This window comes from Gymnoscopelus microlampas (genome assembly GCF_963454915.1).
Source record: "Gymnoscopelus microlampas genome assembly, chromosome: 23".
NCBI lineage: Eukaryota > Metazoa > Chordata > Actinopteri > Myctophiformes > Myctophidae > Gymnoscopelus > Gymnoscopelus microlampas.
In genome coordinates, this window is record NC_139960.1 from 20,288,239 (window position 1) to 20,410,134 (window position 121,896).

The 121,896-nt window shown below is 40.8% G+C and overlaps 9 protein-coding genes across 10 annotated transcripts in view; 6 read left to right on the plus strand and 3 right to left on the minus strand.

Annotated features, from left to right (window-relative positions):
• mical3b (microtubule associated monooxygenase, calponin and LIM domain containing 3b) overlaps positions 1-6,639 on the plus strand; it is a gene marked incomplete at its 3' end in the record, with an annotated part of 22,710 nt that extends 16,071 nt beyond the window's left edge. The window contains exons 21-29 of the mRNA XM_084049521.1: positions 1-93; positions 782-1,966; positions 2,109-2,203; positions 3,267-3,509; positions 3,815-3,908; positions 4,043-4,093; positions 5,498-5,597; positions 5,729-5,802; positions 6,455-6,639. The exon at positions 1-93 is cut by the window's left edge and continues 110 nt beyond it. Of these exons, the coding sequence (XP_083905647.1) occupies positions 1-93; positions 782-1,966; positions 2,109-2,203; positions 3,267-3,509; positions 3,815-3,908; positions 4,043-4,093; positions 5,498-5,597; positions 5,729-5,802; positions 6,455-6,639 (2,120 nt within the window). The remainder of the gene's footprint in view (positions 94-781; positions 1,967-2,108; positions 2,204-3,266; positions 3,510-3,814; positions 3,909-4,042; positions 4,094-5,497; positions 5,598-5,728; positions 5,803-6,454) is intronic.
• An 8,815-nt stretch (positions 6,640-15,454) lies between these two features.
• On the minus strand, positions 15,455-26,606 carry LOC311039720 (leukotriene A-4 hydrolase-like). Its single transcript, XM_084049674.1, has 19 exons — positions 26,368-26,606; positions 24,777-24,907; positions 23,919-24,039; positions 23,385-23,453; positions 23,058-23,162; positions 22,435-22,487; positions 22,248-22,320; positions 22,003-22,143; positions 21,794-21,817; positions 21,626-21,696; positions 21,429-21,540; positions 20,843-20,987; positions 18,955-19,058; positions 18,759-18,829; positions 18,593-18,647; positions 18,339-18,434; positions 18,128-18,210; positions 16,653-16,757; positions 15,455-15,891 (listed from the first exon to the last, which is right to left on the minus strand). Exons 1-19 carry the CDS (start codon positions 26,521-26,523, stop codon positions 15,750-15,752), a joined length of 1,857 nt encoding a protein of 618 aa, XP_083905800.1. The 5' UTR covers positions 26,524-26,606; the 3' UTR covers positions 15,455-15,749.
• An 838-nt stretch (positions 26,607-27,444) lies between these two features.
• Positions 27,445-36,460, plus strand: dennd6b (DENN/MADD domain containing 6B). Of its 2 annotated transcripts, XM_084050314.1 has the most exons (20): positions 27,445-27,705; positions 28,951-28,989; positions 29,095-29,137; positions 29,354-29,463; positions 29,718-29,798; positions 30,362-30,467; positions 30,558-30,637; positions 30,825-30,887; positions 31,113-31,168; positions 31,751-31,873; positions 32,069-32,164; positions 32,280-32,374; positions 32,490-32,555; positions 32,667-32,731; positions 32,895-32,984; positions 33,115-33,168; positions 33,572-33,681; positions 33,848-33,950; positions 34,479-34,553; positions 35,202-36,460. In XM_084050314.1, the coding sequence occupies exons 1-20, from the start codon at positions 27,562-27,564 to the stop codon at positions 35,322-35,324; spliced, it is 1,722 nt and encodes a 573-aa protein (XP_083906440.1). In that variant the 5' UTR covers positions 27,445-27,561; the 3' UTR covers positions 35,325-36,460. The 2 variants fall into 2 exon arrangements, with proteins under 2 accessions (XP_083906440.1, XP_083906441.1); XM_084050315.1 differs by lacking the exon at positions 29,718-29,798.
• Positions 36,461-36,823: 363 nt separating this feature from the next.
• On the minus strand, positions 36,824-41,623 carry gcc1 (GRIP and coiled-coil domain containing 1). Its single transcript, XM_084050313.1, has 3 exons — positions 41,453-41,623; positions 38,938-40,120; positions 36,824-38,809 (listed from the first exon to the last, which is right to left on the minus strand). The coding sequence occupies exons 2-3, from the start codon at positions 40,051-40,053 to the stop codon at positions 37,451-37,453; spliced, it is 2,475 nt and encodes an 824-aa protein (XP_083906439.1). The 5' UTR covers positions 40,054-40,120; positions 41,453-41,623; the 3' UTR covers positions 36,824-37,450.
• A 1,308-nt stretch (positions 41,624-42,931) lies between these two features.
• Positions 42,932-46,974, plus strand: LOC311040252 (ADP-ribosylation factor 4). Its single transcript, XM_084050420.1, has 6 exons — positions 42,932-43,149; positions 43,776-43,856; positions 44,672-44,781; positions 45,052-45,123; positions 45,428-45,553; positions 46,192-46,974. The coding sequence occupies exons 1-6, from the start codon at positions 43,083-43,085 to the stop codon at positions 46,276-46,278; spliced, it is 543 nt and encodes a 180-aa protein (XP_083906546.1). The 5' UTR covers positions 42,932-43,082; the 3' UTR covers positions 46,279-46,974.
• Positions 46,975-47,459: 485 nt separating this feature from the next.
• On the minus strand, positions 47,460-51,515 carry lamtor4 (late endosomal/lysosomal adaptor, MAPK and MTOR activator 4). The gene is made up of 4 exons (XM_084050421.1): positions 51,416-51,515; positions 50,639-50,722; positions 49,237-49,354; positions 47,460-48,220 (listed from the first exon to the last, which is right to left on the minus strand). Exons 1-4 carry the CDS (start codon positions 51,416-51,418, stop codon positions 48,123-48,125), a joined length of 303 nt encoding a protein of 100 aa, XP_083906547.1. The 5' UTR covers positions 51,419-51,515; the 3' UTR covers positions 47,460-48,122.
• A 1,370-nt stretch (positions 51,516-52,885) lies between these two features.
• atp6v1f (ATPase H+ transporting V1 subunit F) lies at positions 52,886-57,119 on the plus strand. The gene is made up of 2 exons (XM_084049895.1): positions 52,886-53,135; positions 55,680-57,119. Exons 1-2 carry the CDS (start codon positions 52,978-52,980, stop codon positions 55,879-55,881), a joined length of 360 nt encoding a protein of 119 aa, XP_083906021.1. The 5' UTR covers positions 52,886-52,977; the 3' UTR covers positions 55,882-57,119.
• Positions 57,120-59,705: 2,586 nt separating this feature from the next.
• LOC311039582 (uncharacterized protein) lies at positions 59,706-92,703 on the plus strand (the record flags this gene model as incomplete). Its single annotated transcript, XM_084049522.1, has 9 exons — positions 59,706-59,839; positions 60,114-60,158; positions 60,443-60,505; positions 61,031-61,084; positions 61,190-61,213; positions 61,383-61,403; positions 61,503-61,581; positions 88,790-88,925; positions 92,669-92,703. The coding sequence occupies exons 1-9, from the start codon at positions 59,757-59,759 to the stop codon at positions 92,701-92,703; spliced, it is 540 nt and encodes a 179-aa protein (XP_083905648.1). The 5' UTR covers positions 59,706-59,756.
• A 954-nt stretch (positions 92,704-93,657) lies between these two features.
• Positions 93,658-106,133, plus strand: drd4-rs (dopamine receptor D4 related sequence; the record flags this gene model as incomplete). Its single annotated transcript, XM_084049871.1, has 6 exons — positions 93,658-93,690; positions 101,038-101,222; positions 101,391-101,671; positions 101,811-101,923; positions 104,044-104,741; positions 105,931-106,133. Exons 2-6 carry the CDS (start codon positions 101,177-101,179, stop codon positions 106,131-106,133), a joined length of 1,341 nt encoding a protein of 446 aa, XP_083905997.1. The 5' UTR covers positions 93,658-93,690; positions 101,038-101,176.
• Positions 106,134-121,896: the final 15,763 nt, after the last annotated feature.

A 121,896-nucleotide genomic window follows, 5' to 3' on the forward strand; every position in this document is an offset into this window, starting at 1 on the left:
GGCGAGAGGAAAAAGAAGAGGACGGCGATGATGACGAGGAGGGAGAGGTTGATGAAGAGGAAGAGGAAGAGAATGACTTGGAGTCTAGCGACGGTGAGACAAAGTGTTAATAAAATTGTAAAACGTCTACAGTCGTTTACTGTTGTTTTGGATCCTACCGTAACTTTGCCTTTCCTTCCTTTCTGTGATTCTCTGCATCGCGCAAATCTGTCAATATGTGTGCATCTATCCTCATAGTGCTGCATTCATGCTTGATGATTGATTGTGTGTGTGTGTGTGTGTGTGTGTGTGTGTGTGTGTGTGTGTGTGTGTGTGTGTGTGTGTGTGTGTGTGTGTGTATGTATGTGTGTCTCTCTGTTGGTAGAAGGGGAGTATAGACCCTGGGACATGGAGCGACGTTCAGGCCTGTGGCTCCTACTAGAGGAGGAGACAGGTAGCATAGACACAATGGAGAAAACTAATCATGCTGTGTTTGTATTACCGTGATTCACAGTCATTTAACAAGTTGTAACTTTAAATGTATTTATTTTTGTCTGAACAAATGACTAACAATTGACCAAAGTGACTAATTTTACCCAATTGATGTTCATTTATTTATCTTACCATGCTTCTCTTCCCTCATCTTAACGGTTTTTCAAATTAATACAATGATAGTTTTTTCTTCCCCCTCTACTAAACTTTCTTTCTTTCTTTCTTTCTTTCTTTCTTTCTTCCCTCTCCCTACTAAACTTTTACCCCCTTGCTATCTCCCAACTAAACTATTCGCTCCTATTTCCCTCAGAAGAGGAGTTATCTCAACATCCTCTCTCTACTGAGAAAGGCTCATCGGCCGGGAGAGATGACTTCCCACCCTCCTCACACACTAATTCCCAACCTCCTGAAGAACCACAGGAACCCGATTCCACTACCCCTGACTCTCACACACAGGACACACACAGCAGAGACGGCATCCCCAACATCACCTCTTCCACACTTTCAACACAGAGCGCCACTCCCACTCTGCCCACGCCTGGCACCGACACCCCCTCCGCTTGTTCCTCCACTTCCCCTAACTCCTCCACCACCTCAGGCTGCTCCCCCGGACCAAAGGAGGGTGGCGGCGCGAGGGAGGACAGGGTGAGAGGGAGGAAGTTTCAGAGGAAGGATCGAGATGAGAAAGGGAAAGAGCGAGGGCCTACGGAGAAGTGTGAGGCCAGCAGCAGCTCTGGGGTCGGCCTGAATAGCAGTCCGACCACCTCTGACTCGACCATGATGTCCCCTCCTGGTACGCCAGTCCTGTCCGGACTCCAGTCAGGCAGGAGAAGTGCTGACGGCAGTTTTACCCTCGAACCCGTAACTCTGCAGGGCTGCCCACCTCGCCCTGCATCCATGGTACCAGAAGCGGTAGTGCAGGGGTGCGGAGGACTGGGCAGGGTATCCTTCCTCCATGATGGTGGCGATGCAAGGGATACCTTTAATAACCTCAACCCTGCCCTGTCCACCCTGCAGGTCCTTCAGCATTCAGTACTGCTTCAAGAGAGAAGCGCCAGAGCCGAGAGAGAAAGGGGGAGGATGATGGAGGTGGAGAGGAGGAAGGAGGTTGGGAGGGCTGCATTGGGGGAGGCCTGGGAAGACGTTGGGACTCCTCTGACCACGGAGACTCCGCTGGGAAGGAATAGAGGAGCTCTATCCCTGGATCCCAGGAAGCTCACGGAGAGCCTCCCTCCTGTGCTCCTCACCCCGTTACAGGGGGGCTCCCTCTTCCGCCAACTGAAGGGTCCTAAAGACACTCACCACGTCAGCCAGTGTGAGGCTGAGGTGCGAGGAACAGGTGAGGGAGGAGCCAGGGCCCTCTGGAAGACTGTCTTCTCAGGGAACAAGAAAGACAGGACGAAGAGAGGTGCGACTTCCCTGCCAGGCAAGGCGGCAGACACAATGCCCACTGTGAGGGAGAGGAAGGAGGCAAGCAAATCGAACAGAGCTACAGGTACCAGTCATGCACCACTGCAACTCCTTAACACTCTTTGAAGAAACACACACGCACACACGGCCACTCACACAAACAAAACACTGTGACATCTGTAGTGAAATATGTCTATATTTACAGTATCCTCTCTCTTTCTCTCAAGTTTCCAGGTTAAGGGAGAGTCAGAGTTGCGCAGATGAGTCAGAGCTGGCCGGTTCTACCGTTGTGCAGAGATGCTCTTTGAACCCTAGAACCAATGTAAGACTGCCCAGTACTGTCCCCAGACCAACATGCTACCATAACACCGAATGACTTAAGAAAAATATAACAATTCTGGTCTGAGAAAATGTAATGTCTGTTCTGTCCTTGGGATAAGAATTTAAGTTTTGTGTATTAGAGTCACATGGTCAGACTCAACATCTGAATCACAAGTCAGCATGTTCAGTTTTTTGACAGAATAAAAGTCTCGCAGGCCTGATTAATGGGCTGTAATGGAAGTATGTGGTTGGTCTAAGTAGGTCCGTGGCTGGTCAATTTGTATGTTTGTTTTTTGTTTTTGTCTTAGGAAACAGTCCTTAACTACATTTCAATACTTGTGCCCGAGACATGTCTGGCTGCTGTGACACTAGTTTAATGCCAGAATTGTTAACTCATTTGTAACTAGAAGATCAATAGTTAACTATCCCACTTGATTTTTTTAAAGCTGCGTTTGGAGTTGTTTGACCTGGCATCTGACATTCAGAAAGTTGTAATAAAGGAGGATGAGGAGGTAGAGAACAAGGAGGTAATGGAGGTATAATTAATAGTAGTTAATGAACTCTTTAGTGACTGTAGACACACAATTAACTTTTCCCCTTTAAATTGCACTTTTAGACATACCGGTACAATTGTATCATGTAGTGCTTTCAACTTACACAATGTTCAAGCAAGAGAAGTTATTTTATTTATCATCTAAGGATGAAAACAAGTGTTCATGGAGAATTGTCCTACTACAGTGTTCAATTAATTTAATCTCTAACCTCCCCCCTGTTCTACAGAGTTGACTAATCCCTGTTCTTTGTTTTCCCAAGCCTCCGTATGTGGCTCATGCTCTGGCTTTTAAGCGAGCGTATGCCATTAAGGTAGAGTTAACTCAAATATGCTGGTTCCAACAAGCTTAGGCTGTTTGAGCGTCTATGATGTATTGTATATTCAAATGCAATAGAATTCAAGAATGCATACTATCCTGTGCTGTGGCAGAATCAGATTTTCATATTAACAGTATAAAGTCTTTTTTAAATAAAACGTATTCATGCACGTATTCATTGCTCTGTCCTTGCAGAGGCGGTCTGTAAAGGAGAATACTCCCCCTAAGGAGTCAGGGGTCTCCACGTGTCCTACAGAGGTGTTGAGCGTCATTTTGCGTACGAAGGAGCCATCTGACCTGACTGTGACCGAGACCCTGTTCCAACAGGACCGAGAGGCTGCAGAAGAAGACCTGGATGCCAGAATCACACGTCGGGTGCAGAGAGCTGCACGCAAACAAGCCAAACAAGAACAGCTCAAGAGACTACACAAAGCCCAGGTAACAGGGAGAAAGAGGGAGGGATTGCTCCTTAGAGACAGGCTTGTGCCTGAATGTTATACATCAATGTGTGAAACACAGTCTATACACATGCATGCATGCATACATGCATACATACATACGTACGTACGTACATACATACATACATACATACATACATACATACATACATACATACATACATACATACATACATACATACATACATACATACATACATACATACATACATACATACATACATACATACATACATACATACATACAGGGGAGATAAATAATGTACTGTATGCGGTTATGTTCAGATCATCCAGAGACAGTTGGAGCAGGTGGAGGAGAAACAGAGACAGCTGGAGGAGAGGGGCGTGGCTGTGGAAAAAGCCTTAAGAGGAGAAGCAGGTAAATAAACACACACAGACTAGAGGAGGAGAAAGGAAGACAGTCTGTATTCTGTGTGTGTGTGTGTGTGTGTGTGTGTACGTACACACATGCACACACACATACTTACACGTATTATATCTACTCTCTTACAGACTACTGGGGAGACTCCAATGAAAATCAAGTGTTGGACCTTCATTTGGGTGGTAAGCGCACACATTAACTGTCCCATAACCCCTAAAGTTACCTGGGTTTGCAATGAGTTTCCGGTAAATTCCAGGAAATTGTCCATGCGTTTGAGCTTTGAGCGTCATAAACATGTTTTAGGTTGTTTGCTTAAATATTTAGATTGATATGAATTTGAGCATCCTAAGCCCATTCATCATCAAATTCCACATTAGACCAACATTTTAAACACATCTCTGCTTGTCATTACTGATATTGCCCTTCTAATGAATTAATTTTCGGATTAATTATTTCCACATATTATAATTTTACCCTGTTTGCCTTCCTTTTACTAATACAGGAAGTAGACCCAGGCAGTTTAGTGTTGAATTCGAGGATGTCACTGCACAACCTCTGATGTGGACGTGCATGCAGAAAATAACATTGTAAATGTCTGAGGTTGAATGGGATTTCATTTGATCATGTGATTATGGTTACTTATTGATTTGAGATGGAATAAACAGAATATTAGCAGGCTCACTTGCAGGCTGATCACGCAAGAGCGAGTTAGGAGCAGTCCATGTGGACTTGTGCTAAAAGAAGTTAATTGATTTCAACATTAGAGATTTAAAATGAAATAACTATTAAAAACATATTCATATTCATATGTATTAATTCAATATATATATTCATTAGAAGGACAATATCAGTCATGAGAAGCAAAGACGTATGTTTAGAATGAGTGGAGTATGATGGCCGTTTTCTCAAATTAATATCAAATATCTAAATATTGAAGCAAGCAATCTAAATACTTTCTGGGCTGCACACAAAAGCCTGGCTATGTGGATGAGGAAATCACACATGGGAATACTAGTCAAGTGGCATGCTTTGTTATACATTATACTGTATTATGTGTCATGGAATTTCAGTTGAATTGCAACCTCCATAACATAACACAGATAATTTGCCAGCATTCCATTTTATAGGAATTCATCTGCATGCACAATGCAACACGTGTGCTCTTTTGTCACATGTACAGAATTATTTTTACATTATCCCTGTGCATGTCATCTGAGTCTGATGCCCAAGTTTTGGACAAAAAAAAAAGGCATGGGTTTCCGAGGCTATGGACATTGAGGACGGAGACAAATATTTCAAATTTTACATTTGTTATTTTGTATCTCATTTTATAGATTTTATTTTTGGAGGGGATTATAAGGAATGTTTTAAATGAAAGAATAAAATGTAGTCAACTCGTTTCATTTATTAATTTATTAGAATGTTTGCAATTGTATCTGCTTATGGATATGGTAAGCACAACTATTTGCATTGTCTATTCCTACATATATTACCGTAAACCACCATGTACACCTTTGAATATTCCGAAGGTTTTGCAACCCTACCATCTTCTGCCACGACTCTCACTGTGTTTTTAATCTCTGTAGGGATGGGTAAAATGGATAGCCCTGCCCTGATGCAGCAGTGGTTCCACCTGGTACAACAGAAGAACACACTGGTGCGCTACGAATCTGAGCTCATGATATTGTGAGTACCTGTGACCTTGAATGTCATGTGGATTTGTATATTGCAGTTAATCAAATACTCAATAACTCTTTGACTTGAGAGGTGACCAATATTTTGGATTTGATAACTGTGACTGTCACTTTATCCCTCAGTGCTCGAGAGTTGGAACTTGAAGACAGACAGAGCCGCCTCCAGCAAATGCTGAGGGAGAGGATGGCTGTGGATGGTATGTTAAAAAGAACAGGGAAGCAGTCACTTAAAGCACAATTGTTTGTGTTGTGTTCTTATTGCTATTGCTAAGATTGTGTTCTTATACATCAGATATTGGTAAGATATCTTCAACTTTTAGCACACAAACAAACAAGAAAGAAGATTGTCATTGTATAAAATTACAAACTCAAAAAGTGCCATCGCCATTTCTTACACGCGCAATACCAATGACGCTGATTCATTCTCAGAAACATGCCTACCAGATGTTCTTCCTCGTTCACATTGTATATAATCAACATCAAGTTGACATTTTTATTTCCAAAAAATGCTGTGTCGTGTTGTAATTTTAGACAGAATCACTTTGGTTCTTGTTCATTTGTGTGCCAAAAGTGTGGCTTTGAAACCTGTTCAAGTCAATCTAGAGAGTATTTTGGATAAACTATTTTGAATACAAAGCAGCTATTGAAGCTATCTCGCCAATATTTGGAGTTACATCATGGAAAGGTAACACAACACAATTAATAATTAGAAATTATGTAGTTCCAACTTTCTATTGAAAATCTAATTTTTCAATAACAAGTGACACAGTTGTGCGACAAAGTATGAATCAGGACGTATACAACAATATGTCAGTAAGTGGTTCAGTCTCTCTCTGTGTGTTTGTGCAGACCATCTGAAGCAGGAGACAGAGCTGACAGAGGAGCGCCTGATCCTGGAAGAGATGTTGGAGGTGGTGGAGCAGAGGGATGCCCTGGTTTCCCGGCTGGAGGAGCAGCGACTGCAGGAACATCAGGAGGACAGGGATCTGGAGGCCATCATGCTGTCCCGAGGCCTAGGGCTCCACTGGACCTGAAATGCCCTGACTACTTGCAAAGCCTGCAAACTCTCCCTGAAGCATGACACTGTCATGTTCTTAGTTTACATTGCTTCTCCTCTGAACCTAGCCACACCTTACATCTTCCAATTGCAAATGTGTGATGAACCTAGCCACACACCTTACATCTTCCAATTGCAAATGTGTGACTTTAACCGCTTTCAACCGGGGGCCTATTTCACGAAAGCAGAATTAGGGGTTAAGCCTGGATTTAACACCTATCCTGGCTTAATTTAGCATGAAATGAAATTTGAAAGCTGAATTATCTTGCCAGATTAGTTTAGCCAGAGCACCCAAGTTTATCCATGACTCGATTTCACGAAAGAAAATGTACGCAATCCTACCTTAGTTACCATGGAAATGTTGCTGTGAAGTTAGCCTGGTAGGGACCAGGCTAACAGCCAAGCTTACTTAATCCAGTGCCTTGTTCTTCAAGTTTTTCCGCAGTTAATTCAACACATGTGTTTGTATATGGACTCATTTTAATGACCCTGCATTCAAATAAAATGAAATAATTACAATAAGACATAATCAATTTAATTATATTACTGAAATAGTGTGACCATGAATCATAATTGTTTCACAATGACTCATGTGATATGTCATTGTCACTCTGTTATACAGTAGTTCATATTGTTGTTAGATGTTTGATAATATATTACAGATTTTTTTTATATTATGAAAAATGTCTGACAGACATATCTGTATATATCTATATACACACACACACACACACACACACACACACACACACACACACACACACACACACACACACACACACACACACACACACACACACACACACACACACACACACACACACACACACATGCATCCAACCAATATGTCTGAGTCTGTGCTCAGGAATGTGTCAAATACAAAAAAATCTTCATGAATTCAAGGCTTCATGGAGTGTGTAATTGATAGAAAATAAGTATTTTTTGGGTGAACTATTCTTTTAAGGGTCTTGTTCAGGGACACTTTGACACATTGCTGAGGCCTGGGATCGGACCTGGGATTCATGGCTTGCTAGGCAAGCTCTCTAACCATTCAGCTATGGCCACATCATCAGCATAGATTCTAAGGCAGTTCTACTCTGTAACAGTAAAAGGGTTTAAGGGGAAACCATCAAAATGAGGAATAATATAATAAAAGACTGTCTTGCTAATAAAGCGTCATGTCTCTCATTTTTTACAATGTATTTGATATTACCTTTATATTATTCAATAAATTATGCATTTCATCCTCTATATTGTCCAGCAACCTTTATGATAAAGGCGAAAAAAGATAGTAGACCCGTGGGAGCCAAATTACTCAGATGCCAAGGTCTCTGTGCTGGGATTCATCATCATCATCATGATCTAAATTGCCTGAAACGTACTCCTAACAGGTTTTTGGGGGGACGATTTTGGCCTCCACACTTAGTGATTTTTTCGGATTTAACTTTCGTTTCGGTAGTGACAAACTTTCGTTTCGGTAGTGACACAATGATGATTTTTTTTTTACTAAGTCCAGAGCTCGATGAATGTTAGGGACCAAAAAGAAAAGTCACTACAAAGTACTACCAATCAACTCTAAATTGCCTGAAACGTACTCCTAAGAGGTTTTTGGGGGGACGATTTTGGCCTCCACACTTAGTGATTTTTTCGGATTTAACTTTCGTTTCGGTAGTGACAAACTTTTGTTTCGGTAGTGACACAATGGTGAAAAAAAACAATTTACCAAGTCCAGAGCTCGATGAATGTTAGGGACCAAAAAAAAAAGTCACTACAAAGTACTACCAATCAACTCTAAATTGCCTGAAACGTACTCCTAAGAGGTTTTTAGGGGGACGATTTTGGCCTCCACACTTAGTGATTTTTTCGGATTTAACTTTCGTTTCGGTAGGGACAAACTTTCGTTTCGGTAGTGACACAATGGTGAAAAAAACAATTTACCAAGTCCAGAGCTCGATGAATGTTAGGGACCAAAAAAAGTCACTGCAAAGTACTACCAATCAACTCTACATTGCCTGAAACGTACTCCTAACAGGTTTTTGAGGGGAACGTTTTTTTTTTTCGTTTCGGTAGTGTCACTACCGAAACGGAAAAAAAATTACTAGGTCCAGAGCTCGATGAATGTTAGGGACCAAAAAAAAAGTCACTACCAATCAACTTTAAATTGCCTGAAACGTACTCCTAACAGGTTTTTGGGGAACTATTTTTTTTTCGTTTCGGTAGTGACACCATTGTGTCACTACCGAAACGGAAAAAAAAATACTAAGTCCAGAGCTCGATGAATGTTAGGGACCCAAAAAAAAGTCACTACCAATCAACTTTAAATTGCCTGAAACGTACTCCTAACAGGTTTTTGGGGGAACAATTTTTTTTTCGTTTCGGTAGTGTCACTACCGAAACGGAAAAAAAATTACTAAGTCCAGAGCTCGATGAATGTTAGGGACCAAAAAAAAAGTCACTACCAATCAACTTTAAATTGCCTGAAACGTACTCCTAACAGGTTTTTGGGGGAACATTTTTTTTTTTCGTTTCGGTAGTGTCACTACCGAAACGGGAAAAAAATGACTAAGTCCAGAGCTCGATGAATGTTAGGGACCAAAAAAAAAGTCACTACCAATCAACTTTAAATTGCCTGAAACGTACTCCTAACAGGTTTTTGGGGGAACATTTTTTTTTTCGTTTCGGTAGTGACACCATTGTGTCACTACCGAAACGGAAAAAAAATTACTAAGTCCAGAGCTCGATGAATGTTAGGGACCAAAAAAACAGTCACTACCAATCAACTTTAAATTGCCTGAAACGTACTCCTAACAGGTTTTTGGGGGAACATTTTTTTTTTCGTTTCGGTAGTGTCACTACCGAAACGGGAAAAAAATTACTAAGTCCAGAGCTCGATGAATGTTAGGGACCAAAAAAAAAGTCACTACCAATCCCCTTTAGGTAGCACTTTACAATAATGACCCGTTATAAAGCATTTATAAACGTTTATAAGTAGTTTGTAGACTATTAACAAATCATTAACAACCTGTTTGTTGACATTCGTAAATGATTACTAAAACCTTTATAACTACAGTTACAAATCATTTGTAAAGTATTAGTAAGTAGTGAACTATTCATGAATAAGCCATTTATATACATCTGTAAAAGATTATTAAATCATTTGTAACGACCCATTCTAAAGCATTTATAAACGTTTATAAGCAGTTTGTAGACTATTAACAAATCATTAACAACCTGTTTATTGACATTCGTAAATGATTACTAAAACCTTTATAACTACGGTTACAAATCATCTATAAAGGTATTAGTAACTATTCATGAATAAGCCATGTATAATACATCTGTAAATGATTATTAAATCATTTGTAACTGATGTTACATAATATATACAAGCTATTGGTAGCTTGTTCATGTTTAACATATGCTTTGTTAAACATTCCTAAAGTATCTATAAATCCTTAGTACATGTTATTATGTGCCCTATAGTAAAGTGAAGACAGTTCATCATTTACAACTGTCTGTTAATGTGTTTGTTCATGTTTAACATGCTTTGTAAAACATTCCTAAAATATCTATAAATCCTTTGTACATGTTATTATGTGCCCTACAGTAAAGTGAAGACAGTTCATCATTTATGACTGTCTGTTAATGTGGACTTTCTCCTTACCTGTTGCAAACTACCTGGCTTTCATGAATGCAGACACCAAACAATTACTAGAATTATCATTCATGTTAAGCAAATGATGCGTAAGACATTCGTAAAGAGTATGTAAACCATTTGTGGTGTTAGGGACCAAACAAGTCACTACAAAGTACTACCAATCAACTCTAAATTGCCTGAAACGTACTCCTAACAGGTTTTTGGGGGGACGATTTTGGCCTCCACACTTAGTGATTATTTCGGATTTAACTTTCGTTTCGGTGGTGACCAACTTTCATTTCGGTAGTTTGATTACAAAATGTAAGTTGTGTAAAAAATAATCTGACTATACTAAGTTGTTATTTGTTTGTTTAAGTCAGGCTATACTCTACTCAGAGTCATAAGTTTACAAAATGTACTAAAGTACAGTGAACGTCTGTCTTCATCACTGAAAATAACGTACATGTAAACTGATGTCATGTGCAGTTGGGGTGAAGAAACACAACCATTTCACTCCTAATAATACCTATTTGATTTGACATCCTGACTTGCTGCTGTAGCTGAGGCTTGAACCTGTTACCTGCGGCTCACTAGTCAGTGACTCTATCCATTCACCTACAGCTGTTTCCTTGGAATCTGTGGTTCTGAAACGTTTTGTTGTCAACCCCCCAAATTGACATGTATTTGGGCAGTGGACCCCAATGTGAAAAGATGTAGTGTCAGGGCCCCCCATGAAAAAGATTTATATTTATGCTGTAACACATTTTTTTTAAAGTTATTTGTCTTGTTTGTTGTTCAAGTCAAAGCACAAGGAAGGCTGTACTTGTCAGCCATCTGTTAGCTCAATGGGTTGAGACGCAGTATTCATGATCCAGAGGCCATGAGTTCAAATCCCATTGATGTCTTTCCTATGATTCTTTCCTTTGCAGACTGGCTTCCAGAAGATCAACTGAAAACTACCAGAAAGGCTATATTTGTCATCCAACTGTTAGCTCAATGGGTTGAGACGCAGTATACATGATCCAGAGGCCATGAGTTCAAATCCCATTGATGTCTTTCCTATGGTTCTTTCCTTTGCAGACTGGCTTCCAGAAGATCAACTGAAAACTACCAGGAAGGCTGTACTTGTCAGCCATCTGTTAGCTCAATGGGTTGAGACGCAGTATTCATGATCCAGAGGCCATGAGTTCAAATCCCATTGATGTCTTTCCTATGATTATTTCCTTTGCAGACTGGCTTCCAGAAGATCAACTGAAAACTACCAGGAAGGCTGTACTTGTCAGCCATCTGTTAGCTCAATGGGTTGAGACGCAGTATTCATGATCCAGAGGCCATGAGTTCAAATCCCATTGATGTCTTTCCTATGATTCTTTCCTTTGCAGACTGGCTTCCAGAAGATCAACTGAAAACTACCAGGAAGGCTGTACTTGTCAGCCATCTGTTAGCTCAATGGGTTGAGACGCAGTATACATGATCCAGAGGCCATGAGTTCAAATCCCACTGGTGTCTTTACTGTGATGCTTTCCTTTGCAGACTAACTTCTAGAAAAACAAGTTAAAACCACCAGGAAACCTGTAACTCTCAGCCAACAGCTTAGCTCAACTGGTAGAGCGTCTGTCCAATAACATGACTTGACTTGAGTGGGTTCGATTCCCACTCGAGTCAAGTGTCCCCGGTAACTTGGGGCAACGGATAAATTGACTGATATCCTTAGTGATGCTTCCCTTTGCAGACTAACTTCTAGAAAAACAAGTTAAAACCACCAGGAAACCTGTAACTCTCAGTTATAGCATAGCTCAACTGGTAGAGCGTCTGTCCAATAACATGACTTGACTTGACTTGAGTGGGTTCGATTCCCACTCGAGTCAAGTGTCCCTCGTATCTTGGAGCAACGGATAAATTGACTGATATCCTTAGTGATGCTTCCCTTTGCAGACTAACTTCTAGAAAACAAGTTAAAACCACCAGGAAACCTGTAACTCTTAGCCAACAGCATAGCTCGACTGGTAGAGCGTCTGTCCAACAACATGACTTGACTTGACTTGAGTGGGTTCGATTCCCACTCGAGTCAAGTGTCCCAGGTAACTTGGGGCAACGGATAAATTGACTGATATCAATGGGATTTGAACTCATGGCCTCTGGATCATGAATACTGCGTCTCAACCCATTGAGCTAACAGATGGCTGACAAGTGCAGCCTTCCTGGTAGTCTTCATTTGATCTTCTGGAAGCCAGTCTGCAAAGGAAAGAATCATAGGAAAGACATCAATGGGATTTGAACTCATGGCCTCTGGATCATGAATACTGCGTCTCAACCCATTGAGCTAACAGATGGCTGACAAGTACAGCCTTCCTGGTAGTTTTCAGTTGATCTTCTGGAAGCCAGTCTGCAAAGGAAAGAATCATAGGAAAGACATCAATGGGATTTGAACTCATGGCCTCTGGATCATGTATACTGCGTCTCAACCCATTGAGCTAACAGTTGGATGACAAATAAAGCCTTTCTGGTAGTTTTCAGTTGATCTTCTGGAAGCCAGTCTGCAAAGGAAAGAATCATAGGAAAGACATCAATGGGATTTGAACTCATGGCCTCTGGATCATGAATACTGCGTCTCAACCCATTGAGCTAACAGATGGCTGACAAGTACAGCCTTCCTGGTGCTTTGACTTGAACAACAAACAAGACAAATAACTTTAAAAAAATGTGTTACAGCATAAATATAAATCTTTTTCATGGGGAGCCCTGACACTACATCTTTTCACATTGGGGTCCACTGCCCAAATACATGTCAATTTGGGGGGTTGACAACAAAACGTTTCAGAACCACAGATTCCAAGGAAACAGCTGTAGGTGAATGGATAGAGTCACTGACTAGTGAGCCGCAGGTAACAGGTTCAAGCCTCAGCTACAGCAGCAAGTCAGGATGTCAAATCAAATAGGTATTATTAGGAGTGAAATGGTTGTGTTTCTTCACCCCAACTGCACATGACATCAGTTTACATGTACGTTATTTTCAGTGATGAAGACAGACGTTCACTGTACTTTAGTACATTTTGTAAACTTATGAATCTGAGTAGAGTATAGCCTGACTTAAACAAACAAATAACAACTTAGCATAGTCAGATTATTTTTTACACAACTTACATTTTGTAATCAAACTACCGAAACGAAAGTTGGTCACCACCGAAACGAAAGTTAAATCCGAAATAATCACTAAGTGTGGAGGCCAAAATCGTCCCCCCAAAAACCTGTTAGGAGTACGTTTCAGGCAATTTAGAGTTGATTGGTAGTACTTTGTAGTGACTTTTTTGGTCCCTAACACCACAAATGGTTTACATACTCTTTACGAATGTCTTACGCATCATTTGCTTAACATGAATGATAATTCTAGTAATTGTTTGGTGTCTGCATTCATGAAAGCCAGGTAGTTTGCAACAGGTAAGGAGAAAGTCCACATTAACAGACAGTCATAAATGATGAACTGTCTTCACTTTACTGTAGGGCACATAATAACATGTACAAAGGATTTATAGATATTTTAGGAATGTTTTACAAAGCATGTTAAACATGAACAAACACATTAACAGACAGTTGTAAATGATGAACTGTCTTCACTTTACTATAGGGCACATAATAACATGTACTAAGGATTTATAGATACTTTAGGAATGTTTAACAAAGCATATGTTAAACATGAACAAGCTACCAATAGCTTGTATATATTATGTAACATCAGTTACAAATGATTTAATAATCATTTACAGATGTATTATACATGGCTTATTCATGAATAGTTACTAATACCTTTATAGATGATTTGTAACTGTAGTTATAAAGGTTTTAGTAATCATTTACGAATGTCAATAAACAGGTTGTTAATGATTTGTTAATAGTCTACAAACTGCTTATAAACGTTTATAAATGCTTTAGAATGGGTCGTTACAAATGATTTAATAATCTTTTACAGATGTATATAAATGGCTTATTCATGAATAGTTCACTACTTACTAATACTTTACAAATGATTTGTAACTGTAGTTATAAAGGTTTTAGTAATCATTTACGGATGTCAACAAACAGGTTGTTAATGATTTGTTAATAGTCTACAAACTACTTATAAACGTTTATAAATGCTTTATAACGGGTCATTATTGTAAAGTGCTACCATTGCCGGAAACGTACTCCTAACAGTTTTTTGGGGGAAACATTTTTTTTCGTTTCGGTAGTAGTGTCGGTAATTTTGCTCTCTCTCTCTCTCTCGACAGAGGCTCCTGCGGAGACATCGAATTTCTCTTTTGGGCCTTGAGTCTTGGGACTCAAGGCTCTCAAGGCCCAAAAGAGAAATTCGATGTCTCCGCGGGAGCCTCTGTCTTGACTCAAGACTCTTTTCGGTCATGAGTCTTGGGACTCAAGACCCAAAAGAGATATTTGATGTCTCCTCGGGAGCCGGGACCCAAGCCTCAAAACTCTTGAGCTAAAAGGTTTGTGAACCACTGCCAGTTAGAACAGTGGTTTTCAACCTTTTTCATGTCAAGGACCCCTAAATTGATATACATTTGGCCGCGGACCCCCATCTGATTTTTTTTTGTGCCAGGAGCAAAGATTTGATTTAAAAATGTATATATATTTCAAAGATATGCACACATTTTCAAGGTTTTTCAAGCTACAAGCTCATAGCGCGGCACTTGGTGCCGCGCTATGAGCTTGTAGATCTGCTATTTTTTAGTAGCCAAATATAAGTGGTTGAAAATGATTGTGACGCTATCAGTTGCGTACCCACCATAGAGGCAGGAACTAAAATCTCACCTCCGCTAGAAAATGAAGTAAAAGACTGACTGAAAAACAGGCAGTAAAACAAATCCAGACGTCAGACCATTAGCCCGCCTCCTCATCCATTCACGCGGGCAGGCAGCTAATCACCACCGTATCCATTCAGCAGAGCGACCCTCGCCTATATAGTGATGCAAATGTGGCCTATGTCTTCATGGGGTATCAGGAGTGCCAGGGGTGGGGGTCTGGGCCATCACCTGTACTCACCTGGCATAAAAGGGGCTCTGACAGCAGCTTGAGCCATTCATTACTAAACTACAACATGAAGAGACCACCGCTGATTTGGTGTGGCATTTTTTTGCTTTTAATGATTCATCCTAGCCACTTTGCTGGAAGTGTTTTTATTAATATATTTGGGTCAGAGGTTATCAGCACCATAGCAATACAAAAGTGTCTTCTCTGCCCTGAGACGCATTCTTACATACACCATATGTTATCAATCACTCACACAAACAAAACATACATTCTACATACATTCCCTTGCAAAGCCAAGAAGGTTAGACTGTATAGAGTGAGAAACGACTAAGTGCATTTGATTGGTTGATGCTAATACAGAGGTGTATTCAGTAGGTGCTGCTAGGTGTATTCAGTAATAACACTGATAAGAATACGAAGCTGCTTTAGAATGCAGTGCTGCTCGTGTTGGAATCCACCTTCAGGTCTTTGGCTACCAGACCCGCTGTCACATAGTGCATGGCTGCACGGTGAGCCAAGAAAACACGCACAGCCTCCTCACGGTACTTGTCAAAGTTATACACCTCTCTGTGAAAGAACAGAGGAAAAAGCAAACACAAGAAAGAGCTTCAGAGGATAGAATTCAACATGGCATTTAAAGGGATATTTCACTTTTAAAAAAATGTGGGTAATTTTATCATCTACTCAGGCTTCTGGGAACACCCCAGACAGTTTTTAAGTCGCTTGATTCAGTATTTAGAGATTTGATATACATTTTATCAGACACGCCCCCTTCCTATGCAAACCCATTGTAACTTCAAACTCCATTTTGACCATGTTAGATTAATCGGAAACACCCGTTCTTGGTTCTGGTGACTGAGATTGTCCTTCTAATACGTGAGGAGACTGTGTTTTTTCAATTACTTTTTCCATTCATTAATATATTTTTGGGAAAATGAAAAAAAATTGATACAATTAAAAAATGTATACAAAATTCATAAAAAATGAAAAAAGGAATCGAAAAACACGCCCCCCTCACGTATTAGGAGGGCAGGATGAGTCAGCAAAACAAAGGACGGGTGTGTTCTATGAATATAACATGTTAAAAATAGAGTTTGAAGTTATAATGGGGTTGTATAGTAAGGGGGCGTGTCTGATAAAATGAATATCAAATATCTAAATACTGAATCAAGCAAAGCTTAAAAACTGTCTTGGGTGCTCACAAAAGCCTTAGTAGACGATAAAATGACCAAAAATGTTTTTGAAAGTGAAATATCCATTTAACAGTGTAACATATCACATTTGACACATCTGCAGATCGTTTCCGACACAGGATAATGGTAGCAAACCTGAAGAGAGGACGTGTGAACTTCATCCTCCCCTGATCTGTTGCCATCTTCAGTGCCATTGGAACCATATCCTCCCATTTGGACTTTACACACAGTCGCAGCCACCTGGAGAGAGTCAGTAGTTGGGGGTTCCATTCAAATGCATCAAATATTAATCTTTCAGGAAATCGGCAAAATAACACTACATGCGAGGACAAAAAGCAACACTACAGAATAAGTGGGGAATGTTAATTACCAAAGCAGCAATGGGTAGGGCACATCCATACTCATTCAAGAAACGTGAAGTCTACTATGATAAGATGATCTTATTAAGAACTTAAATTAAAGTGTAGGCTATCTCCTATTTAACACTAACTATTTTTCAAGAAAGGCAAAAACCAATAAAACTAAACGTAAAAACTTTTGTTACATTTCAAGATGTTTATACATTTTGTTTTCGACAAAACAATATTGACAAAGTAGTAAAAGACACAGACACACAGGAAAGATGTACCTCGGCTGCGACAATCACTGGACTACAGTGCATATCATAGATTTGTAATTTCTATATCAAAACATGACCTACGATGCATGTCAAACATGGGTAATTGTGTGCAGTAAGATTTATTTACTATTATTACCGTCTTATGTATGATCCCATTGATCAATTTATTAAAACTGAAGATTGTATGGATTTGGTCAAATGATTACTCACACCCACACTAGAAACATTTAAGTGATTAACACCTCAGCTCTCACCAAGAAAGCCCAGAAACGTTTACATTTCCTGCGGAGACTGAAAAAAGTGAATTCCCCTTCCTCTATCAGATAGAGGAAGGGGAATTCACTTGTTTCAGTCTCCGCAGGCAATGTAAACGTGTCACGATAGAGTCTATCATGACAACATTCTATAGAGGAACCATTTATTGAACCAATGGCGAACTGCATCACTGTCTGGTACGGAAAACTACAGCTGCTGACCGCAAGTCAGATAGAGGATAGTGAGAGCAGCAGAAAATATCACAGGTGGCCACAAACATAATGACTGAGCCCTCCCACCATCTCTTCGCACTCCTACAATCTGGTAGGAGATTCAAGAGCAACCGGGCAAGCACTAGCAGGCTGTCCAACAGTTTCTTCTCCCAAACCATTAGAACCCTGAACACACTCACAGTGACAATAAAAGTGAATTTGAACTCGCCATATACTGCCCCCAAAACCAGAACCAGCCCTTTTTGAATAGTACCTACAGTATATTGCACTTTGAATGCATTAACACGTTTATATAATTTTATTTTACCAATGTTGTTTTTCCTTATTTTACTGCTGCTTTCTCTCTCCTTTTTAAATGTTTTTAATGCCCTCGCATCTTTTTAATGTGTCTGTTGTTTTTAAATGTGACGAGCACCATGAGTTGCGGAAAACTGTATTTTGCTCGCACGTATGCAGAGTGTGTATAATGAAAGTGACAATAAAACTGACTCTGGGGTTCTCACCTGGCACGGATCTCTGCGTTCATATAGGTGTTGAGATTGTACACCTCCTGCATCTTCTGCACATGGCTCAGTGGGAGAGGCGCCTGGAGCAACAGCCATAATCAGAGAATTAAACATTTCCCAACAACTTATTTGAGCATTCCAGGGACATAGGCATGCCTCTGCACGTGAATAGCTATTATGGCGAGCAGGAGAGTGACGTGTGACTTGCCTCTTGAAGAAGGAGGGACAGGAACTCAATGAGCTGGTGGGAAGAGAAAGTCTTCAGGTCTGCTTCTTTGAAACTCCCAAGGTCTCCCTCTTTGGCCTGAAGGGAGAGAAGGAGAACAAATTTAGGTAAGGACAAAGGAAGGTTGTACAATTAAAGCCTAATTTACACTTAGTTGCATGCCTGTGTCACACAATGAAAAAAAAAACATCTACAAGCTCACAACGCATCGCTGCAGGCAATGGAACAATAATTACCTGCACCCATCTCTGACACAGTGCAATGCAGGCATCAGCTAATGTTGTGTCATATCTGGAACAGGAAATAAAAGTTGCACATAAAAAAAAAACTATATCAGCAGCACTAACACAAGAATGAAGGGTAAATCAGAAACCTACAGTACTTGTTCTGTAGTTTACTCACTGTGGTTGGACAGGGGGCATCCCAGGAGTGTCCATCCAAGCATTCCAGTCCACCTTGTTGAGGATGTCAACCTGCAGTGGACAACATGCAGGTTAGAAACCCAGTTTAACTTTTCTACAATCAAATTTCTCCAAATGGATAAATGAACACAGAGGCCTTTTACTGTGTACACCAAGTGTAACACCAGTCATGTTACCTTGTCTTTGAAGTAGGTAAAAAGGTAGTTTTTCCATTCCTCTGTGGTGACACTGCTGTAGGCAAACATCTGGATGTAGGACTTGACAAAACCCATGAACACCTCTGGAACGGTCAATCATACAGTCACATTACAAAAGCACACATAGTAACATGAAGCTTTGCTTATTTATTCATACCATCTAGATAAGGCATTAAGTGTTCCCCACCTGAGGTAACAGAGTTGCAGCACCAGGGCCGTGCACAGATTTTTGGGGAGGCAGGTGCCCTAAGTAATGTACCCTCCAACCCCAACCCCCCATACACATAAATGCAAAATCAACTAAATGAATAAAAGTTATATTTAGAAGAAATAATCATTACAAGAGGACAGTAGAAAATGTAGAAACCAGAGAAGAATCTAGAGCCATTCAAGCAAATGTGCACATATTTTATATACTAGTTAAAGTGAGAAATTAGTTTGGTGTGCGTGTTGTTTTAAACTCTTTTGACTGATTAACCTGTTAAAAAGCCTATCAATAGAGCACCGAAGTCTGACGTAATTTACACATCCTAGGTTTGTCTACCTGGTTCGCGGTTTTCCAACCCCATTCTGAATCCCCATAGACGTATTTATTATCGCGTCAAATAAGAACTGTGTTCCAAAAATAAACAAATGACCCTGGCGGTTTTACTCTTATGGATATGAAGCATCAACTGACGGTGAGAAAGCGCTAATGTTACTTCCGCCGAATTAGTTACATTTTCGCCAGAAACAGACTATCAAATATAAGTGACTGACTATCATAAACAATACAGAACCTCCTCCCTGACAATATCGCCAAGACAGTTTGTTTATTTTTGGACCACAATTCTTATATGAGACGATTCTATGATGACCCAATGTTATTCTCCATAGAGAAATAATTTTACGAACCTAGGGATGAACGAGTGACGTCAGGACTTCTGTACTCTATGGAACCTAGCAAGTTGACACTTTCTGGTGTGACGTGCATAGCAATGTCCTAAAACCAGACTCCCCACCCACATATGTCCCAGACGAAAAAGCAGAAGGCTGTTTCCTTCTGCTGTGCTGAAAAGTTAATTTGCTATGTTTAAGCTTTCTGGGTCAGCACAACATCCTACACTTAAGACTTTTGAGTTGAGCACACCAGTACCCCCGTTTCTTGTTAAAACCGGACTTATCAGGAGGGGAAAATAAAACGACCTAGCTCCGAGCATTGCCGTTCTAAAATTCAGAGCGCTGTGCTCTAGGAACATTCAGACCACACAATTTAAAAGCCGGGTTATTCGAGCTGTATTGTGACAGCAGGAAGTCAAAATGCAATGGTTGAGGCTTGTTTGGTAATCTCGACGGTATTATTCAACAAGCGCGTGTTACAAAACACATAAGAAAACATATTCACACATGCTTCGACTTAGGACAAATTACACGACTGCAAACACGAAACGGAAGTGGGGTGAGGCGGGGCATCCGCTTTACCCTCGGATAATTTCCAGAGCTTCCGTGCTCCAGACTGTAGGACAGAAGCATTTGAAAATTGTGGGAGGCAACAATTTGGCTTGCGAGACGTTCATTTGAATGAATTTCAAAGGTGAAAATGGCAACGTTAGCTATTGAGTATTTACTCTGACCATTTGTAAATTAATTGATATCAGAGTGCTCCGAGATGTCAAAACCAGAGTGCTCTGAAGAAGATTCTCATATTTTTCATATTTACGACACTGGTTGGCTCCTACGTGTGCATGTGCCTAGGCGATGTTACTGGGTGGAGGACAGTTAAACCGATCTTTACAGAAGTTTACTATTTGCTTGTTACGGCTTTGTTCAGAATGATATGTTTTGTGGAGGTAACTGGTGTACTGTTAAGATGAATAAATATTGTCACCTGGGCCACCCATGAGCTCTTCTAGATGGTAGAGCAGAGCAAAGCCCTTCTCGTAGGGCACGGAAGAAAAGGCATCGTCAGGGTCCACTTCATGTAGGCTAGGTACCAGATTGGTCAGGGGGTTGTTGGCCCCGAAGGTATTAACCTGGGAGATAGAGGGAAGACAAGTCAGCAGGTTGGAAACGGACAGAGACAAAAACAATCGCAGATACTGTAGATAACAATGAACCATACCACCATCAACAGTCAACACATATGGCCATCATTCATGTTTGTTTACATTGGCTCCATAGCCGTTAACACACTTTCCAATCAGTCAATATTGGCTAAACATCACTTCACGGTTAAGAAGGCTATTCAAGGTATAAAATGCATTAAAATGCAGTAACAAAAACGTTCACCATTACAAGAATGCAGTAAAGTCCACTAAAGTCTTTGTGGTTGATTTGCATACCTTACTGTAATATTATGGAATTCACTGGTTTCCTCAAAAATCAAAAGTGTGTGTGTGTGTGTGTGTGTGTGTGTGTGTGTGTGTGTGTGTGTGTGTGTGTCTGTGTGTGTCTGTGTGTGTGTGTGTTCTCACTGATTCCTGCAGCTCTTTCCAGCCTCCCATGGCTTTAAATTGTCTGAATTGCTCACTCTCCATACTCCTCCCAATCATCCTCTCCAAATAGACTGTGTGTCCCTCGTTCAACCTGTAATCAACATGTAAAAAAAGAGGTCACACAGAGGTCAAAACTATTTCACAGAAACGCTGTACCAGTAGTCACTATGGCTTACCAGAAGTGTTCCCAGGTCTTGTTTGTTACCAGGTTACCAGTCCAGCTGTGGGAGATCTCATGTGCAATGACCTGCCAAGATGTAGAACACATAGCTCAACACAGCTACATCAACATACATGTATACGTTTACAGTACCTGGGTTAACATTGGAAAGTTGTTCACTCACGTTTGACAAGGACCTGTCTCCTGCCTGCAAGATATGGAGATAACAATGTATAATAATACATTATAAATAATAAATAACGACCGGCAACAACAGAATGGAGGTTGTGGCTATTTAGGCATTGGTTGCTGTTTTGACAAAGTGTGTGCGTGTCTGTGTCTATGTGTGTGTGTGTGTGTGTGTGTGTGTGTGCGCACACACACATTCCTTACCAGCAGGGTGGGGGTGGCGAAGGTGAGGCAAGGGTTCTCCATACCCCCATAAGGGAAAGAGGGTGGCAGCACAAGGATGTCATACTGGCCCCATACATATGGTCCTGCCAGGTCCTCAGCTGTCTTCAACATGGTCTCCGTCTGAGAGCAATACATACACGCACATGAAGGAGCAGGCATATCCTGTGTATCCCAATGAACTAGATGAAGTATATCACGATTGTTACCAGCAGAGAGAAACTCACCTCAGAGAACTCAAAAGCCGCCTTGTCTACATACTCCTTCTCGGACCACACACGAGACCTCGGCCCAATCTCTCTGGTAATTGAACAGATGAAAAAGCACTCTTTGGTTATTTAGACGCAGCTGATTGAGCGGTGACTTTTACATCATACTGAGATCAATACAAAAAGGTGTCATGTGTATTTTTACCTGCTCTCCAGAACTCCCACCACAATGGCAATGAGATAAGAGGGCATGGGCACCTGGGACAAATCATAGATTAGGCGTTTCAAACTTTCAAACTTCAAACTGTCACAGACTCCAAAATATCATTAGATCATCATTTCAAATTATTCCTAGGGAGCCTGATATGAAATGTGTTGATATGATTTGATTTTAATTAAGTTCAATAAATGTCATATACATATATGAGAAATTGATTCCTAGTGATATTGAATCGTATTGTCATATTTTCATTTTACAATTAAACTACCGGTAATCCTCATTTGACTGTGGAAACTCCTCAAGGACATGTGTGTCCCCAAACCCCACTTTAAAACCATTGGGTTAGAGCATGAGTGGTGAGAGCAAAAACTGTGACCATGCAAATATTTTGTTCATGTTATCCTTCTTGGATTTTATTGCTATTCTATGTGGGTTATTAGAGAAGACTGAATGATCTGCTGGTAACTTTCAATAACCATATTACTACGGTACTTGTTTATCAGCAGTTCATTAGCTCCTCTGTACTTTGAACACTTTTGCCAAGATAAAACCAGTCAGTTATCACATTGACTGGTGGGTGTAATTATGGTGATAAGAGAGTGACTTACTGGCTGTCTGAAACGGTAGATGATCCGGCTGTTGTCCTGAGGGTCAGGCTCCTGTCCATCTCGCATGGCACTCATCACTGCCACCAACTCCTTGGGGACAGAGACCTATCCGCACACACATCATACAACAATGACAGCAGATCTTTCACAAAACATGCAGTAGACAGATCAAATTAACAACACTGTAAGAAAAGTTAGTGCCTCCAGTTCTGTGTTTTGTTTTTGTGAGAAGAGTTGACAAAGTGTGTGTGTGTGTGTGTGTGTGTGTGTGTGTGTGTGTGTGTGTGTGTGTGTGTGTGTGTGTGTGTGTGTGTGTGTGTGTGTCACCTGAGCATAGTAGGTGTGCTTCACAGAGGGGCTGTCCTGGCATGGGACCATACTCCTGCAGTGGTGAGCCTGGATAGAGATACAGCGTAAATCAATACAACAACATCACTCTCCAATGGGAATACATTATTGGACGAGCAGGCGGGCGGATGCACGAAAGATTCATATCAATGAAACATTCCATCAGTTCATGACTGCACTTTGTTTAGACACATTAATAACACAGGTGTGTGGTGTATGTGGAGGTACAGGCTCTGCCTGGATAAGGAAGATGATGAAAGTTAAAGAAGACCAATTGCGTAGCGTAAGAGTTACAACACAAAACGGCAGATGAAAAGCAGAACTGAAGAGGCATTAAAGGAAATGGTTACTAACTAGAAATTAGAGCTACTGTAAGGCAAGCGGTTTTAACCACTTGTCAGTGCATATGGACACAATGTCCTGTGAAAACATCATGTCGCTGTGTGACTGGCTTGATAAAATAGAAAGAGGGAGAAGGTAATTGTCATGCGGTGACACATTCCCCCAAACTACCTGGCATTGGCTGAAGAGGTAGGGGTGCTCCTTCCCAGCGGTCTGTTCAGGGGTGAGCCACTGCAGCGCCGTTGCATTCGGAGAAGTTTCATAGCTCACCTCCACGATTACATGCTGTCCCCTAACAATGTACACAGAAACACAACACATTCAATGCACATTCCTGTTTGCATCTGTCCAGGTTTCATCATCCTTGCATTGTATTCATGGAACTTGTTGGATCAGTTCCAAATCTATTATTAGACAAGTTCCCAGATTAATTTCAGCTGTGTAACAGATATCTAATTGTGTCTCAAGCAGTGTTGATTTCGTCGACTAAAACTATGACGACATTTTTTTGTCGACTACCTTTTTTCACTGACGAAAACTAAATAAAAACTAAATAAAAACTAGGCTACGATGACAAAAAAACTAAGACTAAATATATTGACAATTTCGTCAACAAATAAAAACTAGACTAAATGTTAGGGAGGGTTGAGTGGAGAAGAGATCCAGTAGAACTAAAAGACAAGTCGTTCTATGTTTGGTTGCACTCGGGTGTTGCGCTCTGAAAATAGCAGATCTACAAGCTCGCAACGCGTCGCGCTGCGACGCGTTGCGAGCTTGTAGATCTGCTATTTTCAGCATGCAACCAAGTGTACAATCAGCCATTACGACGCCATCATTTTAGTCGACTAAATCAACTGTAGATTTAGTCGACTATAATCTTATGATATTTAGTCGACTAAAACTAGACAAAAATGTAAACATTTCAGATGACTAAAATATGACTAAAACTAAATTGAATTTGATTCAAAAGACTATGACTAAAACTGAACCAAAATTTGCTGTCAAAATCAACACTAGTAGTAGTGTAACCTGGAGAGGACAACGGGCATAGTAATCTCCAGCGGGGAGCCCATGAAGCGGTGCTTGGGTCCCATGTTGAACTTGGCTTCCTGTCCATTGGCTGTCACGCTTAAGATCTTCAAATCTCTGCTGTCTAGTGTCTGCATGAAAGACGGTAGTAGAGGGGAAGAGAAGAGGAACACAAACATTGACAAATACTGAAATAGAGCAACAATTTGGTTACAACTGATAGCTGCAAATGAGAATAGTGATTTACTGTGTGTGATTCAAGATTTGTATTGTTACAATTTATATGAGTACATTCATAGGTTCAACATTGTGGCAGCAAAATAGCAAGAAATTATTACGGTTAGTAGTAGAGAGAAAAAAAGATAATAAAGAAAAATAGCAAAGTATGTACATTATAGTCATGAGGGCACGCCTTGAGGTGCTTGAAGGTGCCATATACATAGGCCCTATTTCTAAATATTATTTATATCCTTGTAGCTGTATGCTTATAAAACACATAATTATGCTAGACAGCATATGTATTTTACATGTGTACAGTCAATTCACTGTGATGAGCATGGATGGAATACTGTCAGCATTAAGCACCGGTACACTGCCAATAGCAAGACACTACCTTGTCAAGCCCAGATCTAAAGTCCATTCACCTGCCAGCACAATCTCCTAGTCAAAGTCCAAGAAGATGGATGCTTAATTATTGTGTTATTAAAATGCAATCATGAAAGCAAACTCTGAGCGTTGATAGCTGCCTGGCATATGAATGAGTTAATTTAATAGGCAATGAATGGAACACTTTGCAGTGTCTATCATCCCCGTTTTATGAATGGAAATCAGCCTTTCGTGCATTAGTACAAGGTATAAGCTATCCAAACACACTGTGTAACACAACAGACAACATTGCAGTCAAGCAGTACCAAACAAAGGTTACTCTAGACTAGTATATCCCACTATGGGTGACAATATGGAGAGCAGTGGTTTAAAGCAACTTAGTACATTTACTAAAGTACTGTACTTAAGTAACATTGAGCTATTTTTTACTTTAATGGGGTATTTCCAATTTTCTGTACTTTTACCTTTACTCCACTCTCAGAGGCAAATATTGTACTTTTACTCTACTACAATTATTTGAAAACCTTAGTTACTAGTTACTTTGCAGATGTTGATAATTATTACAAAAAAATATATGAACCACTTCATATGGCCGATATACATTTCAGCCATATGAAAATAGACGATCTATCTATTTAAGCTCACAATGGGCATTCATTGTGAACTTGTAGATCTGCTATTGTCAAAAGATGTTCACACATATTATACATTTGAAAACTTGTGAAATGGGACAGTCTGCATAATGAGTACTTTCTACTTTTGGTACTTTAAGTACATTTTCGTACCAATACGTTTGTATTTACTCAAGTAAATGTTGAATACCCGGACTTCTACTTAACAGAGTGTTCCTACATTGCGGTATCACTATCGATACTTTTACTTAAGTAAAACAAAATTGAGTACTTTCCCCACCATCACTGATGGAGAGTGAACACAGAGAGTAATGAATGGGCCTTAGCTTAATGGCTAATAAGTCACACTGTACCAGAGACGAGAAACGATCCTCCAGGACTTCGATGGTTAGGGCAACCTTCCCTTTGATGACATGGCTGTCAAAATCCACACGATAGGTGAGATTCAGATGCTTCGTAACGCACTTGGTGAAAGAGGAGAAAGAGCACGGGTCCGAGGCTGAAGCCATGGTCGATTCAGAACGAGCCACAGAGCACCGAGGGACCGACTGCCTGCCTAACTGCCGGGGCTTTGAGGAGACCAACTGTCTGTGTCTGCTCTGCTGCACACAGTCTGCACACACGTTGTGTGACAGCGCGCTGAAGCAAAGCATTATGGGACTTGAAGTTTATCGCGGACCTGCATCCTAGTTTAGCCCTGAAACATGGGCTGAACTTCAACCTGGTATTTGCACTTTCTCCTTTTTGGCCCGTGCGTCTACATAAACGTTCAGATGTCAAATATAAAGTGCTTACCCCATGGCCACGGATGTTACAATTATTTATGGGTCCTCATAAGTACCCGTATTCTCAGTATTCCGTATCAATGAAAAGCATTTTAATCCGATTGGCGGCCACTTTCTTATAGAATTATTATGTATCAGAGTGCAATACACCTCCCAACCGATAGGGTCGCGTAATTAAAAGCATCGGGCAAAAATACGGAAAAAATGGCCACCGATAGGATTAAAATCCTTTTTATTGAACAATACGGAATATACAGGTACTTCTGAGGGCCCGTACAGTGTTGTAACATCTGTGGCCATGGGGTAAGCACTTTATATTTGAAATATGAACGTGTATGTAGATGTACGGCCCAAAAAGGGAGAAAGTGCAAACACCAGGTTGAAGTTCATCCATGACTGTCATGATATATAACAGTCATGTCGTATCAGGGCTAATCGCGGACCTGCAAAATGACAGCATTTCACAAGGCAAGACGCACAACAACAAGTTTGGAATTTCGCTTATTATTGTCATCTTGGTCTTGAACGTGTACCAAAAAAAAGTCAACATTCAAAGAAAATGTAATTGTGTTGTTGTTTGTCCTACGGACGTAACCGACACGTTCGCCTCCACTCACTAGAGGGCGCCTGAGGACCGGAGGAGGATTACCCAGCTGAGCTCAGCTGGCTCGCAGAAACAATAACATTATTTAGATTTAGAAAATAAGACGCTGGGGGGATAAATGATGGGGAAATGGATCGACCTCTGATTGATTCGTGATCATGGACCCACTTGACAGCCCCGAAAGTCACCCGGACGACGCGGCGGAGAGCGCGGCGTCTCGCTCGCCGTGGGCTCGCTTCTCGTCGTGGTTAGAATGCGTGTGTGTCGTCACCTTCGACCTGGAGCTGGGACAAGCCATAGAGGTACAGACAGTGGATTAGCCGGGCTCTGGTCCGCTTTGGCTAGTTCTCTCTAACGCTGCGTTAGGAGCGGATGCTGTTCCCATGGACTGTACATTCCACTACTGTGCGAGGTCTCCAACTTTAGTCAAACATAAAGGAAACTATTTCTCTACTCATCAAAACAAAGGCTGTTTTGTCTTGTTGAAAGACTTATTCTCCAGGGTGGGAAACCTCTCAGCACCCCATCTTCTCTGTGTAATACAGTTTTTGGGCAGAAAATAAAATATGTCCGCCAGACGAAAATTATTTTATGTGCTCCACTGCGCCCTCTACAGATCTGGTCAATATAAAGTACCAATGACCAGATTTTTAGAGGCCGCAGTGGAGTAAATAAAACAATTTCCGTTTGGTGGACATATTTTATTTTCTGCCCCAAAAAGTGTATTACACAGAGAAGGTGGGGTGCTGAGAGTCTTCCCACCCTGGAGAATAGACTTTCAACAACACAAAACTGCCTTTGTTTTGGTGAATAGTGAAATAGTTTTGTTTATGTTTTATTAAAAGTTGGAGACCTCGCACGGTAGAGGAACTTTCGGTCTATGAGAATAGCATAGCGCCTGGCAGAGCGTTAGAGAGAACTCACTAACGCTATGGATAGCTTAGCTTGTAGCATCTCTACCGTCAGGTGCACTTTTAGATGTGATTGGTGCTGATGCAAGTCAAAGCTGGTCGTTGACTCTGGGCCATAGATGTAAAGCTCAAAGTGGGGTCCTGGGGGGGGGGGGGGGGTAGTAAATGTAAAATCACAATCATTTTAACCACTTTATCCATCTATATGTTGGCTATGCAAAAACAGCAGATCTACAAGCTCGCAGCGCGGCACATCTGCTGTTTTTGAAATTCTTTGAAAAGTATTGAAAATGTTTTTGGAAGATTTTTGAATCATTTTGATTTGTGTTGATTTTATTCATTTTTCAAATCAACACAAATATTTCTTCTCTTCTGGGGGGTCCCTGCCACAAAACATTTTCAGATGGGGGGGTCCGCGGCCAAATATATATCATTTTGGGGGTCCGCGGCACGAAAAAGTTTGGGAACTACTGATGTAAAGGAACCATTAATTTGTGGTCACATCTCGCTGAGTTACAAATGGATAATACAACTGAGGATTTTACTGTGGCGTGTACATGCATGCATATTACCACTGAGGATTTTACTGTACATTGCACATGCATAAATTGATATGTGTTTTTTATACTATTTCAGCTTGTGTATCCCCATGATGTCAAACTTACTGAGAAGGAGGTACTTATTATCAATCTTAATTCACCCTCCTGTCTGTCAAGATTGTTCAAATACTAAATACGTGCACATCAAATAATCACTCGTTCCTTCTCTATGTTTTCACAGAAAAGCAACATATGCTACTTATCCTTTCCTGACTCTTACTCAGGTAAAACTGTCCTAGTAATACTTCAACACGCGTCACATGATGCAGTGTCACTCACAGCTATTCATAACCAGGTTGCAAGCTGAGATGTCACGTGTGTGTGTGTGTGTGTGTGTGTGTGTGTGTGTGTGTGTGTGTGTGTGTGTGTGTGTGTGTGTGTGTGTGTGTGTGTGTGTGTGTGTGTGTGTGTGTGTGTGTGTGTGTGTGTGTGTTGCCCAGGATGTCTCGGGGACACACAGTTCAGCTTCAGGCTGCGTCAGTCTGTAGGTCGCAGCGGTTACTGGTTTGGGGAAGATGCCTACAACAGGGACGCCCCTATCACACTACAGGTGAAGTGATGTCTCTTTTAGTCGCAAATGTCATGTTGGGGATGTGTCCAAAATGCAATGCTTTCTAGAGGGGGACGAGCACCAACAGGCTTTGATTTCTTAGGCTGTACCATAATACCTCACTTTGAGGCTAATCTATCTTTGTGGACTACATAATATTATTAATAATATTTTGAGACTGTAATTCTTCCATGCTGATGCTGATAACCTGCTTTTTCTTTCTGTCTCTCATTCTCTGCTTCTCACCCCTGCAGCGAGAGCTGGCCCATTTCTATGGTTACGTTTACTTCAGACAAGTCAAGGACGTCTCTGTGAAACGGGGCTATTTTCAGAAAGTGAGATTCGCTGAAATTCGTCATGTTTAACACTATTCAACAAGCATACTCAGTCTCCTGTAAAAAAACAACAACAAAAAAACAATATCAACAACAGGGATTTCTGCAGAAAACGTGTTAACACTTGAACCTTGATTCCTATTCTGGGGGGAACGTTTGCTAAAAATTGCAGATTTCCAAGCTCTTGTGAGCTATTTTTGGCAAAGAGATTTGGTATAGGGTGAAAAAGTACAGAGCGGACTAAGTACAGTTGCAACTCAGGTCCGATTTACTAAGTATAGAGGGTTTAACCCATTAAGATCTGAGGCCAGCATATGCACAAGCTCACAGCACGGCAAGAAGTGACGAGCTGTGAGCTTGTATATCTGCTATTTTTGAATAGCTAACGCTAAATTCTAAAATTACACAGATCCTTTCCCGGTTTTAATGGGTTAAGTTGTTAAAGAGAGACTTGTGTTACAGATTGGTGTAGATATGATCCACTATGTATTCATTTTCATTATCTATTTTCTCTTCCCTTCTCCTTGTTTTATACTCTCTCTCTCTTCACTGTACTGCTGCAGTCTCTTGTTCTAATATCCAGGCTACCCTACATCCACCTCTTCCATAGCCTGCTGCAAATCATAGCCCCAGAATATTTTGAGAAGTTGGAGCCTTGTCTGGAAGCAGGTGAGTTGGGAATGGTAGTGGTTGTTGGCATTTAGTGAAGGTTTTTGGGGATCTGCACCCTGACATGCTCCGTAATCCTCTCCCACGCAGTGTGTAATGAGATGGACCAATGGCCTTCACCGGTGCCAGGGTTGACCCTCAATCTCCCTATCATGGGAGTGATTTTACAGGTAAGAATACATTTCACTGAGAGTGTAAGGTACAGGAAAATTGGCTAAATGTAAATAACATTTTGAAACGAGATCTGAACAGCTTTCCGCCATTTCATACAATTTGATAAACTGATCAATAATGCATTTGAAGTGAAAAAATGTCACACTCCAGTATAACAAAAAAAAATCAACATTTCGTTTTCAGGTCAGGATCCCATCCAAGAATGACAAAGCAGGAGGAAGTCCAGTGAAACATGCCCCAAGCGAGGTGTGTGTGAAAACACTTTCATGTATCCATACAGTATGTAACTGTGAGAGTGTACAGCTGTAACCAAAAGGACCCGTAAGGGTACACATGTACATTTGTACACTCTTGAGTTACAGATGTATACATTTACACTGAGGATTTTACTGTGTACTGCGTCCGGGTATTTGGTTCTACTTGAATAACACAGACTTTCCTTCAATGTAAATGTCATGTTGTTTTCTCCAGAATCTTCTACCAGCTCCTACAATGCTGCCGACCATCCACGAACTGGACCTATTCAAGTAAATGTATCTTTCTTTTTGGGACTGTGTGGACAGCGATTGTGTAAATTGAGATTATCTGTTTATGATGTGTTCATGGAAAATATAACGAGTAGAACCATTTTGAAATTCGAAGCAGTATCTGCATATCGTCAGTGTCGGGCCTAAACCTTGCATGTCCATATTTCACCTTTCACCTATGGGTTTTTTATAAATATTTAACCAATGAAAAGTATTAACAAGAGCTTGTGACAAAATAATAACTACGGTTGGAACACAGGTTATTTTTTACATTTCAGATTTGGACATAAACTCTTAGGATTTAGAACAGTGGGTTAGAACAGTGGTTCTCAAAAATAGCAGATATACAAGCTCACAGTGCGTCACCTCGTGCCGCGCTGCGAGCTTGTACATCTGATCTGCTAATGAATCTTCTTCTTGAAAGTGTTTGACTTTTTAACACAAATCTTCTCTTCTGGGGGGTCCCTGGTCCGCGGCCAAATACATATAATTTTTGGCACGAAAAAGTTTGAGAACTACTGATTTATAAGGCATTTGTCGGCCTCGGGTCTTAATGGTTTAAATGACCTCTGACCTGTCTAGGTGTTTCCAGTCGGTTCTCATCCACCTGCAAATGCTCTGGGAGCTGATGCTGCTGGGGGAACCTGTGGTCGTCATGGCACCGTCGCCCACTGTGTCCTCGGAAACCGTGCTGGCTCTAGTCGGGTAATTTTGTCTGTGACGCAGAGACATACAGTAGGTCACTTCACCCAGAGATGTGTGTGTGTATATACAGTATATACATCTATAAATAAATATGGTTCTTAATGGGGGGTATTAAATGGGGGGGGTCTTTGGCCTAATGCATATCAAACTGGGAGTCCTTGAAATAAAAGAGCATTATTCCTCTCTTGTCTGCAGCTCAATTGCTCCTCTGAAGTACTGCTGTGACTACAGGCCCTACTTCACCATCCACGACAGTGAGTTCAGAGAGTACACAACCAGGACGCAGGCACCGTGAGTGACATTAACACTTTATACTACACAGTCAGGGTCTAACTGACATGTCATTGGTGGAGGTCTCTGAACCCTTCTGATTCCCCTGTCGTCTGTTCCTACCTCTACCCCTCAGACCCAATGTCATCCTGGGTGTCACAAATCCCTTCTTCATCAAGACCTTCCAATGCTGGCCACACATTGTGCGCCTAGGAGAACTCAAGACGGCGGGTAAAACGAGTGTCTGAAGTTTGCAGATCTTTTACGTCTCACAAAGTAACTAACCCTACATTCGTGTCAACTGGTTGTCATTATATTTGGACTTGATACATGTATTTTGTTTCAGGAGATCTGCCAAAACAGGTAAAGGTGAAGAAATTGGCTAAACTGAAAACCTTGGACACTAAACCAGGTGAAACACGATACTAGTTGATACATTTGTTTTTTGATACATACATTGTTTTATTGTTGCTTTTGTGTGTAATGATGTATTTGATGTACTATTATTTTTTGCTCTCCTTAGGCATCTACACTGCATACAAACCATTTCTACACAAGGATAAGACTCTAATCAAAAGACTCCTAAAGGTGAGTCACCAACAAGTTCTTCTGGTTTAAGCCAGATGTATTCTTTGTTGCACGCCAATGTTGCGATCATGTGGCGCGGTGTGAGCTTGTACTGTAGATGTGCTGTTTTCAGCATGTGAAACCGTTGTACACAATCAGTCAGTCTGATTTCATCTGGCTGTAGGGCATCCAGAGGAAGAGGCCTTCAGAGGTGCAGAGCGCCATCTTGAGGAGACATCTGTTGGAGCTCACTCAGAGTTTCATCATCCCGCTGGTGAGACTTGACGCCCGAACATCTCATGATCATCCACCAACGCATCCATGGTACATCTGCAGCTAGAACTGCTACCACAATCTCCTATGGGGCTCAAAGTCTCACATGTTGTCTTCATGCTCTCTTTCAGGAACGATACCTGGCCAGCCTGATGCCCCTGCAGAGATCTGTGACGCCTTGGAAGGTATATGCCACTGGTTCTCAAAGGGGTGTCCGGGGATCCCTAGGGGTTCTTGAGGGGTCCCCCAGCAAAATGAGGAACAGTTAAAACACTCAAGCCCTATACAAAAAAAAAGAGGCTGATCTAACAACCTCAACCTGTCGCATTGATACTTGTGAGATTGCAGATCTGCTATTTTTGAAAAATCTTGACAAATCTCTTATGGGGGTCGCTGGCACAAAATAATTTCAAATGGGGGTCTGCGGCAAATACTTATATAATATGTATCTATCTATATCTATGTATAATGTCTTATTTTTTGGAGAACCACTGGGTTAGGCAACATGAGGGCAGGCAGAATGGCTGTTAACATTTTTGGAGATCCTATAATTGGAGATGAACCAAGAGTTTTGCTTGTGTGTTTCAGACCCCTCCATTGATCCGTCCCTTCAGTCAGGAGGAGTTCATTGGGACTCTGGAGCATGCTGGACCTCAGCTCACCTCAGTCAGCAAAGGGGATTGGATGGGCCTGTACAGGTTTGCAACCCTACCCTATCTGAGCCTGCAGGATTCATATACCTCTACATCATTTTCATGTTTTTTTTGCCACCACTTACAGTACAGCTGTGTGCAGGAGCCCTCTACACTACGACGGTATTTACTGTGATGTTGATATATTTGACATCCTCCTGTGGCTTTACAGGAGATTCTTCAGGTCCCCCAACTTTGATGGCTGGTATCGTCTGCGGCACAGGGACATGACCCAGAAACTAGAAGGTCTACATCTGGAGGCTGTCTGTGATGCTGTGAGTTCACTGAACCAATTACAACGGTGTGGTTCTCACCCTATGGGCCGTGAGGATTTTGCAAGTGGGCAGATTTTAAGATTAATATAACATTAACAAAAACAAAAAATGTTATGTTAAAAAATGGTTTTCTTTAAAACCTTGAAAAGTGAGTTTTCATTGTGATCCTGCTAAATAGTCAACTTAAAGTATACTACATTAGTTCCATTGATATAAGCCGGAATAGTCAATTGATTGCTCAAAACATGCTCTGAAAATGCACACGGCCCAACCACTGAGTATATATTTATTAACTAAATTTCAGTTCATTTGTATCTGAAGAAGACGCAGCAGTGCTTCAAAGCTTTAGTCTTTGTTCGTTTGCACCTTATTAAAAGCATAGACGTAAATTGAGTGCTCCACATGTCCCTTCTGAGAGCATTTACCTCCGTTTGGGGATTGGCTGAAGTGCAAGAGACCCCATCAATGTTATTGTTGGTGTTCATGTGTGCTGGTTATATGCTGTTAACCCTCCCTTTTAATCACCAGGATCTGTTGGGTTGGACCAAAGACAAGTCAGAGGTGGAAATTGTTGACCTGGTTTTGAAACTGAAAGAAAAGCTAGTAAGTAAACCAATTATCAATTTGCACACTGGTGCAAATCAACCAAACCTATTGAAATTAATTTCACAAATTTGGATGCAATCAGCCTACAGCTCACAGCAGATGAGTTCACGGGTTAACACAGCTGAAGGCCATAACATGAATTGTGGGTGTATTTCATTTAGGTGTCACCATGTGCACAGCATGGACAGCTCCTGTCCAGTTAACTTCACGCTGGCACACAGAAACACCTAAATTAAACACACACAGCTCTGATAAAGTTAACTTCATGCTGGCATTCAAGAAAGGCCTACATTAAACACACCCATAGTTAATGTTATTTCACAGTAAAACTCCTCAATGTTCATTTAACCATTTTGTACAAATGGAACCAAATGGGTTAATTTAGTTCCATTTTGTACACTCTTGAGTGAAATTAACGCTGAGGATTTCACTGTGTACCTTAAGTGGGGGTGCTCCTTCCATTCTGACATCTCGCCACTCCGACTAGTGGCTTCCGCGTGCGGTTAGGGTTAGGTATAGGGTTCGTTAACGTCGGAAAGGCGACATGTCGGGAAGGCGAAATGCACCCCCTTAAGTGGCATTTGCCAGTCAAAATAGCTGCTCTCAAAGTGGTCCATTCCCTGATGGTTCTTTGTACCTGTCCAGGTGAAAGCACGCAGGCAGCAGCTCCCAGTGAAGGATGGCGTTCTGGACAAGCTGGAGGGATTCATCCATACCATTACCGGTTCACTACCAGAAGACTTGCAGACTGTTCTACACAGACACTGATACGCATATGTAACCACCTGGATTCCAACCTGGGCCTCCTGATTGGGAAGCCAAACATCTACTCACTCATCAAAGGGGAACTCCCCTGGACAAGGGCAATATTGGCCTACTGGGCTATTGTTTTTGTTTTTTGTATTTACTTGAAAGATTTTGCCATCACTATATACCTCTACAGTACCTGCCACTAGTAGGATAGTGACATACTAAAGTTTAGAAATATCTTATTGTAGAGACTTTGTGTAGTTAGAATTATTAGTTAGGAATTATAGTGCTTTCATCATGTTTACTGAGAAAAAAAAGACTTTGTCACTTTGGAAATACAACGCTGTTATTAATTTCACTGGTCCAGATCATCTTGTGGCATGATAATTGTATTACCAGTCCTATACAGTATTTCTTTAAATCTCTAATCTCTTTCGTCTCCACAGTGGGGGAAATACTCATGGCATTGTTATTTAGTGTGGTTGTTTGCAATTGCTACTGTAGTAGCAACTGTAGTTTTGTCATATAATTGTGTTGTTTGCTTGGAAGCCATTCTTTACTCTTTCACTAGGGGGCATTTGCTCTCGTTTCCAAATAATACTGGTTGAGAGAAGACTTGTTTGGCTAATGGTTTGGAAAGAACAGAAGTGTTTTAGTAACAGATGATTTACTGAATGCAGTTAAGTACACTTATTATGTATTATGCATTTCTAATTAACATGCATTTACAAAACAAACTCTGCACAATTTACCTTTAATTTTCCAGGGAATTACCCTCTGTATAACTACCTACATAATCTGCCCTTCTAGCTGACTGAGCCCACTTGGTTACACATCATGTCTCGCACTTAAAATAGCCGATCTACACGTTAAACGTGTCACGCTGTGATGTATTGAGCTTGTAGAGCTGCTATTTTTTGGTGAAAATACCAGCGTGCAGCCACGTATAAATCAGCCATTATATATCATTAACTCTTACACTTCCAGGTACCAGTGAATGTAAAATGCACACTTGACCTTACATATTCCACTCCCTTTGAGTGTCTCCGATTGTAGTCTAAATGTTTATTGCCTTTCTTTTTACCCCTTTAATTTATTACATGTAAATATTTTCTTAAGTTATTGCCTTGGCAGTAAATATGTGTAACATTTGCTCCTTGTCTTTGACTAATGTAAACTTTCTTTTCAGGTATTTGTTTTTTGATGTGGTTTCATACAGATTAAACGGTTCACAACACACCAAGTATAACACTGACCCATTAAGACCTGAGGCCTATTCTACAAATGTCTTCTAAATCCTAAGTTGCTATGTATCGTTACTGTCAGGCAGAAACCTTATCTCCATATTCTAACTTTGAGTATTTTTTCTGCAAATTAACGCCCTTCTTGATCATACTACAGCAGCGTCGCACAAAACTATCAAAAGTAGCAGATCTGCAAGCTCGTTTTGAGCTTGTAGATCTGCTACTTTTCCTAACAAGTAACAGTTTGACTAAAGCAAGCCCACTGAGTGAATGAACCAGGAAAAATATTTTTATTTCAACGAGGGAATCAAAAATATAAATATCCATGATATGGAGTACTGCATTATTAATAAAGGTTATCTTTGAAAAGACTTGAGAAATTACCCACAGTGTAAGTCCTTGATACTGTATATTACTGTACACAATACTTAATGTACAAGAGAGCAGGCATTAAAGCTACATAATGCACATGGCCTAATCACTCAAATATATAATTTGTTTGACAAAACCTGTTTTAAATACACAAATGATAGCAGATATCTGAGTGGGTTGAGAAATGTCTCATTTTTGGAATGAAAATTCTGGTAACCGGCTGCAAAGGAATTTTATAGTACTGTAATTCCCTTCATTTAAGAACAAATGTTATACAACTTGTTTAGTTATCCCAGTTGTTAAGTTGTACACCGATGCTATGCAACCAAACAATATTGATTCTCACAGTAAACTGGGAAGCCTAGGCCTTGTGTCAATAATTGCATTTGACTGTGAAGTGGTTTGCCCAAACACCACACCAAAATAAATATACTTCAGAAAAACACATGTGAACTGTTTGAGAAAAATGGTAGTAGTGCTTCTCCTTTGTAAAGACTAGGGCTGAGGCTTTTCACTCCTTCAAATATACTATCGCTTCCCTGCCTGCCACCACGACTGTGACTGCAGTTTCAACACGGCCCGTTTCTCCTGGGGGCTGAAGTGCAAGATGGTTAGTATAGCAGTAAGGGTCTGCTGGCGTCCGCTGAGGTCAGGAAGAGTGAGGAATTTATAGATTATATTTTTAAGGTATTCAAGGTTTGAACCCTCCCTGCCCTCATCTCTCAGCAATTTGTCAAGCTGATCTCTCAGCACGGCAGCCTCCTCCTCGTTCTGCTCCCCGTTTGCGATGAGCTTCCCCTGCAGCTGATGTAGGTCATCCTCCAGGCGGTGTTTCAGTCTGCGCAATGATACGATCTCCACCTCCTTCCGGGCCAGCTGCTCGGCGTACAGGAGCAAGGTGGACTCATTGGGCCCCGCCAGCCTCAGGGCCTGGGCGATAACATCGCTCTCGTCCCGGGCAAGGTCGTCCACGAGGGCCTCATCACTATTGGCGCTGCCCCCGTCTGCCACGGCTCTGGAGTCGATGGCCCCGTCTCCCTCGTCGCTGACATGGCCCCGGTGGCCCGACAGGCCATAGCTTAAGACGGTGGAGCGCAGCCGCTGCAGTTCCTGATCTTTTTCAGCCAGCAGAGCCATTGTGCGGTCTCTCTGCTTGTGCAGCTCATCCTCCATCTTCAGCAGGCTGTCTCTGTGCAGGGCCTCAGCCCGCTCCAGATCCTGTTTGTGGTTCTGCTGCAGAGCCACCTGTTCCTGCTGATGGTCCTCAAGGTCATGTCGGTGCTTGGTTTCTGCCTCGTCGCTGTGGATTCTAAGGTTGATGTACTTCTCCTTGAGTTCAGCCAGCTGGTCACGGATTTCCTCCAGCTCCTTGGCTTGGGAACCGTCCTTGGCGTTCTTGTTCTTCAGCACCACCTGGGCACGCAATTTGTACCGCTCAAACTCCTCCTTTAACTGCCGTAGCTCCTGCTGGTAGTAGAGGGCAGAGGCCTTCTCGCCGTCGGAAGTCTCTGTGCCGGACTTCACGGTCTCCATCTCTGCCACCTTCTCGATCTCCAACGTCTCCTCCGGGTTCCTTTGAGAAGCCATCAGCAGCAGCCTTTTGACCTTCTCCATCTTTTCCTTTAGGACATTCACATCCAGGTTGGCCTCATCTATGCTTAAGTCAGAGGAGCCCCGGCTGGAGGCGGCGATGGCCAGGGTCTTGTTCTCCGTGTCCAGCTGAAGGATGCGCTCCCTCAGCCTCTGGGCCGTCTGCTGATCCCTCTGCCTGGCCTTCTCGCACGCACCCAGCAGCTCAGAGAGCTCGGACACACGCTCCTCCAGACTAGCAACCCTACCTTCTTCTGCCTGGGTCTGGTCCCGTGCACGGTCATCTGCCTGTGTTGCCTGCCAGAGTATAAAAACACAAACAGCCAATTAGCAAACATCATGCAACATCTAATTTTGCAGCTGTAAGTGGGAGATTTGTTTTGTTGATTATTTTCTTTTACATAAGTGGTGGTGTTTGTCCAAACCTTTTTGATCTCCTGATGCAGCTGCTGCTGATAGTGAGCTTTAAGCTCTACCAGCTCCTGCTGCAGCTCTTCCACTCTGGGATCAGGCTTGTTCTTCTCTGCCTCGGCAGCCTGCAGGCTCTTCCTCATCTCCTCCCGCTCCTGTATTGCCTCCTTCAGGCGTGCCTCATACTCCATCCCCCGGTCCACCACCTGGGTGAACTCCAGCAAGGTCTCCTTGGTGTCCTCCAGCCTCAGCTCAGCATCCTGCCTCAGATCCCTCTCCTCCTGGAGGAGCTTCTGGAGTTCGCGGAGCATGAGGGCGTGGTCACCCTGCTCCTGCGCCCTCTCGTGTTGCTGGGTAATGACCCGCGCCTTGCTCTCCGCCAGCTGCTCCTGCAGGGCCTGCAGCTCAGCCTCATGCTGCCTCCTGGTCTCCTCCAGCCTGCCCTGTAGCTCCTCCAGCTCCTGTTTCATGATCCTTTTGTCACCCTGAAAGTTGGCCTCCATCCTGGACTTTTCCTGAGAAATCGTAGCCAGTGAGCTGGTGAGGGTGTTCAGCTGAGTCTTCAGCTGAAGAACTCTCCTGTCTGCTTCCACGTTGGCGGTGCCACAGAGGGGGGGCGTAGGTGGGGGCCGGTCTGACCCGCCACTGCTGCTGGAGCTGATACCGCTCTCTGACCCACTGGCCTCCGTCTCAGACTTCGGGGCCAATGAGTGTCCACCGGGGCCGGGCACTCCAGCCTCTCCCAATCCCTGTTCCTCCTCCACCTGCTCACCTCGGGTGCTCCCGCTAGTGATGCTGGTGGCCGTGTCTGCGGAGGCGGCCGTGTCGACGCTGTCCTCGCTGTGCAGGGAGCAGCGGTCATCTGGAAGGTCAGAGGTCACAGAGGCAGCGCCAACACCACTGACATTGTCCTCGTCATCGCGCTGGCTGAGGTCAACCTCTTGAGAGACGGTCAACACCTTTAGACTGGCTTCCAGAGCCTCCTTCTCCTTCAGCAGGCTCTTGTAAGCCCTGACCACATCCTTTAAACGGGTCTGGTACTGGCCTAACTGCTTCTTCTGTGCATCGATCGTGTCCAGCAGCTCTTTCTTGCCGGGTCCACCCCCAAAACTCATCCCAAACTTATCCATGGCTTTGTTACTAGTTTGAGCCAAAGAATAATGTAGGTCAGCTTGAATCCATGCTCATCTGGCTCAGCTGCAAATCCAAGACAGAAAAAAAGTTAAGCATGGTAACAATCCAGGTTTAGCGGAGACAGCTCATGATGATATCAACTGACGGTGAGACAGAGCATAGACGACCTGTCACAACATTCTCAGTTTTGCATCAAGCTACAGTATAGCAAAGATGAACACAATGGTGCGCTGCTTGCCTGTAATGATGACGTTATGTAACAGACACTAATCGATTTCCGGTTGGATGATGATGAGTTGTGTTGTGACAGTCATCGGTTGCATCACCTGTACAGGTGTAACATTGATGTGTTGGTACACGTATCATAAATGACCGCCGCATAATGGTGGCAATGCATGTAAAACTACATTAGCCAATGTCATGCACGTAAACAGAGCAATATAGCTTGAGTTTCACAACACCCAGCCAGAACAGAACACGTATCTGCTACAACATGCTGATGGTGACAGTGATACCAAGTTGTGGCTCACAATAAACACAATAGGCTCTATGCACACCAGCCATATTATCACTTCCTTCACAGGTGTTACCAATGATACTAATGAAGGCTCTATTCCATTTAGTGTAGCACAGTGGTTTCCTCGACCCCCATAACTCTGAGTGCACACGTACACTCTCAGAGTTACACACCTGTAAGGGGCCATTTGGAAGCCCATGAGGGTCCCTGGACCCCAGCTGTACCCACTGGTGTAGCAGAGTGTTTCCAGTGAGCCAACATGCACAACATCAGCACCCTGACTCTGTTTGACCAGAATGGAACAAAGCCTTCATCAGTATCATTGGTAACACCTGTGAATGTCTTCATAATATGGCTGCTGTGAATAGAGCCTATGGCTCACAATAAACACAATATGGCTCACAATAAACAAGAACCGTGTCGCTAGCATTAAGGTTAGCTGAGCAGCGACATTACAAAGTCTAAACCAGTTGTGCTATAAACACGCCCCCTTCTGTGGTCAACGCGGAAGTGCCTTTTTCAAACAACCGCGGACTCTTTTTTTTCGCCGATAAAGTATAGTTTTGGACCATGACGGAGGCGCGCCGACTCAGCAGACCTTGAGGCCGAGGAGACGCGCCCGAGCGCCTCCAGGCGCGAGTGCCCGCGTCGACCGGCCAATGGTCTGCTAGTCGACTCAGCGCCGTTCGAGTTGTGTACCGATAGGGACAGAATAGTATATAATGTTTTGGTGAGAGCGTTTGCCCCAACTGTCACTCAAAGTGGCTACTGGCCAATCACAGCGCGTCCTTGCACAAGCGTATTGGCCAATCATGCACAACTGGTTTAGCCTATGGAGTCACGCAGCTGAGCATTACATTACCAAGGCTCTTACCTACCTTTGAATCATGGCAGATACATCAGGGACTTCTTTGAAGTTGACGCCAACGGGGTCTTGGGTCGATGAAGCAAAGAGAAAACCGTCAAAAATGTAACTGTAATATGATGACAAGTTGTCTGTGGACGTCAGAAAACGCGGCCATGTTGGTGTCACTGTGAATCAGTGGAGCTCCGTGTTGCCAGATGTTGTGAGAGAAATAAGCAACTGGGTCTAGGAAACGAAAACAAGCCCTATGGCCACATTTAAAGCATTTTAAACCTATATAGGCTATTTGAAATAAAATGAGGAATATATCAAATATATATATTTTTTAACATTCTTCTAACAACACAAATGCTCCCTGTGGCACAAACATTTTCATGAAAATATTTGAGAACAAACATTTTCATGAAAATATTGGAACCACTGGTTTATATAATAATAAATACTAAAAAAATGGAAGCAAGCCTAAATAAGCATGTACACTTTAGAAACAAGACCAAGAAACCGCAACCACCAATATTTACAAGCAACTTTACAGGAAAAACAAGCCCAACGTCGCTTATAATAAACGGACATGGCAACCTTGGAGGCAGGGGCAGTCACATCGACACATTAAATACATTAATATAAATACACATACACACTGCACATACCCTGTTCGTGCTTTTACACTCACTCCTTGAATATTGTTGTTATGTCATTAACGTTACGCGGTCGCTATAGCTCATTTACTTACTTATCTAAGGTCGAAGGTCTAAATAGAGCCCTGAAACATGACTGTACAAGCGTCATGTCATGTGAACCATGGCTAAATAGTTCCCAGACAGTAGTAGTTTTTGTATTGACAAATATTGAACATAACAATGGTACATCATGTAAAAAAGTGATTTAGACAATATTTAGACAATATTTGTATTATGTACTGTATATTTGTAAAAAAAAAAATAAGAAAAAGAATACATTAAAACTATTCTATATATTCATTATATTGTATTCTAAGTATAATTCTCATGTCTTTAACCATGATTTGAACAATTTGAATTCTTCAACCACACGTAACAAAAAACAAACAATCCCTTCTTCTGAATACCAACGCTCGCCCCAAAACAGTCACCTAACCTTATTCCTAAACGTAACCTATCAGTAAAAATTTGCCTAAACCCAACCTCATTCCTAAAAGTAACCTCAATTAAAAGTCAAAACTATTTCTAAACCTAACTTATTCCTAAACTTAACCTCAGTAAAACTACAGCTAACCCTAAACTCATTTCTAACCTTATATCCTCAGTCAAACAAATACAAGAATACAAGAACCGAAAAGAAGAGAACATTTGGGGCGAGCATGTTTTGGGGCGAGTCTTCCCGGTTACCCTTCTTCTGGTAAAGATTTCCACGAGATAACATTGTCAACGTGTTGTTTTTTAAATAAAGTTAAATGAAAAAAACGCGTGACGTCAATTATTCCGCGTTGGCCTGGACGTGGCATCTAAGGAGGAGACTGAAGGGAAAGAGCTGCTTCTGCTGCTGCTGCACCCACTGACTCTATCACTGTCCTGTTCCTCAAGAACAGCAGACCCCCAAAAGCCCCCCAAACCTCTAGTAACTGTCACCTTGTCGTCTCATCGGGACCTGTCAGTCACATCATCATGGGCCTCACCATCTCGTCGCTATTCTCCAAGCTTTTCGGCAAGAAACAGATGAGGATACTCATGGGTGAGCATTGATCAGGCTATATGTATATGAGCTAGCTGGTTAGCATCACTTGTCATCATCCACACTGATCTCTGCTTTTTGATGGTGATTGGTGATGATGGGTGGGAAAGATGATTATTTTAGTCAGCATTATGTGTCATTTAAACATGGCCCTCGCCAAGTAAGACACGACTTGTTAGTCTATGTAATTTGGGGTCGTTTGGAGACACTGTATGGCTAATAACAACATCCATATAGCCAACGATACTGTAAGCTACGTAGCTTATAGTTATTTGAGCCTAGGTGCAGCATAGCCACTGTACAGTACTGTAACAGGTGTTTACCTTTTATGATCTATTGTACACAGTAAAAGCCTTTGTTAATTTACCCCCGAAAAATGTAGAAATTGAACCAAATTGACCTGTAAGCGTCCATGTTGGTTCCATGTTCTCAGAGTTACAAATAAGGATTTTAAGATCTTTTAACTTCAAGTTGATGGCTAATAATAAATAGGCCTAATGGTCTGAAATGAAATGTGTCCTAATATCATGTTTAGATAAGTTGTTTTAGATGTTATCCTGATAGTACAGTAATTATCTATTAATAGCTGAAATTAAAGTTTGTCTGATTTGTGTGTTCTTTTGCAGTTGGTTTGGATGCTGCTGGAAAGACTACAATCCTGTACAAACTGAAGCTTGGAGAAATCGTTACCACTATTCCAACCATTGGTAAATTAACACTCGACATAGTCCGAAAATGTCATGTAAAGTGATTATGAGTCAAAATAAACGTGGTCCCTCAATTCAGTCATTTGAATGAAGCAAATATGACTCTTAATGATCCAATGGCAATGGACAAGATTTGCTAAGTATCAACATATTGTCCATATTGTCCTTATGGCAACATGCACATAAGGTTAACCATATAGCCATCCAGTAATGCTGAAACATTCCTTAGATTGTATGCATCAACTAATGCAGCCAGTGAACACTGATCTAGGATCTGTTCTGCCTTTCAGACCATATTGAATTGGATTCATGAGATGAGTTATAGGGTAAATGTTTCATCTTAACCATCAAACCCTACGTAAGTTGACCAGGGCGATATACTTTATCACTCCTTTTTGCCCCCTACACTAAAGCGCTTTGTCAAAAATAGCCAATGTTTGCCCCCAGAATAGAGACGCTAGGATTTATGTGGTTAAGCCTGACACTCTTGGGAAGGGGGCTAGATTTTGATGGCATGATTCTAAAGCTTTGGGGCGGCGACAGTAGGGTTCCACTGCCTCAAGAGCTGTTTGGGCTTGTTTTAAGGCAGATCGGTTGATAAGGCATAACTCGGCAGTAGCCAAAATAAGACTGTAGTAAATGGTCCAAACAAGATCAGATAAAGGCACATCTCATGTCAAATCTAAATGTTATTTAGTACTTTTGGTAACCTAATTAATTTTGTTATGCTGGTGTTTATAGTAGTTTCAAGGTAATTCTTATTTGTGCTATGAATCTCTTTGTCAACCCCACCCCTTCTCACTGTTGCTGGTCAGGTTTTAATGTGGAGACCGTAGAATACAAGAACATCTGCTTCACTGTGTGGGATGTGGGTGGTCAGGACAAGATCCGACCTCTGTGGAGACACTACTTCCAGAACACACAGGTACAACAGCAGGGCTCTGGCCTTTGTCACTGCTGCACAAATCACCATTGGCTTTTTGATGTCAGCATATATACTGATATTAGGTATTGTAGGTGTTCATGCATTCACGTTCACGTACAGTATATACTAGTGTACTCCATGACCATTTAATCAAGGAAAGTTGTCATTTTGTTACTTGTACTGTGAATTTTCCAATTGGTCTTTAGTTATATTGTTGTGTAATTCAACTGATTTAGCAGGTGCGTTGATCTTTGAACTTGGGTTTTGCAGGGTCTTATCTTTGTTGTGGACAGCAACGACAGAGAGAGAGTAGCAGAGTCGGCAGAGGAACTGGTAAAAATGGTAAGAAGCAACATACATTACTGCACAAGTGCCTTGGCATAGCAATTGTTTGTACAACTTATTTTGGTCCAGGAAGTGTAGTCCCTTTATCTTTATTTAAAGGGACATTACATTGAGACAAGATAAAGTACAAGGACTAACTTAGCAGAGAATAATGACATTATTTAAATAGGGATATTCCTGCTGTCATGTCACATTGCCCCTCTGGGAGGTGCTATACTTTATAATATGGTTTTACCTTCCGACTGGTCTCACTAATTCACTTTAAAACCTGTTCTTTTTCCTTCTATTTCCTCATATGTAGTTGCAAGAGGATGAGTTAAGGGAGGCAGTGCTGTTGGTATTCGCTAACAAACAGGACTTGCCCAATGCTATGCCAGTGAGCGAACTCTCAGACAAATTGGGCCTGCAGAGCCTGCGCAGCAGAACTGTAAGTCTCTTTCTATTTTCTATTATCATAGCGCTGGGCGATATTGAAAAAAATCAAATATCACAATATGTTTGACCGAATACCTCTATCCGTATTGTGATGATATATTATAAAACCAATAAGAAAAATGTTTAAAAAAGCTTAAGACACGTTTTCCAAAATAAATGAGATGACAGATCTACAAGCAAAGCTTTGTTAGCTTGTAAAAACAACTTTTGTCTGTTCTACAAAAAGCTTTATTTGGCACTACGCCATGTCCCTCACACACACTATGCAACAACAACTCTCCTTCCGGTCCATTCACAACAATAGTTCCCTACTTCCTCCCAATACACTTTACACAGGTTAATTATAAAGTATTACTACTTGTAACTTAACATTGAGCTTATAGAGATTGGCTATTTTCTTTTTGGCTATATATAAAATTTTTGAAAGTATCAAATATGGCTTAATCACCCTCTATACTTGGTTTCAAGTGATTAAACCAAGAAAAGATAACACTTATGTCTTATCACGATATTCAAAATCCAAGACACTATCTGATCTCATTACGTGATCACAATGACATATTGTCCAGCCCTACTGTATCTTTTGCAGAAGTGATCTGTTGAATAACAGGTTTCTTCTCTTCTCCTCAGTGGCACATCCAGGCTACCTGTGCTACCCAAGGCACAGGTTTATACGAGGGACTGGACTGGCTATCCAATGAGCTGTCGAAACGCTAGACAAATGAGGACAAAGGAGCAGGACCGGAGCGAATGAGTGATTTGAACATGTGCAGTGAGGACGATGGAGAGAAGGTGGCAAGCGAGTAGAAGAAGCGTGGAAGGGAGCAATTAATCAGAAAAAATGCAAACCTTTTTCCTTTTTTTTTTCTTTTTAAATTATAAGTGTGTCTGTTTGGTAGAACGTGCAGTCATGGACTTTGCGCTCAGTTCCTGTTCTGAAGTCTTTTTTCAACATTCTTCCCTTTTATTCCCTGTGTCGTTCTTGCAGATGTTTCTTAGACTGTTTATATATATTTTTTCCTTCATGCTTCCCTACTCCCTCACCAGTAAAAATGTTTTAATTTGCATGTTTTAACAAAAAACAAACAAAACAAAACATAAAAAGAGAAACATGTGAAGGTTGTGCTGTTGTTATGGAATGGGCAGTAAGGCCTCTGGATTTTGGGGGTTGAGGGTGGATAGGTAGAGTAGAGCACAGCACAGGGAGATGTTGGCCTTCCAGTCTCAAGGAGAAGGGAAGTTATTGGCTTGGGGCTGAAGTCAAGCTTGTACTTTTCCCTGCCTGACTGACTCATTCCAGAGAGCCGAATTTGATGGCCAGTTCCATTCCTTAACAATGTGAAGAATGCAGGACCTGAAGTATTTCCAAGGGCCATTATTATGATGCAATAAAAGTGTCTTTTTTTTCTTCAACTGTTTAATTGTCTGGCAATGTTCCTAATGGGAAAAATTGTTAGTTATCATGTGTACCGTCTATGTTTACTATGGAGTTGCTGGAGTAAATAGAGTTAAACATACTTTAGCTTATTTCAAAACAAAGATTTAATTGTCCACAAGAACATATATCAGCAAACTGGGGTGAAGAAGTAAACCACAATTACAGCTACATTGTTTAGATCTTCACTTCAATTAAATGATGTCTGATAAGTTATGAGAGAAACTAATATTAAACTGTTCAGTAACTGTAGAACTACTGTAGAAATACTGATTGGCAAAGGTAGCCGTCTGGTTGTGTTTAAGCTCAAATGAGTGCATCTGTAATGCCTTAACTACATATGAAAAAAAGGGCTTGAATTTTTAATCAACAGCTGCATAGAGATTATTCATGTACCCTTTGAAAAAGCATGTAGATAGATATACCTAATTAATAAGATTAATGAGATGATTTTAAAACAAGATTTATTTCACCCTTTAATACTCAAATCAATCAATCAATCAAATTGTCATTTTAGGCCACGCTCCCACCGCACTTTTATTTTACCACTGGGGCGTTATCTGCCAATGCTTTGTCAATGCAAATGCGTGGATTCTTGGAAAAAATGCGCAAGACCATGAACCCACGAATGTGCATTGACAAAGCATTGGCAGATTCCGCCCCAGAGGTAAAATAAAAGTGCGGTGGGGCCGTGCCCTTAAAGCATATCTCAAAATACACCATGAAGCACTTAAATAGATGAGATGGGGGGTCACAACTCACAATAATACTAGTCAATGCTTTTGTACTAACACAAGATTTTGACTATAGCAAACTCTTGACAATGGGTTAAACGGCAGAGTAATTCTGCAGGACTGTAGGAGAGCATGTGAGTACAGCCATAAGCCCCTGCACATCACAGACACTCAACAATGAATGACTTATAGTAAATGACCTTGCATGTCATACACAAGACAGTTGGCATGGTCCAGTACGTGATGGTATACATCCTCACAATCACTGTCGGTTATGATCTTTACCCTCCTACTGTAAATGTCCTGAGCAAAACATGATCCGTTGCCATGCATAGTCCTGTATGAGTTCACGGTCAATGAGCGGTTCCTTTCACCATCTCTCACTCTGCCAGCTAGACAACCACAGGCTCTCGCTGGTTGTTCTGACGCTTCACCACAAACACTTTCTGACCAGACACTGTCACTGTGTAGACAAAGTCTTCTAGTATGACTGTTAGGGGACAAAACAGACAGAAAAAGTTACATATTGCAAAGGTAAAGAATATCTACGTGCACAGCAACACTCCCATGTAGAATTTCTAGTGTACGCTGCCAGGAGGCCAAAGAAGTACATCCATGCATTTTCTCATACATGTTAGTGTGGTGTATATAAATACAATATTGACCGGACATACTGCACTCAAGACAAGTGTGTGTGACAACACTCAGCACTGGTTGCACACACTAAAAGATGATACTACTATATACTATATGCAGACTTTTGAGTTATGCGCTCGGTACGCATAGTTTACGTTTTGGAGAGATCGTGTTGGCGTTGTGTGTGACAACCCGGTCATTTACGACCCGTCGTGGAATCGTTGTCACCCACAACAATGAGAAGTTGATGTTTATGCTGTTTGAGCTAAGCTACTAACACAACCTGGATTCGAACATTGCACGTGTAAATCTGTGCGCTAGTGCTATGGAGATGATATCCAAAGCACTCTCCAGCTCAAACTTATAAAGTCCTTTATAAATTTGGAGGCAGCATCTGTCTGTTCTGCCGTTCTCTGGTGGTGTGTGTATTAGTCAAGATCAATTGCTCAACCCACTGAGGAGATACATGCAGAACAGACAAACTGACTGACTGACTGAGGTTTCCTTAATATATAATAGGGATAGGATAGGACAATAGGATAGGATAATCTGTAATACAGCCAGATGTCTCCCTCTCAATTCTGACTACAGTGTAAAGTTCTAGTAAAAGTATGCTCATTCAGCTCCGATGATGGAAGTTTATACCAGAAGGGAAAATTACCAATTGTGCTTACTATTTACTAGCGTGAAAGTAATTTTCTTAATTTGCAGTTAAATATTGGGGACATAATCAACTTTCTCACTCTAGCACGGCACGTCAACAGCTTCATCAACTAGTCATTGTTAGTGCAATGACAATAATTACACCACTATGTATTATTACTGTCATTTTATTTATACAGTATGTTTTCCATGCATGGTGTATCTGACCTGACATGCGTTTGAAGGGAGGTTCTGCAGAACCGTGTAACCGGAAGCGGCAGGCCGTTCGGACCATCTGCATTATGACCCCTGCTGCATGCTCGTCATTCTCCAACTCTCCAGCAGACTGTGAGACCAAAACAATGTAATAATAAGCGAGGAATAAGGAACGATTTCTTCAGCATCACATTAGGCTAATATGTGACCAAACTTGATAACTATACATAAGCACAGAATGTGACGGTCAACAAGAGCAACAGATATGTTACTCTTGATAAAAAGCAGATCTACAAGCTCATAGCGCGGCAGAGTGCCGCGCTATGAGATTGTAGATCTGCTATTTTTGAATAAACGTGAACATTTTTGCAAATCTTTGAATATAGTTTTTTTTAAGCGAACATTTGTAACTCATGTTACAACTTCTGGGGGGTCCCTGGAACAAAATATTTTAGATGGGGGTCCACAGCCAAATACATATCATTTTGGGGGTCCTTGACATGAAAAAGTTTGAGAACCACTGATATATAACTTTTTTCAAAAAACAGTTTTGAAGACGTTTGTAGAATCCCCAGAAGCAAAGATTTGAGTTACAATGTTAGCTTAAAAAAAAGATTTACCCATTTTTTTTGCCCACATTTTTTCAATAGCCAAAGAATCTAAAATGACAGAGATGCGTTCCCGGCTTGAATGGGTTAAATCAAACTTTGATCATTGATGTTGGAGCCAAAATGCCATTATATTTATTTTGTTTATTAGATGTAAATGAATGATGTGGCCTTGGTGATAATGACACTGATGTCTTCTTAAATCACAGTGGGTGGCCCTAATATCTACCTCATGTTGCAGAGGTGTGGCATTATTAGTCACCATGACAACCTCCACATGAGAGGTGTGGCATTCTCAGTAGCCATGGCAACCACCACAGGGGGTGGTTACCCATTTATACCTGGTTGGTGGGTGATTGTGGCCAGGTTGCAATGGGGAAAAGTCACAGTTTTTCATGTGTTTCATGTTGCCACGTAGGTCGGCATTCAGTGCTTTTGTTTGAGTGTATTGTGTATATGATTTATGGTCAATAAATGGATTGACATATCCGAAAGTATACAACAGCTCTGGACATTGAATTTCATGCACGCGTGTAACTAAACTCAACCCAGTTGCCCCTCGCTGTAGGCTTAAAGGTAAAGGCTCTACAATTGAAATTAAGAGGTTTGGGAGTCACTGGTCTACAAAATGTGTGCCTATGATAACTCTTTACCACAATGACAAATAACACTCAACACCCCCCTATTTTGCCAACAGAAAACATTTCAGGATCGAGAAATTGCCATACTTATAGGAAGTGCCAGACACTGTTACAGAAAATCAATCAATCAATTAATGAAAATAAAGAAATCCTCTAAACACTCACCGCTAACACGCCATCCTCACTGATCACCAGGTATCCCAACTGGTCAGGGATTCTCTCCAGCCCCTGTGTCAGTGCAGCTGTCGTCTGGAAAACACATAGAAAACACATTGTAACCCTTTTGCGTAACTCATAGCAAACGCTACATAAAAATCTTCAGAAAATAGCAGATCTAGATGCGACGCATTGTGAGCTTGTAGATCGGCTACTTTCAAATGGCCGAAATGTACAGGGCTGAAGAGTGTAATGTATGTTTTGTAAATCTACTAAGTCACTAGAAACTGAAGTTTTCAAATAGGCTAATTGTATTGTAAAAGTACAATATTTGCCTCTGAGATGTAGTGGAGTAGACTCCAAGTCTTAGGAATTAATTATTGGGTGAGTACAAGCGCAGCTTAGAGCACTTTTCTGCCGCGCAGATCACTGTGCTAACCAGGCGCAGATAGGATATTTTGAAATACATGAAATGTATGTAAGATCACTGACATTCTAGGGTTATTAGTTACTTTACACCACTGCAATGCGTATTGTTTATGTGACAAACATGTGTCATAAACTGCACCGTCCAACTGTTGTACTCGTTTCATTTGAGGTTAATAAACAATTAATATTCACATAATTCCAGGCGTCAACCAGAAGGCCAGCCAAGAAGTGTTTAAATGGCTTCGTTTTGTAGCCTGGTGGACTCTAGGACTGTCCATACGAGCAATGCATTCTTTAAGATGATAATCGGTGTCAAATATGAAGCACCTAATGACTAGAAACTTAGTAAAAACTCACCATTCTCAATTCATATAATTTGTCCACTTGGATCTGTGTGTAGATCTGCGTGTATTTTGTGATCTGTGTATTTCCTCCTTGTTCACGTGACTGCCCTTTAAATATACCATGACGTCACAAGGCTACAGGCAGTGTTGCCAGATTGTGTGAGGGAAATAAGCAACCAGGTCTAGGAAAACAAGCCCAAAAGAAGCAAATACTAGGCCACACGAGCACTTTAAAGCTATACAAGCTCTGCTATTTTCAAAAACTCTTGCAATAAAATGTGGAATATTTGGAATATCTTTTTTAAACTTCTAAAAAATAAATAAATAAAAAATCTAACAACACAAATGCTCCCTGTGGCATAAAACACTTATGAAAATATTTGAGAACCACTCGTTTAAATAACAATTTAAAATAAATTGTGAAGCAAGCGAAATATGCAGCGTTAGAAACAAGCCAAAAACACCACAACCACCAATATTTACAAGCGACTTTACAGAAAAAGTCGCTTATAATAAGCGGACATGGCAACACTATCTACAAGATGTCACACATTAGTGAGGGAGGGGCCGGGCATCTCCGTTATTACACAGTAACTACATCTCAGAGGTAAACATTATACTCCACTACAATTATTTGAAAACTTTAGTTACTAGTTACTTATAGATTTGTATTATTATTACAAACATAAAAATAACCCCTTCAGCCCTATATGCATTTAAGCCATTTGAAAAAAGCTGATGCGCCGCATTGTGAGCTTGTAGATCTGCTATTTTTAAAAGGTTTGAAAACTTGTGAAATGGGACATTCTGCATAATAATGAATTTACTTTTGTACTTTTAAGTATTTTTTGATAGCAATACTTTTGTACTTTTACTCAAGTCAATTTTGAATTCCGGACTTTTACTTGTAACAGAGTATTTCTACATTGCAGTTAAAGTAAAAAATGTACTTTTTCCATCACTGAATTTCAATGCACCAGCAGAGGGCGCAATTGGCAACTCAGGACGCGTTCATCAGAACGGAAGTTTCAGTCAGCTGACCCCCTCACATGACCCAGAGACAGTGTTGCCAGGTCCGCTTACTATAAGCGACTTTGGACTTGTTTTTCTGTAAAGTTGCTTGTAAATATTGGTAGTAGCGGGTTGCGTTTAGGCTTGTTTCTGTGTAGTAGTTGTGTAGTTGCTTATTTAGGCTTGTTTCCTCATTTAATTATTATTTAAACCAATGGTTCTCAAATGTTTTCATAAAATGTTTTGTGCCAGGGAGCATTTGTGGTGTTAGAATGTTTCAAAAAATATATACCTAATATCCCACATTTTATTGCAAGAGTTTTTGAAAATAGCATATATTTTCAAATATACGATGCATATAGGTTTAAAGTGCTCATGTAGCCTAATATTGCTTCTTTTGGACTTGTTTTCGTAGACCTGGTTGCTTATTTCTCTCACAAAATATGGCAACGCTGGTCAGCTGATTCTGTCAGTAGCCGACTAGCAGTCATTTCCAATCCACTGATCTCCCCACAACGTACGTTTGGTCGTCTATCTTCACACTAATCCATTAAATTAAAAACAATGGCAGGACGGGGGAAACTGATCGCAGTGATCGGAGATGAAGACACATGCACGGGGTTCCTCCTGGGTGGGGTCGGCGAGCTCAACAAGAACCGTAAGCCCAACTTCTTGGTGGTCGAGAAGGACACGAGCATCACCGAGATCGAGGAGACCTTCAAGTGAGCGTTGTTTGTCACCAAAGCACCGTTTGTTACTAAGGCTGTCACGATTACACATTTAAGTTGACGATTAATTGGCACTCAAATAATTGCGATTAACGATGTAATTGTGTGTTTGTCATTGACCATATGAAACATCAAAAATTGCAGGGCAGATATGACAAATAAATGAAATTATTGACATATTTCATTTTTATTCATGTAAAAATTGCAGAAATAGCTAATCTTGACGCGTTGTAAGCTATAAGTGACGCTATTTCTGCTTTTAAATAAAGCAGAAATAGCTGATTTACAAGCTTGCAGATCTGCTATTTCTGCTTTATTTTTAGGCCTATTTGTTACTGCAGAAATGACCTTCAAATCAGTCTGTAATTTGATAATCTGTATAATAATGTAACTCTGGGAGTGTACAAAATGTAACCAAATGGAAAGGCGCAGGGAGCAATTTTGAACTGACAAATATAGCAAATATTCTTCATAAGGTAACAGGATAGGTGGGCACTTGGGACATCTGGGCACCTCGATGTAAAATAGGCTATTTTGTACAAAATGTTTAAAACATATATATATATTTGGAATATAAACATTCGAGAATTAAGGTCTAATATTTCTACAATTGCTACAAAACCTGTATATCCAGTCAATTAGAGACATAAACAAGTTGAAGGATAAATTTAAGTCTGATAATGTACCGTGCATGCACAGACACAGACTGTCTATAGGGTAGCTCTGGTCAGTGGTGGAAAAAGTACTACATTTGTTTTACTTAAGTAAAAGTATCAATACTGCTATGTAGAAATACTCTATAATCTAAATCTACAAAGTTACTAGTAACTCAAAGTAAGTTTTCAAATAATTGTAGTGGAGTAAAAAGTACAACATTTGCCTCTGAGATGTAGTGGAGTAGAAGTAAGTGCTGACAATTGGAAATACTACAGTAAAGTAAAAAATACCTCAACATTGTACTTAATTAAGTGCAGTAGTAAAGTAAAAAATACCTCAACATTGTACTTAATTAAGTGCAGTACTTGAGTAAATTACTTCGTTACTTTACACCACTGGCTCTAGGCGCAAGGCAAAATAAAGAGAAAACGATGTTGACCATAAACTTTTTTTCCTCCTATACAGCAGCGTGCAAACGCCAAACGTCGTCTTTTCACCACGACGTAATTGACATAATTCATGACAAAGTGACTCACCTGCACCTGGTCCTCACGCCGAACCTCCGCGGGCTGCACCGAACGGCTGCCGCGAAGTTCTAAGAGAAATTTCCAAAGTGCACTCATTGTTTAAGTCAGAACTGAAGACGGTGGTTTGCACAACACAAGTCTCTCAATTACGGATTTTTACGCTCATTAGTCCATGGGCATTTGCATACTTCCTTTACAACGGGGTGGATTTCAAAATAAGAGCAACTAATACTTAACTACTATTATGATTAATCAACATGGGTTTTATTTTGTAAGTCTACTTACAGGAAGTAGATAGACTGATTGATTGGTTGATGGATTGAATACTTAACAGTTTGCAAAGATTTATATACAGATTTATACAAAAGGATGCTAAAAGCAGTGGTGGAAGAAGTACTCAGATATTTTACTTAAGTAAAGTAGCAATACCGCAATATAAAAATACTCTCTTACAAGTAAAAGGCCTGTGTTCAAAATGTTACTTGAGTAAAAGTACAAAAGTATTAGCATCAAAATATACTTAAAGTACCAAAAGTAAAAGTACTAAAATGTTGGAAAATAGCAGATCTACAAGCTCAAGTTGTGAACTTATCAAATGATTTTCAAATAGCCTTGGTATAAAATAGGGCTAAAGTGGTTAATGTATGTTTTATAATGTAATAATTTATATCTGCAAAGTAACTAGTAGCTAAAGTTTTTGAATCATTGTAATGGAATAAAAGTACAATACTCTGAGATGCAATGGAGTAGAAAAAGTTCTGAAAATTGGAAATACTCCAGTAAAGTAAAACTACCTAAAAAAAACAAAAAAACAAAGAAAGCCTATGGCTTGTTTCCATTGGGGTCCTGTGTATTCAATTCATTGAAAACACTTAAAGACGAACAATATTATGCAATAATATGCAAAAACATCATATAAATGAGTAATTAAAAAGAAAACTATGTACAATAAACAGTTGGTCATTTCCGGTGATAAGCTTAGACTTTTTACAGGGGCCAGTTACAAATTGCAGACACCTGTTAAGTGCTCTTTTAGAGCGGTTTTGAAGGATGATAAGGAGTCACACTTTCTATGACTGTTGTTGGACCAGGGCATTCCACATTTTGGTGGCACAGCAGTAGAACCAATTTAACCCCTTGTTTGAGGCGAATCTAGGCTAAGAACATGTGATTCTGGTCATCATCATCTGGACATCCCTCCCTCCCTCCCCATGGAACTGGGTATTGCCCCCAACCCATCAGAACTCTCCTGCTTTCTGATCCATTGGTTACATTTATTTTGTACACACCACACAGAGTTACAAATGGACAAAATTGATTGGATTTTTACTGTGTATGACCTATCTCATTTCAGGAGTTTCTTGGTCCGTAATGACATTGGCATCATCCTGATTAACCAGTTCATTGCCGAGATGATCCGCCATGCCATTGATGGCCACATGGAGTCCATCCCCGCTGTGCTGGAGATCCCTTCCAAAGAGCATCCCTATGACGCCTCCAAGGACTCCATTTTACGCAGGGCCAAGGGCATGTTCTCTGCTGAAGACTTCCGATAAATTCAACACCCACCCGACACCCACCCCACACACACACACACACACACACACACACACACACACGGCAGGGGCAGAGAGACAGATCGTCAGTGTAACATTATGGGTGTTTGTGTTGAATTTACCTTTTTGTTTTTGCCATGCTGTGAGTGCTGTTTGGTGATCGGGTTCTTGTGAGCTACTGATATGAAAAGGACGTTCCATCAGTATGACGTCGGATGACACCATTGTTCTCAGTGTGCATATGCCATTCCAAATCAAATGTTTGTCCATTTTTCATTTATAAGATATATGTTTACAACACTCATTGACAAAAAAAGAAGTTCTATGTTAGTTGTCTTGAGTCTTATACAAGTATGATATGACAGGGTCTGACAATAAGGACTGCCCACTTGCCTGGGGCATGTAAAAATTGACGGGCAGGCAAAACCTGTCCAAACATGCTAAGTAACAATTTAGCATGATGTTTTGGCAGTTTCTATTGCAGTAACTGTCCATCCTTCAAATTACTTAGGCTAATGGTTGGATCCTATAACCCAGTATTGTATGTACAATTAAATATAATGAAGGAATTATTGATGCAGTATAGATAATATAATTTTTGAAGAAACTCATGTTCTGTGGTGTTTTACTCACGATGGCCAGGCAATGGATTTGAGCTGTATGTGGGAGAAATCTATGTACTGCACTGCTGGCAACGGTACCCCCTTGGCAGGGCAAGTAGATTGGCGAAGTACTTGCCCTACAGGGCAAGTAGGAAAAACACTAACGTCGGACCCTGCTTGATCAGTTATGTTTGTCTGGGTTATATTTTTTTTCACATTCCCACAACTTTCAACGAATATAAATGTATCGGTTACATATATGGGCTTGATTAGTCGACAGAGCGTTCTTTGAGGAAGTGGAAAACACACTTGTATGCACGAGGGTATGCCTCACTTGTCATGTATATACATGCACACATTTGGAAACTCTAATTTCTGCCTTGTCTGTCGTTTGTTTACTGTTGGCAGAATACACCTTATGGCATATGATGTAAGGGAATGCTGATCTTATCAAAGAAATCATAAATTCCTAATTATCCATTTCATGTTATCTCTTCGTTGTGCAGTGTAATACCACAGCTTTAAATGCGTTTTGTGATTGTTACAAAACAAATGTATTGACTTACAGTATATGCAGAAAAAAAGAAGAAAAGAATATGTGTTGATGTTTAAAATAAATTATTGTGTTGGGCCTGAGCTCGTTGTGATTGTGATATAGTCAATTCTAAGTTTGATTCATCAGCTGTTTTCACCTACATCACATCTCAGTTCACAGTTTTTTAGAAAACTTGAACCTTTAATCAGATTGTTTGAGATGTGGCCAATATAAGACCGGTCAAGAAATGAGTGGGTTGACATTAAAGATGCATTCCTTAAGTTTCATGTCCTACCTAGGATTTTAACACGGCTCACACATGTTGGAGACCAAACTTTTACTGTTCTACCAAGAAGCAACCGTGGCCAATGAAATATTGTGCTTATGAGCTTCATGTAGTACTGCTACCAGTGTCCTACCTGACTCCAGTGGTGGAAAGTAAGTACACTTACTCAAGTACTGTACCAAGTAGAAGTAAGTGCTGACAATTGGAAATACTCTAGCCCTGGTTCAGAGCGTTAGAACTCACTAACGCTCTGAACCAGGGCTAGAAATACTCCAGTAAAGTTAAAAAAAAAAAAAAAACTCAACATTGTACTTAATTAAGTGCAGTACTTGAGTAAATGTACTTAGTTACTTTACACCACTGGCTCTGGTCTAGGCGCAAGGTAAAATAAAGAGAAAACGATGTTGACCATAAACTTTTTTTCCTCCTACAGCAGCGTGCAAACGCCAAACGTCGTCTTTTCACCACAACGTAATTCGTGAAGAAATGAGTGGGTTGACATTAAAGATGCATTCCTTAAGTTTCATGTCCTACCTAGGATTTTAACACGGCTCACACATGTTGGAGACCAAACTTTTACTGTTCTACCAAGAAGCAACCGTGGCCAATAAAATATTGTGCTTATGAGCTTCATGTAGTACTGCTACCAGTGTCCTACCTGACTCCAGTGGTGTAAGTACACTTACTCAAGTACTGTACCAAGTACAATTTTGAGGTATTTTTACTTCACTATTTCAATACTTTTACTTCTCCACTACATCTCAGAGGCAAATATTGTACTTTTTACTCCACTATTATTTGACAGCTTTAGTTACTTTGCAGATTTAGATTATTGGCACAAAAGATACATTAACCACTTCAGCCCTATTTCAATCTACAAGCTCACAATGTGTCACATCATGATGCATAGTGAGATTTTAGATCTGCTATTTTCAAAATATTTTTATACATTTTGAAATTGGGAAATGTGACATTCTGCACAATGAGTACTTTTATTTTTGGTACTTTATATTTTGATGCCAGTACTTTTACTCAAGTACATTTTGAATACTGAACTTGTAACAGAGTGTTTCTACATTGCAGTATTGATACTTTTACCTAAGTAAAACATGTGAGTACTTTTTCCACCACTGCCTGACTCCATGTTCTAACTTTATGAAAGAGCAGGGAGACCACCTCCAACCACAGCAGATGTGCTAATTATGTAGTATTAACATACTCTACCATATAGATTGGTTAAAGAAATATTATACTATTATTTATTAAAAAAAAAAAAAGTTCCAGATTTAATAAAACAAGAGGCACTCCTGTCTTTAGTGACATAACAAATGTGCCTCTTATTGCATAAGCTTATCAGCTTATCTCTGAGGCAAACTTTTGCTAACAGTTGAAGGCTGCCTTTCCCAGCATGTCTGTGGAAATAGACAAGGACAGCCAACATCCAGCTAATCCTTGCATAAAGAAACCTTTAACAACTCCCCTTTGTTCAACCCCTCTGATCATGTTGACTAGGTGACCTGTGGTCAGTGGTGGAAAGTAACTAAGTACATTTACTCAAGTACTTTACTTAAGTTCAGTTTTGAGGTACTTTTACTTTGCTGGAGTATTTACCCAATTTTCAGTACTTTTACTTGTACTCCACTACATCTCAGAGGCAAATATTATACTTTTACTCCACTACAATTATTTGAAAACTTGAATCACTAGTTACTTTGTAGATTTTGATTATTATTACAAAACAGAGCCCAATTTAAGCTTTGGCTTCTTGAAAATAGCCGATCTACAAGCTCACAATGAGTCACGATGCAACGCATTGTGAGCTTGTAGATCTGCTATTTTCAAAACATTTAATACACTTTATTTTATACATATGATATCTTGTGAAACGGGACAATCTGCATAATAAGTACTTTCTACTTTTGGTACTTTTTGGGACTTTTACTTGTAACAGACTATTTATACATTGCAGTATTGATACTTTTAGTAGTATAAAATGTGAGTACTTTTTCCACCACTGATCATGTTGACTATGTGACCTGTGGCTGACAAGATGATGTCATGAACTGGTAAATATTTGAACAACACTGAGGAGGACTAATTAATCGTTTTGGACAGGAACGTTCTTCCTTTCCCATGTCCTTCAGTCAGCTGAGGACAAACATTGATCTGGCAGCCGGGCCCATCCCACAGTGTGAGTGCTGATCTGGGGTCTGTTGATTGAAGTTTACCAACCATTTGATTCATAATTACCCAGCTGACTCCAGATCTGCATGCACGTTGACATGCTCAGTAGATGCAATTCATGCAGATTAATTTGACAAGGTTGATGGAGAGGACAGACTAGATTATAAAACGAGCCCCTAACAGTCAATGTCTTTGTGCGTATAAAGGTTAGGCTACTGCAAGACAGAGCTCTCTCACCGGTTCTTCTAGATCCAAACAATTGTACAGTATGTGTCGTCCTGTGTGGTTCTTCAGTGTCCTTCTCCTGGGCTGCACCATTGGAGTTCCAGTTCCTCAAAAAAATGATGTCAGGTAAGATATCGGTTGATTTATGTTTTTAAATACACATCCTAAAGAGAGAAGAATAATTTGTCAAACAGCAAAAACAAATACAAAAAAGTATGTAGTATATCATTTATACGTGTCGTGTACACACACACACACACACACACACACACACACACACACACACACACACACACACACACACACACACACACACACACACACACACACACACACACACACACACACACTCAAATATATTATAACAAGATGCATACATGGTTTTACTTTCTTTCTACAGTAACTCACAATCAATGACCAATGATACTGGTGCCTCTGCTTTCATGTAAGTATATCCATAAGCTCACAAGAGTTAAACCTGTTGGCAGACATCATTCTAATGAGGAAAATACACAATACTTGAACGAACTGAGAAAATGTCTGTAACGTACTACTACTATGCAATTGTTGTTCTGTATTTTTGAAATATTTCTTACTGTTTCTGTTATCCAAGAATTTACTTTAATCTATAATGGGACGTAACAATAAAGTCAGTGTTAAATTGTGATTTCATAAATGACCATTGATAGAGATGGGAGTCATGCTGTCTATTCTTTCTTTTGCCTTTAGAAACTATGGTGAACTCAAACCCAGTGTTCCTTCAGTGAACACCACCATGGGTAACTCTACAGGGTGAGTCTTGACAAATCTTTTACATTTGTTGAGAGTAAAATAAAGTCATTTAATCTAAAAAAAAACTGCATGTTTCACCTTCTCTCTATTATGTAAGCTTCCTCCACATGAATGTCACATGGCACAATTTCACAAAGTGAGTGCTGCTGAATTACAATAAAACACTGTAGCAGCAATTGCAGCAGGATTGAATACATTATTAGTCAGAAATGTAATCAGCACAAGGTACAGTCAGACATTAAGGCTAAAAGGATAACACAAAAAAGTCCATTGTGGTACGAAGAAAAGAGAGACCTCAAGCTGATTCTTCAAGTCTAAAATGGCATTGTATAACTTGATCTTCAAGGCCTGCAATATTCATGCAAATCCTTTTGGGTGAATGGAGTGCTTGGAAAGGAACATCGGTGTATTTACAATGAATTATGTCTAGCATGCTTAGCAGTTACTACAAAGCTCTACAACAATTAAAAAATGAATATTGTTTATGGACAATCAAGTATAACTTATAGAGCTTTCTTTCTATAGGAACTTCCAATCAAATGATACTTCCAGTGACAGAAACCAAGGCTCTACTTACATGTAAGTAGATTTGTAAGCTTACAAAAGAGCTAAACTTATGTGGTACCCATTGCCGGTGTTGTTATGCAAAATTACAGCAAGTCTAATATCTGCTTATTGTTGCAGGTTCATTTTCCCTGTCGGACCCGTGTAAGCAGATTTTTAATTTACTGTACCTTTGACAGTGTTCAAATGCATGCATATACTGTAGTGTAATACAGTAGATTAAGGCTACCTTAATATAATTAAGATGAGCGCACATTTGTTCAATTGAAAGATGCATTTTGAGTTAATGTAGATCTCTTTCTATCTTTTATAGGGAGGCCTCTATAAGTAACCCGTAAGTGTCACTTTGTAATTATGCACCATGGTGTACAGTTTAATGGTAAGGATGATTGTCTCCAGGTTCTCAAATTAATCTATTGATTCCCTCTCTTAGAGCATTTAGTGCAAATGGATGCATTCTTCCTACCTGTCTGACTGACAATTTGGTCTCGTCCCTCCAGCGAGGGGATGAGGTAGCAGGTGGACAAACCACAAATCCCTTCGGGAATGGCAAAAAATGAAATGGTTGTAGTCCACGTCAGTCCACATGGCATGCAAGCCTATTTGTACCTTTACACTAAAATCATGTGAACGAATGTAACCAAATGGACATGTGAGGTATCATAACACATAATTTTGCTACTTGAGAAGACATTATATTATGTAATGTAGTTTCTTAAAAAGATATTTTTTCACCAAAGTCTGTGCAAGGATTGTGTGCTAAAGCAGGGGTCTTCAACAGGGGGTCCGGGACCCCTAGGGGGTCCGCCAAATCTTTGTGTGATATGATTTTCTTTTTTTACCTTAACCACTTGAACCCTAGCATCCCTATTCTGAGGGGAACTTTCGCCAAAAATAGCAGATCTACAAGCTCACAACGCCTCTCGCTGCAAGGCGTTGTGAGCTTGTAGATCGGTTATTTTTTGGCAAAGAGGTGTTTGGTGAAGAGGGGGAAAAAAGCAGACCAAGTAAACAAAAAAAGTTGAATCTGAAACAAAATGTTATACAATATAGAGGGGGTCCCTGCTTCATCTCTGTCTCAGCTAGGGGGTCCTTGGCCTGAAAACGTTGAAGACCCCTGTGCTAAAGACTCCCCTGTATGTGGATGTGTGTTGGAAGTGGTTACTTTGTTTGTTACGTGTTTGTATCTTTTGTAAAGGAGCATTGTCAATTATATTTCACTAATATAAATGTGCATTAATAAACAATGTGCAAAACTGTCTTGTGGGATTCATATATTCTCAAGAATCATGAAACAATAAATCCATAATAACATTGAGCCCGAGTAACTGAATATAATTATGAATGTCATTAATGTCAATATCATGGCCATAATTTCATACAAAACAGATGATTTTGTAGTACATGCCACTATGTACATCCCACTATGTACAAATCTGATGTTATTAAATATATAGGTATTTGCTCTGCTGTTGAAAACTACAACACTGACAGTAAATGGAATATTATTATTATTACTGAATATATTTGCATCTACCCAAGCAGGGGAATCAAGTCCCTTGGAAGAGCACTGATTATGACTCTGCAAAGAGAACAGGAAAACAATAGCTGTAATATAATTAACATTTATTGTGGCTATTAAGAACCAGCATTCTTTTTCAAACAGGACAGAGGAACCACCACAGGGCATGAATCATACAGGTGGCAACTGGACCATGAACAGGTGAATTATTTTGTTTCTGGCGATGTAGTGACAGCCCATGTAAATACACATACAAGCATTAGCTTTGTTCGGCTTCCATTAACTACATCATTCATTTCTCTCTGCTGCAGTCGGCAGCCTGGTCCTATGGGGTCAATAAGATGTGTATAAGACACTCCAATTTATCATACAATGATTACCTATAAGTTCAGCATTCTGTTTTTATATTTCTTGCCATTTTATTCCCAGACATTATCGTAGAACCCAAGAATTGTACTCGCTTAAAATGGCTGTAACAATAAAGAATCTTGAATCTGTGTATTCATTTGTGCCCCAACGATCTTGGGATTTGATTAGTGACGATGGAAAGCGCTGAGAGACATGCTGTCTTTTCTTTCTTTTGCCTGTAGAAATTATAAATTCAAACCCAGTGTTCGTTCAGTCAACAACGCACTGGAAAACTCGAAGTAAATCTCGAGAAATACTGAATGAATGAATAACACTGAACCCAAGTTACTGGAAACAAGTGTCACTTAATGTCACTTAATGAATTAATAAATTATGATTTAATACAAATCTGATCATTTTCTTTTCCTGTAAGTACAGTACTATGCTGGTGAAAAAAATAGGCCTGTGTTCAAAGCAAATGCATGTTTATATAACATTTTATTTTGAGATTATATTTCAGTGAATACATTTGCCTCCACCCACGCAAGCACATATGCACAAATAGGTGCAAAAAGAGGGGAAAATTGCTGTAATCATTTTGTTTTGTTTTACATTCTTATTCAAACAGGACACAGGAACCACCACAGGGCATGAATCATACAGGTGGCAACTGGACCATAAGCAGGTGAATTATTTAGGTTCTGGGGATCTAGTGACACACAAGCTAGATTTATTCTTCTTCTATTAACGACGTAATTTCTCTCTGTTGCAGGAATCTGTTGCTTTTGTCTGGGTTGGGATCTGATATAAGGTGTGTATTATTCACATCACACAATGACTACCTATGAATTGGACCATTTTGTTTTTTTACACTTCCGATTTCTTGCAATTTTCTTCCCAGACCTCTGGTGATGTCTCGAGGTTGCATAGTTGGCACCTGTGCCTTGGCGAACCTCGGCCATACATTACAGTTAGGAGGTGATGAGAAAGCAGGCCATGCAACGAGAGATCCTCTTGGGCCCGGCAAATGATGACAGAATTGGAAAAGATCTCACATGGCGACAAGAATCAACACTGGCATGCACATAGAGAAGTCTATGTTCACTGACCAATAAGTTAAAAACTAGCTGCTTAAATGTTTATTTAAATGAATGGATTTCTCGCTGTCATTATTTTAACCAATAAACAATGCATTGTCAAAAGAGTGTAGCTCTGACTTGAATCATTCTGCTTTACAAATAATGAGTCACATTTATGTTTTGGAGTTCAGAATACAAAGGTCTGTGGATACTTATGCAGGTTTGTCGAAAAAAAAGTCAACACACATCCCTCCTCAGATATAGGGTCATTCTGCTCAAATACCATATAGGTCAGTGGTTCTCAAACCTTTCCATTTGCACTTTCTTTGGAGTTAAATTAATACTAAGGATTGTACTGTGTACCTTTGACTTCTCAAAAATGAGACTTTTGTACAGAAAAAAGTAAACTGATATAGCCTACTTGGAATATTAAAAATAGCAGATCTACAAGGCTTGTGCCCTTTATCACTAATGATTCTGCAAGTAGCATCAATATTATTATGACAGATTCATATTCTGCTGTCCTGTCAAATTGGGCAGATCTGATCCAGGTCACTGAAGCTGATAGCCACCAGTGACTTATGAGAGGACTTGTTCAAGCTCAATCGTTTTCATAAGTGAACCAATTCTCACATGCATTCACAGAATGCATTTCACCTGTTAAGCTATAGTTGTTTGTTGCTCTTTATCTGTCCTGCTCAAAAGGCCCAGAGTACTTTAACCAGAAGAGGGAGCCAATGGTCCATGATTCAACGTGCACATCTCACCAAAATGTATAGGACATTTACAGGACCTGACTTAAGTCTATATAAAGTGCCTTGTAATTAGGGGTGCACAATTAATAAGTCATCATATCAGTATCTGCAATATGGACCTATATCAAAATATTACATCAGTTTTAGCTGATATTAATTTTATAATATGTATGTATAAACGTGAAGCTGAAAAAGCCTTTTGTGATGATTAAGGCTACAAATTCAATCAGTGTTTTCTGGTGAACCTTTCAAAAGGGTCAATGAGTTGAAAAAATGTCAAAAATGAAAGTAAAAATACTACATTTAAATTGTTTGAACAATTTGTGCATCAGTAGGCCTAATCAGGTGATATGAATGCACTGTTTTTAGAAGATGTGTCGGGCAGAGACCTTGTATCTCCATCTTTTTACGTTTTTTCATAAATGAATGCCCTAGTTCATCATACAAGAGTGTCCCACAAACATAGTGAAACTAGCAGATCTCTTTCACTATTTTACAATGTTTTTAAAATAACAATTAAAAAAGAAATGGTTTTCGACATACAAAGTCTTTGTGTGTTATTTTCTTCAGAGAGTGAACTAAATCTTTGTTTGATGAGATAACAGTCTTCTGGCATATTCATTCTCCATTGCACCAGCAGAGCTGCACCCATGGGAACCTGTGCAGTTATTACTGCAATTAGTGAGAAACACCAAAAAGGCCCTTTCACCCACGGACAGATGTTCTTCATACCAGAGCCCAAACAATGGAGAAACTGTCAAGAAAAAAAAAGCCTGTGTTCAAAGCAAATGCATTGTTCAGAATCGTGGTTACTTGACGAAAATGAGGCATTGCTGACATAAAAAACAATGATTGACCTCTATCACCCACCTCTGAAGATGAGTAACAAATGATTCATCCTGTTGCTAAATCAGAAGGAATAATTCTAGCAAACTCACATATGAATAATTATGAAAAGAGTGCTTAATGTTGCCTGTTTTTGATCTAACACTGTATACACACACAGACCAGATGATCTGTGTTGTCTTCTATACTAATTGTACCCCTGAGGTAAAATCCTGCACCTGTGTTTCCATCCCACACACTGTTGGACGGACATGCCTGGCTGGTACTACAGTATACCTTCCCTCCCTCTCTGCCTCTCCTCTCTGTCCACTAGGCATATTCTGCTGGTTCATTGTATTCAGAGAAATCAGCTTTTTCTACACTGCTAAGCGAAGTGAAAAGGTTGCTTTTCAGCGCCTTTCTCTCCCACTCTCGACCCATTTTTGTCTCTCTGCTGCACTTAACCTATAAAATCTGAAGTTGTTAATTTAACTTTTGAAAAAGAACTTCTGCACACCCAGTAAGTTAAAAATGTCCTCTGCAAATAATTCAAATAGGCAAAAGACATGCTCACTATTAGTCTTTGACTAATTGGCCATCTTTACCGGTGCATGCAGCCGTTTGAGTCACGGTGCGAGTCAGGGCAGAATGTAGGACCCAAGGGCAGGATGAGGCAGAGGCTGAACAGGTCAGTTCAAAGTGTTTATTAACTAAAAGACAAGGAATACAAATTAAAGGAACTGAATTCGAGACACAACACGAACACACAATGAACTAGCAACCAAACACTGGGAACAGGACAGTAAAACTATACCTAAACCTAAACCTAACCCTAACCCTAACCTCAGTAAGACTATGCCTAAACCTAAGATTAACCCTAACCTCAGTAAAACTATGCCTGCCAGGGAGCCAATCAGACACAAAATCACACGTTTTCTACAAAGCCGTCTATTGGCGAATAGTGACAAAGCCCTAAACCGGAAGTTCATGGAATGCATTGAAGTCGACGGCTCCTTGTCACTATTTCCAGCTTACATGAACCACGTGACCGCCCGGCGATGTTTCTGCCCCCTCGGCCCTCATTGGTGCAACTCTCTAAGACAAGGCTCTGACAAGGACTAACTACACACAGGTGCACACAACTGGACAATCAACACTGGGATAGGCTGGGGGACTAAGAGGACACAGGTGGAAACACTGACAAATCACAAGACAGGTTAGACAAGGCAAGTACAGAACTACAGGGGCAGACAGGAAGGCACAGAACAAACTACAAAATAAGAGTACACAAAACCATACTAAGAAACAAGGAACATAAGAAAACACTGCGGTAGAACAGAACAAATTGTGACAGTTTGGGCCTGATAACACGTCACCCCTGATGAAGAGAGGCCTCTGAATAAGTGGTGGAAAGTAACTAAGCACATTTACTCAAGTACTTACAAGGTACTTTTACTTTACTTGAGTACGTACTACTTGAGTACTTTTTCAATACTTCACATCTCAGAGGCAAATACAGTTATTTGACAGCTTTAGTTACTAGTTACCTCTGAGATTTAGATTAAAAGATATATTAAACAATTAAGCCCTGTATTGTACTTTTGGCTATTTTTTTTAAAGGTTTGACAATTTTTGGTAAAACTTGTAAAAAAAAGTATTTCTTCCACCACTGCTCCTGAATTCACACGGATGAAGAGAATCATCTGAATTCACCCTGATTAAGAGAGAACTCTGAATTCCAGCCTCTTTCCCTTGTTTAATATTGACACAGTAATGCTAAATACAATCCCAATTGTTCCAGGAGACCCATCTTCGCCTGTCACATTTCCTTTGGTGCATCTTAGGGGCCAATTAAGGGTGCATTTCCAATGACCTCATGCTGGCTCTGGTTGATTAGATGATTATCTGGAAATTGATGGGCTGCTCTTTGAGCAATCAAGCATGAGGGAGAGAGAACAGGAGCAGGTGTGTCAAAGCTCTTGAAGATGTTGTCAATGCCAGATGAAAACTTTGCTGATAATAGTATGCACACACACTAAAATCCTCAGTGTTAATTGAACTCAGATAGTGAACAAATGTAATCCTATAACTAAATGGACTGGGTCCATTTGGTTATACAGTATAAGTACTCTCTAGGAGTTAATAAGTAATACTGAGGATTTTACTGTCTGAATAATTGAGAAGTAGGTGTAGTTCACTCCCCAACATTTTTTTCCATTTAACAGTGTGAGGATATAGTACTCAATGCTTTCAAAGGCTCTGGCTCAATCTATTTTACCAATCAGTGGATGTCATTGCAACTAGAGGCTGCTTAATTTATAAGGGCTTTTTAGCCCAGCTAGTGGGGCTCAAATGAAGGAGAAGGTGATGTGTTCACTATGTTATGTTTTTAGCTCTACTAGTCAGGGGGTGGCAGTGGTCAGGTTATGTTTAATACTCCCCCGACCCGTTGCGAGAGCCAATCCGCACTGGCCAACAAAAAAAAAGGCATACATTTGCTACGTAAGTCTGTCTGTCTGTGAACCTGTCTGTCTGTCTGTCTGTGAGCAGCTAATCTCAAGCACCGCTGGTCTGATCGCCGTGAATTCACTACTAATGGGTCGACCCGCACATCACCAGAGGCTCTAAGAGTGCCAATACCATGCTCTGAGGAAGGCTCATAGCCGAAACGCGTAAACGTTCATTTATTGGTGTGTCCAATAAAGAAAGTGGAAATGTGGGTACTTTGTCCTCCATTTAATTGAAACTTTGGATGTGCTACCCTTTTTGGGATTTTTTAAATTCCTTATTTTGATGTGTATACTGGACTTTGGGTCTAGCACTCCACTGAGAAAACCCATTGTTGATGCGCAACCTCTTTTTCTTATTTTGCCAATACCTAGCATTAGGACTTTAATCTCTTAGTCTTGTGTTCTGTTTATTGAGTGCTTAGTTTACCATCCATCCATTATTCATCAAAAGCTAAACAAACAGTGATAGGCCCAATGAAACAAACGTGTGACATGTTGGTGATGTTCTACACACAAATTGTTGTACTTGCTTTATTCATTTGTTACTCTGAGAGTGTACACACGTAACCAGATGGGTCCATTTGGTTACATTTGTACACTCTAGTTACAAATTACAGTTAACTTAAACCGATTTTCATATCTTCATATAATTGGTCCTCACTAATACTCATGATAAAATGGTATACTTTTCTACTTGGTCTGTGTCTCATAGGAGGGCTGTGGACAGTCCAGAAACCCGTCTACCATTTTATCATGAGTATTAGGCGAGGACCAATTATATGAAGATAGGTTGAAAATCGGTGAAGTCGTCCTTTAACACTCAGGTTTTTACAGTGTATGATGCTAGGCACAGACCTCTACTGTTGTATTGACTTCATAGCAACAGCAGATAGATTGGCCCTGGGAAGAGTTTGACAGGCCAAGCACCTCTCCATGGTTTTGTCGATGTTAAAAATGTTAAAACTGTTTAAGGTTGTGGCTAATGGAGTGGGCGAGCTATGGGCCTCAGACCTCTGTAATGGACCACAGAAATGTGCCCATTATGATGAGCCCTGACTTGGAGGACATCAATTTTACTAATGCCCTGTTCTAATCTTGTCCTGTTACTGCGTAGTAACAGGACATTCTGACTGGCTGTCTCCATCCAACAGCATATAATAACAACAACAACTGGAGGCTCTATAGTCCAAGTACAGGGCCATGAATGTACAAATACGCTGTTGCCTAAGACAAGGTCTCATTCATCCTCTTTTTTTGCATTCAGCATGCCAACTTGGACAATAGAATAAATCTGTATTGGCTGAGCACTGATGTCCTCAGTCACTGCGTCCATCAATGCTTTGTCGACCTTGCTGGGATGGCAGACACACACACCCACATACACGTACAAACATGCGCGCACACGCACACGCACACACACACACACACACACACACACACACACACACACACACACACACACACACACACACACACACACACACACACACACACACACGTCACCTCTAAGATACGTCTTCATAATGTGAATAAGATTAAATTTGTTTGTAATGGTAATGACATTAGATCAAAGTCAAATGTAAATGACCAGTCACCTTCTGGGGAGGTTTTTGTGACCAAAGCAATCTCTAAAAGTTAGATTTATCTACATAGGAATACAAGAAATGTCAATGTAAAAACCAAAAAGCTGCTGGTGTCGGCTTTGATCCACTGTCACATCTAATATGCCTGTTCTCCATGGTACAGTGGTGTATGAAGGAAATTAAATTAAACAGTTGTTTTTGTTTCAGTTTCTTCAGAGACAGATGCCATGTGGATTGAAGAGTTTTATTCTAAAGTGAGGCAACAAGTAACCTTTTCACTAACTCCTTTTACATAAATATACAAATGAACAACCTCCTGAGTAGGGATCAGCAGAGAGTACTCAGGAGTATGTCTCTGCTGATGGACTCATTTAGGGAACATTTGCTGCTGTATGGTCCATTCAGGATCAGTGAAGATTTAATGAATGTTTAATAAGCATCAGTGTTCTTTCTAACAGATGTGCAATCAGCCAGTATTTGCAAATATAATCCAAATGTAATTAATCCTGCCAGTGGCAGAGCGGAGCAGGCCTTATTAATGAAATTCCTATTTAATTAAAGCTCTGGTCCGTTGGTAGCCCAAACCTTTCTATTGAAGGCTGTTCGTTTCTCGTACTCTCTCTGTATTTCCATTTCCACCCACCTTTTTAACAACTACATCATCCTGGTGTTTTAACATCAGATTCATTCTGTAAAGAGATCAGTTGTCACATCCTCTGCGGCCCATATTCTGTACTGCTTTACTGCAGTGGTTCTCAACCTGTTGTCAGGATCCCCAGGGGGGTCCCCACATGATTTTGGGGGGTTCCCAGATGACAGTGAAATGACAATTTAAAGACTTTTGAGACCTTTTTAAAACCTAAAAAGAAAGAAAGAAAAGAAAAGGACCATTCCTGCATCAAAAGTAATCAACAAACTATGCTATAAAAACTGGTCAAACATTGACCAAAATGTCAAATAATATAAAAAAAGAGGCCAGAATTGTGAAAATAGCCTGTAACTAAATTGAATGCCTCAACTCCTACAATTCCAAGTGCTTATCAGGGTGAGGGTCCCCAGTTCAAATATGATTATTTTGGGGGGTCCGCAGTTCAAATATGATTATGAAAAGGTTGAGAACAACTGCTTTACTGTACCTGTCCAACAGGTGTCAATCTTATGTACTGTATGTGTTGTCTACCTGTTCCCCTTTATTCTCTATTTGGATCCCCATTAGCTTCCACAAAGTGGTTGCTAGTATTCCTAGGGGCCCCTATTTGCCTGCCTGTTAGTATGTCCCACTCTGTTGTCCAGTCATTGCTTGTTTGTCAGATAGATAAAATACCAACTATGTTAATTTGTATTCTGACTATGCTTCAATAAAACCTGATTTAAGTTTCATTCCTGTCTTATGCTCTGTGTCTGCGGGTCTTTCACCTCGCAGGCTCAGCTGATTACCTACTGCGCAAAAGATGTGTAGGAGCAGTAGCAAAAAGTGTGTTTTGAAGAAAAAGTAATTTTCAGAAACTCTAGTCAGGTGGAAATGGGTGTGGTGTGGACATATGGGACGTTGCATCATGGTCCAAGGAATCCAGGAAATTCTATTGTGGCTCAAGAGTCATTCTCCAAAACGTGAAGCGGCCTATTGTAGTGGGGGCCTATAAGGCTATGACAGGGGTGGAATTTCTTCCTTGGCCTACTGGGAGTGTGCATGCGTGCAATTCTTCATGCCGACTGGTCCAGCCGTGCCCGAATATTAGCTGCTCAGAGACTCACATAGACAGACACACTTACAGACAGACTCAGACTCACAGGAGTAAAAACACAATCTCCGACCCGACTGTCAATGTGAAATCCACAACAGAATGGCAACATTTAAGGTGAACTTAGACCTCCATGGAGTGCATAGAGCACAACAAAATCACCTCAAAAGGACGACACAGCTGAAAAGCTAACATGACAACGATAACAACGACTTGAAACACCTTTTCAGAAACGACAAAGAACGACAGCTGAACAAAGAGGAGACTGACCAACTGGAAGAATAAGTATAATTGCATTGCATAGCAACCAACTTGTTTGTGCAGACAGTCAGGGGCTACTTTCTTGTAGCAATTATTCTGGTAATTTAATTGGGATGTGTTTATATTTTCATGTCGTATTTGGTAATCATTTTATAAAAGCAATAACTCACTCCAGGCCGTGGTATATTGTGATTACACACAGCAAAGGGGTGTCGTTGAATTGTATTTGTAAATTAATTGTCTCTCCAAGGACTGTATTTGGCTAGACTTTTAAAGTTAATACTGTGCTTTATAAATGCATTAAAATGCAACCATATCTGTTTGACAAAACAGTCAATACAGTGCGATGACATTTAGTGTGTTGGATTAACAATTCCATCAACTTTTAATTGGCTCTTCTGAAAACAAATATCCCTGCACACATATATCTTCTAAGGCATTTAGCATAGTAATAATAACTACGTTGCACTCTCTATACTTATTGATTTATAACAGACGTGCTCATCTGCAAGATTGCAATGAAGTTGGTGTTGTTTAATGTTGGCGCTGTACATGGGAGGAGGTGACACCATGCAGACAAGATCAAAGAAGGTTGTGCACATCCAAATAACCGCTTAGCTTAACGGCAGGCGCTGATCCATAAGTGAGATCAAAGACAAACAGGCAGGCCCACACACTGTAGCTCCCATTAAAATAAACGTTATTTAGAACATCAAAAAAACGTGATGTCCCCAGTGACTTCAAGAGGTGACACCAGGCCTTCAGCACAGCCAGACACACCTGTCACCCAAGGTGGAGGGATTAGAGACATTATGCCATGGGGGAGAGACCGTGAGAGAGAGAGAGAGAGAGAGAGAGAGAGAGAGAGAGAGAGAGAGAGAGAGAGAGAGAGAGAGAGAGAGACACACAGACAGACAGACACAGACAGACAGACAGACAGACAGACAGACAGACAGACAGACAGACAGACAGACAGACAGACAGAGGGAGACACAGAGAGAGAGAGACGGAGAGAGATAGGGAGAGACAGAGAGAGAGAAGGAGACAGAGTGCGTGCGTGTGTGCGTGCGTGCGTGCGTGTGTGCGTGCGTGCGTGCGTGCGTGCATGCGGGCGTGCGTGCCTGCCTGCGTGCGTGCGTGTGGGTGGGTGGGTGGGTGGTCGGAGTGCTGGGCGGCTGAGAGGGACAAGCGGGCGTTTGTTAAAAAGGTCACATTAAGAATGATCCATCTCCACATTTCAAAACGTTTAAGTGGATGAATGGTTGCAGACAGTGGGTCAGAAAAGGAGAGTGATGCAGCAGTAATAGAACATGCTGAATGAGATGAGAGGACAGATGATGGTGGAGATGTGGGAATAATGATGCACATCTCAAGTAGAGGAAAGAGAAAAACTGGAAATACTTTAATTCATACCATATAATGCATTATGATTATTTGTTTTAGAATCCGACCAATCTATACATGTCCCTTTAGTTTAACCCTCTGATAATTGGAGAATGGAGATACATTGAAATTAAGGATAAAGGAACAATACAATGGGTACAGTAGGCAAATTTATGGCATCACACAGTAATCTCAAATGTAGCTTAAAGTTGTTTAAAAAAAAAAAATTGGCTAATGGGAGGGCTGGCCAGCTGGCCGGCAGACCACGGCCACGTCACTCTGACTCAGACATAACCATAAACAAACCCGATATGCCCATACATAGGTATATGGAGATCCTGTTGTCCAGAGCCACAGATCCGACCACTATGCCCATATACTGTATGGTCATGTGCATACGTGGGAATGTGTGTGTATGTGTGTGTATATATATATATATATATATATACATACTGTATATACACACACACACACACACACACACACACACACACACACACACACACACACACACACACACACACACACACACACACACACACACACACACACACACACACACACAAGACAATCCTCACTAACAACCACTTAGTAGTAGAAACAAGTACTATATTTACTTTATTCGGGCTAGTTAGGATATATTGGACATAGTTTGGACATAAAGTCAATACTAATGAAGCTGAGGAACATGGAGTTTTCTATTGCCATGGTTACTATACATTAACTGGCCAGCTGCCACTTGTCATCTTAACCATCTACTGTGCTTTGACATCATAATTATAGTCAGTCAAATAACATCACTGATTGATTGAAAGGAAAGTGCTCAAGCTATACTTAGAGAATTCCCATCGTACACACTTTACTGGAAGAGTGCATTTCGGTTACTACATAATGTCCATCTGCATTACATAAATAAATAAAAATCTCATGGCATATGAATTCAGGTCTGGTGATGAAGAGGACATGCATCAAACATTGATAGTATGTGCTTACCATCATGTGAAGGACTAAACATAAAAGAACACACTAACTCCCGCACCTGCATATACAGTAATCCCAACCACACTTTAATTGGTGATGTGAAACGCTTGGCATATTGATTGAAAAGTGAGTGGTAACTTATTTTCTATAAGAGGGCGCAAACAAGCTACTGTAAAAGTGTTTTTGTAGAGATAATGTCAGAGAGGGAGACCAAGTAGCTGCTGCTTATAAAATACACTTTCAACTGATCTACAGATGTGCCACTTCAAAACTTCACACGTTACTGTTCTTTCCCTGATAGTGCCCTGAAAATGCATTTTTTTCCTCCCTTTTCTGCCCTTAAAATGCACTGTTTTGCCCCTGAAAAGAAGTTGTCACTACACACCCCCGTTTTTCCCTTCAACAGACATCCATATACATGAGAACAAAAGAATGTGTGTTGAACAAGGTGTCAGAATCATTATGAGGCGAAAGGTGATTTGACCAGTTGCTCAAATTAATTAGCATCATAAAAGCAGTGATCATCAAAATAATTCAGCATTTTAAATGCCCTTCTTTGTCCCTCTTATTGCCCTGGGAATCCCCTGAAAATTTACTGTCTTGGCGATGGCAGGACATGTGAAGTTTTGAAGTGGCACATCTGTATGAAGGATTTATCTATAGAATCACATTATGGGGGAGGCGGGGCAGCATACACACCCACACACACTGACAGCCACACAAACGTGCACATGTTGCAGTGTTTTGACTACAGAAACACAAGCTTTCATCTACTGTCACAGACAGCAAACTTTCAAGATACCCAAGCATGCAAGATGCAAGGACAGCAGCTATGTTAATGCTTTTAAATGAGTTTATAAGTGTTATGTGAACTCTGACCCTGCGTTTTAACAGCGGGCAACTCTGGGCGACGTCGCCCAAAAATATAATGAAAGTCTATGAGAGCCGGCGATCGGGCGAAGTGGGCGGGGGGGCGATGAAAGATGGATTTTCTTTATCTTTTTGGGCGATATCGCCCGGCATCGCCCGGAGTTGCCCGCTGTTAAAACGCAGGGTAAGGATATCAAACTAGTCAGGTCAGGTGCTCTCAGAGCAGTTTCTCAATGCTGATCTCAGGGCAGCTTATAGCCTTCCACAGGTATATAGATGCAACAATGTTAATTTGCTGCTTTGAGGGCAGTTTCTCAATGCTGCTCTCAGGGCAGCCTATAGCCTTCTACAGGTATATAAATGCAACAATGTTAATTTTCTGCTCTCAGGGCACTTTCTCAATGCTGCTCTCAGGGCAGCTTATAGCCTTCTACAGGTATATATACAGTATGCAACAATGTTAATTTGCTTCCCTCAGGGCACTTTCTCAATGCTGGTCTCAGGGCAGCTTATAGCCTTCTACAGGTATAGATGCAACAATGTTAATTTGCTGCTTTGAGGGCAGTTTCTCAATGCTGCTCTCAGGGCAGCTTAAATGATATACTGTACATACAACAACATTAATTTGCTGCTCTGAGGGCAGTTTCTCAATGCTGGTCTCAGGGCAGCTTAAATGATATAGATACAACAACATTAATTTGCTGCTCTTAGGTCAGTTTCTCAATGCTAGTCTCTGGGCAGCTTATAGCCTTTTACAGGTATATATATGCAACAATGTTAATTTGTTGCTCTCAGGGCACTTTCTCAATGTTGCTCTCAGGGCAGCTTAAATGATATACATTCAGGTTATTGTGGGCCAGCAGTGTTCGGAACCAGGATGGACTATGAAAAATCTGACGGAACCGTATTGATCACTTGATGATGTGTACCGATTTGCGTGATGTTTGGACAACATTTGAAGGAGTAATATAAAATTATTTCTTTTGCATAAATCTGCCTCCTGGTGGCACTATAATATGGCAATGTTAAAAGGATGGCATTTGTTCCTCAACCTAGTGCAAATGTGCGGAGACAATAAGAGAGAGAAAGAGAGAGAGAGAGAGACAGGAGAGATGCAACCTACTAGTGTCTGGTGAATGTAGAATTGTCTCTTTCTAGAAGCTAATCAAAGGCTGAAACGAAAGAAGGTTCCCATTTGTTAAACGTTGTCATTCTTTATTATAATAGGGATATTGAAATATCCCTATTATCTACCTGTATATTTCACTCCTTTCCTCTTTCTTCCATTTAGTGCCTCACTCATTGTCATTCGTGACAATAGGTCTGTTAGCTGCAGGACAAATTGGAATACAGTCATTCTAGACCCATCATTTTAATCTCCATAGTTACAATGTCCCATTTCAATGAGGGATGTAGATTCCAAAAAACGGAAGGTGAAATTAGAATGAAAATGAAACTAGAAGAGTGTGCTCCTTGGAGCACAGCTCTCCACCAGGCCGGGTTGCCTACCTAGGGCCCGCAAACTTTGGTCATAGCCACTATCTGAAAAGGCTATCTTATACATCTTGATCACATGACCACAGAGATAATGTACCAATTTGCGAGTTTTGGACAAAATCTGCAGGAGTAGTAGCAAAAAGTGTTTTGAAGAAAACGCACAATGGCAGAAAATGTATCTGGCACCATCTGGAATCCAGGGGAAAGATGTTGATTGTACGACCTACGGTTCAAGAGTTATAGTCCAAAACGAAGTGGGCTGTTGTGGCTCCACCAAGCCCACCATGAGGAGATTTGAAAATGTGGGATGGCTTAGTGGGAATGTGTGTGCAAAGTTTCCCAGCAATCGGGTGCTTCATTCATGATGTGTGGCATTTTGTGCAAAACGGCCATCCCCACAAACTCTGGAAGCCAATCATAGCCAATCGGAATGGAATATGAGAAATGTGACAGATACGTCGTCTTGATCACATGACTACAGAGATAATAAGGATTTGCGTGAGGTTTGGACAAAATCTCTAGGAGTAGTAATAAAAACTGTGTTTTGAAAAGAAAATGCAACATGGCGCAACCTGGAGATAACATTCCTGTGTTTTATTCCCATTTAAAATGTCAAGTTAGACCAGTGTGAGAACGGATGTCACATCACCCAATAAAATCCACTAATTTGTGGCTAAGGACAGTTGATTAATATTTGAATAGACTTATACATTATTATTCCTTTTATGAGATAAATGCTGTCTCTCGCACATACTCTTTTAATGTCATACACGTGTGTGTGTGTGTGTGTGTGTGTGTGTGTGTGTGTGTGTGTGTGTGTGTGTGTGTGTGTGTGTGTGTGTGTGTGTGTGTGTGTGTGTGTGTGTGTGTACATACATGTTTGTATGTAATGTACACACAGATGCAAAGCTGGTCCCTTTAAAGGAGTAGTTCACCCAAAAAATGACTTATTTTCTATCAATTGCACTCCCCATGAAGCCTTGAATCCATGGATTTATTTTTGTTTTTGTGGCATTCCTAAGCCAATAATTTGATTCCCGTCTCCTACCGGCTAATGTATCTGGTAGGAGACACAAAGTAGATTATTTGTGTCTCCTACCGGATACACACCCGGTCATCAAATTATTGGCTTAGGAATGCCACAAAAACAAAAATAAATCCATGAATTCAAGGCTTCATGGGGTGTGCAATTGATAGAAAATATGTCATTTTTTGGGTGAACTCCTCCTTTAATGGGAGAACAGGTGGAATTGCTTCGGTGACAGTCCACTTGGTTGACATTGTTGCATGACTGCCTGAACATGAATCAAGTTTATCTAAATGTCTGATCAATGAAGAACCGTGGACTTGAAAACACATTTCCTAATTTGTCTCCTCGTCGATCAGGATGAATGTTTCACTTAGGCAGTCTAGAATTGTGCACAAATGTAGTGGTGCCAAAATAACCCTAAATGCATGGATTAGGTATAATTCTTTGTGTACCGTATTTTATGTTTAAAACATGATGTATAAACAACTAACCTGGGAACGTGCTCAGCCTTTTCTATCATCACTTACTGTATGAAGTATGGTGCAACGCTATGAAAACCATCATCTACTGCATGTTTTAAACAATACTTCGGTACTGTTTCGGTAGCTGCACCAGTAAATGGTCCTTCAGCCAAGAATGAAAGATTATGTTGTAAATGCAGAAAATAGTTTTTTTTTAAAGACTTCTCCTCAAAACCTCTGCCCAGAACTAGCAAGTTCAGGGACAGTGTCTATCCTCAGGTCATCTAAACAGTGATATATACTGTAGAGATTGTACAGACTGGGATTCCCTTATTCCCACACCCTCACACATACTGACACATAACATGTACTGTACATCCACAGTAGTTCAGTAAAGTAAAGTAAAGATATATATATATATATATATATATATATATATATATATATATATATATATATATATATATATATATATATATATATATATATATATATATATATATATATTCATTTCTCTGCCTACAACAGTATTTTATGTACAGGTATATGTGACAATAAAAGCCTGGAACTTAAAATATTTGGTGTGCAATGTTTGCATTTTCCAGTACCTAACATCACATTATGTTGGGGGTACACTGTAACAAGTGATAAATAATATAGAAATAGAAAGAGTAAATGAAATAAGATTTCTTGGAGTGATTATAGATAATAAATTAAGTTGGAAGCCACATATAAAGCATATTAAATCAAAAATATCAAAGTCATTATCAGTATTATATAAAGTAAAATATATTATAAATCAGTCATCATTATATACCTTGTACTGTTCCTTCATACTCCCATACATTAATTACTGTGTGGAAGTGTGGGGCAATACGTACAAACAGATCCAATTTTCATTCTCCAAAAAAAAAGCAATAAGGATAGTTAACAAAGCTGATTACAGAGAACCAACAAACCCACTCTTTATCAAACTAAACACACTGCAATTTAAGGACTTGGTTGATTTCAAAACCATCCAACTCACGTACAAAATAAAAAATAGTCAATTGCCAAGCAGTATCCAGAAATTGTTTGAATGGAGGGATAGTAAATATGAATTAAGAGGAAAGTATATATTTAAAAGGAAAAAGGTCAGAACAAATTCAAAACTTTTCTGTATCACAGTTAGAGGGGTTGAATTATGGAACACCAGTGGTGAAGAAAAATTGCAGTACAATACTCAAGTTTTAAAAAATGTATAAATGCAACATATTGAAAGGATATTGTAGTAAGCTCTGAAGATGAACACCAGAAGCTGTTTTTTGTTTGTTCTGTTTTTGTTTCTGTTTTTCTTGTTTCTGTTTTCCTGTTTTCATAGTATTTTACATATATTTTAGATATATATATATTTTCTAAATATTATTTGAAAAATCACACCCTGTGTGAAGGAAGCGGTGCCTTTGGGGCGGGCCTTAACTCATTTCAGTTCGTCCCTATTGGTGGTCTGAGGCCACTTACCAAATTTGTACTTGGTAGCATGCTGCAAACTGGAATGATGCCTGTAATGATGCCCAGCCAATGGGCAGACAGAGGGGGCGGGGCTTAAGTAATGACAGTTAGTCCCTATTGCTGGCTTTAGTCCATGTACAAAATTTGTACTCCATAGCATGCTGCGAACTTGAGTTATGGCTGTTTGAAGGCCAGCCAATGGGAAGACAGAAGGGGCGGGGCTTCAGCAATTCATGCTGGTCCCTATTGGTGGTCTAAGTCCACATACCAAATGTGGACTTGGTGGCATGCTGCAAACTGGAGTTATAGCTGTTTCAAATCCCGTGCTCATCCCGTGCTCATACGGGCGCTGGGGGTCCCTGGACCCCTCTTTGATAACTTCATCAATTCATGCTCGTGCCTATTGGTGGTCTAAGTCCACATACCAAATGTGGACTTGGTGGCATGCTGCAAACTGGAGTTAAAGCTGTTTAAAATCCCGTGCTCATCCCGTGCTCATACGGGCGCTGGGGGTCCCTGGACCCCTCTTTGATAACGTAATCAATTCATGCTCGTCCCTATTGGTGGTCTAAGTCCACATACCAAATTTGGACTTGGTGGCATGCTGCAAACTGAAGTTATAGCTGTTTGCTTCTTTGCCGTGCTCATCCCGTGCTCATCCGGACGGACGGACGGACGGACGGACGGACGGACATACGGACAAAGTCAAGTGTAGAGCGGTTGGCACCGCTAAAAAGTAATAAGGGATAGGACTAGATAAGTTTTCAACTTCTTCCTATGCCCTTTTCGAACACCCCAGAGTTGTATTTGTTTTCCTATTTTTACATTTCTTATTTTTAAGTGTATTATGTTTATTTTATGTATTTCTTTTGTCTTTTAACAGTGTTCGAAATAAATAAACAATCAATCAATCAATCAATCAATCAATCAAACAAACAACAGAAAGTACTATTATTAGATAATAGGTGTCACTTTCTCTGTTAATGATTACATTTCCATGACCGGTGAGACAGTAAAGAGTATGAATGCATTGTGCACACAAACTGTACTGGAGTTCAGGAACATACAGTACCAGTCTTCTAAAATGACCTCTGTGCCAGATGGATTTAGCCAGAGGTTTTTACTCTATTATACTATAGAGGCAGTGGGAGGTGGCAAGGGTTGCGGTGTCTTTGCAAGGGCACCCTAGTTCATGACATACTGCATACATGTACACTGCACAACTATCCACAGAAAATCTGGGCAATTTTTTACAGTTAAATTGAACGTCTGGATTTTTCGGTGTACCCACAAAGGATCCAAGTCAATTTCAGGAAACACATTTTTATGAACTCAACCGCAACTGATGCCTTTCTACCGTATATAATAACCAGTACATTTACTCATTGTCACATGCACACAGTAAAGAAAGCACAGGGTCTTTCAGTTGATCATGGTGTCTTGGTACACCATGGATCTCGTAGGGCCTCTGTAATTAACGCCAACCATTTTAGTGAAGTGTGAGAATACTTAATGGCATATTGGAGACAGCATGGTCTTGTGTTCTATTAAGCTAATTATGACCAGAACTGGGACAGTTTATATGTAGCGCTGTTGGAGGTGGTATCAGTGGAGGTGTGAATAGAATAGAAGAATGCATGGACTACAATTATGTGTGATGTGTGATTATCATGTGTGATGCTCGACCTGCCATTGTTGAAAGGATAATAGTGTTTGCATCAATCACACATGCCTATACTCAACGATCAGAGATAAAAACCTTTTTAAATTCCTTCAAAATGCAAACCTTTAAAACACACATGCACGGGCACACACACACACACACACACACACACACACACACACACACACACACACACACACACACACACACACACACACACACACACACACACACACACACACACACACACACACACACACCCCCCCCCCCCCCCCCCCCCCCCCCGCTGGGGTACGGATTTACGTATCACACGTAAAGAAAGGAAGTGGCTGAGGGGTACAGCCAGAGGCATGTGCTCATTCTTTCACACTGTGCTTATACACCTCATTACCACCTTGATTGGGTTTAATGTTCTATATAAGCGAGTCAATAAAAACGACTTCCTGTCTGCCCTGTGAGGTATCCGCGTGCCTCTTTCGAAACGTTCCTAGAGAGTTGGCTGAATGCGATGAATTTGAGGAATTACGCTGCGGGAAGCTGGGGAATACCTGGCAACGTGTCCCTGGCAGATGCTTTAGAATGACCGTGAGTTCAGTGAGTTGTGTGGGTTGATCTCTAGAGAACAATGTGTCTGATGTACGTAATAAATTAGAGGTTGCCATAGGATGGTGCCACACAGGTAATAGACCAATTACAATGTCCATTATTGGCACAAAGAGCAGGCGGCCATTTGGATTAACCCATTAAGACCTGAGGCCGATTCTACAAATGTCTTCTAAACAGTTTTCTGAAAAAACGTTTCTATATCAGTGGTTCTCAAACTTTTTTATGTCAAGGAAACCCCCGAAATGATATGTATTTGGCCACTGACCCCCAGAAGCAAAGATTTTAGTTAACAATGAATTTGTTTTAAATATATATATGTTCAAAGATTTGCAAAGATTTTCACGATTTTCCAAAATTAACAGATCTACAAGCTCATGAGCTTGTAGATCTGTTATTTTTGAATAGCCAAAGAAAAATCTAAAATGACACAGATGCTTTTCCGGTTTTAATGGGTTAAAATACATAGAAATATGTGAGTCAGTCCCATGTGTTCATGGCACATACAGCCCGGTATCTGTAACATCAAAAACACAATAACGGTTTATTTTCCTAAAGGCAGGTCATTGGGCTGTGCAAGAAACAAACAGGAAATGGCTGTTTATGCTAGTTGCTGCCCCCTATGTGACTCATTCCATCTGCTAATGGACATGCCCGTCAAGTAGGGATGTCCATTAGATTCTTGATTCTAGCTGTGAATTAAAGTCTGCAATCGCCATCTGTGGCAATTGGAGCCAATACAGAGACAGGAAACAGAACCACATAGCAAACGTATTCTGGGAGAACCTCACAGCAGAGGATTTTCATGCAATATGGCTTCCAGTAAAAGCACCAACCCAAATTTTCGGGACTTGTATTGATGGATTGCGTCTGACGTCCATTAGGTCAGCTTCTCAAAACATGAAAATGGCAATGAGGCTTTAACCTTTTGCCTGCCCTGTCTGGACTGAATTTGATTACAATTCTGTGCAGCAATTCAGTACAAAACCCTATTTTAGTGGTTGGGAAGGCCAGACTGACTGGCTATTTAACAGCAACAAAGCAAGGTAATGAAAGGGTACAGAGTGGGTAGGTAGACTCCTCCCCTCCTCGCTACACTGGCTTCTATCTCCTCTCTCACCTCTTGCGTTGTGTTCTTGTAGATCTGTTATTTTCTGCTAAGAGATTTGATGTAGAGGGGGAAATTGTTTAAAGTTTTTCAATCAAACCCATTTTGATAGCTGCATTTTTTTGTATTGTATTTGTATTAAAAACAAACCAATAACTATCAGACCTGCAGTTAGACTGTGAGACAGTTAGACTCACATCAGACTCAGTGTGCGAAGGCCATTATAGACAGCTAAAACTAATAGAATATGCACATCTTATACAACAATACAACACACTTGGTTGAGGTGCTGGGTTCAGGGTTGGAAAGTATAATGAAGAAAAACAATAAACCCGCACACTCATATGCTCCAATGTAATTTAATGAGTTTGACACGATGAAGAGCCTTGGCTCGAAACGTTGTCATTAAATGACATTGGAGCACCTGAGCGTGCAGGATTATTCTTTTTCTTCATTATAGACAGCTAGCCTCCTGCAAAGCCGTGCCGTTAAAGTTTCCGCAAAACCCACGTGAATTATGAGCTCTGTGTTAATCCATCTGTCATTGTATTTTATCTCTATGTGCCACCTCAATGGTGATGCAGTGTGCTTTTTTTTGCCGCATGCGCTAGCAGCACGGCTCTATAAACAGCACTAGTCTTAGTCCGACACCCGAGTGAAAAGTGTCGACACCTGAGTGAAAAGTGTCGACACCTAAGTGTCATTGGCTGTCCTGGCTGTCCTTCACACTTCCCCCCTTTTAAGCCCCCCTTTTAAGCCAATGGGGAGACGGAAATGTAATGGACACGTTAGTCAACGAATTAGACGAGACGCAAATGTTAGGGCGGCACGAATGGAGAAGAGATCCAATCAGAATTACTCTTTTTGAGGGACTAGTTGGGAAGGGATCCAATCAGAACGATCCTCATTGTTAAGTTAGGTTGAACCACCCGGAAGCAGACCATATTAGGGGCCAGCATGGACGAACACAAATCACAACAAGGCAACGCACGGAGTTACACAGCAGAGAGAGAGAGAAAGGGAGACAGCTTCAGCCAGGAGGGTTAGCCTAAATGCTAGCGTGCTTCATTAGACCTAGTTTGGCTATTAAGTTATTATTTGCCCATGTTCACACTGACTTCAATCTTAGCTATTGTTGGGAAGACCCGTGTGGTGTCACAAAATGTTGCCACCACTTATATAAAAAACACTACAGCGTTAATTTGCGACACTTGGTTTTGTTGCCAGGTTTGGCGAGAGAAACAAGCAATCCAAAAAACAAGTAATCAGGTCTATGAAAAGATTGGGGCCAAAAAAGCCTGCCACATGCGGCTTTATTATGACTTTGGTCATACTTGTTTTTATATCAGAAACAGCCTTGAGGTCTAAGATGAATCTTCTTAGCCCCCAAGTGAAGGAACTGATTAGTGGGTAGATAGCAACAGAAGCTCATGGAGGAAGACTGGGATGGAGGGGCAGGGCAAATGGAGGAAGAATGCAGGAGAAGAGGAAGACATCTACATCTGCTTGAACGCCAGTGCTCGCTCGGTACTGAGGCTGTGAAGGAGAGTTTCTGCGTTGTTGAATAGTAAGCACTTTAATGATATCTTCCCTTGTCAAGTAGTCCAGCCCTTAACTCTTCCACGGTATTTTAGCTTTCCTCTCATACTTATTTTAACTTGGTCGTACGGTGGTGGAACTCGCAGATAATGCAAACCACCTGGACATCCCTAAGACAAAGAAACAAACCTGGGGTGACAGGGCCTTCTCAGTTGCCGCCCCCTCCCTATGGAACTCACTCCCAGCTCACATCAAAGCCGCCTCCACCCTCGCCATGTTTAAAACCACACTCGAAAACCACCTTTTCAGACTTGCATTCCCTACCTAATTCTAATCCCCCTTTTCTACCTTTTCATTTTGTTTCTCTTTTGTAAAGCGACTCCAGTACTTGTGTTATATAAGTGTTACATAAATTGTATGTATATGTATGTATGTATTATTATTATTATTATTATTATTATTATTATTATTATTATTATTATAGCAGCTCTACAAGATCACAACAAATCACATTGCGACTTTAGAATTGTGTTATTTTTTTAAATTTGTGCATCGAGGGTCAAGGACTGTCAAAATCAAAGACAAAGTCAAGGACTGTGTCGAATGATGCGGACAGCGCCCAAGTTATGACCATGACACACAGACACACATACATACACATACATACATACATACATATACATACATACATACATACATACATACATACATACATACATACATACATACATACATACATACATAGGCTGCATACATACACATACACAAGATTCGTGAATTAACACATAGATAGATACTGCAGTTTGCAGTCCTGTTCATATTTTAGCATGTAATCAGCAGGCGTGTCTAACGGTCTAGTATGCTGAGAAAGCATTGGAAGACTGTGGAGGACAAGGACCAATTCATACCACTTATGACGTGCTATATAGGTGAAGATTAAAAGAAAGATGTCTACGGTATCACAATAAATCATCAAGACAAAATGCTTGTGATACACTTCTTAAGGAGGTAGCGAGAATAATGGCTAGAAACTAGAGAAGCATACTGTATACATCAGTCATAGAGAGAGCACGCATAGCAAGTAAGAATGTACATTTTCTATTCCAACTTATGTAAAACAACCATTAGTTGGTGGTGGATTAATTTAAAATTCCTAATTCCTTAACCTATGTAATGGTAATGAAAACAAAGACCTTCATATTATTGATATTTTTGTATTTCAGATATACGCATGCACCTTTCCTGGTGGATTTGATATGAATATACATTTGATACGTACGATACAGCCAGCCACACACACAGCATAGCTTTATTCTACCTCATGAATGAGGATAAAAGGCCATTTTCCTGCTTACTCTCACAAATGCAAATGACAGGCAGAGCAGCGGCAGTGTGCAGTGTTGGTGTGCCTCTGATTCCGAGCATTTGCATAGGCAGTGTCAGACGGCGGTCAGAATATCATTGGGTACAAAACACACATCCAACCACCTGGACCAGAGAAAAAAAAGAAGGAAATAAATAACGTTTTTAAAGCAGTAATTCATAATTTTCATCTACTGTACCTGGTTCGAAGTCGAACCCGGGTCCCCAACCCCAGTGGAGCGTCGACATTCCAACTGTTGAGCTGTAATGGAAATCTCGTTTGAGTAGAGGATACGTTTTTGTTTTTACCTTATACTGCATGTTTGCAATAACATTCGTCAACCAAAAATGGTCCCACCAGGTAGACCAACTACAACGACCACAGTTGTGTTAATTATATTGTAATCCTTAAGAATTGGACAAAAGAACGTTTTATTCACTAAAAAAGCTATGTAATGCAGCATTACGCAGTAACCTTCTGTTAATCATAGTAATAAAATAATATAATTCATTTTTGCGACAGAGGGATCTCCTCTGACATTGTTCCCCCAAAATTCGACACAAACATGGGGAAACTCTCTAATACCTGGCTACTATAGGCAGGATGTAGAACTATCTGTGCTCATTCTTGTGCTTTTTATTCCTCCACCGTTGCATGCATTCTTCTCGTCTTTCATCTCTCTCATGTCTTTCATCTCCCTGAACAACACCCACACAAGTGCAAGTGTATTATAGAATCTCTTGAACAATACCCAAACAAGTTCAAGTGTAGAGAATCTCTTGAACAACACCCAAACAAGTCCAAGTGTAAAGAATCTCTCAAACACATTGTTCTACTTTCAAAATGATTTTAAAACATTTTAACAACACAATCTTATATGGGGCTCCCTGAACAATGAAAATCAGTTCTTTTCAGTTTGCGTCATGGTCTTACAGCAATTAGTCTTTGGTCTCTTTTATCTAATGGTGTAGCAGCAGTAGCACACAATCAAACTAATGTGAGTGTCATGCATAAAACTTGCATGAGGAAAAGGACAAAAATAAAAAGAGTTTGAGGTGTGAGGAGACGTACAGGGAGCGTTTTTCACACTTTCGTTTCAAATATACACTAATTGCTCCCAAGCATGTGGGCGGTGTCATGCGATGTGTGCGCATGGAAAAAAGCACACATGCACACACCCACGCATGAAGAAAGTGCCAACTTGCACATGACACGTGCATAGTGGATTACAACAAATAGGGCAAGCATAGGAAAAATATATAGTTTGATAAACGTTAATATAGGCTGAAACATGTAAATCACTGATACGGCAATGTCACCTGATTTATTTGCCATCTGTGTATTATAATCTATTCAAATAAACCAGTGAGCTGGCACCCATCTGACTGTGGCTGTGAGCCACTTTGATCACGAGGCTGAGCAGATCAGGTGAATAATGCAACACATGCACACGCGTGCGCGCGCACACACACACACACACACACACACACACACACACACACACACACACACACACACACACACACACACACACACACACACACACACACACACACACACACACACACACACACACACACACACACACACACACACACACACACACACACACACACACAGTAGACAAGCACTTATACTTACAGAAACACACTTATACTTAGAGAAACACACACAATATATACACCGTTTGAACATATACAGTACAGTAAGTGAGCGAGCCAAATGGAGGTATTAAACAATACTGGGTTTTATATGGGCAATATGTGAAATTGTGGGCAATTTGTTAGAGGGATAATCTGTTGGAGTGTCTTTTATGTGAATTCCTGGACATAAAACGTTAAGTGCCCTGAATTAGCATATCACATAATTTGGTTACATTAATCCAAAAAGGCTACAAATGTAGTTGCACAAGCAATACCTCATATAGTCATATCTTGGGATGTTTGACTCTCCTTGCATTTTCAATTGTTTTTTGAGGTGTCCATTTAAACCGGATCATGCAAACTACCTATTCTATTTCCTCATTTGGAGAAAAAAAGGTGCCGAGCGTTGTTCCAGTGCCCCAACATGTTATTTTCAAATCTAATATACTCATTTGGTAACTTTACACATGTCTGTGATTTCAAGATGGTACTGTATTATATTCAAGGCCTGTGTGTGTGAGAGGTGTGTAATAACCGATGGATCTCTGTGGAAACAGCCTAAATAAGGAGATAAAAGGTTCAGTTCTCTGAGTGGCTCACCCTGTTTGGATAATTAAATCACGTGTGTTCCATTCATCTTACGTGGCAACTCCGACGCAATCCCCCCCCACCCCACCTCCCGTGCAACCCCCCTTCCCGGTCCACTGCGTCAAGCCAAAGGGGAGAACATTGGTGCTTGCTCAGTATCTGGGGTTTAATTAAAGCAACAATCGCTTTGCTCATGAACCTGCCCAGGCACACACTCTTGGGGCATCTATTCAGAGGCAATCAAGGCTGCTATCTCGTTAAAAAGCTGCCTGAAAACCGCTGCTCAGTTGCCTATTGGTGGAGCGATCAAAAACAACTGTAGCAGATACAGGGGTCTTCAACGTTTTTCGGGCCAAGGCCCCCTTAGCTGAGATAGAGAGATGAAGCAGGGACCCCCACTATATATTGTATACAATTGTGTTGCAGATTCAAATTCAATCATCAATGTTGTGTATATTACTGTTTAGTTTGTTTATTTACACATTATATTTTCTATTAATATCTTGGAAAATATTGAGTAAGGGGGGGAATAATAATAGGCTACAATATGCAACTATTATCAATGTATGGTATTCATTACAAAGATGATCACAACAGGTAGGCCTGGCTATGGCTGATACAAATTATGAATTATCAAAGAGTCACAGTAGGTTAGACAGCATTACAGGCAGATAAATGTGAACATGACGTTCTGCACACATTCTTGAGTCATTTCAAAATTGCGATTACTGATAATGTCATCGTAATCCAAATAGTGTCTATAGTTCTTTTTCAAATGAGAAAAGTATCAAGTTCAAGCAACTAGTCAAGGTGATCTCATTTTCAGGCGCTTTCTGTATTCTATTTGTTGTGGAAAAAAATCTCTCCACACACAGGTTGCCACCCAGTCTAGACTGGGTGGCAACCTGCTACCCAGTAGACTGGGACTGACAGTCGAACAATCAGTGCCAAGACGGACTGACACCTTCACACCTAATCACAAAAGAAGGGGCGATAAGCCGCTTCACTCAGGTAAGGCCAGGGCCTCACTGTGCCTACAGTAAATCCTCCACTGCTCACAACACGTCGCACTGCGATGTGGCTAATGTAAAAAAATAAATCTATCACACAAAGATTCGGCGGCCCCCCAAGTAGTAACTCTGAGGACCCCCTATGGGGTAAGTACATTTACAGTACTGTACTCAAGTACCATACTTAATTCAAATTTTGACTACACCACTACAATCATTTTACAACTCGGGTGGAGTTTCTTTACAGATTTAGATTACAAAACATACATTAACTGATAAATGATGATGTATTATGGATTGAGCTACCCGGCAGCAAATAGGGTAATTAAAATCACCCCATCTTTACCAGCTGCAACATTAAATCGATGAACACATTATGCATTACTAATTACAATCCAATAAGGCATTCGCTTTGGCCGATTCTGCATAATGAGTAAAGAGAATGCATTATCTGTATTTAACAGAGTACTGTATTGCTACTTTTACTCAAGTAAAACCAGTCTGTGACATCTTCATCTATGACGTATGACAAATAATGTGGCCAAGGTTTCAGGCCAATCAGTGCCCCACAGACTTCCATTATACAATGAAAGTAAAAAACATTAAAGTCTTTGAAAAATAATGAGTTGGCCTACTGGCAGCGCTGATCAGTCTAGTGCGCGCACACACACACACACACACACACACACACAGACACACACAGACACACACACACACACACACACACACACACACACACACACACACACACACACACACACACACACACACACACACAGCCTGTTAACACACAAGAAGTTTTGTATTCATCTGTGGTCCTAAACATGTGGTATCGATTACAAATCATAACAAACTATATTATGTCTCCTGACCATCCCATGAGAATTAACTGGGCAGACCTTTACCAGCCCTAGGTCACATCAACAATGAACTGTTTATCCTGAACTGGACATTTGTCCCATCAACATGTGCTTTGTAACACCTTAGTGCATTTAGAGAGAGGTCTTAAAATATATATATACTAACACACACACACATACGCACGCATGCACACGCACATGCGCAGACCCTCTACAGCTGGCCTCGTGCAGGGTAGAAAGCTGAGTAGTGAGTACTGTTTCCACTGGCTGAAGAGGAGGAGATAACAGTAGGGTGAGGGCAGGGATTTATCTGGCAGTAGTCTGAAGAAAGGAGAGAACCAAGTGATTCACTGGGAGTACGGCTGTGATGAACAAACACAGTCGAAAATATAAGCAAGTCTGACTCACACTTAATGGACTTGGATGGTGCCCACACATCAGAACCCTTGTATACAGTCTATGATCAGAACCTATAGCAGACACTGAAGGAGTGAGCAAGGACATCTAAAGGGAATCTGAGAGCTAAATGGTAGTTAAATGCCTTAAAAGCCTTTTATTTTGTGTGCGGTTGTTCTTTTGAAGTTAGTTATTACTTAGAATCTACACCGACAGTGACCACATTTCTTTTTAATTGAGCAAGCCTTTGAAGTACTTGATAAAATGCATGGCCATTTAGTTATCATTAACGGTCTCGTCTCTTCCCGTTTCGTTGTTAGCGTTTTTGCTCCTGTTTTAAGAACAAGAAGAGGAATACACGAGTAAACAAAACGAAAACAAAGCCGTTTTCCGACCGTTTTCGAGGGAGGGAGCGTTCGTTTCATGCCGTAAGCCCCATCCGCATGGCCGGGCCGCGGCGCAACGACTCGTCACCTGAAAACAAGCACTCCTCTCTCGATCTTACTGATTTCCCACATGTTACATACACTTGCAAGTTTGATATCTGCTGCTAAGTGATGTCTCTTACCTGCACAACAGACTGTACAGTACATATCTGCTGCTATGTATTTATATCTGCTACAAATATTTCCTTGGACAAGAATCATTTATGCCTTTATTTCTATTTCGACCAAGCACTTTATGTATATTTTCTAATTCTAGATTAGGCATTTTGCCTTCTTGTTGTCCAAGTTTTTTGTTTGGTTTCTTTCTCTTTTCCTTACCCTTTTAACTCTTTTTTTTAAAAATTGCAAAACGATGGAAAACAATCTCACCCACTCTTTTACACCTGTAAACATATGTGACAATAAAGTTGAAGTTGGAGTTGAAGCAATATTTCATAAGCCAGATGGTGACTAAAGAACTAACTCTCTAGATGTCAGCTCTCTCTCTTCACTTAATTGTCATTTCAAGTGAAGCTGAAGGGACACCGTTTCTCACATTTATTTTTTTCCCAATAAAGTCTGTCTATCATAGCGCTGTGGCATCTCACTGCCATTGAGGCTAGGCCAGGCAGACCACAAGGGGTTGGGTTGGTGTTGTGGAGGTGAATCCTGGAAATAGCTGGTTGTGAGAGACCCTGCTCATCCATCAGAGGCATGTATGGCAGCGGGGGAAAAGGTCAGCCTATCCTTTAATGGGTTGGCTGGGGGATTTATAGGTAAGCATGCACTTCTGCCCTCAATGCGAGGCTTCCATCACGCCTTGTGACTGTTGCCCCAACCCCCACCCCCCCATGTAAAAATTTGTGAAGCTGCTACTGCCCCAGGATCAGGCAGCGCAGAGGAGTGCCTACATTACATGGCATTTCCGATGTCTATTTCACACAGCCAGTGTCATGAGGCAAGGTTACAACCATGCCCTTGCAACTGCCATTGCAATAAAGATGATGAACTGGGGCAAGCAATAAAGATGATGAAGTAGGGCAAGCGCCAAACGTACAGTACAAGTGCACATGCGTGCTTGCACTCATTCTCTCTTGCCCACTTACACCTTCAGGAGGCTGCAATTCAAAACTGGCGCCTGTCAAAGTCTTAACCTAACCCCCCAGCAACTCCCCCCTCCCTGAACTATTCCTTTTTTTTTTTACATATTTTTTATTTTTCATACCAGTAACCTGTAAGCTGATTGTATGACGTTCTGTATACAGTGTGTATATCTGTCTGTCTCTTATATGTCATCATGATTTGTGTGCGTGGGGATCTCATTTTATGAGCCTTCCAGTTTAGTAGACCTTGTATTGTGAATCTGTACTTCCATGTACTGTTTTTCTCATGTCTTACAAAATAAAGTACATCAATCAATCAAACTTGAACCCTCACTTCAACGAACGCATCCACCCACATGTGCACGCACTCTCTCTTTCTTATTATTATATTTCAAGTTTCTTGCTTGTAAGTTCCATTTTCAGTGGAGATAACCTGTATCCGTTCACCCCCAAGGTGAACGGATACAGGCTTGAAACATCTGTATCCTTGAATTATAAGATCAGTCATGGGTCACTTCACCTGCTGGACACACACACAAGATTAACACATTAAATGTGTCATCTTGCCACCCCCATTGTGTCACTGATTGGGCTTAAAGTTGAAATGAAAATAATAATTAGGATCCAGTGAGTGATGAAATGTTTGAAAGTGAAACGATTAAAGTCAGCCTTCACATGTTGTTGTGTGACAGAGCTGAGAACGAGAGGAGGGTGTTCAGCCAGTCACATGAAGGCTTACAATTAAGTTAGTGAAAGGGAGATAATGGTGGCTGAGTGAGCGACAGAACGAGAGAGACGGGGGGAGGGGGGGAGAGGGGGAGAGAGAGAGCGTGTGAGCAGGAGACTGAGGAGCAGAAAGAGGGAGGGGATGCGAAAGGGAGAGAAACAGAGCCAGTCAGAGTGAGAGAAAGAGAGCGAGATCAGTGTGGTCTCCCACCCTCTCTCTGGCTGTGCTTGCAGAGGAGCTGCTGCTGGTGTATCGCATGGATGAGTGATGTATGTATAGGTGGCAGAGGAGCTGCTGCTGGTGTGTGACATGGAAGGCTGCCCTGCAAATGTGACAAAGGAGCAGCAGCAAGGCTAACTAGCGGCTGTTTTTGTTTGTTAATTTGTCATTGTTATACATTTTTCAGTGACGATACCGATCAAAGAATCAACACTATAAAACATGGATGGATGTATAATTTGATTTCATGGGAATTGATCTATGAAGATGTCGTTCATTTGATCAAGTTATGCGCAGCTGCATCTGTTGCCACCCCCTCATTATACCTCCGTGTCTACTTTATCTTTGAACAGGCCTTGTTAAGTTGTAGAGTAGACCACCGTGTCTATCTCTTCACATCTATCGCTGAATCTGTAGTGTTTGTGACTAACTACAAACATACTGCCTCTGTGGAGACTGAGACAGACTCTGTATGCTGCTTTGCTCTGATGGGTATTTTATCCCCGTGAAAAATTGCATGCTGCTGGGTCACAGTGGGCTGTCGCTGTCCATCGGTGGTGGTGCTGAAACCAGTCAGCCATTGATGCATGTAGACTGAAATGTGCTGGCCCTACCTGGTAAGTCCATCACGACCGGCAACCTGTTTCTGTCTTTCAGAACAAGCTTGTCGTGTGGCTTGCTAAGTGACAGTTTGAGTTTATGATAGGTTATCGGTTATTCTACAGTCGTGAATTTTTAAATGATTTTGTCAGAAGGGCCCCTCAAGACTGCACTGCCCCCTCTGTGCTCATGAGTCTAGCTCCACCCCTGCTGAGAGGCTGAGTGGAGGCTGGCACTGTTAGGGATACAGTACACTTGCATGAGGAGAGGAAAGGAAAGGAACAAGGACAGGCTGCTGTTGATGGACAGTTCCCTGAGAGCACACACATTAGGACTCCTCTGGAAGAAGTCTTTTTAAGGAATGTGAATCTGCCTGAGAGACAGAGCAGGGCACTGACCGGCTCTGGGAGTTTCCAAGCCATCATCTGCGAACCAAGTGAGTGACCATTTTTCACTTAGTGCCCACTTCTCACAGAAATACATCATAAATGTGTCTTGTGCGTGAATTCTCACATGCCGTCTTGATGGAATAGAAATTGAAATGTTTCAAGTGATTAGGGACACCAATAAATCACTGAAGGTTTTTTTGGTGGAATGAGTGGAATTCGTCTTTTCCTAATTAGCATAAACGTAAGTCCCTCATTTGCAATTCTATGCCTAATTCGATTTTAGGACTGCTTGCTTGATTGATGCATTTTTTTCTAATTCTCATGTGGCTTTAGAAGTAATGATGTTCTCGAACTGCTCACACAGACTTGTGGTGAAGTTCTCAAATAAAACATCTTCAACAAAAGAGAAATGATTTATCAACTTGAAAACCATGCTGCATGCTATTGTGTCTGATCTAGTCTCAATATCGTCGCTGTCAGGCAGAAACCTCTTATCTGCATATTTAAACTTTTTATGATTTTTCACAAATGAATGCCTTACTTTGCCACACCGCAGAGTCGCACAGAAGTAGCAAAAATAGCCGATCTACAAGCTCAACATTTTTTTATTTGAATCCTGAAAAGTAACAGTTTTGGACATACAAGGTTTCCACCCGACAGTAATGATATGGTAATACAACAAGTACAAGTTATTCTGTGAAGTGCGCATACATTTAGTATAAACAGTCCTGAAGGCGAAGAAGATACCACTGAATGTTTGTGAGATAAGATCAACTTGTTGGGGCCACAATGAACGTTAAGAGAGAAAAATTATGAGTCTCAGAACTATCATGCAGTTTCTATTAATTTGGCAGGTTTCATCTCATGGTACCCAGTGATGTAAAGTAACTGAGTACAGTCATTTACTCTAAGTACTGTACTTAACTACAATTCCAATTTTCAGTAGGCTACTTTAACTTCTACTCCACTACATCTCAGAGGCAAATATTATACTTTTACTCCATTACAATTATTTGAAAACTTTAGTTACAAGCTACTTGATTTAGATTATTATTACAACACATACATTACCTACTTCTGCCCTACAGTATATACGTTTACTTCTACAAGCTCACAATGCGTTACGATGCGACACATTTTGAGCTTGTAGATCTGCAATTCGGACTTTCACTTGTAACAGAGTATATTCTACATTGCAGTATTGATACTTTCACTCAAGTAAAACATGCAAGTACCTTTTCGACCACCGATGGTACCTGCACTTGCATTGCTTTGCTCTAACCACTCTTACGCAGCTGTTGACGCAGCTGGTCACAGCTATTTTAGTATCTGGAGCTGAAGTCATCTTAATTTGATGTCCCCACTCCAAGTCTCGCTACCCCAACTAGTGCTGCCTGATGAGCTCTGGAGGTGTTTCAGAATAGCTATAATGATCTTGTCAGTCACCACATAACCCCACAGATGAGCACCAGTGCACTGGAATAGGGAGAAATACTGTGTTATTGGACAGGTGGTTAGCATAATGAAGCCCTCAAAGCTGTAGCAACTAATCTATATGCTACAGTGTCAGTTTTCGTTAAGGTAAATGTCACAAAGATGAGGACGCATTACAGAGACTGGACATTACTGGCAATACATTTTTACGTAAGATAATTATGTCAATTAAATACAGCTATATTTCTCACTTGAAAGACTATTCGGGAGGAGGTAAAAAAGAAAAACCCACACAAACAATTTGAAATCTACAGCAATGCTCAAGACACTGGTGCACTGTTAACTATAGCATGAAACAAATCCCTGTCTTGCTGTTGTCTAATTTAGGTCCTGACAGAGTCCTTGGGTGGGAAATACTCAGATTAACTCGTTTAAATGCATTTGGACTGTCTCGATGCAGGTCAGTTGCTATGGTTGCTTAGCTCAGAGGGGGTCTGAAATGTCCGCCTCCTCTCATTTCGAACTGCGCTGGATGATGAGCGCTATTATTTCACAATGGATAGGTGTGCTCCTATGCAGCCATGCGTTTCCTGACATTCCTTGACTGATCCATGGTGGATAATCATACAGTGGCAACATCTAGTGACCTATTTTAACCAGCAATTTATTTTGAAATACCCATCTCGTGTATGTAATCTTTCCCTAAATCACTGTGTGAAAGCTGATAAAAGTAGTAGATAACAGGGAATTATTTAATGCTCTATGATTACTGTGAGATTGTCACTGCTGTAATATATAATTTAAAAGACAAAGACTATCTGGGACTGGCCCAAGTTGCCCCTCATTAGGAACTCTTTGATTATGTATGTATATGTCTACAACTGGTGAATAAATGGTCACTAACAGGGCAATTTTTATACTTACAGAGTAATACTCTGAATGTTACTGTGCATTGTTAGAAGGCAGGAGCTGTAGTTGGGAGGGTTTTGTTTGCAAGAGGGAGTGTGAGGTATTTTGATGAACAGCGTTTGTGTGTTGGTGTGTAGCCAGTTTGGACACTGCCAATGGAGCACGGCAGGAACACCTGCTACAAAGAGAGCAAAGAAAGTGAAAGACAGAGATACACCTGCCATATAACCACAGCAAAAAAGTGAAAGATAGAGTCCATCTACCATAAAGACAGCAGGAAGTGAAAGACAGAGATATACCTGCCATAATCACAGCAAAAAGTGAAAGACAGAGATGCAACTGCCACAAAGACAGCAGAAAGTTAAAGACGGAAACAGACGAAAGCACACAGACAAAAGAATCAGCTCACCACTTGAGGATTGAGGGCCAGAACGTTGCTTTGCAAACACCCACTCACACATACACACACACACACACACACACACACACACACGTAGACGCAAGTTCTACATATAGTGTTGCATCAAAGCACAAAAACTATACTCATATGTCAAACTATGCATGGGAAGCATACGTACGCAAACATTTGCTTTCATCTGAGTGACTACTGATTATGGGAGCATAATACTGGTGTGCAGATGTGTACTCTTTTCAACATGTTTAACACATGCCATGTCCTGCCCCCCCCCCCCCCCCCCCAGGACTATGCAGAAACAATATGTTACATTATCGCGAGTCTCAAATGCTAATATTCCACACATCACGAATGGAACGTCCAGGGTTCCACCGCAGGAAGCAGGCAGGTAGCCAATTACGTCCCATCTCATCTTATAACATCTGTTTCCTGGGAACCTGTTGTCTGTGGCCATGTCTGGCTAATTGACTGTTAACGTGTTGAGTGTGACGGACAGGAGAGGCAGGTTGTAACGGCAGCTGTTAATGCATCCTGGCAGGCTCTGGGAGGCCGGTCATTTTCACTGTGTAAATGATTGGATGAAATTTCACATTGCCACATGCACCAGCACCTGTTCAGATGCCATTGCGCTGTTCTCATCTAAGTAGCTGTAGCATATGGGAACAGATATTATTATTATTTTGGCTAAAGGGAGGCATCTCCTGTATCCCAATCCCCCATCCTCTCTGGCGGGAGTTGATGAATAGATTAGGATCGAGATCTTGTCTCCTGCTCCAGCGGGAACATTGAAATGACTTGTGCCTTTGCGTGAAAGGAAATTGAAGAGAGTGCATAGCAATGTCAAATTACTTTGATAGACAGCAAGGGAAATAACACGACAATGGATTCCAACTTTCTTGCCAGGGGGATTTTATACTTTCAGCAAACAACATTTATTCACAAACACACAAGGCACTGCGTTTTTATAACTTAAATTATGCAGGACTAGAATAGAAGCCCGACATTCCTTTTTTAAGCCACTCAGCTAACACTCCTGCATGGAATAGCTACGCGACCACACATACAAAATACACCTGACCTCATCATGTCTCCTTTCATTTTCATCATTCCAACAGCTCCTCATCCATGTCTGCCTTTGTCATTTCTAATGTCTCTTTGCCCTGCCACTGATGCTCCTGTCACTGTGTGGAGATGAAACAATAAATCTCTGAAACAGCATCATGGCACACAAAGGGAAATGTCACCTGTATTCTCTCTTCAGCGTACTCCCTAATGTTTCACCACATAAAAACACCGGTTTATTGAGAGGCATCTGCCACTAGACTGCTTTTAACAAAGTTGAGGGTTGTTAAGCAGCAGGATAGTCACTGTCAATGGTAATGTTGTCAGTGGTAATCATTTTCTGTCTGACTTAATTTCTTTACACACTTATTCAGTATTTGTGAGAACAGTTCCTTGTGATATTAAGTGATTACCTCCTATACCTTCCAACCTGGTTCCTCCTCTGGGCTATAGAAAGTGTCCATTTCTGTTTACCTTTCAGTATTGTATATTAAATAAGTTCTAGTGCATATAGGCTCTTTTTCCTTCTGTATTGTGTGAGCTACCCCTTTGTTAAGCAGGGAAGTATAGCATAGTTGTCTTATGAGTATTGATTGATAAACTACTTAAGTGCACCAACCTGAGTCAAATGAGTGCTAGAGGAATGGGGTTAATGTAATGGAAAAACTAAATGGAGTGTATGATATTGTCTGTTATCCCCAGGAAGAATACTACACAGTTGATTCAGTGAATCTTAAGCATCAAATCTTTTGAGAATTGCTCTGTTCAAATTAAGATTTCTTTTACAGTCCCCATCTGACATTTAAATACGTTTTTAGACCTGTAAACTTGTTGTTGACTTCCATTATATTTATTTCTGGAAGTCTGGCACATTTATTTCTGGAAGATAATTTTTAAAAAAATGCTAAAGCAGCACAGCAATTCCACAGTTCTTAAACATTAAATTAAACAACTCAACTTGTATTGTCACATCAAAGGTTTACAGGTGTAAAAAAAAAAAAGTGGGTGAAATTATTTGTCATACAAGCTCATCATTTGCAGTTTCAAGAAAGGCGGAGAGAGATAGAGAAAGAAACAGAAAATAGATCAGATATCAATATGGGCAGTGTGAAATATACATATTTTAAGGGGCATGATACAGAATAGTAGCCTGACACTCAGCCTGAATTTTCATTTCGTTTCACTCCATTATTCAGTCTGAAAGCCCTCTCAATGCAGCCGATTTCTGAGATGGGGGCGTGGCCAAAGTGGGACTCCACTATGAACCAACGCGATTGGCTCATACTGGACTTGTCGTACAGATTTTCAACCGAGAAACACCCGCCTTCGACAGCGTCACCAGACCCTGAATGCGAGGTAAACGATTCAGGGGGTGGAGCCAGGCTAACAGAATAGACCAAATAACCATGACATCACCAGTAACAGACTTACTTCCGGGTGTATGGTTAGCAGTGATGCACTGGGGCAGTATTACCCATGGTATAATCATAGAGTTAAAAATAAGGGTATAATCCATGTCATTAAACATTTTTTTTTTTATTATATCAAGATGACCAGCACTTGTGGGTGCGTACAGGCATCTCAGGTTGTTTCAATTCCTGGTATGATGTAAAGAATTTACAGCACATCATTTCGTACATCATTTATAACCTATTGTACATTATATGACACATGTGGGTGAATGAATGCACACTGAGTGGACATGCACTTCCTGTTCTGTGTGTGAATGTGGGATGACTGTGCGTATGTGTGTTTAGACTTCAAAACAGGAAATCAGAGAAAAACAATGGCATAATTAGAACAGAGCATCTGTTTTTAAAGCCCCAAATCCAACACGATTTTGGCATAATTTCCAATGTGTTGTTCAAGTTACAGGTTGTCTGGTTGTCAGCGCAATAACCCTGAAAAAGCCAGCCAACTTGATTATTGAAGCTCATGGTGAAATCTTGACTATAGGCTACACTGCATAATGTGTTTTTTCTTGATTTTCTTTTAAGTTGTTATTGTTTTAGTTGTTTTTGTTAAGGAGAATCAGCACCCTCCACAAGACCCGCACATGCAGAGAATCTCGCTAACTGGCTTCTAACAGTTTCCATTGCTTACCCTTGTTACCTATAGCTACCTATAGCTACGAGCTGCATGCATGAGCATAGGTGGCTGTTTCATACAATCCCTGCCTCTCCTTCCCCAAAATCCCCCTCAACCTGATCTCCAGCCAAAAATGCAGAGAGAGGAGACAGGAATTTTGTCAGTTCTATTCATCTTTAAATGTATTCCATGTACTGTATTTCATTGAATTTATCAATAGGCCTATTTGACACAGCGATCTCTACTGACATAACTGGATCAGTGAATACTGATCACCTGGGCCCAAGAATTTTGTATCCCTGTCCGAGTGGATTAAATTAGGATTTGGGGTATTTCAAAACCAAAAAACTGCTTTGGGATCACTTTGATATCTGACCTGTGATGATAGACCCACATTTGAATCACATGCTGAGGGGCCTATAGAGCGCAGCTTCAAAATCGCTTTAACTTCTGCTCATAAGAAAAGTGAACGGTTGCAACGTCTGACGTACAAACTCCACTTCCCCTGTAGCTTCCAAGTGTCCTCACTGCTGCACTCCACGACTGACACAGTCCTGTGTAGGCAACTCGGCCTGGTGGGATCTGATTTTTCTAGTTATTATTGTTATCATATTCAAGGGCAACGACTGTCATTTGCAGGCGATGCCCATCCTTTTTCTTCGACCGACCAACTTCACATACGATTGGTTTGACAGTTCTCGAGATATGTGAAGGCCAGACACTCACTCAGAGAGATTTGTGGAATTTTAGATTTCTTTTTTCAATCACACAGGGAATCATGTGTCTGGAACAGCAGAATCTGTCAGCATCACTGCCCTAAACATTTAGTGTTGTTGTTAGAGGCAAAAAAAAGGACCCGAATGGGTTCCCAGATTGGGAACAGCATAATGCATTGGATGTATACATAATCTGCAGTATAAACTCCCGGAATCTCTGTCTGGATGTCTGACCTTAAGATGTCTCACAAACCACTCATCTGATCGACTTCACACGGGTGTATCGCGGTCTAAGGACCCGAGGAAGTGCAGTGTCGAGCAGCAAGTTGATCGCAACTAGCCTGCTCCGAACGGGCACGCGTTCTGAGTGGCGCCCATGACCCGAACTGGTACAGCAATAGTGTGCATAATTCCAAACTTTCCAACATTTTATTCTCTCAATCAGCTCTGATTAAAGGTAATAGACAATGCCATGAGGGCATTCATGGGCAGCGGCAACATAAAGGGTAGAAAACCAAGCTGCTCCAGTGGAGCTGCTGTGTGGCCAGGGATATAAGACTATGGTTGAGCTCCCACTCCCAGGTTACAGTATGAGTGTGAAGCAAGTCATTTGTGCTCAATGAACCTCCTGTACCCTGGATAAGCCAAACGCCAGAGAGGCCAAAAATACAGCTTTCAAATAGCCATGCCAGATGGAAACCAACAGAAGGCTCTTTAAAGACTGGATTGTTATCAGTCTGTAATGATATTTCATTCCCATTCTTTTGCAGGTTTAATATTCAGAATCATTATTCAGGGGGGGGTCATCTGAGAACGGCATGCCAGCTACTTCGAACATGACCACCTCGACGATCAGTGAAGGGACACTGTTGGCCCGTACATGCACATGCTTCCCTCCAGCTGTGGCTGATGCACCCAGTGAGCTGGAGCAGTCTCAAGACCTTAGAGCAACAAGGTAAAACTGACACACACACACACACACACACACACACACACACACACACACACACACACACACACACACACTCTTGAACACATTAAAAATGTATCTACACTCATGCACACAAGTGTTGATTTATACCATAATAAATTGGGCTTAAAGGCACTTCTGTCTGATCGCCAGATGTTAACTGTAGTTCAGGAGTACAGCTTGGGGCCTCCATCATGGAAAATGTGACACCTGGCACCATTCCCGATGGGCCGCACCAGAGGGATTACAACTACCCGGCGCTGGTCCTGGGCGTGCCTTTAATTCTCATCATCATCCTGGGGAACGTTCTTGTGTGTCTGAGCGTGCTCACGGAGCGCTCGCTGAAGACTGCGACCAACTACTTCATCATCAGCCTGGCCGTTGCAGACCTGTTGCTTGCAGTGCTGGTGCTTCCCCTCTATGTCTACTCTGAGGCAAGGAGATGCTGCGTGTGCGTGCGTGCGTGCAGTTGTGTGCATGTGCAGTCTTGTACTGTGGTAAAAATCATTCAATAATATAGAGTCTCAATCAAAAGAGAAACACCTTTGTACGTGTTTTGTATTTGCCGTCCAGTTCCTGGGAGGCATCTGGACCTTGAGCACCAACATATGTGATGCACTGATGACCATGGATGTCATGCTGTGCACAGCCTCCATCCTGAACTTGTGTGCAATCAGCGTTGACAGGTACACTCTCTCACACTACACTCATCTCATCTCATACTGTAAATTATGTGCCGTTCTCTGTCAAGCTCAAATTGACTGTATTAAATTACAAATGCATTCCTAAATGCAAATTAAGGTACAGAAAACTTGAAAAATACAGTATCCCTCCCACTGATACGTGCAGTATTGTTATTATAGTATTAGAACATTTAAAGGAAAAATATAAATAATCATGGTTCATGGTTTGTTTCCGGTGTGAACTTTTCCCACCCTATTTTATATAGCATTATAGCCTACATAAAAACCTACAAATGCTGATGGTTGTCATAATTACAGGCACTGCTGGTGGCAAAACCATTCTATATTAAAGCCGTCATGAAATAAAAAATATGTTTCTCACACTTTGGAGCATATCCATGCCATGGTCATACTGGGGATATTTAACAATAGATGCCAAAAATATATATATCTATAAAATGTTGTTTATTTTTATGTCAAAAGTCCAATCTTAATTAGTTCCTGTCAAACGAAAACATAATGTGTGATAACATCAATTCCTCATGAATAATCATGAATCGTTATTTCATTCACCTGTGTGATTCCCATAGTATAGCACATATTCCTCCACACGCAGACGATGATAATTATGGAAACACTGTTGGGCTGCTAGTATATTGTAGTGCGTTACAAACTTTCCCGTCTTAAACTTAAACAGTAGGCTACACTAAAATATGTATCTGCAAACATCTGAGGTGAGAAATAAACATGCTTCGGTACTGCCTCTATCTCTCTCTGCCTCGCAGTGCGAGTGAGTGCGAACACAAGGCAGTGTGGCGTTTTACTTTCCATAGCCCAAGGGATTGGTAGACTGTGATTGGCTGAGACACAACCAGCCGCTGTTTGACCCACGCTGGGCAAAATCTATTGTTGAGTGTCTAAATGGAAGTGGCGGAATTTGTCGGAGGTAGCGTCCAAGTAAATTACTTTGAGTCTTTACAAATCTGTTTACAATAATCTTTTTTTAAACAACCATGTCTGATTATTACAATAATGTTCTGAACACAGAATATAGTTCTGTTCTTGCGTAATACACGTTTATTTTTCTTTCTTTTTTTACCAAGTATTTTTTCTCTTTTTTGAGTCTCATACTTACAAAGCGCTTTAAAATTGCTAAATAATAGCATGTTGTGCTCATTCATGATGAGACACAACATTCTCCATCGCTGGCTTGACAATCAATTTGAACAATGCCATTAGAAGTGATGGCAGGCCGGGCAGGGGCTACGAGGCTAATGGAACCAGAGAAAATCAAGACCTCTGCCTCTAATTGCACCACTCAGGGAGGGTTACACACACAAATCATAGTTGTTCATTGAACTTGACATTTGTATTACTCTCAGAAGTCAGAATTAATATTATGACTGTTGAGGGACTCTATTTGGGAGTACTACAGAAATGGTGGAATTTGACTGCTCTGGGCCATAGAAGTCAGAGATTGTTTTTATGGAATTTTACTGCAGTTCATTAATAAGTAGAGAGGGTAGTGTGGTCAAAGTATTCTCTTGTAACCTTCTAATGTTTGCTTTGTGTCACAGAACATTACATTACAACCGCTGGCTCCCAGAACATGCATCTCTGTGCTGCGATGCATGCATACATACATACATACATACATACATACATACATACATACATACATACATGCATACACATATATTGTACTGGCACTGCCATACCTGTATGTGCATCCAGAGTTTTCAATATTATACTGTTCACTTGTCCTTTACTGCAACCACAGTATATACTATATCAGTTAGCTAGCGCCGGTTACCACCGTCTTGCGTATTAAAATTGTTCTTGTTTGATTTGTTTATTTCAAACAGTTTGATTTTGCCAATAAAACCTGATTATTAATTAATATAATTTCAAGTGCAACTAATACACACACACACACACACACACACACACACACACACACACACACAGTTACAGTTATTACAGTTGTACAGATGGCATTTAATTAATGGCTATATGTTATAAATGTATTTAGTTATTTTCATACTATTTCAAATCTCCTTAATGTATTTATGTATTTTGTATCCACAATGTTATGTTAATGTTATATTTGGACATTCCTCCAGGTACATTGCGGTGGTGGTCCCTCTGAAGTACAACAGAAATCAGTTCAGCGTGCGGCAGCTGGCCCTCATCACCGCCACATGGGTCCTCTCCCTGGGCGTCGCGAGCCCCGTCATCTTCGGCCTGAACCGGGTGCCGGGTCGCGACCCCAGCGTGTGCAAGCTGGAGAACGACCACTTCGTGGTCTACTCCTCGGTCTGCTCTTTCTTCGTGCCTTGTCCCGTCATGCTCTTCTTGTACTACTGGATGTTCCGGGGCCTGCGGCGCTGGAGCACGGGCAGAAGCCGCTCCCAGATGGGGCGAGGCGGCGGTCGCCGCACCCTCTCCCTCCACCTTGGCTCCGCCCTGCGCGGCCAGAAGGCCGCGGCGGCAGGCGGCCAGGAGAAAGCGGCGGACCTCGTGCCTGCGGGGCTGAGCCCGACGTCTCCGTCCACCGTCGTCTCCATGTTGTCGCCCACAGCCACCCCCTTGACGGAGCAGGACGAGCTCGGGGTCATAGCAGAGACTGACCCCATGACCACGCAGTTGGACAGCATATCGGACGCGGACGCTGGCGAGAGACCGCCCCCGGAAGAGGCGAGGGCCCGAGAGAATGGCGTGGCGAAGACGAACGGAGGCAGGAGGGGACGGCGTAACAGCAAGAGCAGCCGAGTGAGTGGAAGAGAACGCAAAGCCATGAAGGTCCTCCCAGTTGTTGTGGGTGAGTGTTCACTAGTTGGTGATGTACAACAGGTAGTGGCTCCTGAGTGGCCAACTCTGGTACTGCACATTTGGGCCCTATTCCGGATGGCTCGACCAATGGGCTCGACTCATGGGCGGGTTGTAGGAACGCATAAAGGACGTTTAGGTTTAGGTATATATGGTTAAAAATAGCTATGTTTAGACATGAGGTTAGAGAAGGTTAAATGTAGGTACCAGGTTAAAAATGGCTGTGATTAGGAATTACGTTAGAAACAGTTAAGTTTGTTGCGAATTTGGTGTGATTAAGGTCAGGATCTGGGGTGGCTGTTAGCCAATGAGATTGTGTGATCTCAAACGGTCATATTCTGAGCTTGTCCAGGAGCCATGCAATAAGAAAATACAATAACATGTCTCATTGTACTCAAGGTCAGATATGAAATAATTGCCAATTTGCCATTTTAAACATTTGCATTCCATGCACTTTGCAGGAAAATATTATGTATATTCCCACGGTAAGCAGAGTATTGAGATTTTTATATAACTGAATGCATTCCAGTCAAATTAAATTGGTGATATCTGAATCTGTAAGCGGTACAGATCATGATAATAAGGAGATAGGGAAAGGCTCACCTTTACAGTATGCATAATAATAGTCATGTCGGAGGGGAAGGAGAATGTTGACTCTAATATACTCTGCGCAAACTGAGTTATGAACCAGAATTATCCGTTTGATGAGACACATGAGTACATATATACTCTAATTTAGAATCTCAATACACATTCATTAGAAAACGCATGTGTGTGTGTGTGTGTGTGCGCGCGTGCGCGTGTGCGTGCGTGTGTGTGTGTGTGTGTGTGTGTGTGGCCGGAGACTTGCATTGCGTGTGTGCGTGCATGCTACACAAAAAAACTAAATAGCTAAACCACTTCCAGCTATGTGGCTGCACTTAAGTAGTAATTGCAGTACTACTAAGTGTGCACATGCCATGTTGAAAAAAAAGCTCCAAAGCACGACAGAATCAGAAATCTATTATCCATCTCCTTGAAAACCACTTTGCCGCTGTCCAATCTGTACCAACCCGTATACAAACTGCACTTGCACACTACACTTGCACATGATCATCAACTCACAAATCTGTACACAGCGTAAAAACCTGTTTAATGGTCACTATACTATAGGCCAAATGTATATCTCCCATCTCCCGCAGGTGTGTTCCTGGCCTGCTGGACACCTTTCTTCGTGGTGCACGTCACAAAGGCGCTGTGTGAGACCTGCGACATAGGCCCGACGCTGATCTCTGTGGTAACATGGCTCGGCTACGTCAACAGTGCCGTCAACCCCATAATCTACACGGCCTTCAATGCGGAGTTTCGGAATGTCTTTCACAAACTGCTCTGCTGTAGGACATGAGTGCCCCTTGCCCTTGCCCACCTGGACCATTGTATCTAAAAAGCCGTTGCTCACGCACAATGATGAGGCTCTGTTAATCCTTAAAACATTCTTGACTTGACATGGCGACTGTCCATGGTAAAAGCATGAGTTTCATAAATGCTCCATGAAATCTTTGCAGTCTCCATGCGTAAGATGACTCATTCCACAAAATGGTTATCTAATTCAATTCAATTGTGGCTCAAGATGAAGCTATCATACAGTATACATACTGATGACTAGAAGATGTTATTTGACCAATGCCTTAGTTCACAGCTGGACTGGAAGACAATGACTGTACCATGTTTCTACTTCATAATATGAAGTTTCATGAGATATTATCTCATGAAAGATTTTCCTCTTGTAAATAAGGACACAGTAGACATTAATACTGTTAAGGTAATAGCCCAGAGGCATAAAATATGTGAAAATGTAAAGATTCTGTACGTACTTTGGCATATGCTATAGCAGAGTATTTTCCCTCAAGATGTATTTACATGTTGATGTTGTATTTCATGTCCGTTCAAAAATGTGCAGGTCCGCAAAGAAATTCAATGTTTTTTTTTGTACAGAATTATTAATTGAAGGAATATTTTTGTGAGATAAAGTGTTATGAATGAATCTGCCCAAGCTTGAGGAAACTGTTCTGGTATCTTCACATTTACATTGGAAAAGAGAAACTGACATTCAGGTTCATGTTTCACCCTGAAGAAGGTTTCTCTTTTACACATAATGTGAAGATAGACGAAAAGCAGTGTGCGAGCTTTGGTTTTTCAATGGATATATACGCTGCTTTGAGAAACTGGAAGCAAACATAATTTGGAATTTGTCTGTCAGAAGGACAATAAGATGTCTGTTCCAGAAAACCAAAAATTATATTATGAATGTTTACACTGAAGCATTTGTCCGTAAGGCAAAGGATAATATTGTGGAAGCTATAAAAGAGAATATCATGTTTTAATGTTATTATCTGTGAAGTACTATGAAAGTGCTGTGAAGAGGTGAATGTGACAAAATGTAGCTTAAACAATATTTGTCATTGATGGAAAATTAATAAAGTGATTCCAAAGCAATAAATCCAGTTTTTGTACAAACTAACAGAAACAAATGTGAAATGCCACGGGAGAGGTCGCTGGCATTGAATTAGCCATGTTTTTTTATAACATAGCGCACATTAAAATGTGTGTCCATTAGGGACCCATCTCTCCAACCTCTCCCTATTCCATGCCAGGCAGCTGCACAACATCACCAGAGCTCTGTGAAAAGATCATATCATCCAGAGCAGTAGTTCTCAAACTTTTTCATTATAAGGACCCCCAAATTGACACTTATTAGCCCGCGGACCCCCATTTAAAAAGATATGCCAGGGACCCCCATAAGAGAAACATTTTTCACTGCTACAGTAGCTACCAGTGATTCTCAACCATTTTAATTTCAAGAGGACCCCCAGTTTTCCATTTCTATCTCTGGGACCCCAATAAGGGTCCATTTGGTTCCTAACTATCCTTCATTTAGCTGGGGACCCCCTGGAACCCCCTGAAGTACCCCTAGGGGTCCCTGGACCCCACTTTGAGAACCAATGATCCAGAGGATGAATAGTTTGAACTTATCCTTGGCACCAAAACACAAGTTGACAGGCCAGCGTATTGTGTTATTTACAGAAGGAGGAAAACGTAATCATGCAATTTGACATGAAGTATTAAGGCGCCTTTACGATGCTTAGCAAGATGTATTTGCTGCCTGCATGGAGGACGCAGCTGTCATCCAGTTTCAATATGTATGTAGCCACTGAGCTGAAGCCCATGAGCACATGTAGTGAGCACATGTGGTGACCCCCCTCCATCTACAGTAGGCTATATGGAAACAACCCACGCAGTTCCACAGTGGCCACATTAATAATGTTTTCTGTGGCAGTCAGAGGCAATAATTCAGTGAAGCAACACAAGCAATGCCACGGTAAAACCTGGAGATAGATCAGTGGTTCTCAACCTGTGGGTCGGGACCCCCATTGGGTTCCCCACATGATTTGGGGGGTTCCCCACATGATTTGGGGGGGTCTCCAGATGATTAGCTTAAAGTGCAACATTGTTTTCTCACTCAGCAGTAAACAAACCAACATGCAGTATAAATGTATACAGGGTATCTGCACATTTCTAAAGTGACAATTTAAGGACTTTTAAGACATTTTTAGACATTTTTAAGACCTCTGAAATTATTTTTTTATCGATTCAAAAGCAATCAACACATTATAGTATTTAAAACAGCTGATCTACATGCTTGTAGCTCAGATCAGCTATTTTCACAATTTTGATCTGTGGAACCGAGTCAAGCAAAATGTAATGCCTCAACTCATACAATTCCAAGTGCTTGTCAGGGTGGGGGGTCCCCAGTTCAAATATGAATATTTTGGGGGGTCACAGCCTGAAAAGGTTAGAACCCTTGAGATAGATCACTGCTTGAACATTTTAATTTCATTCATGTTGTCCTACCACAAAGGAGTTGTGATCTTTCTTCACAGACAAACTTGGCTGGGTACAGAAGCCTCTTTGATTTGCCTCTGTATATTTTCACACTGACTATGCACAGAAACACTCATGGAAGCCGAAAGGTAACCACGGTAACATTGACTGCACTGAACCCAGTGGTGGAAAGTAACTAAGTACATTTACTCAAGTATGGACTTAAGTACAATTTTGAGGTACTATCACTTTAATGGAGTATTTCCAAATTTTACTTCTACTCCACTACATCTCAGAGACTTAATAGCCTATTGTACTTTTTACTCCACTACAATTATTTTAAAACTTTTGTTACTAGTTATTTTGTAGATTTTGATTATTATCACAAAACATACATTTTCAGCACTGGACATACAGTATGATTTAAGTTTTGGCTTAGACCATATGTCGTTTGACCATTTCTCTTTGTAATTACAAAATATTTGTTGTTTCAACATGGTAATGTTACAACAAAGCATTTTATGAATAAGCCAAATCTGCCTCTCTGTAGTCTGGGAGACTTCGGCTCATAGCCTGGACAGCAGGGGCACGGCCACTGCGTTCTGATTCAAATCAATAGCCAATGAAGAAAAGGGGGCGGGGTCCACATGCAGTGGGTGTTGCACGTAAATAGGAGCGACGGGCCTATTTACATGAAGCGGCCGCCATTGTTGTGTACAGCTGTTCGCCTCTCGTCGGACTGTTTAGACGAGTTGCACAGCTCTCAGACCGGTAAGAGGCGTGTCCGCTCAGATTCTGAGCGTAAATTACATCCCGCCCACAAATACAGGGGTTTTGGCCCAGAAGTTCCTCGCCCCTCCCGTTTGTATGCGAGAGCTGGCAAAAACTTCTGGGAACTCAGATTAGCCTCTCTAAGGATAGAAAACAATTCCTTTATCCAGGGGTCATTGTGTGCCTTATCCCAGTTGAAGAATTTTTGGTATCCTACCCTCTGGCAGATTAATGAGACGGTTCCACAAGCGTATCACTTCTCCCTTTTGCCTAATCTCCATCGGTTTATATTTTCCAGCTGACCATTATAGGGGGAAAATGCAATGTTTTGTTTTTGTTTGGGTGATTCATATTATTTCAGCTTCATTTGCAATTAGCCATACGCATTGGCTGCAATGAATCAGCCAACTACTGTTACAGTTAAAAACACTGCTTAATACCCAAAATGATTGATTATGGCTATGGATTGAATGAATAGAATTTGGGAGCAAGTGAAGAACGGGAAAATGATTAATAATTTGAAAATACATACAAGCAGCAGAGAGGTACCTGAAGTGATGAGCAAAACACTAGAATGATTTTAATCAAAGGCTTTGGAGTAGCAAGAACATGTACCACAACCCATCATTTCTCAGTTGATATTTTTACCAGTTATGAAACTGGTTAAAAAAAATGCACTATGCAGAATTATGTAATCTCCCCGGCAATGTCTTCATTAGGTTGATTGTGCTTGTCATACTTATTTCTTTCCTGGGCATGTATATCATGGGAGGTCTTTAACCCTAGTCTGGCTCTGTGAATAAAGTCTATCATCCAAGGGGCAATCTCTTCTATTCTTCTTTCTGATCCTACTTATATGCTGCTTTGTGGGGTTTCACTGTGCATTGCAATCCCTTTCATATCAGAGTACTCAAGAACCGGTTCCTGTCATTTAAATTCTTAATAACTATATACTTGTCGTGTTACAAATAGCAACAATAGTCAATCTATGCACAACGTGGCATTTGTAGATCTGCTGATTTTTGAAAATTGTGAACATTTTGATGTTTTTCGAAATGTTTTGAAAATATTCACCTCTAATGACATACCCGGAATAGTGAAGCAGGGGCTAATGAGGTGTGATAGAATCAGAAATAATCTCTTCGGTCAAAGTGATATTAATATCTTCAATTTCTGTTAATCTTGATCAATTCCCACATTGGGAATATGTATCTCTGCATAATGAACCTCTTCTTGTCCTTTTTCCAAAAGGTTAAACAACAAGGCTGTTCTCTGTTTTGACTCTCTGTCAAACCTGAACCATTGGGATATTGTAACTTGTAAGCCAAAGGAAGGCACGGTCGCAGACAGAAATGCTGGGCTCTAACATCTTTACATTACATTACACTACACTACATTACATTACAGTCATTTAGCAGACGCTTTTATCCAAAGCGACTTACAATAAGTGCATTCAACATAGGTAGGGAACGAAACTACTGATCACCAGAAGTCACCAGAAGTAAGTGCATTCTCTTCTAAAACAAGCAACTAAGAGTATACCTAGCGCTAAGGTAAAAGTGCAATATATCAGCTACCTACTTTCTTAAACAGATGAGACAAATACAGTAGGAAAATCAAATGAGCAAATGCTAAAACATATAAGTGTATAGAATAAACAAGATCCAATAAAACAATAAAACAATAAAACAAGAGCTTGTACAACTAGTTAACAACATCTTTATCAGGAACAACCTCCAGGGACATACAGGCTAGCAGTACAGGACTAGCAGAGCAGTGGCAGTCCCAAACCTTCAGGACCAGGGTCCGAACTGCCTTCTGTACTCTCCGTGTTTGGGTTTTTAATTTCCCTATATCTATGCACACACACAAGCACAAATACTACGCGCCCTCCAGCTCTCACCCTGTCTCAAAATCCGTAATGATGGATTATATATATTTTTTCATATTAAATGCTTGGAGCATATCCAAAAACCTTCTGGATCTTTCCCTCCCTATATCTAATCTTTGTTTCTCATTTTCAGTAATTGGAATTTTTGAATCCTGAATAAAATATTCTTTGGGTTATCTACAGAGGTGTCGACAGTTACACCAACATTGGTGACCTATCGAGGCCTGTTCTGATCTGTGATTGGCTAACGTGTGGCTATCACAGTTACACCAACATATCAAGGCCGGACACACACACACACACACACACACACACAGAACAGAGCGGGGAGGGGGCGGGACAGTTTATTCGTGGGGGTCCCCGGACCCCCAGCGAATGCATCGCGGGGGTCTAGCTCTGTGAGTGATAGAGAGAGAAAATAATTACAGCTTCATCTTGCATAAGGAGATTAATTATATAGGCTACAATGTCCGTGGCTACGTGCGTAAACATTTCTTAACAAGGTGTTGCATCATTAGTTTCATGGTAAAACATGTTCTTCAGAATAATGAGCGATAGTCTAGAAGTTGGGGTCTACGCAAATCTCTCATAAGGTTGATTGATTCATCTGGCCAGCAATTAATCAAAATATAGGCTACTCACGTCGTATGGTCACATAATTATAATTACTAGACCATACCCATGGGGGGATATGCGCACATGATCTGGCAACCCGGGAGTCAGCGAACACAAAACTGAGGAGAACCGCCTCACCACTACACCACGCACTACAGAGGTTTGTCAAATTATAGGAGGATGTGTCAGGAGTGTGTCCATGCATCTGTTGCAACTTGCAACAGATGCAACTTTGGGAAAGTTGAATACGCTTTTGTGGTGATCTTCTACTACAGTGTCCAGACTCCTCATAAAGAATTTACATTCAAGTGGTGATGTTTGTTTAATTACGGGTTGGGACAGTGTGTGCATTCCATCTTTTTGGTTTAATTACGCTACGCTACGTGACGCTGAAATAGCTTTTGTCTCTGCTTCATCTTCAATGAAATGCATGCACATTTGTCTTTATTTGTGGTAAGACAACAACTTTGAGTATTCATTTAACTTCCCGTGGCAGTTCCACACGGAACTCCACTGAAGCCTACTACTCGAGTGAAACAGAGCGGCTCGAAGTCTAATGTGTTCCGAGAGAGAGAGAGAGAGAGAGAGAGAGAGAGAGAGAGAGAGAGTAGCCGCAGAGAGGCGCAGAGGATGTGTCTGATTTGGAGACAGTGATAACAATAAATTACTGTGCGTTTTTGAATCGGTCAGGATGTCCGGAGGGATTTTTTTTTTTGGTCTTGGTCATAAAAAAAAACGGTCAAAACAGGCAATTACTGGACTAACGCAACCTCTGTCTGCCGTATAATTCCAAAGTGTGGTGCGATATCGACTCATAGTAACACACATAACTAAAAGTCTGCCCAATATTTTGAGTGCGCACATATAATATGGACTATAATAATAACAAATATAGCTGCAAGCAGCGATAATACGGGGCCAGGAGAGAGAAAGAGAAATGATAATTCCTTTAACAGGTCAGTTCATGAAAGTCCTTGCGGTCTTGTTTCCAATGAGGGCCTGTGAGCAATTAGGGGTTAAGAGTCTTGCTCAGGGACAAATTTCATCGACACATTTGCTGACCTGGCCTGGAATCGTACCTGGGTCAACCAGAGCCTCTGGCTCCCTAACCACTCAGCTATGGCCGACCCTCAGAGAGAGAGAGAGAGAGAGAGAGAGAGAGAGAGAGAGAGAGAGAGAGAGAGAGAGAGAGAGAGAGAGAGAGGAGAGAGAGAGAGAGAGAGAGAGAGACGGAATATATTGAAGAGACAGACAGAGAGAGAGACATGGAAACGGAATAGATTGAAGATAGAAACGGAATAGATTGAAGAGAGAGAGAGAGCCATGGAAACGGAATAGATTGAGTCGTGTTTTTTGCAATTCAACTTAAATGAGTCTGCATCAAGTGAGGCTTGAACCGGCAATCTTGCGGTCATGAGGCACTCTTAGGTAGCTGTCCAGGCTGATATTGTCTGTTGAGGATCACAAACTCTTGCCTTCTGTCATGACCCAAGCCCCTGTTTCACTAACACTAAGATCACTCGTTCACAAACCATTTACCAATGAAGAAATTGTACATCTCCTCAGAACCAAAACTAGTGAAAGTAGCCGATCTACAAGCTCACAAACCATCAAAAGTTGTCAGATTGTACATCGGCTATTTTCACAATGAAGTATGTTATACATTGAAAAAACATACTCTCGTTGCTATCTGAAAAGTTGTGAGATTGTAGATCAGCTATTTTCACAATGAATTATGTAAAAAACACTCAATTAAGTATTTCATGTTATCTTTAACAATTGCAGATGTATTCATTGATAGTCATGTTGTGTGAAATGCAACTTAGATGAAGTCTGCACCAAGTGAGGCTTGAACCTGTGACCTTGAGGTTGTGAGACATACACTTAAGCGGGACGCTATTGGACCAACAGACAAACCTCTGAAAAAAGAGATCACACTGATCATACAGTTTCACGCAAATAGCTGAAAAATCCTGGGTTTAAGTGTTTTTCAAACTGCTCAAGATTGCGGACAATCTAAGGGCGGTGCTTACTGGTCAACGTGATATATGTGTTCATCATTAGTCAAGGCACATGTGTAAGCAGGTCTAATGGCTGTCGGCCAAACGAGGCATGACTTTTGCCTGTTTAAAGCTTGCATTTTCAAAAAATTGCTATAGCGCCCCCGTTTGACCAATTGGAGTAAGATTGGTTTCAGTGATATTTGGAATGGCCCTTTACATTTCTGCAAAGTTTCAAAGAATGGTAAGTCTGCATGTATGTGTTAGGGGCAGATGAATAATTGTCATAAAACTGCAATATTCATTGGCTCATTAAAGCTTCATTTTTTCACTTATGGAAAATATTTTGCAAAAGTTTTTTGGCATAGGTCCAAAGTTCATGTGTAAAAAGTTTCGTGCAGATTACTCAAAAATCCCAGGAGGAGATAGGTTTTAACTGTTTTTCATATAATTCGAAATGGTGGGAGATCTAAAGGTCAGAGGTCAAAAGTCAGAGTGTGAAAGTTCATCATGAGGAGACGCATGTGTGTATTGAAGTTTTATGGCTGTAGGTAAAACAGGGCATGAGTTGTACCTGTTCAAAGTTGGCATTTTCAACTGAGTGCTATAGCGCCACCTTTTGACGAAAGATTGTGAGATTTATTTTTTGATCGTTTTTCATGACCATCTATCATATGGCCGAGTTTCATAAAAAGCGTATGCACGGTTCAGCCAGAACTGGCAAAAACGGCAGAAGAAGAAGAAGAAATGGAATAATGCCAATAACAATACGGGTCCATGCTGGAAGCCTGGCCCCGTAATAATCAGAATAACAATACGGGTCCATGCTGGAAGCCTGGCCCCGTAATAATGCTGATATCTATTGGCTCTGTATGTGGTTCAAACTGGAAGAGGTCCTTGAGGCCAAAAAGGACTGTTGCTGTACAGCAACAGCACATAACCCAAAGTATGTTAATACCTTGACTAAATACTCATGACATCAGGGATCTCCATACATGGGAATAAAAGGGACAAGGACTGACAGACACACAGATCTCCATATATGGCCATATCTGTCACATCGGCAGTGGCACGTACTGTAGGTGTCGAATTCTAGAGGTTCGGGCCGAATTTCTAGTATTCTTACATGTCACACACAAGAAATGCTATATTATGGGTGACTTAAATATAATCGTATTACATTAAGAATATTTTGATGATATTCACTAATGAACATGAACCTGTTTTGCCACTTTTGGATTAATAATTAAAAAATGTGTAAGGTAATAGCACAGCAGAATAGAATTACAACAGCACATCTTCCGTTCGGCACGAGACTCCATGCAGGCCGTGCTGTGCTTGACTGTCTTGTAATTCTTTTGCAGCAAGTTTGACTGCCGTGGATTAATATACAGAGATAACCTTCAGAAGTCAGAACTAATCTATTCTATACATCATCAATTTTATACTTCAGAGATTCACAGAGAATGCCAAGTATGAACAAAGGCAAGAGAGGAACTGACATAGAGATCTGATTCTGATATTTTGGGTTGTATAGGGTTAGTTGCACTTGTACAAGTATATAATAAGCTTCATATAAATAAGCTTCAGTCAACTTTTTTGCTCTTCCCAGTTCACTGTCAGCTTAAAGTCACAGATGTTATGTATAGGGCATAGCCGTGGTGGCCATTTTGTGGTGCCACAGATCGAAAACCCATTAATTTTTCCCATAGAGATTACCAAGCCATCCAAGCTCCTGGTGAATCATTTTGTGTCAAAAAATATTTTAATATTTAATAAATACCCTTTTTCTCTTTTTTTTTTTACACAGAATCAAATGTGTTATGGTCATGATTCACCAGGAGCCTAGATGGCTTGGTTCCAGGCTTAATTATTTTTATAATTAATATAAATATTTTAGGAAATCTCTATGGGAAAAATGTATGGGCTTTCAATCTGTGGCACCACAAAATGGCCACCACCCTAGTATAGGGTGTAGCTCAGTAATACACTGAACTAGAAAAGGGCACTCAGTGGAGCACGAATCTATACTGTACTAATGCTGTCTGACACAGTAATGTCAAACTGCCTATCCCTGTCTCTGGCTTTCCGTGCCCACGTGCGTGCATCATATGTGCGTAGTATTGGGTCATATTTTGTATGTTGGTGTTAATCACATGTGGACTTGCGTGCACATACTGTAATAGCTCACACACCACGCTCACGCGTCATAGGTGCGCGGTCTCACTGTGTCTCTCTCTCTCACAAATTGTAAAACAGTGGATTGGATTACGCACCCTCTCTCACTCACTAGTGGTAATATATCCCATATGTACCAGACAGACAGCAAGTGCGATTGACTGTGTATTTGCACTCCATAGCCTCGCGGACACACTTTCCATATAGCCTGGAGGGACGGTGAGTATGAGATTATGAATACACTACGATTTGTGTGAGTTATGGACACAATCTGTAGGAGTAGTAGAAAAAAGTGTGTTTTGAAGAAAATGCTAAATGACGGAAAATCCTGCCAGGCGGAAATGGGCATGGCCTATATGGCAAGTTGCGTCATGATCCAAGGAATCCAGGGGGAAACAAGAAAGGATTTGAATAAATCATATGCCACAGTCTTCTCTGCCTTTTCTATACAGTAGCCTATGGGAACACGTGTAGAGGAATTAATGTTGACAGAAATTTGCTGTGTCATCATACACACATCTTAGATTGTTTATGCCTTACACAAAGAGCAAAGACTCCAAAATAACAAAATGCATTTACATTGTGACATATTGACATACATTGACAAATATGTCTAAAGAAGCTTAGCCCTGGGGGTGCCCGCTGGCCTAGCGGTCCAGGCGCATACCACATGGCTCTAATGCCAAAAAAAGAAGGTTAGCCCTAGCTGAGAAGTGACAGGCATTATGATGAAGTAGTCCATATACCCGGCGATGTGTGCAGCGAAACTCAATGGAATATTTTGGGTTATGCGCTCCGTATACATAGTTTACGTTTTGGACAGTGATTTAATCATATTGTGTGTGTGTGTGTGTGTGTGTGTGTGTGTGTGTGTGTGTGTGTGTGTGTGTGTGTGTGTGTGTGTGTGTGTGTGTGTGTGTGTGTGTGTGTGTGTGTGTGTGTGTGTGTGTGTGTGTGTAAGCCAAGATTGTGTAGCCAGCCGCTAGAGATGCCATAGTGTGCTGGGCTATAAGCATGATGACAGATGCCATAGCCTGAACTCAAAATCGATGTCACAAGCTGTCAATTGGCCAATCATCAAAAGGTCGTGCAAACGTCAGGTTTCCTTCCCGTCTATTTATCAGCCTTCAGCTGTTTCACAGCCTGTGGCAAAAATTGGACAGTACGACCTACGCTTCAAGAGTCATAGGCCAAAACGTGAAGCAGCCTGATATGGCGCCACCATGAGGTTTTTAAAAACTTGAGGTTCTTCCTTGGCCTACTGGGAGTGAGCGTGCAAAGGTATAACGCTGATATGTCCGACGGTGCCCGAGATTATATTAGCTCATAGACAGACAGACAGATACACAGAATCACGGTGATGAAAACATGATCCCCACCCCTGGCCATTCCGGCCTGGTGGAGATTTAAAACAAAGGCTAAAAGTAATCTTAAGGGGAGAAAACACAAAATGTCTAATGGCAAATTAATAATTTTTGAGTGGAAAGGAATATACGGTACAGTGGCAGCCTTTTCAATAATCCCCCCATTCAACTTATTCCCCGCTTTGTGAAAAAGTCATCCATATTCTCCAAAAATAGATTCTCACTAGTCACTCCTTCACCTCAGTCCTGAAATAGACGGTGACAGAGCAGAACGTTGCCAATTCCCTCTGATAGGCAAAACATGAGACTAATGTTCTAGCTCTAAACTCAACCCATGAAGGCTTTAAAACGTTTCTGTATCAATAGTCAGCAGTAACAAAAATATAACCATGCAAGATTGAGGAATTTAAGTGGTTTCCGAGACCTTTAAGTTTTCAACTTTTGGATGCCAGGAAATCTCAGGGTCATTCAATTTCCAAAATGCTATGTACTAATTCATCTAAAGGAATTGATGGGATGTGTTCGCTTAATCCAGACCCATTCATCATGCATTTCATTTTTCAGACAGAGGTTCTTATCCTGATACTTATCTATCAATTCAATTCAATCTTTATTTCAGACCCAGGAAGATCAATAACAATAAAAAAAAAAACAGAAAAGGGAAAAGAAAATGCAAATATGCCACATTGTTCAGTTTCTGACATACAACCATTACCATCCTGAGACATATTAAGTCAAATTAATTATTTAATCAGTGAATGGTTCCTTGACCTTCATTAAATTCTCAATTCTACAAAACACTTCATTAACACATTTTGGGCAGGAACCCCTATTTGTAACTATTCCTTTCAGGACCGGAACCCCTTTTGGGGTTCTTGTTGCTATGTACAGTATATAGAATCATATATTTGATGTAATTTTTGAATAAATATTTGACGTTTTCAGAAACCTTAGGTCAGGATTTAGAAGGCGTTTTTAGAATCAGCTTCAGGTCTAAATGGGTTAAGTGTTTTAATGTTAAATGGTTGTTTTTGTACATTGGGTATTATTAGATTTGTGCAGTTCAATTACCAAAGTTACTTTTCACACCATTCATGATGCCAAATACTGTACAATTCTAATGAATTATTTTCCGTAGGTGGCAAATTATTATCAATGATTATACCTTGCACAAAATGTCTCTACAACACATCAATGCCACCAACAGTTATGGCAAGCTTACTGCTGTAAGCTTGTCAGATTGATGTTTTGAGATACTAAAAAAATCACACCCAGTGTGAAGTGAACGGTGTTATTTAGAAACAACAGTGGTCATCACAGTGATGGAAGCTCACTTTTTTTTTTAAATGATTTTTTGAAGTGCGTGGTGATATTTATAGGTTATTATTTCATCATGCGTCTCGCTAGCCAATCAAAGCAAAGGGTCTGAATAGAGTCAGCCAATCACGGTACGGCGAAAAGGGTGTGAATAGAGTCAGCCAATCACAGTACAGGGAAAGACGAATTCCCAACCCCACTTATAGGAGCGGCTACACCGCTCATAAATCTACATACAAATCAAAAGCCTTGATGAAGGCACATGGGAGAACTGATGAACCATTGATCTGTCTGTCTGAGCCCCCTAAGGGTTCATTCAAGTTGGGCAAAAGGACAGAAATTACCTGCTTACGAAAGGCTAAGCATTTCGTTTTACTGTCCTTTCTGGATGCCCAATTTAGGCACGTGGACCTTCTGCTCTAGATAAGAAATTAATGTTGATAGCACATGGCACATGATGGCAGTCACTACAGTAAGGTCTTATGTACATAATGTCTCAGGCTTGAAAGCACCCAAGCTCTTGTCATTATCTACAGTAACTGTTAATTAGGGGTCCTATAATGACCGGTTGTTGAAGACCCCCTATGTCCCTTTTGCACTGTATAAGGTAATGTTGTCAGCGGCTTTGTGTTTTATTCCATTTGGCTGTTTTAACAACTTTTCTGTTGCCAATGTCTATCACAATGTTATGCCTTTGGTTGCAGCTAAAATACTGGATCTCGTTAATGGAACAAAAAAAGCTGTGTCAAATGTTTTGCCATTTTAAAAGGTGGGTAAAGTTTGGGTTCTGGATTTCATAACTGCTGATAAATGAAAAACATTTAAAGTAGTGTATACACTGGTCACAACAACAACAACAACAGTACCTGTTATTGAATACATTCATTAATACATGTACAGTATTATTATGTTTTATAATGTATGAGGTCATACAAACCTTTCTCTAACTGAGAAAAGTTTGCTATGGTTTGCAAACCACTGCGTGGAGTTGCCAAGCGTAAACATATTGATTGAGTGATTGACTGAATGTGAAGTGTAAATCTCATTCCTATCTAACCCCATTCCAAATTCCAAATTTGTGTTTTATAAATCTACTCAACCAATATAAATTATGAACATTACATGTGTTTTGGTTTCCTATGAATACAAGTAGACAGGCAGTTGTGTGAGAGTACATTCAATATGTGCAGGCTGGTTCTGTCTGTGGTACCGGCATGCATTTGTGGGGAGGGGATGCCACAGCATTCTAAATGCCAAAAGAAGTGAAGAATATAATTATACTATTGTGCATAGTTGAGGCTGACATATAGGCTTCACAACCATTCTAAAAAAATAATACAACCAGCCCTAGAGAGGCAATTAAATATAGAAGAAAATTATAATGAATAAACGCGTAAATGCATACTGTACGTTTGTGGATGCTTATCTCACATCACATCACTTACAATGCATTTTAGCTTGGTTAATACCAGAGGCAATTGGATCCTTTCTGCTGATGCCATGCTCTAGACATTGATCTAAATTGCTGATGCCATGCACACTGATCATAATTATGAAATGTTTAATTGCAGAGTCTGACTCTAAAGCTAGCAATAGTTTTATTTCAGTGCCGCAGATTAAAGCTTTAAGATTAAAGCAAAAACAGCCGTACAACCTTTTGTTTGGCTACATTTAATCTAATCTTCACCATTAACTATGTAGAGCATAGAGATACAGTACTTTTTGCTAAGCTTTTAAACTTTCTTTTCTTTTACTTTTGCTGCAGGTGCCAAAATAATACCATGCCCTGAGGATAAAGAGATGCATACTGTAGTAAGTACTTTCATATCATGATATTGGACATTTCATAATAGCACCAAACACTTCAGTCCTAGCCTGGCATGGCCAGATTAATATCACTGCGAAGATATTAATCTGGAATCTCTGTATGGAACCTGCATTTCCAAGGGGCGGATAAAAAAAATGCCTCTGGTGATAAACCCGCCCCATATTTCCATACTGGGCCCTGATTGGTCCCTCACTATTTCGGAGGGAGTGAAATCCAATCACAACTGAGCGGTGCCAGAACATCTACTGTTCTGGCACTTTTTGTTTGCAATGGCAGATTTGTCTGGTTTCCAGGCTACTTCACTCACTACTTCACAAGTTCTTTACATTTTAGTGTTCTATTCTCGGCTTTTGTTTTCAGCTAGCAGCTGCTAGGAGTATTCAAAAAGAAATTGGCATGGTGCAAACACTTAACCAGTTTAACCCTACATACCTTCTCACAAAACGAAAAGAAAAATAGCTCATCTACAAGCTCAAAACCTGCAATGCAATGCGCTGTAATCTTGTAGATGGCTATTTTTTTCAAGTATCAAGTTTCAAAAACTTTCGCCTATAATGTCATACCCAAAACAGGGACACTACTAGGTTGAAAGTGATTGTGGGAGGGCACAGCTATTTATTTATTTGTCCCCTATTTTTTAAGTCATTCCTATTCAGAGAGAGAGTGGGAACAGCTAGATCAGGAATCTGAAGGGCAGGCAGTATTAGTCAGTGGTTCAGCATGTTCCAGCAGTGGAAGCAAAACAGATATAAGGGTTCCATCTTTGTATTAGCTCTATCAAGTAATGCCACTGAGGCTTAAACTAAGCCCTCAGCCTCCAGTGTGGAAAATGCTGTCATCTGAACTCTGATTACAGAGTGGTGAACCTGAAAACTGAACTCCCATAAGGCCATGTCCATGGCATCTCATCCACAGAGGCTGTCACCTCCAAGACTGATTACAGAGAAAAAAAACATTGCTCTGGTACTGCAAAATGTCATCAACCACTGATTCTGAAAGCAGCTAGCTAAAGATGCACACAAGTGCAGGGCATCCATCAGAAATTGGAAAGGGAAGATGCGGAGGCGGACAGAGCCTTGTTGCTAGACTGCCTTTGCTGTTGTTTAGACATTTGTCCAAGTCAGCGTTGAAGGTGACGTAGCTTAGTTTGACATCATTTCTAGTGATGTAGGGGTTCTTTGTATGCATGCACGCAGAGGAGCTATTTGTGGAGTGTTAATGATGTTCTCCGCCCTGTGTGCCAAGAAACCTAAGGTGCTAATCTGACAGGCACAAAAGGTGGTAAAAAAAAATAAAAAAAAGAACATAGCTGTGAAAATGAG

Coding starts and splice junctions, on each gene's coding strand:
- lamtor4 (XM_084050421.1), bottom strand. Junction 49,355..50,638: donor GTGAGGATGGCGTGTTAGCG/GTGAGTGTTTAG, acceptor TTGGTCTCACAG/TCTGCTGGAGAGTTGGAGAA. Junction 48,221..49,236: donor TCCCTTCAAACGCATGTCAG/GTCAGATACACC, acceptor GTCCCCTAACAG/TCATACTAGAAGACTTTGTC.
- atp6v1f (XM_084049895.1), top strand. CDS start 52,978: ATGGCAGGACGGGGGAAACTGATCGCAGTGATCGGAGATGAAGACACA. Junction 53,136..55,679: donor GAGATCGAGGAGACCTTCAA/GTGAGCGTTGTT, acceptor ATCTCATTTCAG/GAGTTTCTTGGTCCGTAATG.
- LOC311040252 (XM_084050420.1), top strand. CDS start 43,083: ATGGGCCTCACCATCTCGTCGCTATTCTCCAAGCTTTTCGGCAAGAAA. Junction 43,150..43,775: donor ACAGATGAGGATACTCATGG/GTGAGCATTGAT, acceptor GTTCTTTTGCAG/TTGGTTTGGATGCTGCTGGA. Junction 45,124..45,427: donor CAGAGGAACTGGTAAAAATG/GTAAGAAGCAAC, acceptor CCTCATATGTAG/TTGCAAGAGGATGAGTTAAG.
- LOC311039720 (XM_084049674.1), bottom strand. CDS start 26,523: ATGGCTTCAGCCTCGGACCCGTGCTCTTTCTCCTCTTTCACCAAGTGC. Junction 21,697..21,793: donor GAGACAGGTCCTTGTCAAAC/GTGAGTGAACAA, acceptor ACATCTTGGCAG/GTCATTGCACATGAGATCTC. Junction 18,435..18,592: donor TGTGTCAGAGATGGGTGCAG/GTAATTATTGTT, acceptor CTCTCCCTTCAG/GCCAAAGAGGGAGACCTTGG.
- dennd6b (XM_084050314.1), top strand. CDS start 27,562: ATGGACCCACTTGACAGCCCCGAAAGTCACCCGGACGACGCGGCGGAG. Junction 32,985..33,114: donor AGAGTTTCATCATCCCGCTG/GTGAGACTTGAC, acceptor GCTCTCTTTCAG/GAACGATACCTGGCCAGCCT. Junction 33,169..33,571: donor GATCTGTGACGCCTTGGAAG/GTATATGCCACT, acceptor TGTGTGTTTCAG/ACCCCTCCATTGATCCGTCC.
- gcc1 (XM_084050313.1), bottom strand. CDS start 40,053: ATGGATAAGTTTGGGATGAGTTTTGGGGGTGGACCCGGCAAGAAAGAG. Junction 38,810..38,937: donor TGCATCAGGAGATCAAAAAG/GTTTGGACAAAC, acceptor ATACTCTGGCAG/GCAACACAGGCAGATGACCG.